Genomic DNA, 121,896 nt, shown 5'->3' with positions numbered 1-121,896 from the left:
GGGCCCAAGGGCCAGCAGGGCTTAGCTCCCACCCCAAGCTTCAGAGGATGACAGCAGAACTGCAAGTGCTGTCCCTGCTGCTCAGCACCATCCTGTGGTTTTCTCTGAGCCCAGGCTGCCCATGGGGCTCCTAGGGTGGCAGTCACTGCAGCTGGGGACATGCAACTAGACACAGTGTTAGTATGGGGTGAGAGGCATAGGTGTCCCCCTTCCACGTGCCTACAGTGACACTGGCCCTAGGACACATAAAACCACCAAGGAAATGGTAACAAAATAGTTTTATTGTGCTTTATCAAAAGAACTTAACACTGTGCATGTGAACTTGAACATATATATTGTGGTTCCTTAAAGGTGCAGATCCAGTGGCAGACCCCTTTAGTCACATGAACACATAGGCCTTTTGAACAGAGAGAAAAAACAGTTCAAACCCACATTCCCAGTTGCACCCATGTTCCCGCTCTGCAGCTCCCAGCTCAGAGAGAAGCAAAGCCCAGACTGGGGTGTTAAAGCCATGGTGACTCCCTCCTCTTGCACACCTATGCAGGTTTCTGAAGTGGTGGCTGGGGAAGCAGAGAGGGATGGAGGAGGTTTTGCAGAAGGCACTGAGCATCATGCACACGTTGCTGCAGGACTTCAAACCACAGGAGCAACCCCAGGTGTCCCTCAGACCACATGGGTAGAAGGTGGCTGATGCATATCAGGAAGATGACATTTAGCCAGAGTGACAGCCACTAATGGCAAAGTTATGCATCCACCTGGACAGCTGCAGGGAGGCCCAGCAAGGTTCAGATCCAAAGGGAAGCACCCTTCCTGCAGTGGCGTGGAAGGCTTTCCTGCTCCCTGCATGGGATCTCACTCTGATCACTGCAGGAGAGCTGTGAGCTGCCCCATTATTGCTTCTAGTGGTTCCCCTCATGGCCTTGGCTTCTTGGCATCTCCAGGTTGGCAGAACCTACCCTCTCCACCCAGCCTGATGCCCAGGGTTTAATGCCAGTACTAGGTAGTGCCCAACCCCAGCGAGCACCACATGGAGACAAGTCTGTGTCTCCTCCAGGAGTGCTTCTGTTCTAAAAAGCCTGCCTTCATCTCAAAATTCAACCAAAGTGGCTGCTGCAGGCCAGCAACACTGAGGAGGTGGAGGGTCAAAGAGATTCAACTCCACTGGGTCCTCAAAGCCCTTCCCACAGAAGAAATGGGATCCTGCAAGTCAAACAGTACCTCAGGAGACATTTCAACCACCACAGCTACAAAATATACTGCCATCCCCTGTCTGCCCTGGTACCTTTCCGCTGAGGAGGGCACTGCAGGGTCTAATGGGGCTAATGCTGTGCCTACCCACTCCTCTCCTGCCATCAGCCATGGGTTTCAGCTCTGCCCTGACTGCTGGCTGAGCTGCCTTCCAGCATGACATGCAGACATTGTTCCTGCTCCTCTGCCCACCAGTGTCCTTTGAAGGCTGCTCTTCACCAGGAGGGCACTGTTTGCCCAAGCCTTTGGCAGGCGAAGACATAAGCCCCCCCATACCAAACCTCGGTTTAGTGCTCCCCAGACTGGGATATGCAAGGCACATGGCTGTGCATCAGGTGTGTACAGCAAAAACTGGAGAAACCTCTCCTCTTGGCAACAGCACTACCCTTCCTCTCATCCTCAGAGCACGAGGAAGCATGCTCACTCACGACCTCCCTGGAAGCTGGGATTGGTGCTCAGCACCTTCACAGCTGGCCTCTCACTGGGGCAGGGTTCTGGTCCCTGACTCCTGCCATGGCTGGGATTGAAGAGGAGCTGGTATCCTGTAGCAGAGCACCAACTGGGCCTTGGGAGTTTGCAGACACATGGAGGAAAGAAAGACCACCTGAAACTCCTGCAAAATCCCACAGTCATGTATTACCCAAGCTGGCCAGCAGCGGCAGCAGGAGAGGCAGGGTCAATGCATCCCTGCTCTGCCCCAGAGATGGAGAGGCAGCCAGAGCAGGAGCTGAGACAGCGTAAGGCACCGTATGTTACCAAACTTCCTTGAGGAGAGACACTGCCATCCTCCGAGTCAAGCCACACAAGATAAGAAAGCAGCACTGGAAAGCCTGAAGCCCACACAACTTGTTTGGGGAAATCATTAGCACAGGTGAAGTTCAGGCCATTAGTTTTGGGTTGAATGTTTCACCAAGGCAAAATCTAAGCATGTTCCTCCCCTTGCCATAAGGCTGCAGACGGTGCCAGGGACCGAAGATCTCAACGCCAGCATCAACTGGCCCATCAGCACCAACCAGCCAAGTGCCCAGAGTGTCACCACCAACCAGGCCATCCTGTGAGCTGTGCCAGGACCGAGCACTGCACCTGGCTGCACCTGAGGGGACAGGAAAGCAGGATGAACATACAGATATCCCAGGCTGGCAGAGGAGAGGTGGTCTCTGAACATGTAGTGGGTTCAGAGGCAGGCAATGCTGCAGTGCTACCAGCTGGGGAACAGCATTTCAGCTCAAGCTCTTGCCAGTTGCTTCCCCAGCCATCGTCTTCTGGGATTGTCGCAGAACACAGCAAGAAACAGGTTCTGGAAACAAGCATATCCTCACAGGCGAAGGGGAGGACAGAGGAAAAGAGAGGAAAGCAGGTGGTACCAGCAGATTTCCCCCCTGAGCACATCTCTTTCTCTCACCCTGCAGTGGCACACAGGGAGCCGGGGTTGGATATATTACAACGCACACCAGGAGAAAAGGTCATCCTGCCAGCACCACTCGTGAGTAAAAAGCCCCGCAATGCAGCAAAGCCTGGCCAGTGAGGAGAGGACCAGCAACAGACTCCCCACTGTGGCTGTTCAAGGACTCATGAAGCAGGTCCCACTTCTTCTTGGAGCAGTGGATTTTGCACTGGGGAGCAGTGATGCCTCACCTACTTTGCAGCTGAGATGTCAAACATCTGATCTGCTGCAGAGCAGGGTCTCTTCACTCTTCTCTTCCCCTTCATTTTGCCAGCAAGGCAGAGCAGTGGAAATTCAGCCCCCTTTCCCTGGTGAAAATACCTACAGGGAGGCTGGGGTCTGAGCAAAGATTTCCCAGCTCTGTTCCCAATCAGCTGCTCAGAGGTGCTCCACACACTCTGAAATCTGGTTTAGGGTGCAAGGTGAGACCCAGCCACCCAGCTGAAATGTACTAGTGTCAGTCATGGGCAGCCAGCATAAGGTTCTTGCTTGGTGAGGGGGACTTACAGAAGCCTGTTAAGAGATTGCTTGCTCCGAGTCGTTACCTAGTGCCACTGCCTACAGGAAAGGAGAAGATTATGGCTATGCAGATCCTATTCAAATAACGTATTCCACACCAAACCACTCCTCACCAGGCCTTGCCCTGAGCAGGAACACGGCAGCCTCTAATGGCCAAGGAGACCCCACTCCACTGGAGTCCTTGAGGAGAGTTAGATCGTGCCGGTAGAAACCTGCCTCAGAGTCCACAAAGCGAAGCGTCATCGGCAGGATGAAGGAAACCTCTTCACTCGGCCTCAGCGAGAAGTACTGGGGAATGACCAGCGTGCAGCAACATAGCACTCAAAGCCACATCTCCTACCTCCAGAGTAATGCTTGCTAAATAATTGCACCTACTGCAGAAGGCTTTCCTGGTGTCTGTCTTTTAATATTCCAGTATAGGCATGTTAGTACAGGATTATCCCTCATTTGGAAGCACCAATTTAATAGGGAAAAAAACAGAAGAGGCAGAGCACTTGCAATGTGTTGCCAGAAGAAAATCAACCCAACTGCCACCTATACACAAGATGTCCATGCATGCGCTGCATCCGCCCCACCAGCACAGGGCAACATCCCCATTCACAGCTGGGCTAGCCATTGAGCTATACCAGGTATCTTTCTACCTCTGTCAGCCAGTGCTTCCCTTTGCTCTGAGGTGGCCCTCTCCAGAGGTCTCTGGGGCCTCCTGTGAAGGAAGGCTGGTTTCTTGGGCAGTCCTCCAATTGGCTTGCTGGAAGGCACAGGAATCCAGAAACACATTGGGGATGCGGTCACCAAAATACAGCTTGCTGTTCGCAGCTATGGCTTGGTATTTCATTAGTTCCAGATACTCGGGCGTAAGTTTCAGCTACAAAAAGAGAAACCAGAGACTGTAAGAGACAACCTTCTGGGCCCCGCATCATTAGATTTCATCTCAGGCAGCTGTTTCCTGGGACATGGACTGTTAAATCAAGTGTTTTTCCAGTGCTGCCCACCTGAACCTAATCTGTGCAGAGGAAAAGAATAAGCAAGTCCAATTCTGACCAGCTTTCAAGTGCTCACCTTGTTGGAGTCAGCCAGCTTCTGAGCAGTGTAGTACTCTGCATCAGCTTTTGCTTTCTCTCTTGCTAGGAACGCAGCATCTAACACAGCAACAAAGGATGGACAGGAAAAGAAGCATTAGCAAGTGAATAGCCCCATCACATCGAGCACCTGAGCCTTTGTCCCATGGGGACAAGCTGATCCAGGTGTGCCTGTGACACAGCCTGGCTGGCTGTGTACCTGCACTGCTGGCTTCTTGGAGAAGTACCTGCAGAGGGAGGAATGACCCCAATGCATAACCTTGCGCTACTGCACACTTTATTATTTTTTCAGGATGGCAATGCCTATCAGCTCAGTTCTGAGGTTCCTCTACCTGCTACCACCCTTAGCTGGAAGATGACCCCAGCAGCACCCTAGCACCACAGTTACCTTCAATCTCAGAAATTCGCTTCTCTGTTTCTTTCTCCATAATCTTCTGTTGATAGTGAATCCTGGCCACCTGAGCAGCCTTCTCTGCCTCTGCAATCACAACAGGCTCAGCTCAGACATTCGCTTCTCAGGGCTTGAGCATCAGCACCCTGACCCCAGCACCTAGTCGCACAATCTGCCACACAAATAGTTTGCTTTCTGCTCAGATCCTACAGTGCCAGTTTGTACTCCAAGCAATACAGTTACAGAAAGAAAACACAGCGCTGATGTTTCTAGAGTTGCACTGGCTGACATCCCTTTTACAAGCATGATTCCCCCTGGCACAGGGATATTTAGCTTCAAGCCCCAGCAGTTTTTCTGGCAGAGCTGTTACCTCTTGGCCTGCTCTAACAGGAGCCCTGCTGTAGGATAGAGGTGTTTGCTGCTCTGCTGCTATGGGGAGGGAGGTGGGACATAGATATGCAGCACAAACATTGATACTTTCTAAATGACTGTTGGTTCAGCCTGGCCGTGCTTCCTTCAGGGAGCTGTCAGCAATGCAAGACAACATCCTACCCTGGCTTACTGGAGGATGTAGGAATGGAAATTCAGTCTGGCCCCCATCTGCTAGTAATCCCAACTGGTGACATACCAATGAGTGCTTTCTTCCGGTCTGTTTCTGCCTCCTTCTCTACCACCTTCTGCTTCTGGGCTGCAATCAACAGCTTGGTCTTCTCAGCCTCCCTGCAGGGTGAGAAACGTTGTCACAGGGAAATGGAGCTGGGGAGCAGCTCTGCAAACCAGGGCATGAGAGGCCAGTGGGACAAGAAGCCAGCCAGTTGCCAGCATCATGTCCTCACAGCCATGAGGACTAGCTCTGTCTTCAGCTGTATGAGCACATGCGTAGCCAGCAGCTCAAAGGAAGGTATTATTCCCCCACCCTCTGTTTGGCACTGGTGAGGCCATATCTGGATGCTATATACAGTTTGAGGCCCTCAGGATATGAGTCCAGCACAGGGCTACTGCAGATGTGGGGTGGAAGCCAGGGCATATGAGGAGAGGCTGCAGGAACTGGGCTTGCTCAGAGACGAGGAGGTGAAGGGGGGGGCAATGGCATCTCCCCCTGCCCAGAGGGGTCCCAGAGACGCCAGGGCCAGACTCTGCTCAGAGGGCCACAGCGAGAGCCCCAGAGGCACCGGCACAAGCTGCAGCATGGGAAACCCCAGCTGGCCCCAAGGAAACGGCCCGTCCCAGTGCGAGCAGGGTGTCCCTGGGACGGGGCTCCAAGCAGTGGGGGATCCTCATCCCCAGGGATGCCCCGACTCGCTCGGACACAGCCCCCAAGCAACCTGCTGCAGCTGTGGCATTGGCCCTGCTTTGGGAAAGGGCTTGGACAGGAGATGTCCACAGGTACGTATCAGACTAAAATCTGTCTGCAATTCTGTGAGTTTGCTGGAGGGGAGCTTGTGGGTGAGACATCAAGACCCCTGAGTTCAGTTTACAAGTCTTCTACAGGTTCTCAATAGCACATCTGTGTCCCCTCTACATAAAGGAGTAGGGACACAGCCTTGATATGGACTCTGCACACGCTAACAACCATCTTTGTGAAGGGCTGAAAGGCTTCAAGGTAAGAGAGCTGTGGAAATGGAGAAACAGAATGCACAAGTGCACCTAGCCAAGCGCACACTGACTAGACCCACCTCTCACCTTCTGAGCACCAGGTGAGAGCTTGCTAATAGCATTATGCCTGTGCTGGACCCTCAAAACCAATGCATACAATTTTATGTACAGCTACTCACATTAGCTCAAAATTTCTTCGGATGGCTTCTGGGATTTTGGGTTTTGTAACACGCACAGCCTATGGAAAAAAAAAGTGAGCGCATTTTAAATTAAACATTTTGATGCGAGCTGCATAACTAAGAAATGTTTTTGCAAAATCAGCTGTAGTGCTCTGGACATCTCCACATTGATCCAAGACCACACATAATGGCTCCCAATCCTCTTGTACAACACAGCTGAGCACAGCCACTCTCACAGAGGTGCCTTGTATTTGTATTTCCTGTCTTTGCACCTTTTATGGCACCTAAGTGATCAAGTAAGGCCTGTGCAAGACTCCTAAAGAGGTCCACCACCTTTGTTAGAAGCAGCTTAGTTCTCTACCCCAAAGACTCTTCAAACGTCACCAGACAACACTTCCCAAAATACTGCTCAAGAAAGGGGCTCACAAACCCAATGAAATTAAATTGCAGGAGCGAGACTTGCAAAACAGAGGCAGGGATAAGAGCTCAGGAATGGGTTTTCCAGGAGAAAAGCTTGCAAAAGCGACAACACAATGAGAGACATAGCAGTGAAGACAGGGGAGAGCAGCAGGGCGTGGGTGGCAGGTGGGAACTGCTGTTGTTTGCAACTGCAGATCTTCAAGAGTGATATGGATAGTGATGCTGACACCACAAGTCAGGTAGATGCCACAGACAGCTGCTAAGCTGCTTGGTGGAGGAGTCTCTCTGAAATATGAGGGAAACACCTCCAGAGGCAAGACCAGGAGCTACTGCTGCTCAGCTGGCATGCTGTGTGGCTCATTACTGAGCTTCAGGAGATGCGGATTAACAGTCCACATCTGTACAATTGCTTTACAACCCTCCTGCTCCATCTCTACTGTAGATCTAGTGCTGAACCTGCTGCTTCTCTCTGGGGTCAGTAAGTCTGCAAAGAACCGAGGGGCTTCCACAGAGGGGAATGGGATACGGACACATCCAGGCAAGTCTTCATACGCAGTGCGAAAAGGGAACTGTTTCCATGTGACAGGCATCCTGGCCCTGGCAAACACACCTGGGGAGAAGGAGCCAGCCTGACATCAAAAACAGGACACTTGGGAATCATGATATGGTTTGGGTTGGAAGGAACCTTCCAAGATCATCCAGTCCAACCCCCTCCCGCCATGGGCAGGGACATCTTCCACTAGATCAGGTAGCTCAAAGCCCCATCCAACCTGACCTTGAACACTTCCAGGGATGGAGCATCTACCACCTCCCTAGGCAACCTGTTCCAGCATCTCACCACCCTCATCGTAAAACATTTCTTCCTTATATCCAATCTAAACCTACCCTCTTTCAGTTTAAAACCATTGTCCCTTGTCCTGTCACTACAGGCCTTGGTAAAAAGCCCTCTTTATACATTGAAAGGCCGCAATAAGGTCTCCTTGTTCAGCCTTCTCCAGGCTGAACAACTCCAACTCTGTTGCTTCTCTGAAGAAGCACAGAAAACAGATTTATGGGACATCAGACCAGAATATCCTTCAGTGAAAGGATTTTTCTAAGCTCCTACCAAGTCCCTAGAAAGGTACCGCATGCAGAAAGCTCACCTCACCAGCTACTGCAGGGTATGCAGGGGGATTATTCTTTCTACCTCCATAATACCCCCTGCACCAAAACAAAGATTGGTTTCCCAGAAGCATTGCTTTTCCAACACAGGCAGAGATTCCTCTGTGATCAGGAAAGCTGCCAGGTCTTTGAAAAACTCCACTAGCTGCTTCTTTTTCAAGCCAATGGCTCAATCTATTTAACAGTGAAATCTGCTTAAATCTACTAGATGGAAACACTACTCTGCACTATCGATGTTGTTAATAATCAAATGCTAAGGCATTGGGAGATGCTGAGACTAACTGGCTGAGCAACAGCTTTGCAAAAAAGAGCATGAAGGAATCGAAAGACAAGCTGACTATATGACAGCATCTTTTCCCTGTGGCCACGAAGTCCAGCCACATCCTGAGCTGCACTGGCAAAAGCTTAGCAGCAGGTTGAAGGCAATTTTTATTCCAGCGTGGGGAATCCAGTATAAGGGATATCAACAAGCTGGAGAATGCAGTTGAAAGCCACTGAGATGGCAATATAAAAGTTGCAGAGAATGGGAATAGGCTGATGGTACAGCACACCTCTCTTGTTGATCCTCCTCCTGAAATATGGGTGTGACATTTGCCTATTTCCAGTTATTAGGGACCTCCCTTGACCACTGCCATCTTTCAAAGATAAGAAAGCAGCTTCACAATGGAGCGGGCCAACAGCTCAGCATCCTGAGATGCATCCCACCTGGTTCCACAAACTTGTGTCCATCTGCTCAGTTGTCCTCTGCTGTGGGTAATGCTTCACCTCTGCAGACTCTGCTGCTAGGGTAAGGAACAGGGAGGCCCAAGGGCAGACCTTGCCAGAAAGAAGTCAAACAGGTGTTGAGTACTTCAGCCTTTTCCACATTCTTGGTCACTATGTCCCATGCTTCACAGCTTCCTTGGCCTTCCTTTTGCTGTGGATGCACCTCAGAAGCCCCCTGCGCTGCCCTACACAGCCATCATTATGTCCAAGTCTAGCTGAGCTTTGGTTTTCCTAACTCTGTCCCTGCGCTCTCAGTTCAACTAGCTTTATTCCTCCCAGCTCATCTATCCCCACTCCACCTTTTGTCAGTTTCCTTTCTGCTTTTCAGCTCAGTCAGGAGCTCCTTGTTCATCCATGCCAGCCTCCTGTCTCACCTGCTTGACTTTCCACATTTTGGGGTGTCCTTGGCAATGACATGGGGCCTCCTAGCCTCCTTTGCTGATCATGGCAGTCTCCCACAGGACCCTGCCAAGAACAACTCGCACAGAGTTCTGTTCTCCTTAAGCCCAGGCCCGTAATTCTCTGGTTCACCTTGCTCCTCCAAGGACCTTGAACTCACCACCTTACAGCTGCTACAGCTCACACTGCTACCAGACTTCACCTCTCAACCAGTTCTTCCTTGTTTCTAAAAGGTCCAGCAGAACATCTCCCCCAGTTAGCTTTGCTCACCACTGCCAAAACCTGTGTTCAACACCCTTCAGAAACATCCAGCATGGCTTGCACCCAGCCCTATGGCCCTTCCAGTGGACACTGAGGTGGTCAGAGACCCCCATGAGTACTAGGGTCTGTGATCATGAGGCTTCCTCTGGTCTTCAGGCAGCTTTACCTACTTCATCTTACTAATTGGGTGGTCTGCAGCAGCCAAGGACCATGTGGTCCTCCATGTTGATCTGATTCTTATCTATATTGGCTCTTATCTCAGCTGTTCACCATCCATCCCAAAGTGAAGCTCCACATGATTTGAGACAGTCCTTTGCAGGCAGCACAACCCTGTTGCCTCAGCTTCTCAGCCCATCCTCCCTAGAGAGCCTGTACCCATCCACAGCAGCACTGCACTCACGCGAGCTATCCCACCAGGCCCCGGGACTGCAAATGTGTATGGATTTCCAGTTGGTCAGGTTTGTTTCCCAGGATGTGTGTATTTCTGTCCAGACACTTGAGACAAGCCCCAGGGTGCGCTGCTTTCACAGGGAAAGTGCAGGAGCCTCCTCCTATGACGCTGTCCCTAGACACTTCTTACCATCCACTGGCCTCCGCTTCTCTTCAGGCTGTGGCCACCGTTCCAGTTAGGAAAGAATGTTTTGCATCAGGCAACCTGGAAGACTTGTGAAGCTTTCACATACACTACTTTTAATAAACCTAAAAATAAGTGCTGTTAATTCCTCTAACAGCATCTTTTCAATAACAAGTTGTTTTCTGTATCACTTCTTTCAAAAATGAATTGTTGGTGATCTCTGAAGTACTCATGAGTGCAAACATGACCTTCAAGAGGAAAGCATTATGCCCAAATACAGAACTATTTTCCTTAGAGCTCACAAAACAATTCAATTCTAGGTACAGTTAAGTTAATCTGGGTTATATGCATGTGGAGAGTTTAAAGAAACCTCAGCTATTCACCGAAGGAGCAGAATATTTCCTGACAAGAGACACAGCAACATGGCAGAGCTGTATGCTGAGGCACAATTTTACTGGAGACAAGGGTGCAGCTCTGTTTTAAAGGGAACAATAGGAACACGAGGGCAGGATCACACTGTCTCCTAAGTACTAGAGATGAACTACTTTCCTCATTAGTTATGGGACCTCTTCAAACTGCTGGTCCTGTGAGCTCAGTCTGGGCTGATGCAGGCAGGATATCCTTCAACTTTTGACCAGTGAAGATTGGACATGCCAAACTGAGATGGGCTAGCGTATGCTCAAGATCAGGTTTAGCTCTGTATTTAACATGTCCCAGCAACGAGCTGTGAGCTTTGCTTATGCCCTTCCATACTCTGAGATCCAAAAGGGCCTTTACATTATGACAATAATTTTGATCGATGATGAACTTTTGCAGGAAATCTCTCTGCGATGCACAGTGCAAGTTAACTTGGATATTTGGAAGAGTGCCATCTCAACTTCTTTGGATAAGATATTGCCTGTGGTTCACCCTCATCAAAACAGAGCAAACCCATGCATGAATGAGCCGCAAAGCAGAACAGTATTTATCATAGCATTTTACATAGGGTCAACAAGAGGCTTTCCCTCCCTGCATACGGCCGGCCAGCCAGCCTAGCTAAATGTGGCAACAAGAACAGCAAAACAGATTTGGTCTCACTCTTCCCTACAGTGGAAATCTCCAGAGATTTCCATCTTAGCCCATGCGAGCCTAAGGTATATTTTTCCCTGAACTTCAACATGCCAAAAAGCCAGTATGTCCCATAGCCCGGCTAAGATTAAATGTGATTTTCTAACATTAAGTGTAAGCAGAAAATCACTTAAGATATAACATCTTTCCCTATCTCTGGTACAAGCGCAGAAAAGATGAAGATCTCTTTTCTTTTGCAACTACCTGTAGGCACTGTTCTGGCACACTGGAGCACCCAGCTCTGCAGAGGTGCCACAGGTAGCTTAAAGAAAAACATTTTCTGGCTCTTTGCAAATTAAACCCAATACCTGCAGGTCTGCGGCCTAAAAGGTCCTCTTTTCTATCCTGCAGGTCTTCCCCTAACATAAAACTAGCATTTAGAAGTGGTCGCTGTCATATGCACAGTCTTCAACTGACAAACCTCAACTCAAGGCTCAACTATTTCATGTTACGTGGAAAACCGAAGCAAGAAACCTCATCAACCTACTGAAAGGTGAGCAAATTAGAGGTGGAAAAAAGAATAATCTTTGTTAGGGAATGAACCTACCTGGATAGTGAGGCCTGGTGCCATGACATTGAGATCTTTCTGCAGGGCCAACTTCAGATTCTCATCTATCTGATCTGTGTTTGGAGGATAAGAGAGAGATCACTTAGCTTACCATCATTACTCCTACAGCTTGCGTGGCAGAGAGTCAGCTGGCCTTGAAAAGCAGGTCTCTCTATGGTGTAAGATAAAGATGCTTTTTGAGATCATTCAGTACATTGTTTCCCTTCCTATGCCTCCTGGAAAACGTTCTCGAGAAGAGAGCCACATGCTAGTGTCTCTAGAAAGGTTCAACTATTGATGAACTCATGGTATCTGAGCTGAGGGTGCCGAGGCTTTCAGCGCCTCAGCAAGAAAAAGCACCCAGAGCCTGCAGTAGAAGTCTATCCCTTCCTAGCCAGAGCCACGCCAACCCCACTGCCACCAGCAAGCTCTGCCTTAAGTCTCTAGGGACCTGCAGGATCCAGTACTTGCCACTGAAAAAATGCATTTTGTCACTTCCAAGCTCCAGGAAGATCTTTCCACAGAAATGGCCAGTTATGAAGGGATTAAGCTGCATGTATGACCAGGAAACTCCTCTCTGACTATGGATATTTGGCAAGTCTGAGTACAGCATTCAAAGATTGACAGTCTCTTAATATTAAAACTCTGAGAACCTTTTATCTTCCATAAACCCATTTTCCCCTGCTCTGCCACTCAAGAAGGAATGTGATGCTGTTATGTCTTTGGGGGCACCGGTACCCCCTTTGGTACCAAGAAGCAGAACATTAAACTTGCTAATTCCTCAACCACTGCTACCCCCGTGTGAAAAAACTAGAGCATTGCAGTGAACCGAGAGCATGTCCCTTCTGGCTCTCACTTGCTAAAAACAGCCAGAAGGAAGCTTTTAAAGTAAAGAAGTCAATTCAGCAACAGAACAGGGGCCTAAAAGTAGAAGTAGACAAGATAAAACCACCATCATAGTGAAGGCAATGGGCATGACTGCATGCACAAGAGCAGAGTGGCTACTTTGTGTGTCCAGAATTCAGTCCTAAGCGGAAAAGGACTGAAATCAAATTCCCACGTGCAGGTGTGGAAAGGCAAATAAATCTGAATCATTAAAGGGTAAAGTTATGCGGGAAGTGACATATGGATATATAAGGAGCTGGATTCTAAACTGCAACTCCAGCACAGAGGCTGTTTGCTCAGAGGAGCCTGCTGTAACATAATCCCCAGCAGAACAGGGAGATTACACAGCCCTTGGTGGGTGCATCCAGCTGCCATCCACTTACCGAACAGCTCAATGTACACTTCCTGCAGGGTATGGGCGCTGCAGAACTGATTCAGCTCATGATGAATTTTATTGAAGATCAAAGTCTTATCGTAGTCTGCAGTGTAGTTTCTCACAATATCGTACACTGAGGGAGTAAGAGAATTATCACAGGTCACCACTGACATGTACTGCTTTCTGCAATGCCACAACCGCAAAACAACAGCTCAGGGTATTAGGAAAGTAGTGCAGCACTGGGACAAGTGGGTGGGGAATCTCCATCCTTGCGAGTTTTCAGTACTTGGCTGGATAAAGCCACAGCTACCCTGCCCACCTGTTAGTGAGAAGTCTGCTGTGAGTGGGAGGGAGGTCAGAGGAGAAGCCTGCAGAGGTCCCCTCCACCAGTGCTGCTGGGATTATATGACTTCAAAGAGCAGAGTAATTACAGCAAGATATACTGCACAGTCCTTTTTTATGATCTGCATAAACAAATGAAACAGTAAAGCCTGTCCAGGACCTGCATGCATAGGAACAGATACTACTATAAAGTGAAAACAAGCATGATTCCCACAATTATAGCATGAATTCACCCTTCAATGCCTTAGTAATGCTAGCATTTTGCATTAAGCTATGCTGCTGAAAAAAAAAAAAAAAAAGGTGTGTGGGTCTTAGGTTTGGCAGCTGGTGAAATAAGAAGGTAAGAGGCTCCTACGCAAGCTTTGCCTTTGTAATTTTCCCAGGAGCTGAGCTAGCAAGCACCTGGGGGCTTTGTCCCATATATTTAGTTTCACAGGTGGTCTCCCCTTCAGCAGCAAGAAATAGGACTGCTTGAGCACCCGTCACATTTCTAAATGTACAGGGTAGAAGCAATCCTAGAATTTATTTTCATCTTTGCAAATCTGTGGCTCTTTGTAAAGCTCGCAGACACATGCATGAAACTAAATGCTACGATACTGGGAACCATAAGGGTAACAAGACACAGAAAATGGAAGTCTTGCAAACCAAGACAGAGTGGCTACAGGAGGAGTGAACAGAGTCACAGCGCTGCTTGTTGAAACAGGATGGGAAATACCTGCATACGGTGCCAATTTATTCACAACTTCTATCCGGTCAATGTAGATCATAACACCGCCACTGTAAGTGAAAAAGAGAATTCATGAATTATTACTGCAACTGTTAACAGTGGTCTATACTTAAAGTAAAGTCATCTTTTTCCCTCTTTTACTAAATTCTATTAAACTTACCCAGAACAATTCTGACTCCTTGAGCATTTTGCAATTAGATGGCAGCAAACCCCAGCTCTGTACAGACTGGTCCCTCTCGCTGCATAAATCAAAAGCGTGCTCCAGCAAGTCTGCAAAGCCCTTTCGCTTCACTTTGCTATCTCCCACTCAGCCAACAAAAGCAAAATGTTTTTGAACAGGAATATAGCTGCAACTATCAGAAAAGGGGAGTCCAGCACAACGAAGGGAAGGCAACAAGGACAGCAGATGACACTTGCAAGCAGCAGAGCAGACACAAACCACAGATGCACTGCAGCAATTCTAGGCAGCAAATACATTCTAAATAGAAAAGCCCTTAGTTTAAGTTCATGCATTTACTAACTCCAGCAGGAACCTGACAAGGTCCCTGCTAGAAAGGAAGAAACAAAGCACTTAACAGACTTTAATTCACGTTCCCTGCATCAATGTCATGTTACAAACAGCTCTCCAGTAACACCGCAACCATGCCCATGCACCCAGGCATGTGCACTGTCAAGAAGTTCCAGACACCTCATCGGAAGAAGCTTGCAGGCAGTCCTCTCCCCAAGGGATCACGTGCTGCCGGACTGGCAGAGAAAAGAGGAAATCAGAGGTAGGGCTTTACCCCAGCCTCTGCTCTTACTGACGTGGCTTTCAGCAGGTCATGCCCACCCCTGGGTACCTGTGGCACTGGGGAAAAGCACAAACTCTACAGTGAAGAAAAAAACCCTTAATTTTCAACAGTTCATAAGTCTCTCGAGAGCGTATTTTTAAAGCACTCCTGTGATTTTGTCCTCAGAGCAAAGGCAAATCACAAACAAAAGAAGCTTTAGCAGAAACTGTTTAGAGACAGCTGATCCCCAGAAGCAGACCTCACACATTTCCAAAATTAGTCTCTGTGGTGTTTTAACACGCAAATGTATCCCCCACAACAAACTCTCTTTCTTATCTTGCAGATTTTAATCTCTGGCAGTTGAAAGCTAAGTCTGCAGAAAAGTCACCTGAACTTGCCCGTCTATGCTCTTTTAGAAAAGGTCTCCTGGGCACAGCCTGCATTCGCTCTGCAAACCTGCCTGCTTCATGGCAAGCTACGAGCTAAAAACATTGGTGATGGACTGAACTTGCCTGCTGGAAGGGACAAGCCAGCAGAAAAGATATCTGTGGCTAAAGAGAGACTTATCTCCCAGTGAGATACTACTATTAAGAGTATTAATCTCTTTTTCGCTCAAGATTTCTCTTTAGGCCATGGTCATTCTTGCTGGCTCTCTCTTAAGAACCATTACTATGATTTTTAAATAAGATAGGCTTATGGATCCTTTACAGGTATGTCAGGCTGCACAAGCAGTTATAATGGCATGGTATGTGTTTTTCTCCATCTCATCTGTTTTGCACTCTGTCCCACCACATCCAATAAAATTACTATTTATCATTGCAAGTGACGTCCAACAGCATTCCTCATGATCTTCTGAACCTGCTTTCATCCTCCTGATTTGTTCCAGTCACCCTATGACATCTCCACCAGGACAGGGAAACCCAGCTACCATCTTGGGATATCTTCTAGATATCCTGGTGAGGAACCAAAGCAGAGTGTGTGGGCTTCTTCCACGAGCATCTCCTCCACTGTACATCCTTATGTTGGGGTTCTTTTGGCATTTCAATTTTATGGGGATGTTAGAATGAAAAAGAGAGCACCCGAGACAATCTGCTTCCTATGCAGGACTCATCCACAGCCCCTCATCACCTCACATGCAAGAAAGGCTGGTACCTCAGACCAGAGAGAACTGCCTGCTGCCCATCTGACTCAACCAACACTACCCACAGCAATCCTGCCAAGGATCTCAGCCAGCGTGGGTCAACAGGGTGGGCCATAAGTGAATTATATCAGCCCTGTTGGTCAGGCAATGGCTTTGAGGAAACAAGTGCCACCCAGAGCCCAAATATGCTGGCTGCTTATTTCCCCACTGAGGGCTTAAGTTTAAACCAAGCCTACAAAGCACTCACACTGCGTGCTGGATGGATCCATCCATCCATCCAGCTGCTGGAGCCATCATCATTCCACACTGTGCAGTGGGGATGGCCCTCTGGACCTTGCTGCTGTAAATACAGGAGCCAAACTGAACTGTAACACTCTGATCTTAACGTGAGCATCTCAAGACAAGTCCTCCTCTCAAACAGCATGGTCCAGAAGATGTTAGTAAACTCCTGGGGTGCAGGAGATACTGTCCTGAGCAGTTTCAGGACAGTTGCTCTGGCAGAGCATCATGCACTGATTTGGGGTGATTCACATACCTTGTTGACCTGGAACTGTACAAATACCCTCATCATCCACAGCTGCTTTACTTGCTCTTTGACACCTATGGCTTCAACATGGGCTCAGACAGTGCTCTTTCCATTTCGACAAGCCACTACCACTCTCAAAACAACCTCATTTGCCAAAGCCTGCTTCTTGCCAGATGCAAGGCAAGGTGACTTCCACTGGGAGATCTCCAGTGCTTGCAACTCTCCACTGCAGTTTCCGCAGCCTAACACCAGCATTTGCAGACGCTGTAAGGGCTACTCGGACCCCCCAAGGTCCTCACTGCAGAGCTGCTCATAAGGCTGGTCAGGCAGAGCAGCACTGACTTGAGCAGGCTCTTTGGTCAGGGAGAGAGGAACAAGAAGAAATCCATAGGAAGTCTGAAAAGAGGATCAACAAGTAGACTATGTGCACCTGGGAGAAGCTTAAGTATAATTAGGCAGCAATAGTGCCTAACTTTACAGGACAAGGTGGAAGTGTACAGGGGACTAACATACACTAGCAAGCATTTCAGTAGACCTTAGAAAGCCTCATACGTTTCAGGATTTTAGCTTATGCCAGGCCAGGAGATGATAAGGGAAAAACTGAAGGATGTTGACATAAAAAAGGGGCCATAAAAAAAGATGAAGGTTTAATGCTTATTGCTTGTTTGTGGATCAAACAAGACCAGACCAGGTTGGGCAATCAGAGCATGTAAAAATTGGGCTTAAAGGTCCCATCTGGTCTGTCTAGAGATACAAGGATTAATGCAATACATCCACTTGCAACATTCATGACATTTTTCCACATGACTGGCTATCAAACAGGGATCTGTCCCAGAACAGCATTCCTCCAGTGCTCTGTTTGCATTCCTGCCAACAATCTGCAGCATGAGCACAAGATGACTCTCGCACCTTTGCAAACAGACATCCAATGATTGAGGAATGTTACTGCTTAGTGCCCTGGCTATGTACTAATTCTTGGCATTGTAAAAACTTGTACAGTATTTAGCATGATTCTTTCCAGTTAAGTTTATAAGAAAAATGCTACTTACCTAATTCTCTGAGGCAATATTTGCACAACACCGTTTTCAACCCATTTATTGTATTCCACAATTAATATACTCGTGAGTATATTAATTCTCGATTAATTCTTTGAGTCAGCCCTTTAGAATACTTTGTTCTTCTAAAACTAGTTTATTGAACTGATTTTCCATCAGTTTTTGGAGATCAGCAGACCTGCCATGAAGAAACTGCTGAACTTTCCAAGGAACCGTGCACACATTTTCTTGTTGGAGAGAGCCAGAAATCTCAGACACCAGAGGCAATTCTCAGCTTAGAGCAGATACATATTCTACCTGCTGTAATGAAATGGTTTTCGTCTCTGGGGTGACAGCCCTTTTATGAAAAACAGTCATTTGGTGCCAAAGTATTTTAAAATCTGTATTTAATGTATTCACTTAATGCTGTGAAGTATAAATGGGATAAGTAAGGCAGAAATTGGGGATGGGACACCCACACAGCCATTCAGAAGCTTCCTAATGTAGATGAGGATACAGGGAACAGGAGTATGAATATGGCAGAAGAGAAACCCAGCCTTTAAAATCTGATGGCTTAATATACAATTACAGAACTTTAAACTATTTAGGATCTATTCTTGTAATGAAGTTTGAAACGGGATAGTGAAATTTCAGATTTGATCCATTTGTTATTTATAAGCTAACGTTTTATTATGGAAATGTGGATTCAAAGCTTTGGCATAGAGCAGCTGCAGACTTTGATTCCAAATGCAGCAAATGTAAAGGCTCCTGCAGCAACACCTTAAAGGGCTACTGGGAGTTTTGGTCTGAAGTGTATTCAATTATTAACTAAGAACTGCTTCACCAGCTGTTTGGTGTTTTAAGGTATGTTTATTACCTGTAGCTTCACAACCACCTGTATTGCACAACTGAATCCCGCAATGCTGAAATGTAACAGGAACTTAATGAACTAACTATAAAGAATTAAACAGAATATTTGGCTCCTAAATCACAGACAGACAGAATGGTCAAGGCTGCTAGGGACCTCTGGGGGTCATCTTGTCTTACCTCCCTGCTCAATCAAGCAGGGTCAAAGCAGCACAGTTTAATTTTGACTGTGTTAGCATGTCTAACGTGGTTAAGCTTCAGCAGAAAGCTTTGTTTGGTCTGTTGAGAAGGCTTGCAGGACAGCAGGACACCATCCCTGGCCCAGAGATGTGATGCTGTTTTACAACGTCCAGCATTGCTCCTATTTATGCTACTTATGAGCTAAAAGTTGCCATTAAACACATCACTAAAACTCTGCTCTGATAACTTGTTTTTAACTGTGCCATTTAAAAGATATGGATACAGAACATAATGAATCTTACTCCTCCTTCCTACAATTACTTTTTGCTTGACCTAAAGACTCTTCACCTGACCACAAAGCCCTGGCTGCAGCACTGAACACTAGAATTATTTACAGACACTCCTGAAAGAGGTTTGAGATCTAAAACTAAAACCAGCTAGGGCCCACAAGAACTTTATGTTACTATTTAAGCCCAAGGGATGTCTAATGAGTTGCTATAGGAATAATCCAAGAACTCATTTCAATAAGGGCTAAACCAGACCAAAATTAACTCTACCTCATTAATGTTGCCGCTAACATACAACTTTTAATTTCAACATGGTCATTATGTGTTATCATTCAAGTCATACTGACTTTTTTTTTTTTTTTTTTAAACAGAAGTATCGTTGAGTACCCTAAAGCTAAAAGACAAGGAGAATCACCAGTTTTGTTTTTATCCTGAAGAAACAGATTCGGTCATCACTTTAACTCGTGAATGAACCAACACAACAGGATATGCAACCGAGCTCAACTAGCCCTCTCCTTCTGTTACTGCTCTGCTTGTTAAAACTATACAGATCTGTGCTGACAAAAGGATCAGCTTAATTATGAAGCAGACAGGTGCCACCCATGCATAGCATTCTTCTTTATTCTTTCTCACTCTCTCTTTACTTCAGGTGAAATGTCGATTCCAAAAATGCCTAAACGATTCATTTTCTTGAGCTGTTTTTGAAATGGACCATCTCCCACCAGAGGGATTCCCATTCACCATTTACTTTTGCCCACTGCTGGGGTCAACATTTATATTAGCCGCAAGATTCAGACTAGAAATACTGCAAAGCAGAGGGCAGACCAAAGCACAAGCAACGGGCCATCAGAGTAATTGAGGGAAGAAACCAAGAAAAACCAAGAGAATATCACTATAAATGCAAATACCCTCTGAACATCAATTCCAGCAAAAGCAAGAGCACTCCCTCCCACACCTCCTGCTCTACTATTTCCAAGTGTGATATACATGTGTACATTTGGGACTAATTTTAGGGTATGTGCCTTTACTTTTCGGCCTCTGTGTCACAGCACTGTAAATGACTAGCTGCAAACTACACGGTAAGAGTGCATCTGCTCATCACCAGAAGACATACAAAGGAAGAACATACCTTGTCCCACAAGGCACATTTTTCACTTCATCAGTCTGCAACGTGGTCTGAAATAAAAAGATAACCAGTGCTCACAAAATCTCTCTATTCTTCAGGAAGATCATGCTGTGCCCAGACTCTCACAACCATTACACAGGAACATGGAGCCAAAAACGTGCCCTCTGCCTCCCTCCTGACTTTTGCAGGCATGGGCAGAAGACAGACTGCTTTTCAACTTGCCTTTTGGGAGACAGAAAGGCAGCTGTGCTCATTTCCCTACTCTCAGCTCCCACAGCACTGAGGCCTGCAGCTCTCCTGGGAAACAATTAGGGCCATAAACACAGACTGTCCTCCCAGAGCAAGACATCTCCTGCCCCAAGCAACACACATGCTTGTTGTGGAGTTTCCACCAAAAGAACAAGTCCCAGCAGGCAGTTGGGTCTGGCACCTAAGGCAGAAGGAACCAAGAGCTTCCTAGGAGCTGCTGCTCTGACTACCACATTAGTGACCCCCTCTGCAAACATCCGTTGCCCAAGTCACCCCCATCCAGCAATATCCCTACTGACATCTGCTCCCGCTCACCTTCTTCCCAGGTGAGAAGATACTAACCTGCACAGATTTGAATGTGGTAACGAATGGGAGCATGATGTGGTAGCCTGGTCCACTTGGACTAGTTAGCAACGCACCACCCCTACAGAGAAAAAGAGAGGAAAAACAGGGAAAAGGCTCAAGCAACTGGAAAATAGTAAGCGCTAGCTTTGAGTGCGAGCAAGTACATTCAAACTGCCAAGGGTCACAGCTGTGGTTATGTTACTCACCACATGAAATCTGCCACCAATTCCCCTACAAAAGGGCTGACTGCGTATGATATTGGCCTGCTGCAACTCGACAATCATTTGCTTCAGTCCTGTGAGCAATTAACATTTAGAGAGGGCAGATATTGCTAAGTTCTTCCATCATTGCAACATTGCAGAGCACTTCAAGAACACAGATCTTCCTCTCTAAATAGTTCACTGGTAACCATGGAAAAATCCAGCAGTTGATGCAATACCACCAGTTTGGATTTCCACAAGGCATTCGGCACAGTCCCTTACCCAAAGAACAAAGAAAACCCATAGTCTCTTGTGGGGACTGGCAGGTGATTTAAAGACAGGAGACAGAGGAGAGCTCTAAGTGATTGATCCTCGTAGTGCAGTAAGGTCTCCTGCAGTGTCCCACAAGGGCCTGTGTTGTTCAAAAGACTTGTAATTAAAGGAGAGAGCAGCACAAAGGAAACTGGCCCGTACTGGTGAGTGCGAAGGGTAGAAAAGACAGGACAGAAATATAGCAGATATGGCAAAAAATGCAGAAAGGCTGGTGCTGAATTTCTCTGTTCCCTTATTCAAATTTGAAGAAAAATCTAGTCAAGAGGTGGCATTTAGTGACTGTGACCACCCACTATTATGGACTGGAGTTGCTCTACAGATGCTATTCAGGGCAGCTACGAGCCCCAGGTGAAACTCAGCCCAGAGAAGAGCCATTTCAAAGCAACAACGAAGGTGGCCGACAGTCTTGACAGCCCTCAATGTAAGATAGAGAGAGATCAACAGACGTGAAAAGACCGGATGGACCAAAAGGTTTGGTCCTCTAAGCTTTGAAATCCAAACTGTGACTCAGAAAAGGGGAGGAAGGAGAGGGAGGAAAAATGGCTAAGGATTCGGAAAGACCAAAACTTGTAACGGTTCTGCACAGAGCCAGGCTATCCAGGCCTGTGTCATTTCTGGTACAAGAGAGCAGGAACAACATGGTCTGCCCACCGTGGGGCAAAACCTGGAGGGAAACACAGGAGAGAGCAATCACATCCTGAAGTAATCTGGGGCCAGGGATAAATTCCATCTGAGAGAAACTTCGGGAAGGCTACAGAAGCCATCAAGGCACTAGCAGGGAACAGTACCTGTAATACACAGCCAGGTGCCCCTCCTCAACCCTGTGGATGGAGGAGTACAGGAAGAAGATGAGAAGTCCTGTGGCAGCTGCAACTACGGCTCCAGCCTGGGCCATGGTCATCCTCACATCACCTGCGGGACAGAGACCATTACTACCTGGACCAGCATGTTGCCTGGACGATGAGGCACCGTTTATCCGCGGTCTGCATGAAGATCTTCACTCTCTCTCCTCCCTAACAGCGTCTCTGCTCCTTTTCCAACAACAAAACCTTCTCAGCTTTTGGACAAAATAACCAGGGAATACCCGCAAAGCACCCAGCAGACGTCGCTCTGCAGTGCGGTGCCGTCACCCCCTCACGCTAATTACAGCGGGCGGAACGCCGCCACCAAAGGCGCACAGCGACCTCCGGCTGACGAGACCCCTGGCGCCGGAGGAAGGGGCGCGGGCGCACCCGCTGCACCGGGGCCAGCAGCCCGCTCTCCAGCCAGGGTGGGCCCGCCGGCGGCTCCTGCGGCCCAGGGTTCCTGCTCCCGCCCTGCTCGCACCTCAGGCCACTTCGTTGGGCGGTGACAGCCCCCGGCAGGGAGCCCCCGCTCCGCCCCGCGAGCCGGGCACAGCCAAGCCGGGACGGGGCTGGGCCGGCACCAGGCACCCGGGGGCCGAGGGCCCCGCTCCCGGCCCGGCCCCCCGCCCCGCGCGCCCCGTACCTGCCACCGCCGCGCTCCCACGTGCGGCCGAGGCCCCGTTCCCGCCCGGCCGCGCACGCGCGCTGCCCCCCCCCCAGCTGCGCGAAGCGGGCTGGGGGGCGGGTAGGGAGCGCGCGCCGCGCGGCGCCTACTGATGGCGTCACAGAGCACGGGGCCCCTCTCTGGTAGCAGCAACGGCGTGAGGGCAACGGAGCACCGAGAGCCTCTCCACAGCATTTATTGCAGTTAACTCTATTTGAAATATATATAATCTATACATTCATATTACACACGTGAGCAGTCGTGACAAGCGGCAGGAGGGCCGGGGGTGGGGGGGTGGGAAGCAGCAGGGCCCTGGCCCTGAGGCAGCTGCCACCCTTTGCTCTCCTCCCTGTCTTTCCAGGAAAGGTTCTGCGGGGACATGGCCCTCAGCGCCAGCTCCCCTAGGACATGTGTCCATCACAGGTGAAGGCAGAGGGCGCTGCAGGTGCGTCTCCAACAAGCGGGTTACTTGTTTAGTTGAAAGCCCAACTAGGGAACAGCCTGTAAAACGCTGTTTGCTACTGCCAATGGTGTATCTGCTAGTGACCACCACCACCTTTGTAATCAACACCACTAAGGTTTACAAAACACAAGGTGATTGATCGACCAGTCCCTTCCAGCTCATCACATCGAAGGCTGCCAAGCCACCTCTCAAGCATGCAGGCACGTTGCAGATAGCAGCACGTCAGCTCCTTTGGCTATTTGAGCCAGCTCCAATCAAAACTCTGAAAGAAGAAGCAAGGAAACAACTGAAGTGCAGGAAATGGCTATTGAATGTACATTTCCAAGGTGGTGACCAAAGGACACTCAGTATCCAGCATATCTCTCTTCTCAACGAATCATGTTGATCTAAGAGCTAAAAAGTAATCTCACGATTTCACGACTTGTTTTGGCCCCGATACAAAATCATCCATACTCATTGCAGTGCTCAGGCACGTCACAGACTGTACTCACTTCGGAAATTACATTTTGTGCCTGCACAAAACCTACCACCAAGGTTCCTAGTGCACCATGGGACATACTGGTAGTGCAAGAACACAAAAAGAAAGTTAAATGTATGCAAGAATAGAGAAAAGGTTCTTAGAGTTACTCATTCTTTTTTCCTCTGTTTTTTCCCCAAGCGAATAGAAGAGGACAAATCCCATTTTCTGGTACTTGCCTCTTGCCTAACTTTTGTCCCCTGACACAAGGAAAAGGGGAAAGAAACCAAACATAACAAAACAGGTGCTGATCTGCAGAGCGTGATTCCACAGCAATGCATAATCTTTCTGGGCTAAAACATGCCAGAGACAGATGCTGCAGCTTGCAATGAGATACAGGAGATGACAGAGACATGGATGATTAACAAGTAAGAAGCCAGTCATACAGCTTCTCGCTCATCTCCAGCCACAGCAAGGAGATAAGACAGGAGAGAAGATCATACTACACAACTGATACCAACCCTGTCAGAACTGAACAAAGACAAACAAAGCATTCATCAACCAATGGATGAAGACCAGGGTATGCATAATTAAGGCTGTTTTCCCCACTAATGAAATTAGCTACTGATTAAGGCAAAGTAATTATATTTCCCCATTCATATTGCTCAATCCCTTGCTATTACAGTGTCACCTGCAACTCCCACTAACAAGTTTTCATTTCCCCATCCCAAATAACTTAACTCCAGCAAACTCCCAGTTCACTGTTTACTATTATTCATAAACATGAGAACATTAAAATGTTTATGAATTATAAGAGCTCCATTTCATCACCCACCTCCATTTCCCCAACCTTCTGTTCTTTGTTATTTCAGCAGTTACAATTGATAAACAGCTTCAACTTTATTATCCCATGAGAATGGAAGTTATCCCTACAGAGACCTTTAAGAAGCTTTTTGAAAATCCAAGTTACAGCATTATCAGTGGATCTTTGACTTCTTTACAGGACTGCAATAAATCTGTGAGACAATGTCATGCTAACAGAAGCTGTATTGACTCTTATCCATTATAAATAGGTCAATCTACATGCCTAGCTGTCCTTTTCTCATTATATTTATATAGGTGCTTCTATGATACAGCCCCTAAAATCAGCCGAGAGCCTCTTCTAAAAGACCAGTATTCTGTGGTGCTCTTCATTCTTCTGGTAACCAGGCTCTTCTGAGCAGTAACTTACTGGCCTCAATTAGTAGTTCAGGAAGAGAGTTTCAGATTGCATCAAAATGTCTGGGTGGTCGTTATTTACTTTGTCATTTCTTGCTATTTCAAATACCAATTTGTGCAAAGAGCCTTCTTAGGACTCTCTAAATCCCCACTTCTGCCAGAAGGAGAGCTTCAGTTAATGATCAGGAAAGGGCTCTGGAAATGGAGAACCCTGGCCACTCCAGTGCAGGGACACAAACCAGGACTCTCCAGTTGAGAATGCAACCAGCATTCAGAGCAAGCTCTACCAGCCAGGGGGTCCCACAGAACAGCCCACTCCGCCACACAGACCACTCGGCTGACACTAGCACCAAGTGCTACCTTCCATAAGGACTGGCATGTTAGCGGAGTTCAGGAGGGATGACACATGCCAGCCACGGCAATTCACATCATCACAAAGGACCCTATTTAAGGAGTTCTCCACAGCCTCCGAGGACCCTGATGTGGCTCTTAAAAATCAGGTCCTCAGAGATACATCAACAGACTTACCATCATGCTGTTGTTCTGCTCCTGCCTTGCCTCCTGCAAAATACTGCTAAAGAGTTCGAGGTAATTCAGATTCTCTTCTATCACATGGACAAAATGTTCCCTGAAGGGAAGGCATAAGACGACAGATTTAAAACACTAACATCAATATCAAAGGGCTCTGCACTAGGGGGAAAAAAAAAACCCAGCCCAAAAAAACCCAGCCAAAAATAACCCCCAAAAAACCCAGCCCAAAAAAATGATTTATAGGACTGATTTACAGGAGTTCTCTGGAATTGTAGGAGCTACCTTGTAGGGCACAAAAACATGCCTTGAGGTGGCATCCTGTAGATCGCCACCCTGGAAGTGTGGATTTGCTCTCCTTCCCTACAGAGGAACTGCACAAACCACACTGAAATTCAGCCTTAACAGAACCTTGGAAGTGAGCTGAGTACAAGGGGCCTGAAATCATTGCCCACTCCCCATAAGGTTTACATCTCTTGACTCTTTGTACAGTGAAGTCATGGTTCGAAGAGGAGCTCTGAGGTGATCCAAAGGCACCTTGCTCAGGAAAGCACCTATTAAAAGGTGATCACCCCACATTACTCAGAGGCGAAAATTGCCCCGCAGCAGCGGACAGAAAAGAGGAAGCAGAAAAGGTTGCTCAGGGTTTCAGAAAAATAAACTAACTTCCAGCAAAAGCTTGCTTAGAAGATGTGTATGTTCAGAACCTAGGTTATTTCCCTGACCACCCAAAAAGAAAGTGATGGCCAAATGGTTTGACGCCAATGTTCACAACCCCTGCCCCAGCCCCCACAAAACCAGCACTGCTGCGGATCGAGGGCTGAGCAGTCTTTGAGGGGCATCTTCCATTCTGTTATGCTGACTGGAAGTAAAATTGCTAACGAAGTGAAGATAAAAATCCCCACAGCTCCTGACAACTCTCTTACTCAGCTAGGGCTGGCTGAGAGAGAGGGGCCTTAATAACCAAATCCCCAAGACAGAATAACGTGACATGCAAGAAATGAATAGCACAGTGCTAGCTGATGGAGATCACAAGCTTTAGCTAAGAGTGGTATGTGGAATGCTCAGGACCAGAGAGCAGAGGTTTCTGAATAAAGAGTTCAACCTAATTCCTGTTTTTTTAGAGCATTAGTAACATATGAGCTACTGAAACATTTTTTGGAAGGATTAAAAAACCCCAGATATTGAACCAGATGGATTGCTTACTGACTCCAACTGCAAGACCTCCATTTGAATTAAGACTTCTTAAAATCACTGAAACTGTAAGAAGCACTAAATATGGCCTGATTTATCTGGGACTTGCATCAGAACTTGGGCATGAAAAGAAACTGCATTTTGGCTCAAAATCTCATTGCTGCATTTTGCTGTGGTATGGCCAGCGGTAAGTTACTAGAACTCCAGTCAGGAGTTGAACAATGTTGCCTTCAGAGACAGTCTAGTATGCCCAAACTCTCCCTGCTCAGCATATCCAAAAACCACCACATGGGACGTGGTGAAGACATGCCCCTCAGGCGCCCTTAGCACTGGAGACTCCAGTGGCAAAGGACAGGATTTCAGAGTGTACGCATACAAAAAATGGCTACACTGACTTCTCTGCAGTGGCCTCCTTTCCCAACAGCTCTTACCCATCTTCAGGAGTTGCCATAGATGACAGAGGGTGAGGTATGTTCCCTGAGGAGCTCTGTGGGAGCCACGTGGCTGCTGGAGTTGAGGCTGTCCCTTCCAGGCTGGAGCTTACCAGCGATCGAGAAGAGCTCTGAGTCTAGAAAAAAGAAATTCATCTGCTGTGACGGACACAGGAAGAATTTAGTCAGGCTTAATTATTTTGTATGCAAGACTTGCAATTAAACATAAGCCCTGTTTGTAACATATACACACAGGCCATGCCTGTGGCTGGCAAGTCAGCTGATACAACCCTCCACAGTTCTGCAAATAGCTGGTACCAAATGTCTCTGCATGCAAGTCATCTGTGTTGTACATGGCATGTCTTCTACACTGAAGAATTAGGAGGTGGTGCCATGTCCTAAACTGAGTCATGCATAGCAGCAACGCTCCTGTCGGGGAAAGATATACACGTTTCCTATGCTGATCTTGAATGTAGGCATGCGGAAATCAGGAGATCGCTTCAGCTGTATAGTCACTATAATTGATGCAGAAAAAGCAGCATAGTCTTAAGACACCCTAAACTAACCATGAAAGCACCTATTTCGCTTTTGCAGCACTAAAATCATGATAGCTTTAATACATCAGGCTGAAGTTCACCAATCTCAGTGTACACCTCCCAACAGCAACCAACACTAGATGTTCAGGGAACGTAAGAACAAGGCGCATGGCATGGCATGTCTACCGCACTCCAGCCATCGGTGATTCACAGTTTGATGACTTACTGGGACCAAGGACTCCTCTACTGGGCTCTTTTTCCATGAGTTTGTCTACCCCCTTTCTAAACCTGTGTCAACTTTTAGCATCTCAAACTTCCCTTCTCTACAGTAAAATCAACCATTGTGTGGAAGTTATCCCTTTTTGGTGTCTCCAGAGTTTCATTTGATGTACCCTGGAAGGAAGAGCAAATGAATAGTCCAAAAGCTACTTACGCAAGCAATTTTCAGCAAATGCCATATCTCCCTTTGTCTTTTGCCCTGCATCTGCATCACCGAGTTGTCAGCTTCCTTGATGTTATTTAGAGCCACTTCAATCTTTGGAAGCAAGTCAATGATCTTCTGCTTACAGCCCAAAAGCTTGCTATAATAAAAACCAAACATAAAGTTACTTTCCAGCTCATGTGGCAATATGTTTTGGCAAAACCAAAAGCCTCACCTTGGGATTCAGAAAAAATTCTGTGAGAACATGTCTTTCTCTTAGCACAGCATTGCAATAACTTCAGGTACAAAACCTGCAAGACTGGAGGGACCCCTGCACTTTTCCAAGTCCAGTTAAGACTCAAAAAAGCAGGCAGACGACACTACTATTAATACCCACGATATAAGCTCCTCTTATTTGAAATGCAAAAATTGATCCTCATGACAATGGACAGCACAGCAACTCAACCATGGTATTTTATTAATCTTCTCTGGTCTGTGCTGGTCTCTGTGGGCTGACCATACCATAGCCAACAACTTCGTTTATGGGATCTATGAATCATAAGCCACACATGAAAATAAAACTAAATCATGCTTTGCTGACTACTGAGATCTGCATAATGATATTTGTTCTGAGCTACTTGAAGAATTAATGAATTAATGAACAGATCACTGAGGTATCTTCTCAGTTGTTACACTATTTCTTTTTTTCCTTAAGATTTTAATCCCAGCCTAAACACTGGCAGAATTTGTCTCATTTTAAATAAACTCTTGGATGCTAACAGTACAAGCCATTGCATTCTCCTCCCCTTCCCTATTAGCTATACACATTAGCTACATGCTTTAAAAAAGTAGGAATTCACCACAGACACCAAGGAGCAGAATTAATATTGCTGTAAGAAACATGTACCTGTGGATGGAGCTTTTGGGCTCTGATCTCCATGGTTTTCCCTCTCCTTTCCTGCTACAAAGCTACAAATGCTGCAAGTTGCATTTGTTTGGGGTTTTTTTCCCCGCATACCTGAGATGGCCGAAGAGCTCCTTGAGAACTCGGTCTTGGCTCTGTACTGTCTGCACAATGATCTTCACCATGTCCGTGCTGTCACTGTAGGCATGATCTGGAAGGGCCATAAATCACCACATTAGTAAAATGCTCTTCAGCGAGGAGCCACTCTGGACACAAATGCCCAGAGTTAAGGAAAGATGTGACTTAACAAGTACAGCCAAACAAACTGAAAAACAACAAAACATCTTAAAAATCTGTCACAACCTCTCATTAGGCACAGCTTTTCCTTAAGGTCTCTTCTCTCTGTGGTAACGTATACAATTCCAGCCACTCTTGCTGTCTAGATAATGGCTTAAATAAGGATTGCAGCCAGTTGCCAAATGCACAACTAACTAACTCTTTCTGCTCAGCAGTTACAATGTTCGGACCATAATAATCCCCAAACATGGGGCTCCATCCAGTATAATTAAAAGAGAAGCGGAGAGGCAGAAAAGAGACTGCCCTTAGGTTGGAGCAATGACAGAAGAACAACGGTTCTTGCCATGTCTGGGGGAAGTAAAGCAATAGTACTGGGGGCAGGAAAAAAGGTTGAGAATGCCAGAAGGTGGACATGGTTTCAGGGAAGATGCTCCAAGACTGAAAACCAAAAAGAAGAAAATCAGCTTAAGGTATGCCCTTGAATCTGGTTAACTTTAATACAATCATTTGCCTTCTCCTACTAAACAGTATTTTCTGGGTTTGTCATGGGGTATGAGCGTGAAACAACAGTCTTTGAACCATCTCCTTCCATACCTGGAGGTCTTGTTTTTAATTGCTTGTACAGGTCTATGGCTCTCTGTTCCCTTTAAAAAGAAGAAAATGATTCATACACATATCAACAAGCAGGTGACTCAAGAAAAAAAAGCATTATAATTAAGTTATGCCTTGCCGAACCTCATACACTGGAGCTGCCACCTTCTTCTATGGCTAGAATACAAGTATGACATTTGAAACACAGGGATGGTCTTTCTGATGGAAACCAACCCTTCCCTAAAAGCTGTCTATCTTTTTCTCTGATTATGCATTTTCTTCTCAGATAACCATACCGACTGGAAGTTATTTTCAAATTTTCACATGGCTCAGCTGTGTTTTCTTTCTCTGGCATTCTTAATTATGAAACTTCATTTTTGTAACTACATTATAGGTACTTTATAGGTTACATTATAGGTACTTCTACACAACTGCCTGAGAGATTCTTGTTCCTGTTCTGCATTTTTTGCCTGAATTTTACAGTGATACTCTGCAAATGGAAAGAGACAGCTACATCACAAACAAGAGGATGGTGTTTCTCTTCTTCCCATTAAATAAATGTTACTTCTTTCAAATATTTCAAAAGCAGCCAAACACTGAAGCTTCCACTCTGGAACAAATCTTCACTGTTCTAAATCAAAAGTCTGTCAGAAACAATTAGCAGTTTAGCCAGTTGTAACTCTGCCTTTAGGCCCTCAACAGGCCTCTTCTTCCCCTTAGCTGCCCTTAGATCACCCCAATACTGTATCAAGAGATCATGCAAGCTGCTTCTGCCTACGTAAGTCAGCATTTCTGGTATGCTGATAGTTATCCATCTTGAAACTCCTGCATCAGCCCAGGATAGGTAGAGAGGTGCCATTTACTCCTGCTGCGCTGGGAAAAACAGAACATTAGCATCCGGCACCATCAGGTAAACTCGAGACATCACCTAGAATCCACGTGTGCCTCATGGCTGTGTACATCAAACCTTAAGCTAGTGCTCTGCAGTATGCTTTTCTATAGCCCCAAAATCTAAAGAGCAGGAGACTCAATCTGTTCTCCACTTCAGTCCTCATTAAAAGAAGTAGCTTTACCAGAATAATCAACAGCTTAGGGCACACTTTGAGCACATTACAAAGAGCTGTTACAGCCTTGGGTTTGCAGTGGTGAAAGTGCTTAAAAACAACATTTTATGGGGCAGGTTCATGATTAGTTTAAGCTGCTCTGAATGTGGGCTCCTGCTGCAAGAGAAGGTTTCTCCCTTCCACCACTTCCTCCCCTGTGCACCAGTTCTGCAACTTAGCTGATCTAGCTCTGCAAAGAGGGAGGGGGGAGAACATGCCAGGAATGGGCACGTTTCCTCCCAGAATACTCAGAGTCATTCAGAAGAGCTCGTATTAACAACGGATTTAGTGGCTATTCGATCTTGGTGGCTATTTGATCCCTCTCTTTTATAATTGCCACTTGTGCTCTCAGCAACAGCCCAAACTATAATAATTGCTTCCTATATTTTCTTAAGATCAGTAATACTACTTAGCTCTTTATTTTTTAAAAAAGTATTAAAATATGAGTCAAGTTTCCAAATATTCAAGTATTCACGAACTGTTAATTATCCTTGCTTTGAAAACACATTGAAGATATTTAACAGGATTTTACAATTATCTCATAATTTTCTCACTCAACACTGTAAAATTCACTCTTCTTCAATGCAAAAAGAAATCCTCTGCATTTTTCAGTTGAGACCAAGATATATCTTAGGCCCATCCTCTTCTAAGATGAGGTTTCATAGTAAGTGACAGAGAAGTGTCCTGTCCTCCCCAGCTGTGTTTTCCATGTTTCCCCAGGTCTAGTAATTGTGTGACTGCAGGGTAAGTTAGGTAAGTTAGATGAGTTTACTCCTGCGACTGAATGTTAGTGTTTCTTGCACAGCTAGCTTTCGGACAGAACAGTGTCCTATTCAGCCTTATAATGCTGCCAAATGATAGTTAGAACTTCAAGAGGAATGAAGACCGTACAGCCACAAGTGGTGGGATTTTCCCTTTTAACAGCAAAATGATCTTAAACTGACTGCAAACTACTCAGTTTGCAAAAAGCAAGGAGTGCATTTCAAAAGCACTGATGGAACCACCAACAGAGAAAAAAACCCTCAGACACTGAAATACACAAAATCCATTTATGTGCAATAAAAATAATAAGCAAAGGACTTACAAGCTCTCCATGACCTCTCCTTGGCGCCTTGCATACGGACTCTTCTGAAGCTCTACAATCTCTGTGTGCAGAGCCATGATCTGCTCATCCAGATATCCGATATCTTCAGCCTAATGGGGAAATGTAGGTACAAATCGAACTGAAGGAGGAGAGCAATAAAGTAGATAAAGATCTCCAGAATACTCGTTTGGATAATGGGCTGACTCCATGCAGAGTTAAGGAGAAAAAAGCTCTTTGAGATGACTGCTGCTACAATAATTGAGGTTACTATCTTCTCAGTGCACAATATTACCTAGATCCAAATCTCCAACAACCACACTGGATGACAAAAATCAGCTTCTTCATAAATTGTATCTCTTTGAGATGCACACTGCAGACACACACTCTCTGGCTCTACGTACATTCCAGCAGTGAAGGTTTATTATCCTACTGTTACAGTATGGACAAGAGGGTGCTCTCACATGTTATGCTCCCATATACATTTTGGTTTGACATTTCTCTGGTACTTCACATCTTCCTCAAAGCAATATAAAAGATACCAATGTTATGCCAAGCCCCCACAGTAAGTTAGGTGAGGCAGTCAACAACAAAATTTCTGAGCGTGTGGAGTAGCTATGTGGTGCCAGACATGCACTGGAGATCCCCAGCATGGTTAAGAAAGCACTGGTCACCGCAATGGGTCTTAGCACCGTGGACTGTGGGCACTGATCTGCCTTCCTGAGAAAGTATTTTGAGATATTTCAGCTTTTCCTTTCTGACCTGGGGCTGTAAGACCTGAAAATTGAGCATTTTCCAGAACATACCCTTTGCGGAAGCTGCAGAAGTACTTGATATGAGGCTATATAAATGGGATGTGACCCCTTGACCAGAAAGGGACGTCTGTAGGTCTTGCAGGTAAAGAATAAACCAAGAAGCAGCAGCGAGAAGCCACATAATCAAAGGAGAATCAGGTTGTGAGAAAGATGTGAAGTAAACCCTGTTATCAAAATAAATGTCTTTATCTGGAGCACCATGACTCACCACACAGCATAACTGTCTCTTGAATTCACAGAAGTTAAGCTGCCCGCTAGACAGACTGAGATACCACTGCATATTACAGAGTAAAAAATTTTCCATTCCTGATAAACGGACATGGCGTGACTATACACATGGACTGCACAGCTTGAAGACAGAACATAATTCTGATGGTCTGCTAAGTAAGTATTTGTTGAGGTTCCCGGTTTTCTGGAAACAGCCAGTGACAGCTTTGAGTTATTCTGCTAGAAGCAGCCTCCCTTTTATCTTTCTTGCTTTCTAACAGGGAGCAACAAGATCCCAAAATTTAAAGAGCTAAACAGAGGTGAATTCAGGTGGGAATCCCAATTCCTGTCTCCACCATAGGAACAAGCAGAATCAAGGCACCAAGAACCTTTTGACCTAGATTAAGACAGGTAATGAATCCCAGAACTTGAACTACCCAGTTTATTCCTTCATAGGGGAAAAAAAAAAAAGGGAATATAATTTCTTTGTGTTTCTAATGGTGTCTGGGATTTTTATGTATTAATGACTATGCTCTGTATTACTATGAGAGACAACACAAGAACTCCCCGCAGGGGAGAGCAGAAACACAAGACATCAGCCTAGCAAACCACGCGACAGTGCTGGTCAGCAGAACATGCGTTGTTCTTGGCACTCCTGCAGCTAGCTACTATCATGGAGCACAACAGAGAGACTACTTTTTGAGATATTTTAAAGACCCCTACTCTGAGAAATACATTTCCAAATGTGCTGAATTTCCAAATGTGCTGAATTTCCAAATGTATTTACAAATGTGCATTCTTTCTGAATGCAAGGACTTCTGAACACTCTCCTCTGAATAACTCTCCCCTCCCAAGCCTCATTCAGTACATCCAGTAGAAGAGAAGAAGAAACAGCTTTTGACAATGAACTACAATCACCCTAACTCTGTCCCTAGTTTTCACAGCTGAAAGCTTACTTCTTCCCGATAAAGGTCTGGACAGAACTGCAGGCAGAATTATTCTCTGTCAAAAAGGCCTCTGTCTCCTCATCGTTTTCAGTGGAGGTAAAATTAAAATGCTTACTCCCAGAAAACAGAGATCAGAATTCTAAGCAGTTGATAAATTTCAACTAGCCTTTCTCGCAGAACTAACTCTCCGAGAAACAGAATGCCATTACGTCAGCTCAACTGTCCATAAACTACAAGTGAAAACATCTGTTAACTATTAGGACTACCCAGAATAAGAACTGGCTCTAGCTCTGCTCTAAGTTTTTAATAAGAGGCATTCTTAAGAAATAAGTTGCATATTTACTTGCAGATCACCAGAAATTTATGTCTGTACTCTTAAATGAAGCACTGCAATTTTGAAATCACTGCACAGTAAGTGACTGGTATTATTTTCAGCTTTAGCGATGGAAATTTTTGTGTGCAATAAATCCAGCCACAAAGACTCTTGGCTATAGCAACACCATTTCTTTTGGGCAATAAATAACATGTCTCTGTAGTGCACTTTCCTATATAGACAACTGAGTCTAGTGACATTTGTGCTAGTTTTGTTCAAATCACTAGATTCAAACAACCTGGTGACTGGGGACTGTTTCTTTTTTAACGCATCTGCAATGATATTCTTATTCCCACAGCAGACAGAATATGAAACACACTGAAGGGACAGCGCAGTGGCACATACAACACTAAGTTCCTGTCATGATCTCCTTCACAGAGAGATAATGAAGCTTCTTTAATATCCCCTACCTCTGCACACTGAGAGGCCTTCTCTTCCATCTCCTTCCAGGCTTTGAGCATCTTTTCTGAAGCTTAAGAGAAGAGAGTTGTTAATTTATAGAGATACAGACACAAAAATAAAGCATGACCTGAACTTTACAAACGACAGTTGAATTTGAACACAGAGCATGACGTTGAATCTCCAAGCAGGAGTCACGACGCAGAGACCACAGAGAGACAGCAAAGTTGCAACTTAACAACTCCATGCTTGACCTTAACTCACATACAAACCTTTTAGTCGGATTTCACTGTTGGCAATCACCAGCCTAAAATTAGTCTGAGTCTTTAAACTCCACCATTAAGCTCAACAACTGCCACTTTTGATTAAACACAGACTGTCCAAAACCAGTTCACCGAGTCTTTCCATTTTCCATCATCATCCTTCAGCCCAGTCATAATTTGACTCAGTTTTCCATTTTTAGCCATGTATCCAAACTATGCATAAATCTTGCTATTATCCCCCAAACAGTATTTGTAAGATCCAGACATTTCTGTGATATTAAAACTGTAGCTGGTGCTTTTTCACCTCATCTCTCATCCTGACTCATGCTACCTCCTGATATAAAGCACAGCAAGATCACTCCCTTAGCGCTGTTTAAAATGGTGTTTCTACAGTCACCATGCCCATTTGTTCTGCCATGAATGGTTAGTGGTCCTTCCACTATACATTTATGCAGCAACTCTGCCCTCCACTTTATGACCAGTGACAACTCCAAATGAATCAAGACTCTGAATGAATAAACAACAAACATGTGTATCACCAGTACTATTAATACTTCAATTTTCTTAGCTTGGTGTTCTCAGTGGGAAACGGCTGACCACCTGTTTCATTGTCACTGAAGGTCTCAGAAAACATTTTATATCTTCCTGCCCTTGCTTCTGCCAAACTCTCCTCCTCCATCTGGCCCAGCTAAAACATACCCATAAAGGTGCTGAGTAACACAATGGCAGCTCCTGCATTCGTTTTCTTTTAATGCTAGTTCTTATCCACAACCCTTCATAGTCAGTCTGATCCTTTATAGGATCAGACAAGACACCCAGGCAAGTATTACACAATACGTACATATCCCATAAGCCATCTGGTCACTGTATCTCTCCAGGTCGAGGTGAATGCTTTGATGAAAGAATTCCAGCTTTGCTTTCAGTTGCTGAGATGCTGACACCATATTGTTTTTCATTTTGATTAGGTTGGCATTATACCGAAGAAGACTGAGCCTAACAAATGAAACAAGAACAGCACATTAGTTGAAAAGTGTATCTGGACTTATGTGGCCAGTGCTGTCACATTACCTGAAGGAAAGACATAGTGAGCAAAAAATTTTGTAAGATGCTTAGAACACAGAGTCTCAACGGGATCATAGACTCCATCTCACGTCCTCAGAAGCTGCAGGTCCTCAGCAAGCAAAAGAGAAAGTCCTTCCTCATTTCCCTGTTTTTTTGTCAAGCTCAATTAAACAGTCTTTGCAGTGTAGAGTGTTTCTTAGCATTTACAGGGCCCTGTAGTGCATGTTGCCCCTGGTGAATGCTGGCACCTTTTTTATGACTTGAGATATATGACACTGCCCATTCTGTGATTCAATCACAGGACAAAACCCTACAAATATAACAAACAGTTCCACTCATTCTACCACTTGTGAAACAACTATCCTGGGCTGCATTAGGAGGAATGTTGCCAGCAGGTCAAGGGAAGTGATCCTCCCCCTCTATTCAGCACTGGTGGAGCCACACCTGGGTGCAGTTCTGGGCTCCCCAGTACACCAGAGACATGGACATACTGGAGAGAGGCCAATGAAGGGCTATGAAGATTATTAAGGGACTGGAGCATCTCTCCTATGAGGTAAGGCTGAGCGAGCTGGGACTGTTCAGCTTGGAGAAGAGAAGGCTCAGGGGGGATCTCATCCATGCACATAAACACCTAAAGTGAGGGTGCATAGAGAACGGAGCCAGGCTCTTTTCAGTGGTGCCCAGTGACAGGACCAGAGGCAATGGGCAAAAAATTGAAACACGGGAGGTTCCCTCTGAACATCAGGAAACCCTTTTTTACTGTGAGGGTGACCAAGCACTGGCACAGGTTACCCAGAGAGGTTGTGGAGTTTCCATCCTTGGAGATATTTAAAAGCCATCTGGACATGGGCCTGGGCAACCAGCTCTAGGTGACCTTGCTTGAGCAGGGGGGTTGGACTGGATGACCTCCAGAGGTCCCTGCTAACCTCGGCCATTCTGTGAGTCTGTGACTATATTCAAGGTTCAAGTTTTTTCAGTTATTATCAATGTCAGGCACTACGCAGTAAAATTCCTTGAGTGGAATAAGCTCCCACCCCAAATGTTTTATAATGTAAAAGTACAGAACAGCAGAGGGCTGTAAAACTTTGGGTAACCAAAACTCCCCGAGATGCACATTTCCATGCAAACAGTCTCTGTATTTGCATAATAATGAATCTTCTGAATGAGGAATAACAACTTACATGGCAGCTCTCTGACCCTGGAAGAGCCTGCTATAATCTTCTTTTAGCCCAATTACATAGTGAACTGCTTCTGCCCACACCTTGCGCAGCTGAGGAATTGGCAGTTGGATTTTACTATCCTGTACTGAATGCAAGAAAAACACAATTGTACACAAATGAAAGGACAACTCTAGAAAAGGACTTCAGTGCTTACAACATTCCTAATTCCTGCTTCAGGTGCATAAACTAAGGGATCAAGCCACATAAGATCCGCTCAATTTTTATGTGATGCTGCCTAAGCATGTATAAGCTTTTCACATTACGGCTCCCCAGCTATTTGACAGCCCGCTGCTGGCCAGGCAACAGCTTATGTTTGAACTCACAGCTACAAGAGTACCGATTTCTTTGAGCACTTTGGCCTATGGGCACTAGCAGACACCAGGGAACACTGCATGAAACACGGCACAAGGCAGGACCCATGGGTGGTTTTATCCAAAACCTCTATCTAAATCACTTGCCCAAGCTAGCAAAGCAAATTTAATTGCTCCATTTACTCAGTTGGTATTGGTCACTGTCCTGACATGTGTTTCATTTGAAAATGTCTTCAAATCTTTTGTACATTTCCTCCCAGATTCCTGATGTAGATGTTTAAGGGGAAAAGATGCAGGACTTATGTGTTCCCCTATAGAGACAGGGAACTGTTGGTACATTGGCATATCAATAAACACGTTGTAAAAAGCCTTAGCTCCAAAAGACTCAGCACGCTGATACCACACAATGAGATTCACCAGAATAAAATAGCTCAGAACACAGAAAAAAACCTATCAGAATAAACCTGAGTGACAGTAAAAGGAGACAGGGAAAACCAGCACAACTTCTGCAGAGCCAGGCCAAAGAAAATAAAGCTACTTAACAGTAACTATATGTCACAAGGCATTTCCTTTACATGCAGTATCCCAGCAGACGTCTCCTGTCCGTTGACACTATTTTTTCTTTCATAGAGGTATACAAGGTCCTTTATACAGGTATACTGGGTATATACATACCTTCATAGAGGTATATTAGGTCCTGCAGATGACTGCTGTCATTTCAGGAGACATGTAAGGGAAGCTGTAAGCAGAGAAGCACCTTTCATGCATGGTCTAAAAGTATACTGATGATGCCAGGGCCAGGCAGCAGCACCAGAACTAAGAGGGACCAACTGGAGCAGATCCCACCAGTATCCATGCAGCAATAGCCAGGCTCTACTCCTAACAACTCAAGAGGAAGGAGGGGCCTGGACTTTCTCAGACACTTGGCTCTGCTTGGTGAGATCAGAAGTAGGATCAGTGCTATGGGGTTATGGACACATTATCACTAGAGCTGGAAACTGTCGGGGAGACAGTACAAGAGTGCAGGTTTTGAAACCCTGCCAAGTGTCTCTGAAGACCAGCCCTAACTTATAACCTCCACAGGTGAATGACAGCAGTTCTGCAGCTGGTAGAACATGGCCAAACACACTGGCTTGGCTCTGTGATCAGAGCAAGGTGGATTTCCTCATACAGGGCCTGAACGATCAGTAGCATAGAATGAGGGACCTATTTTTTCACTTAGGCAAGACACAAGAGATGGATCACAGCTGAAACGCAGCTATCACAGACAGTACAGGGCAAAAAGGTAATCTGTATCCTCAGGATGCTGATATGGGGTTCAGAAGCCTAAATCTAGGACAGCTGTAGGAGGAAAGCAACTGCTCATGAACATCCAAAGCACCCAGTCTCAGGAGACAGGACTGGAGGGAGCTGAAGCCTGTACCTGTGCACAGGGAGGTGGAGAGGAGGAGGAGAAGGGACATGTGCACAACTTCAACAGATGCTAAACCCTAATTAAGAAGGTTCTTTGGTACCACCAAAGGACATCTAATGTGGGCTACCACTAAAGTTTTGCAAACATCTCCCAGCATGATGTCACTGCAACACTCTGTGGGTGTGAAGGGACAAGACCCTTTAGCAGAGCAGGAGGCTGTGCAAATGAAATCACAGTCCCCAAGTCAGAATCTTCTTTCCAGGATGTAGCGTGCAGACATAACCAAAAGTTTCCCTCTCTAGGCTACAAGATTAGGTTGCACATATTACCTCCCAAGCCTTCATTCACATGGTGGTTCTGTTTAAGTGGGGCAATGCTTAGGTTTAGGTGTTTAGGTGGAGTAGATGCTGTTCAGTACACAGAATTTAATACAAGGGCAAAAACCTTAAATGAATTCTTAAGTTGCTCTGTAGGAGAGTTCCCACAAGGCGGGCAATAAATTCTCTGAACTGTTACATCTACTAAACATGGAGATACAGCACTGTAGATGAAACTTTGTTAGCCTGCTCCAGGTTCCTAAATGGTCCTCTTTGAATTAGAGAGTGCCCTTCAAGATAACACACAGAGATTTGTAAGGCAGATGTGCTTTCATATTACATGAGAAGCAGTGCTTTCAGTTCCCAGCTGTCCTCCAGCATACTTACCAATGTAATTTACACAGTCAGACAGACTTCGAGAAGCAAAGGGTCCATCATAGACAGTTTTGCTTTTATCAAACAAATATACCATGTAGCTATCCCAGCCCCTCTGGTGAGAAAAAATAAGAGAACATAAACAAGAGAAATCCCAAACATAGCTTCTACTAACCCAGAGGGTCCTGGTTACATCATGAACTAATTATTGTGGGCACTCTTCTTATCACGTGCCTTAAAAAACTGATTTTGATCCCACAGAAACACAGGGCCCTTTGCTAGCAAGTTACTTCATTTAAATATTTAGACACGAGTATAACTATAGGAATCTACTTACATTACCTGATAAAGGAAATAATGCTAGACCTTAAGAGTTACTACACTTACAGACCAAACTGTCTCCAGTGGCAGAAGATTAAGGCAATTTGTCTTCCCTAAGATTTTAAATTCCCTGACAATGGGAAAGACTTTAAACGAACAAAATCATGCTTACTACGCCATCAATAACACACTGGGAAGCAGGTTTCCGAGGGTCCAGGCAAATCCCTGTTTCCAACAGCAGTTCCTGATTTCCAGTACTTATTCCAGTTTCAAACTCAATCCGAATCTGAAGGGAATGAAGGCTTTCCTCGGGATGCAAGAGAAATGAAACAATCTTGGCAGAAGTCATATTTAGGATGTGTACTATCTGTAGAAAGAGTACAAGTTGATTACAAGTCACTGGCTATCAAAGACAAAAGACACAAAGGCCACAAAGGCCTAGGAGGGAGTATGTAGTAATTAACGTTAGACTGACAGCATCATTTGGGTTTTAGTGACAACAATAATCAAGTTCAGCAGTAAAGCCCCACATAATAGAACTCAAAGTCTGGGCCTGTAACTTTTAACTTAATGTCAGAGAAAAATTACAATAAAACCCACTAATAGCCTTCACAAGCCATGCTGCAGCTTAATTACATCAAAAGAATGGTGACAAGCTAGCATAAAGGTCATCTTGAGCCTTGTTGTCTCTGATGCTGGCCAGTACTGCTCCCAAGAAAGGGAGTCCCATTTCCTTTAATCCCTCCATACAAAAAGCTGTTACATACCGGTGCTTGTCTTCTCACCACTCTCATGGCCCTCTCTATAGTTTCATTATATCTGGGCAGAGCCCGTAGGACCCACACCACGATATACAGATTTTGACAAGTCCCAATTATAGGCACAATATTTTGTGTTTTGGGTTTTAATTCCTTTGGAATCCTTCCAGATCAGACAAAATTATCCTCTGGCTTCTACACATGCTTGCCTTAGCTAGTCTTACTCCAGCAAAGCTCCAATAATTACTTGAAGGGGAAGAGTCAGGTGAACGTAATCTCTGTTCTACTACAGGTGCTACTATAGTACATGGACCTGGAGGTCACAGCATTAGCAGTGGACTTCAGGAAAACTGTTATTAGCAAACATTAAACCATTATTTGATCTTGGTGAGTCCTTTCTGAGATGACAGACAGTAATATAGGGTCATTATTCTACTTCAAGTGTAAAGCTAGAGATTAATATTGCTGGTGACGTTTTGCGTTCAGGTATGTACTGGACAGGCTGTATATCCACTCCCTGATATCAACAAAAACATTCCTCATGACCCTGCAGCTGGATGATGCCAGGATTACAGCTTTGCTCTGCACACTTTCTGTCCTCCGAGATGCTTTCAGTAGACCTTTAAACCCAGTAACAACCCAAACTCACCTTCAAATTCAGTATGTGATCCATTATTAGGAAACACTTTGGACGACTGGTCTCAGGATCTAAACCTCCACCCCTCTGTTGTGGATCCCAATTCAGCATCAGTTGCAACCAATTTTCCACTGGTTCTACAATTAAACTAAAACAGAAGGGCTGTAAGAAAGAGAAGGCAGATATTCTACAACACTCAGCCCACTTAGGAAACTAGGGTCTTACAACAGCAATAAGGTCACAACTCTTTGGTTAGAGACCATACATGTGCAACATCTGCTGAAAGAGTTAAGAACAGCCATTTCGCTGCAGTTGCTTATCCTGACAGCAGGGAAAGCCTGGAAGGAAAGTTCATACAGAGTGAGCATCCCCACTGTAACAACAGTCCTCACTGACCTCAGCAGGAGCACACGCCCAGCCAATATACCTTGCATTACACTTCTCCCTCTTCCTGACTCCTACTTATTGAGTCAAAAGTATCCTGACACATCAATAAGGTTTGTCAAAATGGATAAGGGGAAGAATTTTTTTCTGGTTTTTTTTTTTTTTTTTTTTTCCCCCCCCCCTCCAAAAACCCATCTGTGATACACATAAAGTCGAACAGTTTTCAAAGCCTGGTCTGCAGAATAACCATCCCCGTGCTGCAAAGCTGCCTGGAAGCTGCCTCCACATTTATCCACACAAGAAGCACGTACGTTTATTGTCAAGAATGTCTTTAAAGGCAGTACACATTGCAAAAAGCCCAAAGTGCTGGCACAAAGCTACTTATTTCATGCTGAACTCCAGTACTTTTCCTAGAAATCTGCCAGTGCCAATGAGTTGCACTGCACTGCTGGGCACATCTAAAGACACAAGTGCTAAGTAAGTGACAAATAATCAGAGTCTGACTTCTGACTTGGTACAGACCAATTCATTCAGGTTGAAGGCCCTCCTGGACATCTTCGGTCTCAGCCCTAGCCCACAGCAGGGCCAATGTCACAGCTACAGCAGGCTGCTCAGGACTGTGTCCAAGCAAGTCTGGGCAGGCCCCACAGGTGATCCCCCACTGCTTGGGGCCCTGTCCCAGGGCCGCATCACTAGCATGGTGAAACCTTTTTCCTGTGCCCAAATTTTGTTTCCCTTGTTGTAACTTGTACTGTTGCCTTTGGTCCTTTCGCTTTGTCCCTCTGAGAAAAGCCTAGATCTGTTGCCTCTGTAACGCCCAGCTAGACAGAAGACAAAATTAGATCCCCCTTTGCCTTCTCTTCGCCAGACTGAAGAGGCCCAGCTTCATGGGCCTCTCCTTGTATGCTCTATTCAACAGGTCCTGAGCATCTTTGTGGCCTCTGCTGGACTTGCTGCAGTTTTCCCAACACAATTACTAGAAGCTTCTGCTTTCGTGGAGCAGACAACTCAAGTACTTGGTTTATGAGATTCAATACCATCACATTATTGGGTAGATATTACTCATTGGCCTTGTGGTAATGGGTGAAAAGCAGTCACAGAGTTGACGTTGCAAGGTGAACTGCCATCATCCCACAAACTGCAGAGTGAACTGCCATTGGAGAGCCCAAAGTATCAAACAAGAGCCATGTGGCTACGGGCTATTCCTTAACAGCAAATGGTAGCTTGCCAGGAGCTTGAAATAATCCTTAGGAGAAAGAAGGAGGACCCCTCAGTGCTTGGGATAAGGAATGAGGGGCCCTCAGTTTAAAAGACAAGCCAAAAATTATCACACATAGCCACAAGGACACACTTACCCACAGAGGCTGTGAGGCTGTGGCAAATGGGTACTAAAGCGAACCTCCCCATTCATCTCTTCAGAAGCAAAGATGTGCTTTGGATCCTTCTTCTTGATTTTTTCATGCCTAGAAAATAAAATCCTTTGTGGATATACTGACAATATTACTTTTGTAAAGGGCCAACTGAATATGGCAACAGCAAAACACACCACAGCCTAGTAGCTTTAGAAAACAAACTCTTCTTTCAAGACAAAGACGACATTTCCAAACAATCCACCCAGAACATCGCCAAGTGGAAGAGGGGAGTCCTTGCAGTTGACTATGTCTCTGGAAACATTTTTGCACCTGCTTGCAAGGAGGTCTGGACAGCATCAAACAAGAAGATCAACAGGTAACAATTCACTGACCACAGAGCAAGTCTGCACAACAAAATCAGCCTCCACACATTAATGAGACAGGTAAGATTTGCAAGAGTCATGTGGCAAAACCACTGCCCTTACCTTGATCTGAGTGAAGCATCTAATAAGTGCTAGAAACGCAGCATGCTATTGGATCCAGTACCAGGGAAACCATCACCAGCAACTCTGCCTCAGTTTCCTTACCTTGGCTCACTTCAGCACTGGTCTGAACTTTGCCTACAGCTCAGCTGCTCCCAGAGCAGCAGGATTTCCTAGGGCAAGTTGACAGTCATCAGTCAGCTGTGAGGCAGCTGAACACTTCTAGCTCCTGGAGGCTGCCAGCCTGCTCTCTTTCCCAGTCAGCCCCAAGTGGAACTGAAGCTACATGCGTGTGGCCTGCACTGCTCTCTTCCTTCTTTTATGGATAGGGAAGAGCTGTTTCTAATCTCATTCATTCATTAGTTTTCTACTACTTACATTAGGAAATCAAGTTTTCCTTGTTGGAAAAAATGCAACAAATACTGAACTACTAAAATAATAAAATCCCAAGCATTAGCAGTTAAAGGGGAAACTACTGCAACATAATGGTTAAAGTTATTTTTTGTTAACACATAATAATTTTTTAAGCTAACACTTGCATAAAAACTCAAATTTACCTTTTCTCCTGTTATTATTTCAATGCTAACAGAAAAGCAAGTATTTTTTCTGTTGCAGAATCACCCTTTTTAAAAACCAAGCTTACATACACTCCTGGTATTGCAGGGTAAGAAGTGGAATTATAAAAATACATATTTCTGCCCCTTCTTCTAGCCCTCAAAGAGCAAGCAGAAACCTCCATATGCAGGTTAAAGTCTTTCAGTCATCACTTTTGTAAAGTTACTTACAAACACATAGCTATGTGTTTACTACACAAAACATGCTCTGTCTTGCTGTGTGTCATTGCTAAAAATAAGTAACCTCACAGCCTAGGTGAACAAAGGACTGTATCACTCTTTCCCATTACATTTTTCTGACACTGATACACAGACTGGTTTATAATTATATTTTTTGATTCAAATTTCGCTTTTGAAGGAATTATTATGACCAGAGGCTACCACACAATGTAATAAGCACATACTACAATAAGTATAAATAGTCAATTGAACTGACATTGATAGTACTAAAGTATTAATGGTTTCTGCAAAGCTTAGCAAACCACCAGCACCTAACTAACAAATTTACCATTCTGGTTCACGCCGTCACCTCACCACACACAGTAGCTGTCATTTCTATTGCCTGGCATCACCACTTGCAGAATAAGTGTCTTACCAGGTGAATGGCTGTAGATTATGCAAGAAAGGCCTAAATCCTGCAATGCATTCAAACACCATCGTTCCAAAGCTCCAGTAATCAACAGTAACCGAGTAGGATTTATTCTCAAAGAGTTCTGGAGCCTAAAAAGGATGATAAAAAGACACTTTGAAAGTGGTATTTCAGGTCATCTATTTTCTTGCATTTCTGCAGAGACAAAACTGTGCCTAGGTGTGGCCCCCAGTTCCAGAGCGGCACAGGATCCCTGATGTGGCTCTCCTTAGGCTGCCCAGTGGGTTGAGGCCTGGAGCACCCAACCCATGAGGAGACAGGAGGGAGCTGTGCTCGTTGGGTCTGTCTGTGGGGAGGCTGGAGAGGAGGGTGGGCTGAGAGCAGCCCCCGACCATGGCACAGGAAGGGACGGAGGGGATAGATGGGTCCATCCTGGAAGCAACAGGCGATACAACAAGGGGCAATGGCCCCAGATCACTGTCTGGGAGGTTCAGGTTGGACATGAGGAAACACTTTTCCCCCTGGAGAGGGAACATCCTTGGGACAGGTCTCCAGGAAGGTGCGGGATCTCCATTTTCAGAGGTTTCGGGGCTTGGCTGGACCAAGCCATGGCTGCCCTGACCTAGTGCTCGTGACAGTCCTGCTGCGAGCAGAAGACTGGACAAGGGACCTCCTTCTAACACACACTTCTGTGATTCTATAAGATGTGGCAATACCACATCACTTGTATACATGAAAAAAAAAAAAAATCAATCTTACCAAATATTGTAATGTTCCAACAAATGAAGTGCATAAACTTCCTTGATCCAGATCCTTTGCATATCCCAGGTCTATTATTTTGTGAACAATCTGTAGACAGTTTAAATAGTTGATCAGAAGATTAAATAGTTCATCAGAAGCTGGTGAAGGGTCTAGAACACAAGTCTTATGAGGAGCGGCTGAAGGAACTGGGGCTGTTTGGCCTGGAGAAAAGGAGGCTGAGGGGAGACCTTATTACTCTCTACAACTACCTGAAAGGAGGCTGTAGAGAGGTGGGGGTCGGTCTCTTCTCCCAGGTAACAAGTGATAGGACGAGAGGAAATGGCCTCAAGTTGCACCAGGGGAGGTTTAGACTGGATATTAGGAAATTTTACTTCACTGAAAGGCTTGTCCAGAATTGGAACAGGCTGCCCAGTGAAGTGGTTGAGTCACCATCCCTGGAGGTATTTAAAAGATGTTTGGATGAGGTGCTTAGGGACATGGCGTAGTGGTGGGCTTAGTAGTGTTAGGTTTATGGTTGGACTTGATGATCTTAAAGGTCTTTTCCAACCTATTCTGCGATTCTGATGATTCTGTGATTCTGTAAATTCAGAGAAAAAACCTCACCAAACAATCCAAAATCTGTGCAGCAACTTCCACAGCATACAGTCAAGAAGAGGAAAGCCAGAATGGAAATTCTGGAGAAAGTCCATGGCAAAGCTTTGACATGTGACACAGCGTTAAGGCTCGCTGTTTCACCACACAAGCTGGCGTTGTCCACCTACCTCAAGTTAGACTCAACTTTATTTAAAGCAGCTTGCCAGTTACAACTTGGCCGAACAGAGCATCTAGCTTTTTATCTGGCAATTTAAAGTTATTTGTTTAAAGAGTAAGAATAGAGAAAACAATTTTCACTAAGAAATCCATTAGGCTGACTCTCTGAACTAGCTTGATTTTACATGCAGCTCTCAAAGCCACAAACACAGGGATATGCTACAATCTCATATCATTCATATTCTGTTGCAGGCAGGGCTCCTGGATGGAAGCAGAATGTTTGTTTTTAATGACAAGGATTTAAGAATAAGCAGAGTAAGATTTGTGGCTTCAAGAAGACATAAACTTTTAGTAATTTCACCGTGCAGTTTTCAGCCCAGTTCACTGCCACAAACCACTTGTTCTCTTTTGGTTCTCTCAGGCAAGACGAAGTTGCTGACAACTTCCAGAAATGACAGTGGGAACACCACTGACAAAGGCCACCTGACTTACCTTCCCACCTTCATCCTGAAGAACAATATTTTCAGGCTTTAAATCCCTGTGTATAATTCTATTTTCATGCAAATACTGGATACCAGACCCTGAAAGACACGTTTGATTTAATAGAAAATAAACTCACATTGATTAAAGATACATCTGATAAAATTCTAATATCCCTGACTTTGGGGTTGACATTAATAAATTTTCATTTTAAAAGCACCATTAAGAACTATTGACTTAAAAGATTCACCAGATTTATGCTAGGACTGAACTAGCTCTGTTCCTCTGCAGAAATGGAGGTTGCTACAGAGTTCAGACCTCATGGCATAACCGCAGGTCACATCTCTTGCCTGTAAGGCAAGAGAGAAGGCAGCTGAATTCTTTTCAAACTGCAGAGTTACAAAATGAACCACAGCACACAGACAAGCAAAACAGGTCTCCAAAATGCACAGGCAGCTTGAAACAGCTCTGCATGTCCTGTAGCTTAAGATCTTGGTAAATTAACACAAGATAACAAAAGGACCCATTTATATATGTGAGCACATTATACAAGATGCTGATGGAAGAAAGCACTGAAATGAATTAAGCAAATGAAACGAGTTTCCCTTTGACCTAAAACTACTGCCAAACACTGGCTTATAGAGCTTCTAGTAAACTTCCACCATTGCCAAAGCACCACAATGCAAACCACCCCATCAGGGAAGGGACCATCCAGCTGCGATGAAGCAGAAGCACAGCTGGAGCTAAAAACTGATTCCTGGGCAGCCTCTGATTAACACTGCATGGAGCAGCCAACCGAGGTGCTGCCAGCAATGCCCCAGTCAGTATTAGCAACACTGAACTTAGGGGCTCCAGGCTTCCTCTCTGCTGGTGGAGGACTGGTATGCTCAAAGTAGCACCATGTCTGTCACTCCCACTGCTAAAAATGAAATTCCATGGTTGCTTTAAGCCAATCTACGTGGGGGCTTTCCCCAGAAGGAACACAGGTTCCCAAACTCTCCTTTCCCATAAGCAGTTTCCATGGCAGCGCAAGCATTTATGGCACCGCATGATCAGCTTGATCCTGGGACTGATCCAGCTGGAAACTACTAAGAAAAAAATAATCAGGTTTTAGCCATGCTGGTTTCCAGAACCTGCTCCTCACCTGGGTACGGGAGCAGCTGCAATAGAGGAGGGAATGGCAGGCAGCATGAACCCAAGAAAAGGCAAAGAGCAGGACTTTGCCTTGTGGCAACAGTCCACACTTATGCTGCCTTGAGGGGACTGTGGAGCAGTGAACAAAAAAGGAACAAGAGAAATTCTGTCTGCAGGAAGGGGAAAATTCACTACTGGTCCACCCAAATAACAGCACTGGCTGCTAAATAAAAGATTATCGAGCAAGTGTCTGCCACAGGACATAGGCACAGACAAAACAGCAACAGATGACTTTTTTTAAGTCATGATTTTTCAATCTTGGAGATGTGCAAGTGGAAACAAAAGAAAAGGTCCCATGTATTGTATTTTCTCATCTCCATCATGGGGTATTTTAAATTTTCCTGTGCAAAACATACTCTGACTGCACATTGTGTAAAGCGTACTTCTAACCAGCCATGACAGTAAATTCATTACAGGATTATTAAGAGAAATATTCAATCAACATGCCTTGTCCACAGTTTGAACACTTTCTCCCATGAGGGAGAAAGTCCCCAGCCTTCACTGATTTACCACTCATACGTTTAACAGCCTCTAACTTGCATTTCTCCTCCACTGCATTTTCAAATCTTTGTCACAGACATCCCAAAGACATTCAACTTACTATGAAGACAACAGACCCTGTTCTGCAGGTGGAAGGGGAACAAGAATGAAGGAACGTAGAGTTGCGCTTGATTTTGGGAACTCAACTGCAAGCCCTCTGAGCTTCTGAAAGGACAGAAGCCCATGCCAATACGTCCAAAATGCTTTCTCATGCCAATATCAGCTCCATTCCTACAAGTAGAGATGGGTTATCTGTAAGAGAACTAAAAAAACAAGGAGCTCTACTGAGGAGCTCTCCTGGAAAGACTACTTGCTAGAGAAACCATCTGTAGGCATCACCCTCAATCAGATGACTTGCCCTCCCTGGAATGTCCAAGAAGCTGGACACTTCCTGATGGACAGGAAGGCCAGTCTGAAGTCTCACATCTTTTCTTAGAGTGCTCTCGGTGGTCAAGAATTTGGCATCAAGCAAGCTAAAAAGCTCAACAGTTTGAAAAATTAGATATTTGATGAAACACTTCTGGAGACCATCAAGTTTGTGTCACAGAATGATTTCCATGGATTACTACAGTCTTGGGAAATGGCTTTAAAGCAGGCACCCAAAGGTATCAAATTAAATTGTTCCCTATGAGCAGTGCTGTCACCTTGGGCTACTCCCAACCTGTATGGATTTGCTGCCTGCTCCCTTTTCAAACTGTAGAATCTGAATATCCACATGATATCAGACACCTTCTGTAACACAGATCAAGTTAATGTCTGGCTAATTCTCATCTTGTCATCACTCTGCCTCCCTCTAGGCTGCCTTGGAACACTCCCTAGGGCCATGCACAGCACTATAGCAGTGTTGGTGGGAAAGGAGGTTTCTTCTCCAACCTCACGCTTCAACCTCCCATGGTGTAACACAGAGCTGGTGCCCCTTGTTATGCTGCTCACCAAGTACAGTTTGGTCCCATCCATCACCTTTGCACCTGCCCTTTCTGCAGCCACAGGCTGCTATCAGACCCTCCTCAGCCTCCCTGCAGTCAGACCCAGCAAGACCATCTTCTGGTAGGCCGGGTGCTCCAGGCCCTGGGCAGCCTTTGCAGGGCCTGGCCAGGATCTCCATGTCCCTCTGGAACTTGGGGCCAGATGTGGACAACTGTATCCAGATGTAGCCTCCCCAGTGCTGAGTAAAGGAGACAATGGTCTCCACCACTGTGCTAGCGACAACTCTAATGCAAACCAATATAATTGCTCTTCCAAAATGAGAAGCTTCTCAACTTTTAGGCACGCTTATTTGGGGATCGCCTACCTAATTAACCCTCAGTTGAGAGCCAGAAGATTGCTGGACTAGCCACAGCATGGTTAGCTTCCTCTTCTGCTATGTTCTTACCTACCTTGCTCTCAGCTCTACTCCAGTTTATCATCTCTGTACTGTCACCCTGAACAAACAAAATTTCCCTCCTAATAAGCAAATCCTACACAAAGAAGCCACAGGGCAACTTCAGCACTTCTCATGTTGGTTCTTGCTTTTTGGCTTGTAAAAGTACATTCCTTCAAGTGACATGCAGTTTGGCATCTCCAGAGCCATGAACAGAAAGAGGGTTTGAACGGACAACCGTGACCTTAACAAAACAAAATGTTAAGGTCACAGTTACCTACAATTGACCACTACACAGCTTTTCCAATCCCATTCCACAGACATGTTACTAGTGCAAGCTTCTTGCCTCTGTGATCAGCAGGGATACCAAGTCCTTCCTCTGGAATAGAAACCCGATTTGTTTTAACACCCTGTTCTTGTTAGTCCCCTTTTCAGGGTCAGCAGAAAAGGCAAAATGCCATTACACGTAATAAAAAAAAAAAACCAAAAAACAAAACACAAGAAAGGCATTAGACTACATACCAATGTCGCTAAGCAGAGAAAGTATTTGACTTTCCTTAAGTCCGCAGCAGTTTTCTGGTTTGTTTAGCAACTACAGTAAGGAAAAAGATGTTTAGACCCACAATGCAACAGTTAACAGTCAAGAACAACATCTTCCATCCCCTGCTGACACAACACAGAAAACAGCAGAGCTCAAATATAACTCTAGTTGAATGAGGCAGTTGGCTTTGTGAAATAAAAGCATGGGGGTAAAAGAAAACAACTCAGACAAAACAAAAATTCATTGCATGGAGATGGGGTTGAAAAGAAGATTTGGACTGCTAGAATAATACCACAAAAGCATGAAAGCCATCAGAAAGCAAACAGGCAAGAGACACAAGCAGGGCCATATGGCTGCAGGCAATGGGGATCCTGAGGCTCCTGGAACCTGGGCGTTCCTCATCTGCTGAAGTTTGACTTGATGGGATTTGGGAACAACCCTAATACCTGAAGCAGGACTGCTGCTTGGAAGAACAACTCTCCAGTGAGGAAAAAACTGAGTGACAAAAAGCAAAAGGAATGGATACACATGTAAGCCCTTGGCATTCAAACGCAGGACAAGAAGGGAAACCATCAGGTTAACTCCTAAATTCAGTGTAGGCCACAGAAGAAAAGATGACTGCAGTCATTTACTACTCCCAGACAGCCCAGCTGGCCCAAAGTAATTGCTGCTTTAATCTGAATAAGCTGGCCATGGACTGTAACAGAGCCTGTTTTTCTCAGTCTGTTGTACCCAAGTGATACCCCGTGCTATGGAAAAGCCATCCAGGTATCAGCCCCCACTGCAAGAGGCTGCCAAACACTGTGCAGCCACCTCTGCAGTCACCTGTAGTCAGCTCCCACTCCCGTAACGCTGCCTGAGCCCTGCAGGGTCCGAGGCACAGTACCAGCCACTCACCTCATGGTCAGGCACCTTAAAACCAGCAAAGGGCATGTTCTCCAATAACAGTGCTATTGCCACAGGCTGCCCCACTCCACACAAGTCACCTTCTTCAGCTCAGAGCATTCGATTACTAGCTACCTCTGCCTTAGGACACTGTCTCCTTCCTGATTGCCCTCCCACAATGAGAAGAACCTGCTCAACACTTCAGCATGCTGGCTTCTAGGTCACCCATCTAGTTAATCCTGAGATAAAAAGCAGATCATTGGCCTGTGGATCACTGGAGTGTCCACAGCATGGACCATGACTTGAACTCTCAACCCTGCCTCCACCCTAAAGTGCTTTTTCATCTCTCTTCTCCCTTGCCCTGAATTTTTCTCCTCTAGCGAAAGGTATGGTAGAAGCACCATAGGAAGCCCCCCCCAATCGCTGTCTTAATGATCTCTCAATAAGTAGTTTCAGCAATTTCCCACATATGCCCTGAGTCAATCAACATGTGATCTGGTTTCTTGATCACTACACTGAAGGCTTTTATAGATGACTGAGGTACACCTCTGCACTGCAGCCACCCCTCCCATGACCTATCCTCATGTTTTTGCCTGCCTCCCACACTTCAGGCACAACCAGTAGTCAAAGCTCTACGGGGGAGAGGCCAAACTTCAACATATCACTCCTTAAGTTCTAGGTAGATGTGCTGAACAGCAAAGGAGAAGAGGAGCAAAGTCAGAAATCAAGCTCAGAGCCCAGAACACTACCTGGAAAGAGCACAAGCATAAGAATGTGTGTGGCCCATAGACGGAAGCAGATGTTTTTCCAGGTTTTATGGAAGACTGCAGATCTGCAATGAGAAATTAGTAGTGGTGCAAAACACAAATGATGCCAAGCAAGTGTAAGACAAAAATTTAAAGAAAAGCAGGATTAGAAATAAAAAAAAAATGCATCTTTTTTTTCTTTAAGGAACAAAGCATCACATGTGGTCAAATGAAGTGAAGCACGTTACTTCCTAAATTGTCCCAGCATCTATGCAACATTTAGGGATTCATCAGAAATTAAATGACCAAATACTGCATTGCAAGTAGAGCTAATGTAACCCCAAATATCTTTGCCAGGGTCTCCAATTTACATTCAAGTAGCCTCAAAACTTTTACTGCAAAAATACAACACCCAAGTGTCACCGAGAACATGGTCAGCTACATGTGTTCGCAACATCCAAATGCTATTTTCATATATACCCACTTCCTTTCATTGCCAACCTTGTCTCTTAAAATTGTCCCTACTATTTTAAACAACTCAAAAACATAAAATGAGGCTTGATAAGTTACTGATACACTAGCTGCTATTGCAGATAGGCAGTTATTGTGTTCAACATTTGCTTGTGTTTCTCCAGTGCTATTTAACACCAGTAACAAAAACAACAACAGAAAAATGAGCTTCCTGATCACCTAGATGAGGTGATTTCTAAGCAAAACTTAATCAACAGGGATTTGCTTCTTCACCCCTATACAAATGGCTGCTTCCTGAATCCAGCTGCAATGGAAAGGGAGCATAAACTCTATCAGGCCATGCAGCTGCTGCCTGGGGAACTACTGAAAGGTTCCTTTACTCTCAGGTGTTGCTGCTTTGCAGAAGGGCAGTTCCCAGTTCAGCAGGAAACAGGAAAGTCTCTGAAGCCCTGGAGGCCCCACTCCAGTACCAAAAGGATCCTCCCCCCATGCCGAGAGCAATACAACACTGGATACACATGAATCAAAACCAGATCAAACTCCAAACAGAGACAGGCACATTGCAGCAAAGCCAAACACACTGGGTGCGAGTATCTAGGCTATGGGAAGTTGTATTAATGCTAAAACAGTTCCATGAAAGGACATGCTGCTTCAGGATAAAAGAGTATCTGCCCTTGGGTTGCTCTCTTTCCTCTGGTTTCAAAAACACAAGCCTTATTTCCCATGCATGTTTCTTTTCCACTTTGCATTTACTTCCCCACACCTGTACCTAAAAAGAAAAGTGCCACAGAACTTAAATGGTTTCACAGACAACCACAGTTACAGAAACAGCATTAACTCCACTTATTTTGCTACATATTGCAAAGCAAAGCAGACATTACCTTCCGGAGGTCACCTCCTGAACAATATTCCATTGCCAGAAGAGGAACATCGTTAACCAGAAAGTTCATCTCCTCGGGAACTTCACAGGCTCTCACTACATTAGGATGGTTCAGCCTAAGCATATGGAAAGCTGGATGAAAACTCTGACTCGTCTTTTGGAAGAACAAGACAACAGATTGTCAAGCAACCATGTTTTATGTTTCAGGTACAATTTCTGTTCCCCAAATGTATCCTTGCTAAGAAGTACACTCTTCAACTGGTACCTACCAGTATCCAAATGCATAAAATCCATACCTTGGGAATACACGAACCACTGATGAGCAGAAATAACATCTCAGTCAAGGTACAGGAGTTTGATGATGGGGATCTGGGCTCAAGTTCTGGATTCCTGCACATTCCTAGCAAAGTCGTTACATATGTGTCTCTGTTTCTGCCTGTAAGGACAGTTTCCCCCTGGCCCAAGGGTTTCATAGGAATCCATTAACACTTGTGTAACTGTACTAGGGAGGTAGAACCAGGCAGGTGAAATCCATGTACATGGGGAAGGATTCATATCTGCAACTGAATTCAAACAGCTGCTTCCTGTCTCTAATATAAGTTACTCTTGGGAATAAAAGACACATCCAGAAGGAAGCAAAGACAAATTACTTCTGCGTACACCTTCCAAAGCCTCTGGAAGCTACCACAAGAGCAGCTGTAGCTGTGCGGCTCAGTGCTTGTACACAGAAAACAAGTAGGGTGAAAACGCTAACAAGAACAGTGATCACCAAGCCTTGACTTACAAACTCAGGCTGCCTGCAAGTGGTTTCCTCCAATGTTAGTGTATACAGTGAGCAGGTGAGGGTAATAAGAAGGCAGAGTAGGAGCTCAGTAAAGCTCTATACAGCAGGGGCACTGCAGGCCTTGGTGAGGACAACTCAGAACAAAACACTAAGCAGCATCCCTGCTCCCACCAGTGGGGTGGAGCATTTCATGCTCCAGGATTTCTCTCAAAAGGGAGGAGGAATTCTCAGGATGAGGGAACAACTGTATGAGACCCCAACCCCACAGCTACCACTCATGTCCATGAGGACAAACCTGGCCAGCCCTAGTTCACAGGTACCTCAGAGTGTCATGCTGGAGAGAGGAATGGTGAGAAGCATAGAGTATGCACTTTCTCATGAGAAAGCATTAAAAGACATTATTCTGTACATGTGGAAGTGTGACAGAAAAAAAGCAATTCCTAGCTCCCCGGTTGCTAAATCAAAGAACGCACTGCACGGCATGGGAACATGAAGGTGTTCTCATGTCACCACATTAAAAAACGCATTGTGTGGTGTGAGTTTTGAGGAATTCAGGTATTACTCGGGGACAAACAGCCCAGGCAGCACAAGACTGCAGAGGGTTTGGATGTCAGCAGGTCCCAAGCCAAGGCATCAGCTAGTACATGAGAGCAGAAGTGCTTAGCAAGAAGTGCAAATAAACCAGTGCAGAACTGCTAGGCAAGAGGCAGACCCTCACCCCGGCTGGTTCAGGGGCTGACACCCTGGCTGCCCCCATGCCCTGGTCCCTCACTCCCGCTGGCTCAGGAGCTGGTGGCTGGCTGCCCCCACGCCCTGGTCTGTCAGCCCAGCTGGCTTCGGGCCGCTGGGCCCCGGCTGCCCGGGCCGACCCGTCCGCACTCACTTCTTCATGATGTCGATCTCGTGGCACCAGCGGTCCTTGTTCTTGACGCTAAGCTCCAGCCGGCAGGACTTGATGGCCACCCGGGCGCCCGAGTCCTGCGGGACACAGCGCCGTCAGCCGCCCCGGCCCTGCCCGGCCCTCCCCGCCGCCACCCGGCCCAGCCCTGCTCCGCCCCACCTGGTGCTGGTAGAGGCAGACGTTACCGAAGCCGCCGGTGCCCAGGCGGTCGCGCATCTCCCAGGGCCCGCAGCCGCCCGCCGGCTGCCCCCGCAGCGCTGCCCCGCCGGGGGCCCGCTCCGCGCAGCCGCCGGGCCCTGGGGGGGGGGGGACCCGCTCCATCGCGCCCGCAGCCACTCGGCGCCACCGACACTCCGCCTTTATTGCCGCGTCACGGCGCGCGCGCCCGCCCGCCCGCCAATAGCCGCGCGTCCGCCGCCTCCGTCAGCGCCGCCGTCAGGCCCGGAGAGCGAAGTCGAAGGGCTGGAAGTCGCGGCGGAAGGCGCGGGCCTGCGCCGCCTCCTCCGCCCGCTCCGCCGCGCACCGCCGCCAGTCGGCCCGCTGCGGTAGCGCCAGCAGCGCCTCGCTCGCCAGCACCTCCCTGCAAGCACAGGCGACGTCACCGCCGACGTCACGCACCGGGCGTGCCGTCAGCGCCGCGCCGCGCCCCGCCCCGCGGGGGGGAGGAGGAGGGGCGGGGAAAGGCACCGACCTGCCGAACTGCAGCGGGAAGCGGCCGCGGATGCGGTGGAAGAGCTTCTCCCCAGTGTCCAGCTCCACATAAAAGTAGGGCGTCCCCGGCTGCGCCACCTGCGGGGTAGAGAGGCGAGGAGAGGGGGGCCCGCTGCGGACCCCCGCACCCCCAGCAGCGCCGCAGCCTCCTGCCAGCTCTGCCCACCAGCAAAGAGCACGGTTTTTGGAAAAGAGCAGATGCTTCCTAACCAGAGAGACACTTCTTCAGGAGAGGAAACTCGGGAAAACAAACCAGCCGACCCAGAGACACCAAACTGCATCAGTGGCTAACGTCAAACCGTAATTTCCGAGGGACAATGAAGTGATGGATCGCTTTCCGCTGGGATCACCAGTTGAGGATGCATACAGGACACTACTATAATTTTTTTGTGGTTTAATTCTGCAGTTACCACTACAGAGTCATTTAATGAGAGCGCCAGGCAGTTCTGATCATTCTTAACCTGAGCTAAGTCATCGCATACTAATACAGCATGATTTTAGAGGAAGAAAAGCATGTGAAGAGATTACATTCACATTTCTCATCTGAGAAATGAGCCTCTAAGCTTGCCAACGTGGGTATCAATAGCTGCAATGGCTTAGAAAGAGACAAGCATGCACGCATGCTATTTTGGCTCTTGCTGCAGATCAGGTTTCCCTGTGACCACTGAGCACAAAGGAAAAAAAAACCCCTATGTCACTACTGACTCCTTTCTCCGATATAACAGGAAGATTTCTTTCAAATTCTTATCCAAGGGAACCTAAAACTACCTAATGTGCAGCGGCACTGCAAGAGGGCTGGTGTTTGATATCAGAAGGAATGAATTCAGCAAGCCCTACACACAGCTGGAATAATTTTCAGATAAGCAACGCATCTGTTGTTCACAGGAACTTCACCTGGAGCAGAATACATCTGGCACACCTCCAAATCAGATCTACAGCGGTCTGCCTCCAACAGCTTAACCCTACCATACAAAGTGACCTCAGAGGGAAACAGCAGCCTAGACAGAACAGAGGGAAAGTAAATAACAGGGGAAATCGTCTCATACTTGCGTGATATCTGAGTGCTCTGGGATTTCTAATAATTCAATCTGTTGTTCCTGTGCCTGTACGATAAAGGACTCTTTAATGTCTTCAGAAGTACAGTGGTCCAATGGGACAGGAATCACCTGGAGAGGGAGGACAACATTTCCGTAAAAAGAAGAAAAGACAAACCACTTGCAGAAAGCAATCAAGCCATCACTGGAGCTGGTACGCTCCTCAGTACTGCTCAGCATCATCAAACAAGACAGGTGAGCACCTGTCTGTACAGGCTTAAACTTATGAGTTTTTTTCTGTAGGAGCTGAACAAAAAGCTGAAAACTAAAAGCTTGAAAAAGTTCTCAGCGCAGCCTTCTCCATTCTGATCTCTGTGGTAGTTTAAGGCCGCTCTGATACAGTTACAGATCTGCCAAATACAGAAACTACCACAATAAACCCTTAAACGATTGACACACAAGGACCAAAAAAAAAAATCAAATCAAAGGGCTGGTACTGGTAGACAGTGACCAGAGTTCTGCATGTATCTTTAGATTTTCAGCCCACTTCAGTTACAAATGCGAGCACCGCAATTCATGTGCCAGTGTGAGCCGATCAGAGTCAGAGCGAGGTCTTGCAACTTATCTGAAAACCTTATGGGCTTTTTAATCAGTTCCATGCAGGGAAAAGTTTTCCTTGCCCACTCAACACAACCAACGCTGTACTGCTGTAACAGGAAGAATTAAATGACGGTGGCAGGACCAGCACACCGGTTTTATTTTTGCTCTGACTCTACCTGTGGGTAGGATGACTTCTCTCCATACTCTGGGAAGGCACAGAATAAAGAGGGACATTTGAAGGTGAACTTTCTCTTTCAATTCATTTGCAGATAAGTTCAAGTTTATATTCTCCCAGGGTGACATTAAAACCATACCTGTAACTGCAGATGCTGACTCCTATAGTTTCTTTCAAATAGGACATATCTCTTTCCCTTGCTTCTGAAAAATTCCTTTAGGGCAGACTTGTACTTGGTCACTTCTTCCACCACCTCTGGAGACAAGTCAACCACTGACTGATAGTGCCCAATAGGCAAAATCAAGACATGATCAGGTAATAAGCCACCTTTGGCCAGGGCAAGATAGCACTAGAGTGAAACAATACACACCAGTTACTCACTGCAAGCAACACTTACTTACCATGCTGTGGAAATTTTTGAGTATCCCCCAGCCTAGCGATTTTGCCTCAGGAACAGGAAAGTCTTCTCCTTTATGTCACTTATTAGGGATTGTTTATTAGCAATTTATTAATTACTAGAGGAATGAGAAAGAGAGAGGGACTGCTAAAGGACAAAAAAAAATTAAACTATTTTGAATGCCAGAGAATGCCTTGTCTGCAGGAAAGCAGCTGAGTGAACTTCACCACTGTGGCTAGAATTTCTTACTATGGCAAGAAAATCCACTTGAAAATTGTTAACAGCTTTTAAAAGAAGCCTGTGGACAAACCTGTCCCTGTAGCAGTTTGAAGTGGATTATGCTATACAGGAGCAATAACTTTAAGCAAAGTGAATATACCAATGATTGAATTAATCGCAAAGATGTACTTTGAGATGTCAACTTTAAAGCTGTCTTATCTTCTATTTAATCTATATATAACAAAACTGGAACCAGTCATCCCAGGGAGATCTGGCATAACTCCAGACAGTGCATCCTGCTGCCAAAGCAGGTCCCAGTTTACATTGAGTTCATGCTGGGAAAGTTCTGCCAGATAGTAACATAAGCAAACCATGAGGGCTGGCACAGTGTTCTGGCACCATAACCCAGCTCTGCTGCCAGAGCAAAAACTGGGCCATGCTTCATTTTTTAAAAGAAGCTATCTATATACTTATGTCTTTTGTAGGGGAGATGCGAAGAAACTGAAAACAAAACCAAGAGTCAGCTTCAAATAAAGTTTGTTTTTTTTAAGATTTAAAAGTTGAGATTGATATTTTATATTGCCGTGTCTTAGCACGATTCTGCTGTCATGGGTACTTACATGCTATGGGTACTTACATGCGTGCCAATACTAACAACCAAGTGCTTCTCAACTTCTGGGCTGGCAAGGCAGAACCAGCAGGGCTCCAGGGGCTGTGCTTTATTGGGAAAGGAAAGAGAAAGAGAAACAAGTGTCAGCACAAGGCTTATTTGTCAGAACAGGGAACGGAACAAGATCTGGAAGAGCTGTTATTTTCCAGTCACCCTTCCCAGCTGATAAAGTGCTGAAGATGCCAGAAGGACACAGCTCCTGGAAGCAGATCTGGTCAGAGAACTGGTGCCTCTGGGAAATTACAGCAAGGGAGGAGGTGGTGGCAGTCACACCCTTGCTGACTGCCATTCTCATTGAGTGCTCTAATTTAATGGAAGAGCACTAATTCCAGGAATTTAGTGGTTACAGCTCACTCATAAGAAAGCACCAGCAAATTTAAACAAACAAATCAAAATGAGGTAAAATTACAGACAAGGACAGATGCTGTCAAACACACTTGTCAGTTCTGGCCTATTCATCACAATCAAAACACCTGGATTCACAACCAAATTGCGATACCTGAGCTGACCTTTAATATAAGTTGATGGCATTGATAAGCTAGGCCTCTCCTTAGGGTCAAACACTATTCACATCCTCTGCAGGTTGCATACAAGAATAGACAAGCAGCTTTGCAAATGCAATAAACATGACGGGGCTTTCCCAAGAACTGCAGGAATCTGAATGTCCAATTCTGGGGTTAATTTCTGAGCAAAACAGTGTAACAAGGCTCTCTTCTCCTAACATCAAACTCCAGAAGACTTTGGAAGTTGTATGAATATGCACAATGGCACACTATGTCCTACAGAAGCGATGGGGGAAAACAAGGAAACCCACACACATTCTTTTGTCAAAACTGACTGCCATTACAACCAGTTGTGCCTCTGCAGGCATGTATAAAGCAATGACACTGCACTCATCTTAGCATAAAGTAATTTAGCCCATAGAACTGTTATGTGCAAGGACTATGCAAAGGGTTTGGAAATCTAATAAATAAAAACCGAACAACTTAGTCTCACGTAACAAAGGCAACCAGACTTATCTACCAGAGGCATTTTTGAAGAATGTCTTCTTGCCCACTGGCAGGGAGAATAGCTTTCACAGAAACAAAGGGGAGGCTGACACCTGCATTTGCATTTTAAGCCCAAATTTCTTTATAACCAAAACCAACATTTCTACAGATACATGCTTGCAATAACACTGTCACTGAGAAGTCACAATCCTTAAAGATTTAATTTCAATTTCTTCAAGTCAAACAAATTCTAGTGACATTTACAGCACAGAAATACAGAAGTAATAAAGGGCTTCCTCCCTTCCCAGTTCATTAATACTTTGTGAACTCACAGCACAGAACAACTGAAGTAGTGTTTCAAGAATGCATCAGCAGCGTGATTCCCAGTCTCTTGCAGTCCCTCTGAATAGAAACATGCTGCTTTGTGAAACTGCCTGTTGTCACGTTCCGAGGCCAGTCTGGTTCAGAGGGTAAATGGCATCAGCCCAACTCTAACCACCACAGATCCAACTAGCTTTTAAATACTTTTGACCTTTCTTTCACCTACTGATTGTCAGGTTTGTAGGAAACAAGGGACCCTTCATTCCTCTGTATTCCCACAGCATCTAGCATAGTGACAAGGCATGTTGGCAAGCTGACATATACAGCTCAACAGCTTGAGAAAAATGAAGAATGAGATGGTACAATGCCTCACAGGAAGAGCTCAGGAAAAAAGCATCCACGTACTTACGGGGTTTTTTGGCTTGCTTGGGTTGGGAGTTCCCTCTTTCTTTCCCATCTGAGGGACGTTTCTTTCCCTGATGCTTGTTCAAATCAAAGAAAAACTGACAAGCTGGTTCTTCCTGTTTAGAAAATGAAAACCAAAGTCCATTATAAGTGCATCACAGAGAACCACAGTACATACAAGAATTTGCTTTTTCCTGAAGAGGTGTGTAACCACCTTCGAAAAGCATCAACAGCGAAAGCACCAATATCCTGGAACAGAATGAATGAGCTCTCCTAGTAACGCAGCAGACTTTGCCTGCCTGGATACACAGCCTCAGCCACGGAAAAAATTCTGGGAAAGCTGCCCCAAATTGCTACATTCTCCTGTTTAGCCTTATGCTGAACATTCAGAATTGCTTGATTTTATGGATTATTCAAATATCTTTTTCACTTGACAGCCAGTGCCAAAAGAATGCATTTATTTCTTAGAGATGTTAACCTCTCAACAGACTCACATAGAGGCTGAAACCATTTGACTAAGTTGTCATGTACAGCAAAATGCCACTAGAAGGCTTTAATGCTACAGAGAAAAGCATTTGGGAAAAGGATGAAAAAGAGCAGGGCTGCTCACGCCAGCTTAGCTTGGCTCCCACACAGGAGCAAAACTGCAGTCTAAAATCCAACTCATGCTGGAAGAACTGGCATGTACAGTGGAAGCATTTTTCCCAGTAAACTTCACAAGCTTTCGTGCCTGTCTTCAATTGGATATTGAAGCTCAAAGGTACAAGAATTTTTGCTTCCATCAAGTTACTGACTGCTTGGTCTATTTAAAGCCTTACTGTCAGGGGTTGAACACCATGGCAAGTCTCAGCTGGGGGCAGGGAGGCTGTCACAGCTAAAGGAATTAGGAGGTGTCTGTCACCCTCATGCCCACCCACGCTGTCAGGTGGAAGGAGCCAGCCCTTTGCTCTGTGTGCAAGCTCCAGGGAGAAAGGCTGGAGAGCAGTGCTTGCACTTCCTACCTGACACACTGGTTCAGCAAAGCCCAAGTCAAGCCTCACTTCAGGCTGAGTATTTCCCACCCCCTGCCAATGATTTCCCAGTTTGCTTTCTCTACATTACATTAAGATATACAGGCATAGCTATTCACACGTCCACATTAGTGGAGTATCCCACAATGCTTAGAGGCCAAAACATGCTCTGCACGGGAAATAATCTGAGTCTCTACATGGATGAAAACAATCCACTTGTCTGATGATCAGATTATGAAATTGGGGATTTCAAAGCTTCTGGCACCAACAGCTGAGTGTTCAGGCCCCAGGAAGGAAACTTTCTGCCCTCAGGTGGCAAGCAATCAATACTTAAAGGAGCATAGAGTTGGTAACTTAGGACACTTGAGAAAAAAAAACAGTACCCAACACCTAGCTCACCAGCATTGGGGGATACAGTGGACATGCAACATCAAAAACAGTAGCACCTGAGCAGCCAGCAGTCTAAGGAAGAAAACTGGGGGCCAACTGCAAAGGACTAATTTGTAGTCTACAAGCTTAGAAAGATGCATGCTGAGGTGCCTGTAGGGAACAGTCCTGACAAGCAAGCAGATCTAACTACAGCATCACCATGCAGACCTGCAGGAAGAATCACAGAATGGTTTGGGTTGGAAGGGACCTTTAAAGGTCATCTAGTCCAACCCCCCTGCAATGAGCAGGGACATCTTCAACTAGATCTGCTTGCTGAGAGCCCCATCCAGCCTGACCTTGAATGTTTCCAGGGACGGGGCATCTATCAACTCTCTGGGCAACCTGTTCCAGTGTTTCACCATTGTAAAAAATGTCTTCCTTATATCTAGTCTGAATCTACCCTCTTTTAGTTTAAAAACATTACCCCTTGTCCTATCGCTATAGACCCTACTAAAAACTCTGTCCCCATCTTTCTTATAAGCCCCCTTTAAGTACTGAAAGGCTGCAATAAGGTTGCATCCATCTGTCTGATAATTTTTGTGGCCTCCTCTGGACCCGCTCCAACAGGTCCATGTCTTTCCTGTGCTGAGGGCTCCAGAGCTGGATGCAGTACTCCAGGTGGGATCTCACCAGAGCGGAGTAGCGGGGGAGAATCACCTCCCTCGACCTGCTGGCCACGCTTCTTTTGATGCGGGCCAGGATACAGTTGGCTTAAGAAGGGGCAAACTGTAACAAACTCCCATGCATTGGATCTATACAATTTGGTTGATGCAAATAGTTTACACAGAACCCTGAAGTGTTTTGACAAAAATATTCCAAGGTTAAAGCCAAACACTGTTCTAAGCTCCCGGAACACAGAGAGTGAAACCAGAGTGCACGCATGGGGGAGAAGGCAGCGGTACCTCTGCACACAGGGGTGCTTTGGTCTTCTGTGCCTCCTTTCGTGATTTTCGGTATGGATTTTCGGTGACATCCTGTGGCTGTTTCACCAGCTCTGCAGGGTCCATCAAGCTCATCGGCACAATGCTGAAGGCATAGAGATACTAGAACAAAAACAGATGGCTCAAATGCAAGAAGCTTTTGCCATGACTGCAGCTCTGAAGAGGTCAGCTGTGAACTAAGCCACCCTGAAATGGTAACACACAACTCAGCACTGCAAGGACTCAGCAAATCAGTGTTTAAGCTACAGCAGGACATGAAAAACACACTCCCTGTGCCAGTCTCCGACCCAGTGCAACCAAGAGTTTATGGAGTGCTTCCAAGTGGCTCACTCCTTTCACTTTAAGGAAAGATCTTTTTGAAAAGCAGCAGTGTATCCTACTTGAAAAAGAGATGACCTTGATCCTTGCCTGTTTCCAGGCCTTCTATCTGTCCAGAACTCCTGGACCTTTTTTTGTTACCAGGCCTAGTTCCTATGCCTTCTTAACCACTAGCAACCTGTCCTTCTATTGCAATATTCTGTAACTTTAAGGGGAGAAGAGAAACAGGTTAAAAAAACCAAAACAGCCCCCTCCCATCCCAGAAGTCAGTTATTTTCAGTGATTTGTAAGGGCTCTTTTGGAATTTTGCTTCCTTCTTAAAGCAGGACATGCAAACAGAAAATAGGTAAAGCAGCTAGGGAGGAGGAAGGAATGGCAGCTTTCTAACCACTTTCCTCTGCAGCTGTTTTCACAGCTACAGGCCATTTGACCAGGTAGAGAAGAACAACAGTGCCTCAGAACACATCTTGCAGCCCTTACCCTTCTGACATAATGGGCAAATGGTATCTATTACTCAAGTGAGACTTGAGTCAAGTCTCCACTCCACTTCAGTCAAGCTTTTAAGTGATCAACACTGTCCTCTAGCTAGCCAAAGCTGGGCTTACTGCCCTATTACTTGTACTTAAGAAAAGAAGAAAGATTCAAGAGTGTCAGTACCTTTTTCTTGCTTGTATTGCCAACATCAGCAAGTGCAATAAACCTGCTCACATGCTGTGGGGTCTCCTGTAGCACTGTGTGATTTCTGTAAGAAAGCAAAACATGACTGTACTGGCATATACAATACCGAAAAGGACAGCGGGAAAATCACACGTCCTCCGTGAAGCTACTCAGACAGCACATCAGCCACATACAGTCTTTGGCCAAGAACAAGGACGCTCAAGGACAGACTCACTCAAGAGATCTAACAGCAAATAGCTGCACAGACCAAAACGACATCTCATCACAGTCCAAATACAGAGATGAGAGGACAATTCACTAGCCTGAAAACAGCTACACCTTTAAAGCTACACCTTCCTATCCTGTGAAAAGGATAATAGTCTTACCCAACATTAACATGACAGCCTTAGTTTTATTTGTAGGTTGTTCTGACACCTACCTTATGTCACTAGTCAGATTTTCTATATAAAGTTATGACTGAAGATACCAGTCTCTTCACCACACAAGAGCTCTTCCACGATACATTTTCAGAGATAGACACCCCTGAATTAGTCTGAACATTGTTTAAATGCGACTAAGGGCAACTAATTTGGCATCAGCAATGTACTTGGATTGTCAGCAGTGGCACAGTTTTCGAGGCAGCAGGAATTATGGTAATAAGATGCATCTGAGAAACAATCTTGACCCTGTGTTGGGACTGGATGACTTCATAAAATTATTGTAAAGTTGTCCTCCTGTGTTCTTTAAAAATTGAACTCTTATTAGAAAACAAATGAGATTTCACATGGTCTTACAAACCTGTAAGGAAGTCTTTCATAATAGGCCTTCTCCAGGGCAGCAAAGTGGTACCTTGGTTTGAGACTTGCAGCTAGATCAGATACTAACTTGGAGCCACATTTCTTGGTATCTATTTCTCCCTGCAAAATACAAACCAAGTTTTATTTAAAAAAATGTCAGATTGCAGTGAAAAGAAACAGTTTTATACACAACTGCATGCTGGAAATTTAGAGACTGACTATAGTGGTTGCCATTCCCTGGAAGTGGAAAAAAAAAAAAGTCAAAAGGGCTTGATCTCAAGCCAGAGCCAACCAGAGCCTACTCATTTATTCCATTCTGTGTACTCGGGGTTTATATCCACTCATTTCCTCAGTCCAAGTTTGTTGCATTTTCCTTCTCTTGGTCTTGTGAAGCCAGGGTAGCACAGAGTGAGTTTGGTAAACACCAACAGATGTCAAAATCATTAAGACAAGTTTTGACCACATGTCCAGAGTGCCAAAGCTCTAGTGCATGAGTCAAGCGAATAGGAAAGCTCTGAGGTTTCCTTAGGAAGCATAATTTTATCCCACTCCCAACCCTGAGAAGTCAGACAAAACAAAACACAACCAAAGAGCAGACTTCAAACCATGTGCTTGGGTGAAGGCTCTTCTTGTGCTGTCTTTTCCCCATTAGCCTTAGAAGTGAAGTAGGGAAGGAAAAGGGCAGGAGAAGAGAGAAGTTCAGAAACAGCCTACATCTGTCACCTATGACTTGTTATCTTTGGTAAAAGCATGGGGAATGAGACTCTGACCTGGCAGGCATCTCTCACAGCCCTTCATTGCAGCAGCAGGACAGGCACTAACCCACCCTCAAGAAAGCAGTATTTCTCTCTGTGCTCCCTCCTGCTGCCCTCGCAGCAGGCATGGCAGAGGGGAACCCAGCAGTGTCTGCACTGAGGGCTGGCTGTTCCAGCCCCACTGAAAATGGCCAGAGCTACGAAGCATCTCGGGAAAAGGAAACCCACAGACTTCTCCAGGGAGTCAATTCTCATCCATTCAATTTAGCTCCTCACACTGCTTTTGCTGAAAGAGAAACTTCAGGTGACAGAGCAAAAGACCTAATTGTTCATTCCTCAAACTTCCTGCTTTATTTGAGTAACGGGATTTCAGGGTCTCAGTGCACAAGGGAATCTCCAAGACTTATTACCAAAATCCTCAGGTGATAAAGTACACACTCCAACAAGATGCATATTTGAATATAATCACTATTATTATACTCCTCTGTTAATCCAAGTGAGTACATCCTCAGAAAATTCATGCCAAGGGAAGCCAAGTGTGGAATGATACACTGAACTACTACAGAGAATCCCCATGGTAATTTTGAGACCCAAGTTTTATTTTTAAGCCAGATCATCCCTACAACTTGTTTCTCTCCAACTCTCTAGGCTAGCGGGGTTGGCTTGGAGGGGGGTAGAAGGGGGGGGGGGGGAAGGGGAGATGAAGAAAGGTTCTTTATGCTGTTAGACTGAGGATCATATCTCTGTTTGGATGTCAGAAGATACTGAAAGGAAGCAAAAAGTGTACTTTTGCCATGGTATGCGGCCTTGCTCTCCAGGAAGGTTTCAGATCTCCTGAACTTACAACTGGAAAGTCACTTCTACTGAGGAACATTAACAACAGAAAATTGGACACAAACAAAACAACATCCTCAAAATCCAGACAAAGGAAGAATCAGAGCATTTAGTACAGCTGACTGATACTTAAGGAAATAAACACCAAAAGACTTTAAAAGTCTGGAAGGGAGGAGAAAGAATGACTTAATGTCAAGTGGTACTGAAGATGCTTAGAGCACAGCATCTGCAACCACAGCTGCGACCAACTGAATTCAGAGCAACATCTGTGATCAGATGAAAGCTCTTGACTCTGATTTTTCAGGCAGGGACAGATAAAACACCCTGAAGTTTCACAAATCCCCCTCCCCATTGGTCCTTCTTCTCTGAAGAACCAGAACATCCGCTGTCCATTTTTTTAATCTCAGCTTTCTCAAGCACTCGGAGATGGCCCAATAGCCCAAATTGCCACAGCAAGCAGAAAGGCAATCCTTTGTTGAATCCATCTGGTAACCCATTCCACCAGAAAACAGAACACTTACCACACTGTTGGCAAAAGTCCCCACATCTCTGGGCCAGGGGGATGTCAGCAATATATCCACACCTTTGAAGCTTGGGGTTGATAACAAAGATGTTTTTAATTCTGCCACATCCTTTGCGCTAAAACTGTAGGCAGGAGCTGGCTCATCCTGGGACTCGGTACCACTCAGGTATGCGATCTGCAGTCCAGAAGCACCACTGTAAAGACCTCGACGGCCTGCATTAATACACCAGCATGCACTTGAGATGTAGACATTGCAAGTAATCTCTTAGTCGTATCATAGACAGAGGACCAAATTCAGCAGTTCTGCCTTATGTCTACTGAAACTATCCTTACAGACAGCTCATTTTCTGTGCCCACAAGCTGCGGTAAGGACATATTTTAGCACAATGGCTCAAACCCTGCCTACAGCAAAGCAGCTGTTCAGACAACCTCCAGTCTTCTCTCCTCACTGCTATCTTGCTTCCCAAAAATCAATCCATATCAAAAGCTCAGTATGAAGGCTGTTACGTTTTTTGTCAGGTGGCATTCTAGAAAGAAACTAGTTTTTCCTTTTAGCTTTGCTACAGCTTCATTACCTTTAAAGATGACAATTCTTACCTCTGCTACTCCACTACAGCCTCAGAGCATAGTAAAATCATACTCCCCATACAAAGACAGGCACACTATGGGAATAAGATATTCTCAAAGCACAGGCTCTTTCAACCACTATTCCTTTTGGTTAGCAAGTTCAGTGTTAGAAAACAACAAAAAAAGCAGGGTTTTCTTTCACATTTTACATAGCAGATTGTATCAGCCTTTCAACATAGAGTTCAACTCCAGTCTGAACCCCAGAATAAGACATGCCACCTTAAAATTTCCAGAAAAAGGAAGGGCTTTGAAGTGGGAAGATCAGAAAACATTCATGAAAGCACATTGGGCAAATGCACATCCCTTATCACAAACCACCTGCAGCCTTACCTAAATAAGTGATGTTCTCAGCTAATTCGCAGCCACTGATGTCTGGAAAATAGCTCACAGTCTCTTGGTCATTAGCGCCAAGCACATAGGTTGGAATTGGAGCTGAAGAAGAAAACCACATGCACTCAGTCTGCTTTAATTCAAGTACATTAGCACAAGTTCAGTCCACATTTACTAAGAATTGCAGCAGGTCCCATCCATTCCTACAGACCCCAACACCACTCCTCTGCAGCATGCCGAGGAGCAGCTGCAGAGGAGCACAGAATAAGAAACCTTCCTTCAAAATAAGTCTCCAAGCCTGCTTGGAGATGCATATAGCATCACAGATGTTTCCACAGATGCATATAGCACCAGCAGAGAATAACCTCTGCTTTAACTACAACTCGCTCCACTGCCTACATAAGAAGATCGGCTCTAAAAGGATCCATAGCCCTAAAAACATGGGTCTTCCCTAGAGCAATGCTAAGTAAATGCCAGAGCACAGGGACACCTGGTGATTCAGTTTAAGCTGATCTAAATTTGTATGGCTATCATAAAACTGCAAACCATTGATGTTTTAGGGGAAAAGCTCAAGTTTATCAGCTCTTTGATTCACTTGGTAGAAGAACTTGCTGCATGAATTCACCTAGAACGGGTGGATATAGTAATTAAAAAAAAAGCAATGGGAAGTACCAGTTTTAATTTCTCTATGGCTAGGCAATCAGTAAAAATTTATTTCTCCAAACAGCATAAGTCAAATCTTTTCAAGCTATTAGAAGTTAGAAAAAGCAATGACCGACATCAGAGACACCTCCTGTAGATTTCCTGGCAGACCAGTACACCAGGAAGCTGGTCAACAGTTCACCTGGTCAGCAGGTCCTAAGTTTTTTGCTGAATAAAAACCAGCAATAGTTTCCTATTTAAGAAGGGAGAGCAGCACCAATACAGCAGCTCTGCCACAGCTGTTGTTAGACTGTTGCTTGAAGTTCCAGCTCCCACAGTCAGAAGGCACAGGAGATTGCTTTCAGTTGCAGAGCAGTTTGAAAACCTTATGAATGGCTTAAAACCAAAATGAAGTGACATGAATCTTGTTTGTACCTATGTGCATATAGGTGAGGCTATAAGCTACAGTTTTTTTCAACAGTTCAAAGGGTAAACACAATTCAAGTGAGGATGAGCAAAAACCCATCGGTCCAGGGAAGACTTTGCTGTTAACACCCACTCTTCTCCCTGCGTGCACAGGAGAGCTTCCTCGGGGAGTGAAGTTTAAACCAGTAACAATTCTCCTTATATTCTCATAGCAACAGGAACGCAAGGCAGCATGCCTCGCCATGGCAAATCCTCAGCCACAAGCAGCAAACGGGACAGTCTTTGTCCAGATGGCTCACACAGACACACAAACAAGAGGGAGATAACTGGGGAATGACGCAGTAGCAGAGAGGAACCGGAAAGGAAGAGTCCCAGCTCCTTTCTGGCTTGCCTCATGCCAGGGGTGAGAGCCAGAGTAGCACTGAAGAGGAAAGAGGAACACTGCAAATGCTTGTGAGGTAGCATCCCCCTTACAAGAGGGGTGTGGAAAGAGGCAGAGAAGTCCACATAGGACTTTTCACATACATGGCTGGGAAAATGTCTTCAGCACAAGGGCTGGGGGGACCGAGGAGGAATGGGCAAACCCTGCTCCTTTGGAAAGCCTTCTGATCTCCATGGCTGAAGAACAGAGACGCTCAGCCCGCCAGCACCTCTGCTTTCCCCTTTCTCCTCAGACCTGAATGCAGGGAGGGGAAGAATAGCACTGCTACAGGCTGCGGAGAGGTCTGTGGTGGAAGTGTGAAGGTGGGTGTGAACAGGGAATGACCGGGAATTTCTGCGAGGGAAGCACCAGGAGTGCCAGAAGAAGGACTACACACTGGCAGGCGTGCTGGGATTCTCATGGCCTACTGACCGAAGCACCGTAAACATCTATGTGCAGCTTCTCAGGCCACCCAAGCTGAGAAAACACAGACCGTCCCACATGACAGCCTGTAGGCTGAAACTGTAAGGAGGTGATGGTAGGAACAGAAGTGGAGCCATAAGACATCCAAGCAAGGAGAGAGAAGATCCTGACACCAATTAGAAGTATCCTGTGTCTCTCCTATGACTGCAAACAGCACTGGCCAGATGACCCAGGCACAGGCCTTGATGCCCAAATCGTGGGCAGACCACTCGGACACATGCATCTTCATGCTCCCGAGTCTATGAGCATGACAGAAATGAGTTTTGTTTTAAAACAAACCCATCTTTCCCTCCTGTGTGGAGTTTTCCTACTTGAGTTTAACTGCGACTTCTGGATTCAAAAGCATGCTGCAACGAGATAGCAAAGTGGGTCGCAAAATAGTACAATCACCAGCATCCAGAGTGGCAATGCCTTCCTTACCTTTCTTGGCCCCTGTGCGATACTCTGCCCATTCTGCCTCTGAAGTAGAGCCAAAAAAATTCCCAACGCACAAAAGCATCTAAAACCATCAGATAAAGTGAGAGTTGCCATTTGACCAAAGACATAACTTTTTTGCTGATATATTGTATTGTCACAACACTGTGACATACATCACTTCAAGAGCATTTTGTTTGGTATGGTAAAGAGGTTCCTCTATGTTTATGCGTGTCTAGTATTAAATGCATAACAGCAACATTAACAGGTTTAAACGTGACAAAGTAAACATGACAGTTGCTCTCCCGCACTCCCTGCCCACTGATTATGGCTCCTCCCAACACTTTGGTGCTGGACAAGGAGAGCCGAGGGGGTGCAAAGCTCCCTCCACCGCCCCTTCGTACACCGAGCAGAAAGAGGGTCACGGCCCCAGAGGGACAAGCGCGGCTCCGGACAGCAACACCTGCCCGAGCACCCCCAGCACATCCCTCCACGCGAAACCCACGCAGGAACTTCTCCCATCTCACCCCGGGCAGGCTCCTGACCTGAGCCATCCCAACACCCCTGCTCACCCGCAGGACGGGTAAGGGAACCGCACCCACTCACCCTCGCCCGGTGCCCCGCAGGGAGCGGAGCGGGACACCCCGCCCCGGGTCCCCCCCAGCCCCTTACGTCGAAGCGGCCGCTCTTGCCCTGGATGGCCCGGACCCGTCCGAAGAGCGCCTCCAGCCGCCCCTCCACGTCGCCACACGCCAGCCTGCGGGACACAGCGCGTCAGCGGCCGGCACGGCACGGCACGGCACGGCACGGCACGGCACAGCACGGCACGGCACGGCACGGCCCCACCACCCGCCGCGCCTCAGCGGCCTTGGCCGTGGCCGCGGCCGCCCCCGCCGCCCGCCCCGTCCCGTCCCGTCCCGTCCCGCCGCACTCACACACGCAGCGCCTCAGCCGCCATCGCGGAGGTACTCGAGCCAGAGAGGCACTGCTCCGCCCCGAACTCCCCGCCGCTTCTGGGTGCGCCGTCCAAAGCGCTCCACAGCCGCTTCCGGGTGCGCCGTCCAAAGCGCTCCACAGCCGCTTCCGGGTGCGCCGCCGAAAGCGCTCCGCCGCCGCTTCCGGGGAGATCGGCGGTATCTGGGCGGGAGCGAGCGGGCTCGTCAGGGACAGCGTGCACGGGACTGTGCTTGTCACCGCCTGGCACCCACGAGGGCTGAGGCAGCTGCCTGGCGTCCGTGCGGGGCCACTCTTCGTTGCCGTGGAAAGGTCCCAGCAACGGGAGAGGTTCCCGAGGGCTGGAGAAAAGCAAATGTTGCCCCTCTCTTTCAGAAGGGCAAGAAGGAGGGTCTGGGGAACTGCTGGCCAGACGGGCCTCACTGCGATCCCTGGGAATGGGATGGAGCAACCAACCCTGGAAACCACCTCCAGGCACATGAAGGACAGGAAGGTGATCAGGTGGAGTCTGCGGGGACTTACCAAGGGGAAATCATGCTTCCCCAGTCTGATTGCCTTTACAGTGAGGTGACTGCGGGCACCCTCAGCCAGTTGGCAGGTGGCTGGGAGGAGTGGCAGAGACACCAGAGGGTCATGCTGCCATCCAGAGAGACCTCAAGAGGCTGGAGAATTGGGCTGAGAGGAACCTCGTGAAATTCAACCAAGAGAAGTGCAAAGTCCTTCCCCTGGGGAAGAGTTACCCCAGGCACCAGGACATGCTGGGGGCTCTCCGGTTGGAGAGCAGTGCTGTAGAGAAGGACCTGGGGGTCCTGACTGACAACAAATTGGACATGAGATAAGATGATATGAGAAAGAAGAAGTTTTATCCTGACAGAGAATTTTTTTACAGTGAGAACAATCATTCCCTGGAACAACCTCCCCAGGGATGTGGTGGAGTCCCCCACCACTGGAGGGTTTCAAGATGCGACTGGACAGGGTGCGAGATACTCTCATCCAGGCTCCCTTTCCCATAAGAGGTTGGACCGGATGATCTTTGGAGGTCCCTTCCAACCTGGGCTCCTCTATGATCTATGAGTCTATGAGCCAGTGGAGTGGGCTGACCCATGCTAACAGCCAAGCACCCACACAGCTGCTCACTCACTCCCCTCTTCTCCAGGACGGGTGGAAAATAGGAGGTGGTGAGATGGCTCGTGGATTGAGATAAAGACAGTTTAATAGGTGAAGGAAAAGCTGTGTGCACAAGCAATGCAAAATAAGGAATTTATTCACTGCTTCCCATCAGCAGGCTGATGTTGAGCCACTTTCTGGGAAGCAGGGCCTCAGCACACACAGTGTTCCCTTAGGAAGTCTAACGCCATCACCACAAATGTCTCCCCGTCCGCCTCCTTTTCTTCAGCCCGTGCTGTGGCAGGCTGGCTCTGACTGCCCGATGGATGCTCTAAGGGGAGGCAGGAAGGTCTGCAGATCCACCCATGCTCCCTGGCCTGGAGAGGCCCCAGCCATGGAACCCTTCCCTCCCAGGGTACGCAATGGCTCTGCCACCATGACTACCCCTTGCCAGGCCCTGCCTGGCCCTGGCACCTGGACCTGGACCTCTGACTGGTGCCTGGGCCAGCACAGCCATCACACTCCCACTGTTCTCCAGCGTCCCCTGGGGAGAAGCACTGGCAAGTGTGTCCTGTGGGCAGTAGGCGAGGAGAAAGCAGCTGCTGCTGTGGCCACGAAGGATGAAGTGGCCTGAGCAGGGCAGTGCGTGGCAGAGCTCCCTAGCCTGGCCCCCACTCTTCACACCCCACCTCTCCTCTGTCTGGACTAGTTAGCCAATGAGTTGGTTATGAATGATTTGAGCTCCCAGTGATGCAGCAGCCTCTGCCCCCCTGGATATACAGCCTCAACCAGGGAACACACGCACAGATGCACACATGCATGCCCACAGACACATGCAGACACAGGCACACATGCAGACACACAGAGACACATGCACAGACACATGCACACACAGAGACACACACACACAGACACGTGCACACACATGCAGACTCAGAGACATACACACAGAGAAACATACACAGACACACACCGATGCATGCACAGAGACATGCACAAACAGATACACATAGATGTACAGACACACAGACAGACTGACACAAACACCTGCACACGCACACATGCACACAGATGCACAGGACTCATACACAGGACACTGGCACGGGCAGTGACACAGCCTGCCACAGCCCAGGCACTGCTGTCAGCATGACACACCAGCACTGACAGCCACATCCCCCCCTCCTCTGGGGTGGCACAGCCAGGAGGTCACTTGTGCAGGCACACATGCACATGACACTCTCAGGGCTCACAAGCACACACACATTTGGGGATCCCCCAGGCACCAGCACTATGTTTGAGGGGTGGGGGTGTGTGTGTCAGAGGTGCATGGGTGTCTCTGTGTGTGTAAGGGGTGTGTGGGTGTTACCGTAAAGGTGGAGGGGTGGGTTGTTGCGGATGGAGTGATGCACTTCACTCGTAAGAGAGAAGCAAAAATATACTTTATTGATATAAAACAGTGAGTTAACAAGGTTCAATGGTAAATGTGACAGTGGTTTAACAAGATTCAATGGCAAGGTACACTTGATTATTTACTGCATAGAGGACAGGGTCAGATGAAACTGTCAGGGAGACCCTCCCGTTGAGTCATGGGATTCAGAAAGGACCCCATTGCTTTCCAAACTCCTTCTCAGAGAGGAGTCTAGGTGCGGCTGGATCCAGTCCCAGTCCCTGACTTGGTCAACGGTTTATGTCTAAAGGGTTATATATGCGCAATCAATCCTTTATATTACTTAGCTAAGATTTCAAAGTTTATCATGCTATTAGTCACTTATTGAGGATCTGTTGTGGCAAGGAATCTCTCAACCTTGAGGAGGAACCTTGAGAGGCGTCCCTGCTCAAGGGGAGACCCTGGCGTGCAGCCCGCTGCTGTGCAGGAGAGCTCAAAGGGCTCTTGGGCTGCTCACTATTTATGTGGGTAAGATGATTGATTCATAGTCATATTTGCATACCGACCACAGATTTTAGTTTTTTCACTGTGGTTAGGTGGGCGCATTGCACAATAGCCCTTGGCTATTGTGTTGTTATCTGTCTCCTGAATCCACTTTGAGCCAGGTGCAGCCATCACGACCAGATGCATCCATTAGAACTGTCACTGGTGGTTATCGCCTGAGCAGGGTTACAGGAGATAAAGGTTGGGACAGGGGCAGGGGGAGCACACTGTCACAGGTGGTAAGGGTACTCCCCAGGGAAGAGAAGCAACATGTGGATGAGTAATGACGCCACCAACCCGGCAGTCAGGGCACTGGCTGCAGCCCCAGCCCTGCTGGTCCCCACTCTCTGCCAAAGGCTGTGTGTGAAGCAGGAGCTCAAAAGCCACCCAAAGAGCAAAGAGTTGAAGGACATTTCTGCATGCGTGAGAAGTGCCCAGCTGAAAAGCTTCAGAAATGGGGCACTTGGATGCCTAATGCTGCCGCCTCCCCATTTCTCCCTGGGGAAGACTGTCTAGTTTTGTAGTGAACATACAGTACCCAAATAATAAGATGCAGCAATCACTATGCTATTCAAAATGCAAATGTGAAACTTGTAAAAGGCAGAAGATCTGCAAGACTTGTAAATCCTGCCCGTGAATTGTAAGGAAATATGCAGCCATTTTCTAAGAACTTTACAACTATTTTTCAGTAATCCACTTATTATCTTTTGAACTGCTGTGTAAAAATTGCTTATGTCAAAAAACCTGTTAAAACAGAGAGTAAAACAAAGTTGGCAACAACTATTAGAGAAAGGAAGGTGAAAATAACACCTCATGGTAAGCACCAGCCCCATGTAATTAGTACTGGAGACTGCTGAGGCCATAAACACACCCAAAACCCCCACCACTACAGACTCTACACTTGCGCTAAATCTGGACAAGAATAAATTCATTTGTGACTTTCCTGTTTCCCCAGCATTAGTATTATCTTCAACGTCCGTTTTCTTACTTCATCGACACAGCCCAGGGGTCTGGCAGACTCTACAGTAAAAGGAGGAGAAGCTGCTGCTTGAATTGGCATTCCACTGGTGTGGGATAATTGCTGGAGGTGACTTAGAAATTAAACTTATATTCACACTTTTAGGTAAGGCACAGCATTGAAGAAGCTTCCTGGGTGGAGTGTGGCTGACATGCAAGGAATCTGTTCCATGGAAGTTCCCTAGGCCTGCAACCTTAGATCTCAGTAACGCCAGGGGAACTTGGTGTGCCGACTCTAAGAGGCACTGCCCGGAGGGTGGAGAGGTGTGGAGATGCCACAGCCAGGCTCTGCGATCATATGGGAACTTAAAGGTATTATGAAACTGATAAGCTGCATATTTGCTACCCTGGGCCAAAGCCTGTCATGTTTTTGACAAAATGCTGACCTTTTGGTGAACTTTGCTCATTATAACATCATTATAATACCAAAACACACCTCCATCCCAAAAGCTACCTGCCTCCAAGGTGCGACCACCCCTCACTGAGCTTGCGCTCTGAATTTTCCTAGCTTATACCTTTAAAAGCGAAGCGAGAAAACTTTTCACCAATCCTAAACAAAGATGTATGACTAGAGTCACTCAAGCTCCACCCGAAAGGTGAAAGATAGTATAAAATGGCTTAAGAGAAAGAGAATGTTAGGGAAGACACCATCGCGTACCACTCTGACCTCTGGGATCAGTCGACGGGCTGAGCCTCTCTTCCCCCTCATCGGGACGCCTTTGGTAAGAGTCGAACACTTGGTTATACCAAGTGCCTCCCCGGGAAACTTAGAAATCTCTATAGAGTTGCTTTATTATCTTTTAACACATTTGTAGCTGGCAGTGTTACTCATACTCTTGGTATTTGCACATGCTTTGCAGACAGTGAATTTATCACCGGTAATCCAAAGAACCTGTGTGTCTGTTGCTCTAATAAACTGCACTCTTCATTGATCTAGCTGTGGTAGTTCTCATTGAACACAACCAGACTCTTTAAGTGTGGCCATGATAGTTCATGTAACACGACTAGACTGAGGGTGTAAGCGCGTTATTAGTGAATCCGTAATCATGAAGTTCAGTACGCTGGACACAACCAGACTTAACGTTGTAAATTAATGCTGTCGCCTTAGCGAAAGCCCTGAGAGGGCTGTGGTTCTGATAAGTGGCTATACACACAGTCCTTAGAAAATAAACCGTTGACCAAGTCTGAGACTAAGACTGGACCTAGCCGCACCTAGACTCCTCTCTGAGAAGGAGTTTAGAAAGCAAGGGGGTCCTGTCTGAACCTCATGACTCAATGGGAGGGTTCCCCCCCCCCCAGCCACTCCTCAGACTCCTATTTGTAACGCAACAGTAACTCTTAACGCAACAACTGGGCATCAAGTTCCTCTTGCTCACAAACCCAGATAGCTAGAATATCAAGCAAGTGTCTAATACTCATGTCAGACCACCATCTCAGCAAGGGTCTGCTCTTCTCTGGTCCTTACTTCCATCTTGAAAGCTGATGAAGGAGATAAAGAAGCAGATAGAGAAGCTCACCCTCTCCTTGGCTTCTCTTATACTGGGAAGGAGTTAAGAAAACAGAACCACCTTGTAAGCTCTTCCTTCTACAAGAAGAAGAGTAAGTACAGTGGAACTGGCCAAGTAGCTTTTTCTGCAGCGTTTGAGAGATTTATTAACTCTGTCCGCAAGAGGGTGACAGTCCTCCTATGTCTTAAATGTTGTGCTTGCTAGAAGATACACTATTCTCTAGTTTACAGCTTGTAGGACAAAACTAACTGTAGTCCGGGCAACAGACAGCTACAATTGGTAACCTAATGAAATAAAGCTCATAGCTAAGAGCTGCTGATAAGGGAATCTGTCCTATGAGGGCCTCCTGCATCATGAGTCCCATTGTTCCAGGCAACCATGCAACAGAACTGCTTCTCTAAACCAAGTTCCACACTACAACCAGCTGGCTTCGTGCCACTTTAAATGAAAAAGTTGTTCCAAAGTCAACCAACCGTTAGGTAGGAGTCTTCTAACTTGCCAACAGATATGTCTTCATACTTGTTTGCACCTGCATACTCTTGGGTCCTCTCTTACCAGTTCCTTTTACTGTGCCTCTTCCATTCACAGTTATCCCTCGTGGTCTATGGTCCACAATCCAGCATTCATTTCACTAAGCTAAACATTCCAACAGACAATACTACCTTCTCTTTATTCATTGGATCACTGTTCCCCATAACACCTTAACAGCTCTTCTCCTCATTTATTCTTATTCTACTTCAACTCTTCCACTATGGTCCTATGGGATACCCCAGGACAACCATGGTAACGCCAGCATCCCAGCCCCTCTGACACGTCTTTGAAACCTTCCCAGCATCGTCTGGTGTCACAGATCAGTAACTCGAGCAAGACTGACTCCAGGGACACCTGGATCAATACGCAAGCAACAAGAATGCTGCAGAAAGAGTGACTTTGCAAAGTTTTACTGTGACTAACAATTGGTAGCATGGGTGTTGTACCTGGCCGTTTGAAGGGTCTAAGAACCCTGTGTAAAAGCACATTTGGGGTGCCCCAGTTTGGCTGGGACACCCTTGTAATTCTATACTTTGCATCCTAGCCTCTCTCCTCAGTTGCCACAGGCGAGTTGCGAATTTTTGCAAATGGGCAGGCGCTTCCTTCAGAAGATGGGACGGAGCTGCAAGCCCCCGCTGACCCCTGTCCCCCCAGGGGACACTGCGATGCCCCCACAGCCAAGGACTGAGCCTGGGGCTGCCCCCATCACTGCCAGCCCTTCTCCAGGCACCCCACGCCCCTGACCTGCCTGGCCCGCTCCCCTGGGGGTGAGGGGCTGGCTTTCCCCAGGGGATGGGGGTGCCCACAGCCTCAGCAGGGACTTACCTGCTGTGGGACAGGAGGCACTCAGGAGTCCCCCGCCGACTTGCAGGGGGTTGGGTCCTGCCCTGCCCAGGCAACACCCAAAGGTGGGTGCAGCTGCACCCCCAAAGTCCCTGCACAGGGAGCAAAGCGCATTATGGGGCAGGAGGGGAGGCTGGAGGGGTTGGGCAGCCGTGGAGTGGGCAGGGGCCACGGCTGCAGTGCTGGGGCAGGGCAAGAGAGCGCAGTGAGCATCGCATGAATATTTGACAGGGGCATTGAGTGGCAGTGCTGCGGCTCAGTGGGTGGCACTGGCGCTGGTCCTGGAAATAGCGGCTTGGTGGCTTGGCTCCAAGCCTTGACCCGCTCCTCAGGCCAGTGGAGAATGGTGTTATGGTGTTATGGAGGTACACTAAAACTAACTCAAACGAGGGACAAGCTCAAACAATTTTATTTCACAAAACAGCCAAAACCACACAACAGAAACAAATGAGAAACAGGGGTAAACCGAAACCAATCAACACTCCGATAACATTTAACACATAACAGGTTCGAGGTGTCAGTCCAGGTATTGTTACTACACAGCAATACACACAAGAGTGAGGATCCAAAGTGCGCACACACACTCACTGACAAAGGAGGGAAACTCTCTCGTGGGTACCCAGAAGATATAATCACTCATCCCGGGGTGGGGGGTGTGAGGGCTCACGCAAGGATATATCCAGAAGAAATCACTCACCAAAGGAGGTGAGGGCACTCAATCCCAGTAAGTTTCCTCAGGTGGCGTCCCAGCCTGAGGGGTGAGGTCCCAAACACAGTCCCACTGCTCCGAGAAGACCACACTCAAAGTGGGTCTCCGGCGGCGCCCCATTTATACCCTGGGTTGGATCTGAGCTGTGGTCATAATTGGTCATGATCTAGAAGCTTCTCTGAGCCAAGGCGGCTCACTGGCTGTGTGGACCCTGTCTGGTGACCAAGGGGTCCCACCTCTCCTGCTACCCCTGCTGAGGTGGGTATGTGCCAGAGGACACGGCAGAGCACAAAAGGAGTGAAAATGAGGCGTGAAAAGCCGGTGATCGCCATGCCAAAAGCCCCAATCTTTATCGGAGGGGTGAGGTGAAGCTACCTGTAACAGGCGGCAGCGAGGGCCTGGCACTCTTCGGGGCATGCTGCCACCGCACAGCTCTTGGGGATGCCCAGGAGTGCTCCCCAGCTGGAGGGAAGTGGGGAAGGGCTCTGTGTTTCCCTGAAGAAAAGAATCCCTGAATACAAGGCACATCTCAGCTGGGGCCCCTTCTCCCATGAGCAGTGCCAGGGCTGCCTCACCCAGCCTGGAGAGTCTCCCCCATGGGATCGCAGCCCTCCGCAGCACGGGGAGTGTGCGGGACCAGCAGAGGAGAGGAAGGTCTCCCCCAAACCTCCATCTCAGCCTCTTTCCTTGCCCTGGCCTTCAGGAGAGGGGCTCTCCTGGCCCCTTCAGGGATCTGCCTGGAAGAGTCCCGGGGGACTCCTTCCCCTTTCCCTTCCCCTTCCCCTTTCCCGGGGTCCATCCCTGCAGGGATGAGCAAACCGGCATGGAAGAAACCAGTAATGGCCCCTCTCCTCCAGTTCCAACATCCACATTCCTCCCTCTCTACCAGTTCTTGAGGCATATCCCACCCTCTCCCCAGGTTCCCACAGCCATATCCTTCCCTCTCCCCCAGTTCCCACGGCCATATTCCTCCCACTCCTAGTTCTGCAGTAATGAGCAAACTGGCACAGAAGAAACCAGACATGGCCCCTCTCAGCACCCCCGGTGTTTTTATTTCAGAGGGACCCCAGGGGTCCAGCCACCCCGCTCAGAAGCAGAGCCAGGGGAGGTGGCGCACATGGTCCCCTGAGCCCAGCTTTTCTTCCTGGACACACAGCCACGATGGATCTTCGCTGGTCTCCAGCAGGTAGTGGACCCACCTGCACCTGTCTCTGTCCCACTGCCCGGACAGGCTCCGGACATGCTGGGTGCATGGGGAGGCTGTACACCCTACACTCAGCGGAGATTCTCTGGCAGCGGGGACCTCCGGGGTCCCGCTGCTGCTGCCCCTGCTGCCATGGCCCTGTGTAGGGATGGAAGCGGCCACGGCGATGATGGGCCACCCCAGCATGGTCATCCTCCACCTGCAGGCGGCAGATGGCCATGATGGGCCACCGGCAGAGCAGGCAGGTGGCAGCGACAGCGGTGGCAGCGCAGTGCTGGATGCAGGCATCACAGAATGCATGCCAGCATGGGTCCACGCCAGCAGGGTCTTCAAGGGGACCCAAGCCGATGGGGCAGGTGTCCCCCCGCTGGGAGCTCCTGACGGCTCCCGGCACTGCCGGCTCATGCCTGGATGCCTCCAGTGCTGCTGCTGGGACTTGGCGTCCTGTCAGCTGCTGGCGGGACTTGATGTCTTGTCTGCTGCTGGCAGGACTTGATGGGTGCTGCCGGCAGGACTCGAAGGCTCGGGTTCCGCTGGTGGGACTCGGTGGCTCCTTGGCTGCTGGCAGGTCACAACATCTGGCATGCCGTTGGCAGGACTTGATGGCTCAGGTTCTACCCGCAGGACTTGATGTCTTGTGTGCCGCTGGCAGCACACCACGCTGGCATATATAGCTGCCCATCGCAAGTGACGTCACAGGGCGACTGTGACTCTCTGGTGACATCACACGGCTCTTGGGGGCGCACCTGGGGGCATACCCAGGAGCTCCCCCAGCCTCAGAGACAGACCTTGTGATGCAAAGCCCATCTGGCAGCATGCTTCACACCTCTGCGTTTGCTCAGGCCCCTGTCAGGCAGTCCTTCTTGTTGGTTGTTGTTACAGCATCACACACTCGCAGAGCGCTTGGGGTTGGCAGGGACCTCCAGAGGTCATCTGGTCCAAGCTCCTGCTGAAGGAGGGCCACCCTGAGCAGTAGTCTACATCAATGGTTTTGCAATTTCCCCAGAAGCAGCTATCCAAGGTTGGAAGAATCCTACAGCTCCTAAAAAGGCTTACATTTGCACTTAGTAACTAGTTGGGGAAGCTTTTGAATGGCTTTAATACAGTCCTCAGATAAACGCTGCTTCTATTGTTGGAGAATGTAACCCAGATATTTTACACTTCTCTTACAAAAAATGTAACTTACGTGAAGAAGCCCGATGGCCCTTCTCAGGTGAACACAAACAGTAAGGTACGGGTGTCAGCTATACAAGATTCCTTGGCTACCAATAAATCATCAACATATGGCATCAAAACGTATCCATTTTTAAACACAGTATCCTGCAAATCTTCCACTACAATTTTTAGAAAAAATAGTGGAGGACCCAGAAAAGGCCTGAGGGAGCCTTGTCCATGTTAGCTGTATCTTTCCACAGGTAAATGCAAAAAGGTATTAAGAGTCCGGATGAATAGGCATACTAATTTAAGGTAAAAAAAGTTGCCGCTTTATCTATTAGACAGGGGTAATTATGTTAATCGATTGAAAGGTTTAAGACCGGATTCTCATAAGAAGGGGAAAATATTTCCTATTCAGAGGCTCCTGTAGTGACTGCACCATAGGTCCCTGCTAACTGTCAATCCTGGGTGAAATCTAGCTGCCCCTGTTGCATAGAGCAGGGACAAATTGCACCACAAGATTGAGAGGTCCTTTCGGGAGGCTTTTTCTTTGTTTTGTTTTGTCATATTGGGCACTCCGGTTTCCAATGGCTTTGTTGCCCATGGTAATTACCTCCGTTTACAACAGTCTCCTGTTCTTTGAGATCCATTGCTTCTAAAGTTTTCTACTCTGCCACTACCTTAAAAACCTCCATGTCCTCATCCTCTTAATCTAGGATTATTATTCAACGCTGCCACCAATAGACTAGCTTTCTGTTCCTGTTCTTTTTTTTTTTTTTTTTGCTTGAGCTGCCTTTCATTTTTCCATTAACCATGAAAGTAGCAATGCTGACTATTTCATCCAATCCTTTCCCCTGCCATCCTGGCACATGTTTAGAAAAATATTTCTTCATATCTGGGGCAGACTGATCTGCAAAGAAGGATACCATTAGAGTCCGATATTCCTAATTTTTGGGGTTGACCCCTCCAGACAAAACATTCTCACTTGTTCAACCAATCGGACATAATATTCAGAAGGATGTTCAGCATTTCCTTCCTGGCATCCTTGGACCTTAGCCCAATTTACAGTCTTCCTTCCTGCTAGTTCTAAGGACTCTAACAATCCCCTCTCATGCTTTGCAGTGTATCTCTATCGGCTCGTAAATTTGGGGGGCCAGCCATGGCTGGCCATGGGGTTCTGCCTTTTGCTTCCCTGGCTGATCTGTGATTTGTTTCCCAGATTTTAACTCTTTCCTTAGGAGTAAAGACAGTCTCAAACACTTGCTGCATGTCAGCCCACGTAGGGTTATAAACACGGAGGATGCCACATACAGTTTGTATCACCTTCTCCACATCGTCCCACAGTCTAGCCACTTCTTGTTGCCCCAAAACCAAACCAGCAGCTGCAAATGGCACGTGGACTGTTCCCACAGAAAGGTGGCCAGGTTCCGGTCCCAGCCCTATACTTTTCATCAGAGAGGTGCTTTCAAAACCAGATGCAGTAGCAATAGCTGGAGCAGAAACCAGAGTAAAAGCAGAAAAAAGAGCAGTAGGATGGGCAAGTGGACCTGAACGTGGAATGTCCCTAATTTTCCCATTCGGACAGAGATTTTACAAAATTTCTGACCCAAACGGGAAGCTTCTCTCTGATATTTATAAATTCCAGAATGTAAAGAGCTCTTATTTTTCCTGTTCATTCAGAGATCTTTACTTATTCTCTGCTTTGGAGGGGAAAATTTTTAATTTTTTTTTGGTACCTGATATGCCAGTAGTCCAGTAATTACCCCAGATATATATAGGTTCCCATCACAAATGGACTATATAGTCCAATCCTCCAATTGCTCACATAAATAGCTCAGCTTAATAACACCAAAAGAACGAGGCTGTGGCCACATTTGGTACACATCACTAAAGGCAGTCACTAGTGGCCAAATTTCCTGACACAGGGCTCAGGCTTTTGATGACCTAGCCATAGCATCAATAAATTTCCAGTGTAGCATCAATTCATCTACAGAGGACTTCTTCACTACACTTGGTCTGCCTCCCATTATAACAAAGAATCACCTCCTTACCACCAAACAAGATCCATGCTTCACTACCCCGTGCCTGAGTATCTCGACGTGAACTCACCCACAAGCCAGCAGTGCAGATCACCAGGATCCATGTGGTAGTGAGACGTTGGGTCAGGTGAGTTGGCTGTGTCCCATATGGGTTGCCAGACTGCCACAAAAATTCACAAGTGGCCCATACCAACCAAGGTGAGAGGCTAGGATGCAAAGTATAGAATTACAAAGGTGTCCCAGCTAAATCAGGGCACCCCAAATGTGGTTTTACACAGGGTTCTTATACCCTTCAAACGGTCAGGTACAATATGATTGGACTAATCACTAGCACCCACACTACCAAGCCTGGCACCAACCCTCCCCATACCGCCATCCTGCTGCTGACAGCCCCACCACCGACATCCCCACCACAGGCTGGAACTGGCGTCCCCAGGAACAGCATCCTTACCCCGGGGCTGAGGACGCCCCACACCGACCTGAGGGCACAGTTGCTGAACTCCATCCAGAGTTTCCACCCGCTGGGGCAAAGAGTGAAAGTGGTGGGGCTGGTGCACCAACCGCTTGACCTGGAGCCCCAGGCCGGCCTCAGTGTGCCCCCCAGGGTCTCCAAGCCCCTGCAAGTGGCCTCGAGACCCAGCGCAGGGCTGGCTGCCTCCAACCCCTGCCTGATGGCAAGGAGATGGCATTGGTGACGGCATCGGTGACGGCATCGAGCAACAAGGCACATACCGGGGCTGCCGCCAAACCCAAGCAGCTGAGCTGGCTGCGCTTGTCGCCCATGGGGAGCCAAACCCCACGGGAGGGGCTACAGCTTCCGCGCCGTCCTGCTGACTCCCTGCTATCCCTTGGGCCCTTGGGGGCCTCAAGGCTGCGTCCACTCTGCTGGAGGAGCAGGAGGAGTTGGTGCCCATCACATCCAAGCAGCGGCCCAAGCGGGAGCGCATGAAGAAGCTGGCCCAGGAGGAGCAGGAGTGAGCGGGCCTGCAGATGTCACTGATGTCACAGATGTCGCAGACCAACATGGAGATAGCCAACACATACAGCTACCCATAACCCACCAGTCCAGCACTGTGCCCCGTAGCACTCACGTGCAGAGGGGATCCGGCAGCAGAGATGTGCACCCACCTGCTCCAGCCCCAGCCCTCTCCCAGATCCCTCTTTCTTGCTTAATTCATTAAAACAGTTGGGTGTTCACCTGGCAGCACCTCTCTCTGCCTGGGGTCATTTGCACATGGTAGGAGGGGTAGGGGGTTAATGCAGCCCCTGCCCACTCTATGGGTGGCTGAGCTGGGCTGGGGATGGCCACTGAGAGGATGGGTACATGGAGCATTGCTCCGGGTGGTGGGTGCCTGTGGGAGAAACCACGCTGATTAGCATCAATGCTGGGAGGACAGAGGCCTCCATCACTGCCCCAGGACCAGCATCACTGCCCTGGTACCGGCACTGCCATCACTGCCAGTGAGCTGGATCCCGGCCCTGGGAAGGAGCCGCAGCCGCCCCGGGGGGCCAGGCAGGGACTGCCTGAGTGCGGAAAACTCAGCTCTCACCTGGCCGGCGAGCGGGCATCACTGGCCAGGGCTCGCACACCGAGATCCTAGAGCTGGCGCTGCACCAGCTGCCCTGCTTGCTCAGCCCCCTCTACGGCCTTGTCCAGCACTGCCTGGACCTCATCCGGCAAAACCCCCTGCCCACAGGTGAGCCCCGAGCTGGTGTAATGAAAAATTCACAACTGGCCTGTGCTGACTGAGGCTAGGACGCAAAGTATAGAATTACGAGGGCAAATACTTTTTCATGTGCATGCCATGTCCCAGCCCAATTGGGGCACCCCTAATGTGCCTTTACACAGGGTTCTTATAGCCTTCAATTGTTCAGGTACAAGATGACTTGACTAATCACTAGCACCCACACTACCGATTACTAATCATAATTAAACTTTGCAAAGCAGCTTTAGTTTTGCAGCATTCTTGCTGCTTGTCTATTGATCAAGGTGTCCCTGGAGTCAGTCTTGCCCGACTTAATAATCTGTGATACCAGGCGATGCTGGGAGGGTTTCAAAGACATGTCAGAGGGGCTAGGATGCTGGCATTATCTTGGTTGACCTGGGATATCCTTTATCCTTCATGGACAGCTCTAAGCTTCCCACAAGCCAAGTCTGCCTTTTCCAGGGCCGGGCTGTCCTTTAGTTTGCTTTACTTAAGCATGAACAATATCAAAGTCTCCAGTAAAAATCCACTACCTCATCACATCACAGTGTATCATGTGAACTCTTCATATATCTATATAGACTATCCAGTCTGTGTAATTACACTTCCTTCCAGGATACATCAGTGATTTTTTTTTTTTACATTTCAGTGGAGAGGTTTAAGTTAAAATCACTAAATTCTCATATGGAAATAGCAAAATGTTGTCTGTATCTCTTTGAAAAGAACAATGAATTGAAGGAAAACTGTTCATATAAACTGTAAATGACATGTTTCCCCTGTCAAAGGTTATAACACTTTTGAGTATCTTTGCCATCTTTGTCTTCACTTTCTTCTGATAACATTGTAACTACCGTACCTCAACATAACATTAAACTGTTCAAGTACTCTTGCAAATTATATGAAATCCAAAATGTTCTATTGTACTGCTTTTGGCTGGGATAGAGTTAAATTTCTTCATAGTAGCTAGTATGGGGCTACATTTTGGATTTGTGCTGGAAAGAAGTGTTGATAACACATTGATGTTTTAGTTACTGCTGGGCAGTGCTTACACAGCACCAAGGCCTTTCCTGTTCCTCACACTGCCCTGCCAGTGAGTAGGCTGGGGGTACACAGAAAGTTGGGAGGGCACAAAGATGGGACAGCTGACCGCAACTGACCAAAGGGATATTCCAGACCATATGATGACATGTTCAGCAATAGAACTGGGGGAGAGGTTGGTGGAGGGGGCCACTGCTCAGGGACTGGCTGGGCATTGGTTGGTTGGTGGTGAGCAATTGTTTTCATTTGCATCACTTGTTTTTCTTGGGTTTTGTTTTCCTCTATTTTTTTTTTCTTTTCCTTACAATTTTTTTTCAAAATTTCTTTTTAATCATTAAACTGTTTTTATCTCAACCCACGAGTTTCCTTCTCGCTTTTCTGGGCCAGCTTCCTCATTGGAAGGGAGAATTTCCCTTCTGATTCTCTCCCCCATCCCACCAGGTTTTGTTATTGTCATCATGTTAATAGATCCTGCCAAACCTACAACCTGCAAAACCTGAAGACCAACTTATGCAAAACAGGTTCCGGAAATTACAATCAGCACAGAGGAGCACACGTACCTATCTCGTTCTGACCTCGACGAAACTGCTGGGTGACTTGTCATCAGTCTCAGTGACCAACAGCAGGCAAGACTCTCTCATCTGGCTTAGCTCAGAAGCAGCTCCTAGGAAAACAGCTATTTCAGAAAGTCGTGTGTCTTGTTTTTTTGGGAAAGTGTTTCAAGGAAATGTTTTTAATACTCTAGAATGGCAAGACTAAGCATGGCAATCTCATTCCAAGTCCTAGCACTGCCACAAATTACCTTATTTTTTTCCCCCCTCTTTTCACCAGAAGGGTAGCACTTCTTTTGGAATGCAAGATGAGTCACATGGGGTATAGAGAGAGCCCATGGAAAACTGAGAAATGAGTCTATGATCATGTCTATCCCCATTCCTTGGCACTCCAACACTCCTAGCACATTCCTTTCCTTGCCAGCGGTCAGGCCTTACGCAGTCTGTGCAACATGTACAAGAGGATGACTTTGCCAAATATTGCCCAGTCATCTCCTATTTGAGTTCTAATTGGCTCAACTACTGCCACAGCCTTTTCTGTCCTTATGTGCAGCCTTGCCCCCTTCTGGCCCACTCAGAAAGCTCCTACAAGGATCATCTCACTCACTGCCTTAATCACAACTAACGGTCTCCTTAACACCCTGAAGTTGTTTCCCTCACTTCACACCTACAGTTAATATGGCCTTTCATGACTTAGCCTCCTTCCTTATGTTATTTCCCACCAAGTACCACGACAACACCTCCTAATTACAGGCCCTGAGAGCAGCTTCCGCTGACTGTCACCTGGTAAACACCAACAGGAACAGCACTGTCTTCTCCCATGCCCATCTCCACGCTCGGGAGGAGCTGTTCAAACGCCCTGGCAGCCAGCCTTGCTGCCTGAAAATCCTTGCTGTGCTGCTCAAGGCCATGAAAACTCTCATGCTACGGCTGCACCCACATCACTGTCCGTCATTCTGAGGGACACTGCCCGTTTCTGTGTATTCCCACCTGCTCACAGCCATCTGTTGTCTTCAATCTTCTAAGCACTTTGGAAAAGTACGCTTTTTTTTTCTGAATACCTGTTCTGAGCTCACTATAGGACAGGCGCAGAGTCCATGACTATGTCTGGTAAAGTCCGTAGCAATGTATTGTGCAGGGATGAAAAATACCCAATAGTTTAGCTTGTTTCAATTGCTTCAGACAAGGCTTTTGGCTAGAATGCAGCCAAGAAAATTTAAAACCAAAACTAACCTACACTCCCTCCTTGATTGGCACCTCTTTCTTCATCAGTTCTTTGCATTTCTTTAGTTCCTGGGGAGTACATATCAAGATTTTCCTCACTAAAAGAAACAAGATCAGTCACAAATATGTAGAAAACCTGCCATTCACATACATGGTGCCCACACAGTAACATTAGCAAGACCCTGCTTATACACAAAAGATTAAATTAGCATACTGTTTTCCTACACAGGAAGCAATTAAGGATCAGCTGAATACAACCACCACTTGTTAACTATTTTCACAACAGGCACATGCTGCTTCAGCTTCTATCTTTCAGGTGGTTACCTATGAGAAAATGGAAGCATGTTTTATTGTAAGAAGGAAACCCTTAATTGGAAACTTAGTTCATGGCCTAATTTGCCTCTCTATTCACACTTCTGGTCACGGTCCAGGAAATGTTACGGAAGTGATTAGCAAAGCAAAATCAGGACTCCTCAAGAGATCCCGTAACTACACGAGTTTGTCTTTCCTTTTCACCCCTGAGTTCCCAAAGCACCAAGGCAGGAGCAAGCAGGGCAGTCGTGTGCTTGGGTTGCACTGGGGAGGAGAGAGCAGGAACGCCCTCTGGCACCCAGGATTAGCAACAAAACTTTCTGCTCTGAACTGGGGCTTAGTCCATGGGCAAGTACAGTACTGATCCAGATACGAAACTGAGGGTGTCCATTACACTGTACATCCTTCCATCACCTCCTGTCAATGAATTGTTTTCCAGGCTCTTCCATCGCATCACAGCTTAGGTAACTGCACTCTGGCTCAGGCCTGACTGGGGGAACTTCTCAGTGCTTTAACTCTGCTTTGGGCTTGGTACGAGCCCAAGACTTCATCCTTTTGGCTTGGCCCCCACCAGAAGGTGAGCAACCAGCAGGTTTGCAAGTCGTTTGAAGGCAGTGAGCTTGTACACCTACCAGAGGTCAAAAACCAGCCAAAGAAAAAGCCCAGAGAAACTGTGTTAGACAGTAGCAGAAAGAAACATCAGGGCTGACCAATGTTTAAGACACAAGGGTTTGGCATTTTGGAGACTGGAGCTCCAAACAGACTTGGCTCTTTGAATGGAAACATCCTTTATCTTTGATCCTGACAGAAATACTACAGACTGCCCCATCTCTACTTTGCAGCTGCCTGAAGCATTTGCTTGTCCATCTCCAGTTCTCTTCCATGCTTACAAAGCATGTTTAATCATCAAAACAGTCAGTACTACAAACCAGCAGCCAAATGCCCCTTCTCTCAAAGACAGGGAAACTGCCGTCAGAGATGACACAGGTACCATGATAAGCCTTCTGGTCTGGCTTAGATTTCAAAAAGCAAAGCCTTCTGAACCTTTTTTTCCAGCTGCCGCCAACAGCTGGAGAAAGACTCTGGTTTTCATCAGCTGGATGATCAATGCTAACAACCAAAATCCAGTAAGGGTTGTTAAACCTTCAGGCTTCAGACAGACCTGAAGGACTGAATAACCTGTCTCCTGCCATTGGGCTGACTGCAGTACTGCACATCAGTGCAGTACTTGAGAAGCGCCTGGCTTCTCAAGCTGTTCCCCAGCAGTATCCTCCTAGCCACTCTGCTATAGGCCGCTATATGGTCTCTGGGAACCATATTCTGGATCCACTCTGGCACCTCTCATCAGTGAGGATACAGAGGTGCTCTCCCAGCACGCTGTGCTCCTCTCACCTGTTCTCGTCTCTCTGCATTGTCCTTTCCTCATCTCCAGCCACTGGTTTTGACCGTCAGTCAGATCTCCATTGCTTGTAAAATTCCCCTGTTTGGAAGAAGTCAACAAGATGAACATGTCCTCCTGATCCTTGTCTCTTACGGGAACTTTGGTCTGGCAACCAAAACAGAAAATGGCAGTGTGATCAGAACAACATCAAGGCTTGCCCCAGAGGTAGACAGGACGAGATTTGCTGTTGTTTTGCAGGGAAACATGGCACAAAGAAAATCTGATGAGGTTTAAGCATTAACAACTTTACCGGGCTTTGCTGGGCTTTTGCTGCCTTCTGCAGATCTCTCGGCTGTTAACGTACCAAACTTCCCAGCCCCCCTGGCTTTCCAGAAGGCTTATTTTGGCTTGCATTAGAGTATCAGTTAACACCTGCACTGCCAAACCCTTGGAGACCTGAGCGTGCTCCTCACAGCTCTGTACCGCTGTGCCCTGTGGGAAGTGAGGCTCAGGGTGAGCAGTGCTGCATAGATATGGGCTGAAAGGCAGCACAATGGGAATATATGTACAAGACTGGTGGGGAAAGGTCGAATATCAACACCAGGAAACGTGATGCCAGTTCACTGTCTGCAGCAGGATCCAGACAGCTACAGTACTGAGCAGCAACTCTCTTTGGAGACCGTAAGGCAACTCCCAGGACTTGCTCTAGATTACATCCCACTTCTTGCATCCTTGCCCTCTCTCCCTTTCCCCTCCAGCTCTCCACAGGATGTGGGAGCCGTCCTCTGAGGGTAAGACAACAGAAAGTGCTCCTTGCTGAACCACCACCATTTCCTCCACTGACCACTCTGGGTTTGCGTGCAAGGACATATGGCAGTGGCAGCAGTTCACTCCCATTCTGCTCCCTACATACCTCCTTGATGACTTGAATGAAGCCTGCTTTCAGCATCTTCCTTGTTCCCACACCAGCCTCCTGGAAGAAGTCTGCCATTGGCCACTTCTGTTTGCGCAGGAGGTTATGCAGTGTGACAAGAGCCTGGGGTGCACAAAGAAGGGGGGTCCTACCCTTCCTCCAGGGCCGGCGGCTCTCTGGTGATGAGCACTGAAAAAATTGGAAAACACCCTGAGAGCACCCTTACCCAGAGTCACCATGCCAGTAGGTGTGACACCAGTTCAGGTAAAGCAGTGTAACTACTGATCTGTTCTTCTCTCTCTAGTCTTCCCTTTCTTCTGAGGGTTTCTGTCAGCAGGGTTTGCTCCTGAGTTCTTGCAGATGCAAACAGAAACCCTTCTGTTAATGGCCTAGGAACTAACTCACCCATGAGCTGTTTTTCAGAAAGGGCTACAGTTACTTGTCTGACATAAGCAATGCCCAAACAGAGTATCTGATGCACCTCCTGAGCACACGGATGCAAACAAGGGATTGCTAAGATGCAGAGTAACTCACATCATTTAAGAACCCACAACAGGCAACTGAATATGAAAATGAGCACAAAGAAAGGGGTCTTTTCAGAATCAATATCGATTTCTTTTTCACATCCATATTTTCCTCACCATCAGGAGGAAACACACACTCTGCAGCCCCTGCAGTCAAATACAGTTCTGCAGGACAGGAGGGAGAAGAAAGTAGAGAGACCTGAAAGAGGGAAATTTCAAATTTGTGAAGAATCAAGTAGAAACAGTTGCAAAACGTAGCATCAATTTACAGAACTTGGAGCCAAGTAGTAGAAGTGAGTATTATGGAGAACTAGAGGGGAGCATTGCAATCAAAAGGGTAAGCAATGCAGACAGCTCTAAGTGCACATTTTCACCTGACTGCCTCACACAAAACAGGCTTGGGATCCCAATTGCTCACTTCACCCTGGAATAGTCCCATTCCTTGTCTGAAAGCTACTGTGTGCCTGGCTGAGGACAGATACAATCCACACAAGGAGCAATCAGAGGTAAACACTGCACTTTCCTTGGTGAAGTTTCCTTGGAAAACATACCTTTTTTTAAAAAAACCTTGTTACTGCAAGAACCAGTGAGAAAAAAATCCCTGACAGGTTGACTGGAACTTCCCGGCTGTGGTAAAATCATCCGCCCTCTGTACCCCCATTTCCCAAGAGCTGGCAGCACAACTTGAGTTGGGGGAAAGGCACATATCAGACCTCAGGCACATATCAGGCTGAGACAGGAGCACAACCATCTGCCAAGGGAGCTGCATCCAACCAGAATCACTCCCCACTTGCTTCTCTGACAACAAAGCCCCAGTGCATGCTCCCACCAGGAGGGAGAAACAACTTCCATGTCTGGAAATCCCCATTTATGAAAGGCTGTAAACAGACATGGGGTTGTCCATGAGCATGAGGCCCACATGAAGGCCTGGGGACAACAAAGGCACCTGGTCTGTCCCCACCAGAGCATGCCTCCTCCAAAGCCTGGAGCCACCTGTTGGAGAGGAGGCCACTCTACCTTCCCCTGGCCTGTGGACCTGAAACACTGACCTCCAGCTGTCAGGGCTCAGGTGGTGACCCTCAGGGCAGCAGCTGGAACTGCTCTGACGCTGGTTGTGGGGTTGTCCCTGGGGCTGAGCACTCAGGCCCAGGGCTGGTGAACTGGGCCATGGCAGGGCCCATGGGTGATGAGGTCTCCAGGTCATCCCCCCCAGGCCTGTCCACACTGGCAGATGCCTGCGCCTGGCCCAGGCTGCCACCCACCCACCTCTCACCGTTTCTCCTCAGGCCACTTGGCCTCTGCCCCCTCTGGCCCCACCCCAGGCTGGCTGTGACTGACAGGCTGCCTCTGGCTCCGCTGATTGGCTCAGCCATGGCCAATGGCATGGCTGTTGCCGGGCTGGCACAGGCAGCTCTGGCCTCTCCACGCAGAGCCACCCTGTGCCCGCTGCCCCCTATGCCAGAGCTTGCTTCTCAGCCAGACGGGCCACTGGGCCTGCGGAGAGACGGCCTTCGAGAAGGCCCATTGCACCTGGAGCTGTTCTCTCAGCAGTGCAAGGTGTGTGCACAGCTCTGTTGTCCCTAAGGACTCTCATGGGGTCTGGCCTGCTCAGGGAGGGAGGAAAGGGAAGGGGAGGAGAGGAGGGCAGCGGAGAGGAGGGGAGGGGACATGACAGGAGGGGAGCTGCCCTGGATTTGCTCTGGATAGGCAAGTCTTTCCCAAAATCCAGGTCTGTCTGTGCTTCCAGCCATAGCCCTTGGTAGGAGGAGCTGCGTGACGGGAGCCACTCACATAGGCCGGGCTGGCACCAGGCTCTGCCCCCAGTCACACCGCCCATGCTGAGCCCAGCACCCAGGGCCTTCCTCAGGCCTTGCCTTCCCCTGGGTGGTGAGGAGAGACACCCTGTCCTGGTGTGGCCCAGGGCATCCTCCTGTGGCCAGAAGGAAGGACAGAGCCCCCCTCACTTTCCCCATGGCGGCTGACCACTGTCCTTCCCTTCTGTCCCTGGGGCTCCCCAGCACTGGCAGGCCCCACAGGGCTTCAGGGCCAAGCAAATGCCAGGGTGCCAGGTGGTCCTGGGGCTCAGAGCAGCTTTGGGCATCTCCAAAGCCGAGGTGCGGCTGCCCCTTTGCTTCTGCATATGCAGTTATTTGCTGCCCCCTTAGTGGTCAAAACTGTTTCTCTTCATGGCACATGGGCTGGACAGAAGCCACTTCCCTGTTAGTCTGGGAGGACTTCAGCAAAATAAGGAAGTCACAGCATGCACACAGGTATGAGGACAGTGAAAAGGAGCTGTATCAAGGTTTTTCTGCTGTTTCAGATCTGAGCTCAGACGTTTGTGTGCATCCCAGCATGAAAGTCAGTTTTTTTCCTCCAAGCTTTACAGCTTTTCGCCAGCGAAAGTGAGTTATGCTGAGCTGGCCTTTGGAATAACTCGGCTCCTTTCTTTTTTAATTGTGTGCCTACACTTTTCCTTTTTTCCAGGAATTTCTTTCTTTCTCCCCACTTCTCCCCATAGCCCCCCAGTTCCATCCTCTTTCAAAGGTAATTATGATTTGACTTTCTGGACACATCATCAAGTAGGTAGACATGGGATATAAGTATAGTCTGGTCTATACCTTCAGAGCTGTAGGCTGAGCTATTCTACCTTTGAAGGCTAGATAGATATGGGCCATGGGTAGAGTTACTGTTTGCCAGTTACTATTTCTTTTGGGGTCCTGTGATAGTGATGGTAAAGTCATCAGCCTGCAGCTCTGCAGCAGTTAAAACTACCACTGAAAGAGTTTTGATGGTGGATGCTGTTCTGTGTGTTTCATTTTCAATAATCATTTCATAGAGCTAGAATTATTTCTATGTGATTAGGTGATGGGGATCTTCTTGCACTGATCTGTTTCTGGAGCGTGTCCTGACAGCCTTTGTCATCCAGAGCTTTCCTGTCTGTTCCCAAGAGGAGTGATGGCCACAACGTGGAACGACTCCTGTGAGTAATGGCTTCACCAGTAGGCTTGGATTTAGTGAATCCCTATGGACAAACGGATGTAACAGGTGCTTCATCCAGTAATTTTGATATGCTGACACTCTAGAGTTAATTTGGAGGCGTTTTGTCCTCCTCCTCTCCTTCTTCCTCCTCCTCCTCTTCTTTCCCCCTGTTCTTCGTCCTTCTTTTCCTACTCCTCCTCCTCTTGTTCTTCCTCCTCCTGCTCCTCCTCCTCTGGTTCTTCATCATCGTCATCATCCTCCTCCTCCTGTTCTTCGTCCTTCTGTTCTTTGTCCTCTTACTCCTCCTGTTCTTCCTCCTCATCCTCCTCATCCTGTTCCTCCTCATCCCTCCTCCTCCTCCCTCCTCCTCCTCCTCCTGCTCTTCTTCCTCCTCCTTTCCCCCCTCATCCTCTTTCTCTTCCTTCTCCTTCTCCTCTTCCTGCTGTTCTTCCTCTGCCTCCTGTTCTTCTGCCTCCTTTTATTCCTCCTCCTGTTCTTCCCCTTCCTCCTCCTGTTCTCGTTCCCCTCCTCCTCCTTTTCTTTCTCCTCCTTTTCTTCTTCCTCCTCATCCTTTTCTTTATTCTCCTCCTCCTTATCCTCCTCTTCTTCCTCCTCCTCCTCCTCCCTTTTTCCTGTTCCTCTTCCCCTTGATCCTCCTCCTGCTTTTCCTCCTCCTGTTCATTCTCTTCCTCCATTTCTTCCTCCTCTACCTCCTGTTCTTCCTCCTCTTGCTCTTCCTTCTTTTCCTTTTTATGTTCTTCCTTGTACTCCTCCTCTTCCTGCTCTTGTTCTTCCTGTTCTTCTTATTCTTTCTCATGTTCTTAATCCTATTCTTCCTACGGTTCTTCCTCCTCCTTCTCCTTCTGTTCTTAATTTTCTTGCTGTTATTCCTCCTCTTCCTCTTCTTCTCTTCCCCATCACCCTCCTGTCCCCCCTCCTCCTTTTTTTTCCTTCTCCTTCTCCTCCTGCTCTTCCTCTTCTTATTCCTGTTGCTTTTCCTATTTCTTCTCCTCCTGTTCCTCCTTCACCTCCTCTTCCTCCTCCTCTTGCTCATTTCTCATCTTTCTCCTCCTCCTTGTCCTGTTCCTTTTCATCCTTGTCCTGTTTTTTCCTCCTCCTTATCCTCATCTTCCTTCTTGTGCTCCTCCTTCTCCTCCTCCTTCACCTTTTCCTCAACTTCTCCTCATCCATTTCTTTTTGTTTCTCCTTATGCTGCTCTTGCACTTTCTCCTTGCCAGTTGTACGAGGTTCAACAAGGCTAAGTGCTAGGTGTCGCAGATGGAGTGAGGGTGCACTTTACTCGTAAGAGAGAAGTAAAATATAGTTCATTGATACAGAATAGGGAGTGAACAAAGTTCAATGCGACAGTGTTTTAACAAGATTTGATGGCAAGGTACACTTGATTATTTACTGCATAGGGGACAGGGTCAGACAAAACTGTCAGGGAGACCCTCCCGTTGAGTCATGAGGATTGGAAGGATCCCCTTGCTTTCTAAACTCCTTCTCAGAGAGGAGTCTAGGTGCGGCTAGATCCAGTCCTAGTCCCAGACTTGGTCAATGGTTTATGTCTAAAGGATTATATGTGCGCAATCAATCCTTTATATCACTTAGCTAAGATTTCAAAGTTTAGCATGCTATTAGTCACTTACTGAAGATCTGTTGCGGCAAGGAGTCTCTCAACCTCGAGGAGTAACCTTGAGAGGCGTCCCTGCTCAAGGGGAGATCCTGGCGTGCAGCCCGCTGCTGTGCGGGAGAGCTCCAAGGGCCCTGGGCTGTCCACTATTTAAGGAGTAAGATGATTGACTTATGGTCATATTTGCATATCAGCAAGAAGTTTAGATCCCTGCTTCAGGCAGCCCTTGGCTACTTTGTTGCCATTCGTCCTCAAGGTCCAGCATAAGCTGGATGCAGCTATCAGGATGACTCCCAGTGATGGTTACTGCTTGTGCAGGGAGCAGGGCGGGGGGGAGCACACCGCCACACTCCACCCCATGACTATAGTCAATTCATCTTACCTTCACAGAGTGGTGGTACGGGCACCTCTTGCCTCTGTGCCATAAATAGTATATTGATAGTCTGTGCCCTTATAGATCCACGGTAAGTAGACAGTGAAGCACTGCTATTTGTTATGCGTTAATTTGTATGTTTTGGGTGGTTGAAGTTGGGTTATTTGTTTTATCATGTGCCAAACCTTTATATACAATATAATTATAAGCAATAGACACACTAATGTTAGAGTTAGTAAAATGACAACTGGGTGAAGCATAAGATTAAACATTCCCGTTGCTGTTGGTGACCATCCAGGAAGAGTTTCCCACCAGTGGTGTTCTCCATCCTGCTTCACTCTTTCCAAGACATGGTGTATCTCTTCTGCATCATGATGAACGGTGATCAGAGTTTTGAGTCCATTGTTTCAGATGCATTCTAGCAGTTGACACAGGTCATCATGTTGTAGTAGTTTCTTCACCAATGTAAGATTCATTCTGATGGGGGTAGGCAATAAATCTCGACTCAATGTATAGTTAGATTGTAACAATTGATAAGACGTAACAGGAGCTGAATAATTGAATTCACATCCCACTATTTTAGTAAAGTTACAAACACAAATATTTGAGCGATTGCTTGTATCTACAGTAACGTTATCTACAAATATAAAATCACAAAGGGTTCTCATACAAACACATCCTTTTCCAATATACACAAGTACAGTTTCAGGGGCTTCATCAGGTCGTATTTCAAAATGACAAACATTTTGTTCAGTATCAAGACAGATGTCTTGGGCTTTGATAGTGTTAATCTCACAAATAAATCCCTGTTGTGCGCGTACAATGCATGCATTAACATCAACAGTTTGCCATTTGTTTCTGTTTCGGTGGGCCCATACTCTATGTTCTAATGGATAGAGTACAGTTCCATTGTGATTTAATCCCAACGCAATGATTGGGTATATGGTGTATACCGAAGCATTGTGTATTGTTAAGACAAAAGCTGTGGCCTTATTGCTAATGGGGTCATAAATGAAATTGACTAAATACCACCAGGATTGGAATTCTTTCTCAAAGTTAGTTGCATTATCCCAAATTACCTTTTGAATTTCAGTAGGCAAGGTGCCCTCTTCACCTTCTCTTATAATTGCTGCTACCATAGATTGCATCCACAGTTGAGCTGGGATACAACTAAGAGCTAGAGAAACATTGGTTTGGGCTACACCAAGTGCATCTACAATCAGTTGGTGGTCCCTTTCATTAATTCTTTTCCACTGAGGTAATATATCAGATAAGAGCCATTGGTTAGTTCCTAATGCTAATAGAGAAGACCGTAATGGGTGTTCTAATTTGTTTAAATCACTTGTTGTTGTGCTCAGTTTGTTTACGAGTACTTTGGCATCGATACTATTTAAGACTCCCAATCCTGCCCCTATGATACCGGTCACATCTCTCCTTGTTCGTCTTGGAGAGGTGTGGGTTTGCCCATATAACCATGCTAACCATGCTAACCATCCTGCATAGGACGTACCTAGGAATGGTGAACAGGTTGGTTTGGTTGCAGATGTATTAGTTTGCATCAGTAGTTCTACTCATTTAAGAGACCATGTGAATTAAATAACACTTGTTGTTGGCCTGTATTTTTGATCACATACGGTCCAACTTCAGAAATCTGTGGGGATAGAATTTTCTCATCCTTTACAGTCAGGGCAGATGTTGTGCTAGGCTCAATAATGTCTATTTTAAATTTAAAGGATAATCCCACGCTATGGTGAGCCCAGAGGCAGACTACAACAACAGGTTGTACTAAGGTAAAATTGTACCAACAGTCCAGTCTTTCAAAGGCGCAAAGTTTCATATCTTTGGCTATTGGCTTTGATGTAATGTTGTACACAGAAATCTGAGATGCCTTCTCACGGGCAGACCCATTGATCATCCAGCATGCTATTTTAATTTCTTTCCCTCCTGTTCCTCGGAGTCAGGGAACTTTATCATCAGCTTCATCTTTATCCCAGCTCCATTCGTTTTCTAAGTATGTTTCAGTTCCGTGCATGACCACGGTGGAAAGCTTTAAATCTCCCTTACTAGAGTGTATTCCCATACTTCCAGTGTACTTAACACAAGCTTGGGACCATGGCCATTCTAGGGTTCTTTGACCACAGGCTAAGACGAGCAGCATTGTTAGGGTTTGGAATAGTAACATGAACACAGCATTTCCATCTGCCATCCTGTGGGGTGCTGTAAGAGAAAATAGAGATTTGTTTCGGTGGGGAGAGTCCGAACAGGTTACCCCATTAAGAAGAAGGAAAAATCCATCGTGAACTAATTCTGTGTTTCGCACCACTGCTATCAGTAGCTTCCCAGGCAAGTGGGCCACAAGGTTTAGTTAAAGTCATAGGCACAGTACCGATAGATGGTAAATTGACCATCACAGGCTGTCCTGGCTGTAATGTCATTGGATATTCTCTTTTCCTAGTAGGTGGAGCGCTAAGCTCAGTTTTTACAAAGAATGCTCGGCTTACAGGGCTTCCAGTAGGCCCGTATCGATTATTTAATTGATGGAGTACTTTGGGAAGTCTCGTATCCCATTGAGCTTCCTGTGGTTTGAGATTCCTTTTCAACAAGCCATTAGCTCTTTCTACCATCCCATTTGATTGAGGGTAGTATGGGGTGTGGAATACCCATCTAATTCCCTCTTGTTTTGCCCAATCTTGCACTTCCTTACATGAAAAGCGTGAGCCATTATCACTCTGGATAACATCAGGAGTAGGTAGATTTGAGAACCAAAATGATAGCCCTCGCACTGTATTTCGCCCATCGGCTTTCCGACATTTAGTTGCCATAAGTAAGCCGGAGACTACTTTCAGTCCTGTAAGGATGTATCGGTATCTTGCAGAGGATTTGAATGGTCCGATATAATCAATTTGCCATGTAGACCATAAAGCTTTCCCTTCATTGATATGTAAAGGTGGTGCTTTATCAGGATGATCTGCTTGTAATTTTAGTCTACACTGAGGACATTCTGTAAGAATAGTTTCACAAGTTTTCCTATTTATAGGCCAGCCTTTACTCTGTGCAGCAAAGTAAAGTGCTTCTTTACCTGTGTGGCTTAGGCTTTGATGTAACCATTCTCCCAGTCGATACCACTCAGGATTTAAGGTGATTTTCCTAATTTTGGTTAGCTCATCTACCTTTTGATTCCACTTTGTGGCTGGTTGATTATCTTTAGCATGAGCTTTTACCCATCCCATCTTGAAAGGTGTTCTCCTGGCTATATCTAGTAATAATTGCCAATCTTTGTTTCTCCAAACTGGGGATCTATTTACTTCCCAATTCAAGGTTTCCCATTGACAGAGCCACTGTGTGGCACCGGCCCACACAGCATAGGAGTCTACATATATGATTTTTGCTCCATTCTGTGCTGCCAAAACAACTGCTCTTATTTCTCCTACTTGTGCACTGCCTTCACCTTCTTCTACTACTTGTTTGCCGGTGGTAATATCTAATGCAACAGCCTTATATTGCCATTTACCGTTTACCCTTTTTGCTGAAGCATCTGTAAACCAAATGTTTTCTGTTGGTGTACCCTCAGTGAGGGGCGGTGCATCCAGAACAGGTGAAGGTTTAAAAGGTTGTTGTAAAGCTAAAGGGTCTGTGTTTGTGGGCATCTGCAATTTGGAAACCTTAGTGTGTCCTTCAGTTAGTTGCATATTTTCTGCAACTCCTGTTAGGTAGGCATACCATTTTCAGACAGTGGGTTTTTGTGCAACTCCTTCTGGGGGAGCAGTCCCCTTTAGGATTACTTCTAGTAAATTAAATGGTCCTCTAGTTTGCACAGGTTGTCCCTGATGTATTTTCTCAACTTGTTGAACTGCTCGGACTAAAGATAAAAGTCCCTTTTCCCATTCAGAGTATCGTTGTTCTGTTTCTTTAAATGTGGTTGAGCTAAACAATAAAGGTCTTTTTGGCCCATCCGGCCCAGTTTGGAACACGTTACAGTAAGTTGCATGTTCGGCGAAACCCCATTCGGCTATAACAGGGTCGCGGGAGTGCACTGGTCCCAGTGACTGATATGTTTTTAACTCTTCAGTTAGAGTTTTGACCGCCTCTTTATGTTCTAATTTCCACTCCCAGGGTTTGCCTTTCCGTAAGAGTGAGTATAAGGGACGGGAAATGATAGAAAATCCAGTCACATGTTTCCTCCAATATCCTAAAGTTCCCATTAATTGTTGTAACTCCTTCCTTGATTGGGGCATTTGCAGCTCTTCAATTTTTCTTAAGGTATCATCTGGAGGAATCACTGCACTGCCTGCTATCCACCAAGTACCTAAAAATTTTACTTCTTTACTTGGTCCCTGACATTTTCCGGGTGGAATCTCAATTTCTGCTTTATTTAGTGCTTGCCATACTGCTGCTGCCGCTTCCCCAACCTTTTCAGGGGAAGTTCCTCCAAAAAGAATATAATCTATATATTGGTACAGTTTCACTTTTTGGGGGAGTGAGACTGTCTGTAAAAGTTCAGCAAGCACAGCATGAGCAATCGTGGGTGAATGTTTATACCCCTGTGGGAGTCTGTGAAAGGTGTATTGTATTCCCTCCCAAGTGAAAGCAAACTTCTCTTTATCCTCCTCCTTTAAGGGAACCATAAAGAACATATCTTTTACATCTAGGGCTGCCATCCATGGGTGTGCAGCTGCTTGCAAAGTAGCTGTTAAGTTGGCAATGTTTGGCACAGCAGCTGTGAGCGGGGCTGTATTGGCGTTCAGGCGCCGATAATCGACTGTTAAATGCCACCTCCCGTCTGGTTTCTGGACGGGCCAGACAGGTGAGTTATATGGGGAGTGGGTTCTGGAGATAATTTGTCGTTTCTCCAAATCAGCTATGACTTCAGAAATTCCATTTCGTGCCGCAGCAGAAATGGGATATTGCGGTACGTTAGTGATTTTTGACTCTGGAAGTGCAGGGGCTGCGCGCAGTGCCCGCACTGCAGCCTCCCGGCTTCTGCTGGGGTTGGGATCGATGTTCGAGCCAAAGGACCACACGCTGCTATTCGGCAGGCGCCAGGTTCGTCCGTTTAAAACATCGAAACCTAAAATATTTTCATGGTGATCTTTAATTGCAAAGCGAGTACTCGACATGCGCTTCTCACCCGGGAGCCATAAATTGACCTTGGCAGTTTGGCACTGAACACTCATTCCATTCACGCCAGTAATTTTAACTCTTTGCCGTCTGGGTCGTACATCCAGCTTCTCGGCATGTTGTTGTGTTAATAGTGAAATTTGTGCTCCCGTATCTATTAAAAACTTTACCAATTGTCTTTGAAGACCAATTGGAATTAAAATGTATGGGCCGTTATCACTTATCCACTGATAAGCCTCCACTTTCCGGACAGGCAGGCCCAATTGCCTTCCGGACACTACTCATTTTTTGACTTCATGCCCTGCAATTCCTCCCTAAGGGGGAGGAAGGGGTTGTCTCCCCTCTGGGGTGTGGCGCAGGAGGAGTTGAGATACGCTCCTTCCTTTCACCGTTAACTTGTTTTTGAAATGCTTCAGTTAGACTCAAAATTATGCCAGTAGGCTGACCTTGAATTGCAGCTCTGGGAATGCCTAAAGCTAATGCATTCCTCCACAATTCATTCCTCTGTTCTTGAGATTCCGTTTGGGGGTTTTAAAATTTGTTTCCCTTCGATCTAGTTTCTGTTTCCTGTTTTATGGGTCTTACTTTGTGATCTCCTCCCCAGGGCTTCAGGTTTTGTTTTTCAGCTGGTGCATCATCCCAGCCCATCTCACAGCTGTAGTTAACAATGCCGTGCATTAATTGTGCCCAGGTAGGGAGTTGCTTGTGGGCATTTTGAGCGTTATCACCTAGTCCCTCATTGTGTTCTGTGTCTTTCTTGATCTCATCTCATTTTGCAACTAAATGGGATTTAAGAATTGCCGGGGCTCCTCTAATCAGTGGTTTTAACATTGCAAAATCTACTGTAGCAGACAGTGGGACATCATGGGACCCTCGTTTGTGCATGGCTTGTATACAGGTGGCTTTTGTGATGGCTGTAGAGAGCTCACTTAAAGATTTAATGGGAATTATGGAAGGTTCACTTCGCTCCATGATGTCTATTCCTCCAGCCCAATAAGCTACTCGGCTGGTGATAGAATGGGGTGTATTTGTTGGGTCGGGTCCTAAATTTAAGAAAACTCCCGGACCCCAATAGCCACTTGCTTCATCCTCACTCAACATTATTCGGTCACTGCCACTGAGGCATACTCGCCACAAGTATTCCGTTTCAGTTTTACCTGGTTTTCTGCTATATCTCTCTTGCAAATTTGTCAATTGCAACGGATCCCGGGGGATGGTTCGCGTAGTATGTCGCGGATGACCACCCCGAGGACCCACAGTTCTTTCTGTTTCAACAATGGGTCTGGCTTCATACTCAGGAGGATTTGTGGGGAACAAAGGGTCGTCATCTTCTGGCTCGCTGTCATCGGGATCACCCCAGATGTCTCCATCCCAGTCTTCAGGGGATACTATTAGTTTCCTAATCTGTACGATGTCGGGGGGGCGGGGAGCCTGTATAAGCATCATCTCGACCTTTTCTCCCAACTTTTGTCTTTTTTCCTTTTCCTCCTGTAACTGTTTCTGCAGTTGTTCAATTTTAAAAGATAGTAATAACTCAGTTGCCTTTCTACCTTCTATTTCTTTCTCTAGGTCCTGCTCCTTTTTATTTCTGTTGTCTCTTTCCTGATGTGCAGCTTCTAAACAGGCACCTAGCATCTTGCAGATAACTCCTTTCCCTTTTCCATCTTTTGTGTGGCCTCTAGTTACTTTTAGGTGTTTTTCAATGGCTTCCCAATTATGCCAATTGTCACGAGTCCATTCTGCTGAGAATTTGGGACTCGGATTCACTCCATGCCTCCGTAAATAATCAGTGATACTACTTGCCATCCTGCCGACTACGCCAATTTGTCGCAGATGGAGTGAGGGTGCATTTCACTCGTAAGAGAGAAGTAAAAATATAGTTTATTGATACAGAATAGGGAGTGAACAAAGTTCAATGCGACAGTGTTTTAACAAGATTCGATGGCGAGGTACACTTCATTATTTACCGCATAGAGGACAGGGTCAGACACAACTGTCAGGGAGACACTCCCATTGAGTCATGAGGTTTGGAAGGATCCCCTTGCTTTCTAAACTCCTTCTCAGAGAGGAGTCTAGGTGCGGCTAGATCCAGTCCTAGTCCCAGACTTGGTCAACGGTTTATATCTAAAGGATTATATATGCGCAATCAATCCTTTATATCACTTAGCTAAGATTTCAAAGTTTAGCATGCTATTAGTCACTTACTGAGGATCTGTTGCGGCAAGGAATCTCTCAGCCTCGAGGAGTAACCTTGAGAGGCGTCCCTGCTCAAGGGGAGATCCTGGCGTGCAGCCTGCTGCCGTGCAGGAGAGCTCAAAGGGCTCTTGGGCTGCTCCCTATTTATGGGGATAAGATGATTGACCCATAGTCATATTTGCATGCCGACCACAGGTTTTAGTTTCTTCTGTGGGCGCATTGCACAATAGCCCTAGGCTATTGTGTTGTTATCTGTCTCCTGAATCCACTTTGAGCTGATGCAGCCATCGTGACCAGATGCATCCATTACAATCACCGCTGGTGGTTATCACCTAAGCAGGGTTACAGGAGATAAAGGTAGGGGGCAGGGGAAGCACACCGTCACACCGCCTCCAGGTATGCCCATTCAGGACTTACATGTTTCTTGTTCTAGAAAGTTCTCAATCTTCTGCGCAGGCACTGGGGGAGGGGGATGGTCACGAGAGGTCTCTCGGGTAGTCGCAAGCCCCTTCCTCAGATCAGCTCTGTGTGATCTCTGGCCATACATGGTAAGGTCCATCGGAACCGTGCGTCCTCCGACACGCTCTCCACATCCTCCATGTCCCGCTCTCACTCTCCCCCACCCTGTGCTTGCTGACGTGCCGTTGCCATGCAAATAGCACCTCGCGTCGCCACAATGTTTGAGACATTTACTCTTTCAGTCTCTCACAGAAGGAGAAAAGAAGAGATAAGAAATAGTCTTGACAGATATTGCTGCTGAAGCCACAGCACAACTGCTGTACAAACCACCAGGCTTACAAGCAGTCCAATGGTCTGACCTGCTGTTGCCTGCTCCTGAAAAGATATGTTTGACTATGCTTGCTGAAGAAGTTGACTCTTGGAGAATGTACAAGCAACCAAAGACTCCCAGGGAATATCGACAGTAGGTATGGAAATCCTTCCTGTTTTACCTGAGCAATACCTGATTCCCATAGCAAAAATGCATCACCATCTAGGGCATTTTGGGACTGCTGCACTAGCCCAGACAGTGCTGAAGAATTGGTTGGTGCCAGAACTTATGCTGCAGTCAAATAAATAACTGTGTCTTGCATGGACTACCTTTAGCCTTAAAGAATATTTAGGAAAGATCTCAACAAAACTGTCTCCCTATGAAATCCTGCTTGAAAGACTGATACAACTACCTTGAACTGATGTACCCACTCATGTAATTTTATTAGCAGGAAATGAAAATGTGACCCAGTATATTTTACAGGTTCATCAATTATTAAAATACAATCAGGCCCAGGCACAGCTAATACAACCAATGCCTCCAGAAGGGGCTCTGTACCCCTTCAATCTAGGGAAATATGTTTGGGTAAAAGTACATAAAAGAAAGGATAACTTATCTGCTTGGTGGGAGGGACCATTTTTTGGTATTGCTAGCCTTTCTCATTAGTAAAGGTAGAAGAAAAATTGACTTGAATCCATCACTCCCACCTCAAAGTGGCAGCCGGTCTGGAAGTGGAACCAGGAAACCCTCTTGCCACTAAGGGAACATCCACCACTGCAGAGACTGATTCACCCACAGCTGGGAACTTACGCAGAGCCAGCGGATTGGCTGTGAAACCACTGATCTTGCATAAGAATTCAACAACAGGAAAATAGAAAGTAACCTGATACTTACGAATTGCACATGGACTCGACCATAGCCTTACTCAGAATGAGAGTGCAACCAAGAGATAGTTATTTTTGCTGTTTGTATCTGTTTGTTTTTCCTGTTAATAGTGATTTGGAAGCCTAGATGTCATGGTTTAACCCCAGCCAGCAACTAAGCACCACACAGGCGCTCGCTCACTCCCCCCCAGTGGGATGGGGGAGAGAATCAGAAGAGTAAAAGTGAGAAAACTCGTGGGTTGAGATAAAGACAGTTTAATAAGTACGGCAAAAGCCGCGCACATGAGCAAAGCAAAGTAAGGAATTCATTCAGTACTTCCCATCGGCAGGCAGGTGTTCAGCCATCTCCAGGAAAGCAGGGCTCCATCACGCGTAACGGTTACTTGGGAAGACAAATACCATCAGTCCGAACGTCCCCCCTTCCTTCTTCTTCCCCATCTTTATATACTGAGCATGATGTCATATGGTATGGAATAGCCCTTTGGTCAGTTTGGACCAACTATCTTGGCTGTGTCCCCTCCCAACTTCTTCTGCACCTGGCAGAGCATGGGAAGCTGAAAAGCCCTTGACTAGTGCAGCAACAACTAAAACACCAGTGTGTTATCAACACTGTTTTCAGCACAAATCCAAAACATAGCCCCATACTACCTACTATAAAGAAAATTAACTCTATCCCAGCCAAAACCAGCACACTAGATTTCAGTATTGTAGCCTTTCTTATAAGCCTGTGGTGGAATATGGTTTATATGTGTTCATTCCATAATTCGGCCATAGCAACAGTCCAAACTACAGTAGCAGAGGCAGATAAGCCCAACACTTACCTGGCGGGAGGTCTGCTTTGACGGCCCCATGCTGGAAGGACGTGCACTGCACAGGTGGGCATTTATAGATGTGCATGTGTTGAACCTCTCAGTGGAGTAATCACCTAGGACAGAGGACAACAGCACAAAAGCAGTGAAGCCTTTTCCTCAAGCCAAAGAGGCAATTTCACCCAGAGTGGCTCTCCTGAAAAGCTGCAGAAAAGCTGCAGCTGTTTGAAAGTATGCACAACTCAAGGGCTGAGCTCAGTGTTTTGTGCCCTACTAACACAGGGGAAAAAAAAGTGTGCTTCTCTTCTGAGAACAAAGAGCTGGAGATGCATTACTCACCTGGTCCAGGTGTGCTCTCCATGTTTGCCATGGGACATCTGCAGGTGGGATATGCTGGAGCCACATACTTCCCATTCCTGGTCATGGAGGGCTCCACATAGTCACAAGGACCTGGAGAGCACCTGTCATCCGTGAGAGGTTTTGCCCTTTTTACGTGTCTAAGTGGGGGCTTTTGCTTTTGTGGGATCGTGTTCCACATAACCTAGGAAGAAAAGGTTGTGAAAGGACAGCTGCAAGACACTGTGTATTTAGAGCTCCTTCGTAACTGGAGGAAGAGGAGGAGGAGCTGCCCACCTCATGAAATTCCCTTCCTGTGGGACTTATTCATCAAAGAAAGAGCTACACAAGCAAACTATGCAGTGCCTTGTAGTGCCAAAGAGTACATCTCCAAGCACAAATGATTTTGCAAATGCATTACTAAATAATCTTCAAAAGAGAGTCCATCTCCTGCCAGCACGGTTCCAGTGACTATCAGGGAGAAGAAAAAAAAGAAAAAGAAGACTTTCTGAAACAAAAATATAGGCACTTGCTTACTGATGACAGTGTAAACCAATGTTCTGTGGTGATAAAGTATTTTACCCCCATAAGTGGTTGCTAAGCTGACTTGAAGCAAATGTAAAGAACACTCCCATGATTTTTTGCTTTTCCAGGATCCCACATGGGAACATCTCCAGCAAATGCAGCACAGTAAGTTGCTTTTACTGGTAGGAAAACAGCCCTCTCTTAGCCATAGCAAACCAGAGCTTTTTGAGGAAATAAAGTCTGTATGTGGTTGTGGTTTTCAGAAAGCACTGCAGTGTTAAATGCCTTTGAAAGACTAATTATGAAAGTGGTTTTAATAGTGTATAGCCAGAAAGTTGAAATTTTTGTCTTACTACAAAGGAGAAGAAAAGGACAAGGTGGGAGCAACAGGTATAGAGCAAAGACACAAGACCAGCCTCCTCCTGTGAATGCCCTTGTGCAATGTCAGTGCAAGGCAGATGCACAGCTAGTCCTGTCTTTAGCTGTCTGGAGAGCACCCACTTTCGGCCCTGAACACCAAGGCTGAGCCCAGCTCACACAGCAGGATGGAGAAGAGACATTTCCCCATTCCCCATGGGGCAGCTGTCCCCAGTGCTAAACACTATGAAAGACCATAATGCTAACTGCAATACAGCTTGCTTAGAAGAATGAACACTACCTGAGACTATGACCTTTTACCTCAGGGTCAATAGGACCCCAGGACCCAACATAAGCCAGCTCTTGCCAGCTGAGAATACTCCATACCAATGATAAAACAATAGAAGATTTCCCCTTCAATGAAACCAGGCATATAACCACGGCCAGAACTGCTGTGGCTTTACAGAACTGAACATCGTTTTTCAAGTGGGCACTTCTGTCTGTAAACCATACTCCTAAAGTATTACTGGGGTCAAAAGGGGGAGCATCTTGCATAGGAGGGGATGGAGCATCCCTCTTGAGGCAGTACTATTCGAGTTATGGTTTCAGTGGGAGTCCTTCCTGAATGATCATTTCCTGAGGGGACAGCACAATGATGGAGGTAAAGTGTCCACCGCTGAATGGTAGGCTTCTGGGCCACCCCTAGGGGCAATTCTCAGCCTTTGAGGATAACTTTCAGAATGGGGAGAGGGGTATTGTCATGAAAATTTTGCAACTGGCCTGTGCCAACTGAGGAGAGGGGCTAGGACGCAGAATACAGAATTACAAGAGTAATGTGTTTATGCACATGAGGTGTCCCAGTCAAACTGGGGCACCTTGGATGCAGTTTTACATAGGGTTTTTATACCTTTCAAGCATTCAGGTACAACATGATTTGACCAATCGCTACTTAACACATAATTAATACGCTAATACACACGCTACTTAATACTGCTGTTTTGCAAAGCAACTCTAATTCTCTGGCGTCATCATCCATCTGCTTCTTTCTTGATCTAGACATCCTTGGAATTGGTCTTTCTACAGTTACTTATCTATAATGCCAGATAATGGGAGGGATTCACAGAGGTGTTGGAGAGGCTGGGATGTTGGCGTGATCTGGGTAGTCCAGGGTTTTCCCTTCTTCAGGGTGGGGGCTGTCTTTTTCCTCCTTGCAATGAGCCAGGGTCCTTTAGTCATGCTGAGACATGGCTATGCAGTATACAATGTAAATTATATATATTTAGGAAAGTTCATACAATTTCATAGTATAAAGACTAATTAAGGAATGAGATTTTTCCCAACAGTCCCTCCTTTTCTTTTGACTGTCAGGGTCACATAGGATCATTATTTTAGTCCCAAGTCAAGTGCATAAAGTAATACAACGCTGTAAACACACATATATAATTACGAAGCAAAACAAGATAGTGAATATAACCCAAATCCTTTTAGCTCACAGTCCTCTATCTAAGTCTGGGAGCCGAGAGATTACCAAAAGATTAACCACACAAACAGGTTTAGGGGACATCCCTGCTTTACTTCATGTAACATTTTAAAATGAGTCTCTTCTTTCTATCAGTTTCATTTTTCTGGTTTTAATTTACATAAAAACCCCAGCAGCTGTTCTACAACAATGCACATATTCTGTCCTGTGCTGCTAAAAGGTAGTCTAGGGCCAATCAATTCTGTATTACCATTTGTGATAATAATTTGGTTTCTTCCTGTAGACTAGAATACTGTCTGTGGTTTCATTAATGGTGTTTTGAAACATTAGTTGACAAATAGTTATTTCTAGTTTTGCAACCCCCTAACCGTGGGATAAAAGCTGTTACAGACAGGTGGAACTTAGTGCCATGTTCTATCAGAGGGCTGTAACACTTTTTCTCTTATATACCAGTAGCTAGGAGCTACAGAGGCAGAAAAGATAGTGGTTCTAACCTGTGCAGATGGTATTAATGCAGTTAGAATACACTTTCCAGCTCAGGTTGAGGGTAAATCCTTGAATGCCCTTTCTCCATCTATCTAATATTGCCCTGGTATTTGTCTAAATAGGGTATTAAATCTTCAAATAAATCTGAATCATGTAAATTATTTCCTGTGAAAGGGTTAGCATGTGCCAGATTTGGTTGTTTAGGTAAACCAGTAAGGTTCAGACCCAGGGTAGATGAATTGCAGCAATCGGGATCCTATAGGCCTGTAGTGGTAACCAAACTTTTAACATTGTCTTTAGTTTGATTAAGGCTTCCTGCAGAATACCAAGTTAATCTATCTTTGAATATCCACATTGTCTCAGAGTCTGCAGGGCCTGATAAACTCAGGGACATGCCTGGATCTCTCCTCCCATGGTGTTTCTGGGAGCAGTTCTCTCTTCCTTCTTGTCCATGTCTCTGCTGCCTGGAGCTTGTCTTGGCCAGGACATGTTTCTCTGTCCCCACATCTCCTCTCTCTTCATGCTCACAGACCCCATCCCACCTGCTTTGTGGGAGCAGGGAACTGGCAGCAGGGCACTGCCCAGGGGCATCTCTGTGTGTGCAGGGGCTAAGGAGCAGCTCAAACAAGTCCTAACAAGAACTGAGGTCTCATTGCCTTCTCCAGAGCAGAGAAATAAATTCTCATCTGCCATGGCCCAACCAGCCAACCAAGAGGAGAAAATTCAAAGCACAGATTTCGACCCTTTCAGGTAATCCCTTGTCTTGACATCCATCTTTAAAATGACCCTCTGCAAATGTCCTCAGGGTGATGTAGAAGTCTGAGCAGCCCTGACCCACACTGCACCCTCTGGACAGCAGAAAGACCCTGCCCTGCTGGGGGTCACTTCTTCCACCCACAGCTTTTCCCCACAGCACCGTGGAGAGCTCCCCGGTCAGGCTGAGTGCTGACCCTGGCAGGTAGGCAGAGTTCCTGCCCAGGTGCACAGCCCCTTGGGGCACCGGGACCCTGCTTTGAAGGACAACCCTGGGCACCCCTGGCTGCACATCCACCATCACACCCCTGGAACGGTCCCTGGGAGAAGGCAGCCATCATGCCCTGTCCTTCTGATGGTGCAGCAGGGAATGCCTGCTGTGCAGCATGTCCTCCTCCTCTACACTAGGAAAACTGTGAGAGTCCTCCTGAAAGATCATATACACTGTGGGATGTACTAGCTTTTGGATATTCCTTCAAGAACACCAGCTGCATTGTCCTGCCCCCCAGAGACTTACCGTGTCAAGGGCTGTGAAGATGTCTCTCACAGTGAGCTCTCACCATCCTCCCACTCTGGAATGCATTTATGCTCTCTCTGCCTCACTCCTCTCCCCTTGGTGCCCTCAGTCCTGCTGCCCTTTGCAGAGGAGCTGCTCCTGGGCAGAGCTTTCTCCCTGCATCACTGCACGCTTGCCATGAGCTCCCCTCCACCCCAGGAGCCTGACCCAGCACAAGAGTAGAGGACCAGCCCAAGGCATCACTTTACCCCCTCTGGGCTCCCTCCAGGTGTTCCCACTGTCACAACGTACTGTGAAACAGGCTGAAGGAATCACTGATGTTCCATCCCTCAGCTGGGGAGAGACACTTACTTCCAGCAGTGTCATTTCTCCTATCATGAAAAGACTTGGGCATGAGAATCACCTTTTTTTTTGTCCCATCATTAGACAGGATACCCGGCAAGGCGACAAGGAAAGATCTAATTTCTCCAAGCTGGGAGGGATGTCCTAATTTGAATGAATTCAGTGTTTCATTCTGGGTTTGTGGTCCTAGGGCTAGAAAGACATTCATCTCTCTTTTGTCCATGCCATGTCTCTGCTCTGAAGCAAAGCCTTTGCACAGACGGTCTTGCATACTTGTTACCAGGTTTCCTTATGGCAAGTATGAGCTTGCCTTGTTTCACAGCTGGGGTGCTTCATCCCAAATGTGCAGCAAAGCCCTCAGCCAGGGGCATAGGCAGGATGAGCTGGAGCCATTACTGTGGGAGACAGAGCTGTGACACGGTGGCAAAGCTCAGTACAGCTGGTCTTCAAGAACAGCATCCTTGAAGCTCAGCAATAGTCCAGATCAAAGTTCAGTCTAAGCCTGCAAGGCAATTCAAGGGCAACATGAGTGTTTACTACTTCAGGAACAGTTAAAGAAGAAGCAAAGATACTGTGTGGCCACTGCTGAGTTTAGTAAGCACAGCTATAGATAGATCTGAGATTCGCTATGTCCTCTTTGACAAAATCTCACCAGCAAGGTCTCCCAGGCCTCTGTGACTCAGGGCAGGACTCTGGAGGAGATCAACCAGCAGTGGATGGGGATCAAGTCAGGGATCACTTGAGCAAACACAGTCCTTACCAGTCTATGGGACTGGAGGGGTGGTATCCCAGGGAGCTGAACAAGAATAGTGGCCAGTGCTCTGTCTGACTCATGGATAGTGGCGGCTACAGCAACGGAAGCAGACCAACTGTCAGTGCAGAGGTGAACCCATCTGGGCTGCTGCTTTGTGGCAAGATATTGCTGCCCAGGTAGAGAATCTGGTTGTAGAAGTATGTCATGTAGATGTTCACATTCCCAAGAGTTGTGCCACTGAAGAACATCGAAACATCCAGCAGGTGGACCAGAGTGCTAGAATTGAAGTGGCTCAGGTGGATCTGCACTGACAGTGAGCTATTTATAGCTCAATTAGGATACCTAGGAAGGGATGCAACATACAAATGGGCTTGTGATTGAGGAGTGGACTTTACTGATGCCATTGCACAGGTTATCCATGAATGTGAAACATGCACCATAATCAAACAAGCCAAGTGGCTAAAGCCTTTCTGGTATAGAGGACAATGGCTGAAATATCAATATGGGCAAGACTGGCAGATCAATGATATCACACTATCACGAACTCGCCATGGCAAGCACCATGTACTTACAATGGTGGAAACAAGTACTGAATGGTTGGAAACATACCCTGTGACCCATGCCACTGCCTGGAGTGCTATCCTGAGCCTTGAAAAACAAGTTTTACAGTGACACATCACACCAGAAAAAATTGAGTCAGACAATGGGACTAATTTCTGAAACAACCTCATAAACACCTGGGCCAAGGAGCATTTCACTGAGTGGGTGGATCACATCCCCTATCATATACCAGCCTCTGGGAAAAATGAATGATAAAATACACTGTTAAAAACTACACTGAGAGGAATGAGTTCTGGTACATTCAAGCACTGGGATACACATTTAGCAGAAGCCACTTGCTAGTTAACACTAGAGGATCTGCCAGTTGGCCTGACCCTGCCCAATCCAAACCTCTGTGCACTGTGGAAGGAGATAAGGTCCTTGTAGTACATGTAAGGAGCTGGCTGGGAAAAACAGTCTGGGTTATTCCTTCCTCAGGAAAGGGCAAAACTATTGGTGGGACTTTTCTTTTGCTGAAGGACCTGGGTGCGCTTGGTGGGTAATGCAGAAGGATGGGGGAGTCCAATGTGTACCTCAAGGGGATTTAATCCTGGGTGAAAATACTCCATAACTTGAGTTGTATGATGGCAGTGTTACATGATGCTGTATGTCACCACTGCTGTGACTGCCATATATCAAAGGTATTATAACAGGAACCTCTCTCTACTAGCCAAGCTAGAGGCAAGAGGAGGAATTCATTGCAATGTTAAACCTTATGGCCTACTCCAAAGGGACCAGGAGGGGAGACTGTAATGGATATACCTTTAAGCAGTTGTAACCTATGATTTGAGTTGCACATGATAGGAAGAGCTACAGCAGAAACCACCTAAACCAATGCAGGATGAACCTCACAAGAAGCAGTGCTAGTGCAGCAGTGATCTGACTTGAGCTGGTTTTGGTGCCCAGTAACCTGACACAACACAACACTTCTCCTGTCCTGAGTGACCACCATAAGAGATGGAGCCTAAAGTCATGCACTAAATGAACTCAGTGAACATTTTATGGATATTTATGGACATTTCACAAACATTTTATGGGAAAGGGGTGGCTAATGAGCCTGGATTGTGGTAGGGTGGGACATGAAAATAACATAAATGGTATGGAATAAGGAGTGGAGAATGTACTCATTTTGGCTGGGATAGAGTTAAATTTCTTCACAGTAGGCTGTATGGGGTTATGTTTTGGATTTGTGCTAAAAATAGTATTGATAACACAGGGATGTTTTAGTTACTGCTGGGCAGTGCTTACACAGAGTCAAGGCGTTTTCTGCTTCTCACACTGCCTCACCAGCGAGTAGGCTGAGGGTGGGTAAGAAGTTGGGAGGGGACGCAGCTGGGACAGCTGACCCCAACTGACCAAAGGGATACTCCATACCATGTGACGTCATGGACAAAACTGGGGGGTGAAGTCGGCAGGGGGGCCGCTGCTCAGGGACTGGCTGGGCATCAGTCGGTTGGTGGTGAGCAATTGTTTTCATTTGCATCACTTGACTTTCTGGGTTTTATTCTTCTCTCTCTTTGTTATTTTATTCCCTCTTTTCCTTACAATTTTTTAAATTAGTAGTATGAGTATTAGTATGATTAATGTTATTATTTATTTTTAATTATTAAACTCTTTTTATCTCAACCCATGAGTTTTCTCACTTTTACTCTTAGGATTCTCTCCCTCATCCCAAACAGGGGGAGAGGGGGAGTGAGTGAGCAGCTGTGTGGTGCTTAGCTGCCAGCTGGGGTTAAACCACGGCAACCTCTCTTCCTCCTCCTGTTGCCACCTGTTACCTTCTCCTTGTCCTTGTCTTGCCTCCTGTTGCCTCCTCCTCCCGTTGCCTGCTTTCTCCTCCTGTTACCTCCAGTTGCCTCCTCCCCTGCTTCCTCCTCCCCTTCCTCTTCCTGTTGATTTTTGTTGCCTCTTTTTGCCTCTATTTCCTGTTGCCTCCTGGTGCTTCTTTCTCTTCCTCCTGTTGCATCATATTGCTGCCTCTTCTTCCTCCTCCTTTGCCTCCTCTTGCCTCCTCCTCCTTTTGCCACCAGCTCCTCCTTCTGTTCCTCTTGCCGCATGTTCCCTCCTGTTGCACTTCTTTTTGCTAACTGTTGCCTCTTCCTCCACCTTCTTTTCCTCCTGTTAGATCCTATTGCTGCCAGTGGCCATCTATTCATCCTCTGCCTGTTGTGTCCTTTTGCGTCTTCCTGCTTCGTCTTCCTGTATTTTTACTGTTGTCTCCTGTTACTTCCTGTTGCCTCCTTTTGCCTCCTTCCCCGATTTCTACTTTTCTTTTCTCCTCTTGCCTCCCGTGCCCTCCTGTTGCCTATTGCCTGTTGCCTGTTGCCTATTGCCTGTTGCCTCCTGTTGCAACACTTTGCATCTCACTCTCGCAGAGCACAGCTGTGGTTGAATGCAGTTCCAAGAGACAGTGAGAACCAGCTACAGCTTTCAGTGCTGGCACCTTTCGTGTGGGCGCAATCGCTGGATGTTTTGAATTTCACAGCTGGGCTCTGCGAGAGTGAGATACACAGTGTTGCGCCCTTACGAAGCTAAGCAAGTGCGGAGCCCGAGTGTCTGTACAGCAGTGAATGCAGTTCCAAGAGACACTGAGAACCAGCTACAGCTTTCAGTGCTGGCACCTTTTGTGTGGGCGCAATTGCTGGATGTTTGGAATTTCATAGCTGGGCTCTGCGAGAGTGAGATACAGAGTGTTGCACCCTTACGAAGCTAGGAAACTGGACAGCCTCAATATTTGTGCGGCAGTGAATGCGGTTCCAAGGGACGGTGTGGACCAGCAACGGCTTTCAGTCCTGGCATCTGGTGTGACGGAGCAATTGCTGGCCTTCCAGTGTCCTGGTTTCTTACAGTATGCACAAGCATTTGGGTCCAATTTTCCTTTTGCCACAACTGTTCCTCCTTTGCCTTGTCCTCTCAAATTCTTTCCTCTTTCTGTCATTACTGGAGTTCGTTCCACTGCTACTGCCAACATATTTACTTCCTCTTTCTTTCCTCTTTCCTTTCTTTTCTTTTTCTGACCTGCTCTCATATATATACGCTGCCAGAGACACTATTTTTTTGTAGATTTTCTCCCTGCCATCCTGGAGCAAGCTTTACAAAATATTTATGAATGCCCGGGGCTGCCTGTTGAGTGAATACACTTAGCGCCAATTTGTCATTCAAGTCTTCCTCATTCATTCCTCCATATCACAATAGTGTTTGCCACAAGTGATTCCAAAATTCGCTTGGGTGTTCATCTGATCTTTGCCTCATCTCGTGAACTCTTTCCCAGTTAATTCTTGTTTGTCGTGCAGCCTTTTATTGGCATGACCATGTTATGGCAAGTTGTTTAACATGCAGCTTTGTCATTTGCATTGTTATTATCCCAGTTAGGGTCTGGTCTTGGCCATGGTTGTCTGTTTCCATCATGATTTGCTACTGCTCTATCGTCTCCCAATATCCAGTCTCTATCTCCCGACTGAAATATTTGCTGCAACAGCACTTGAACATCCCTCCAACAGGGGTGATGTCCCTCTATTATTGTAGAGAATAGTCAGGCAGTCTTTTCCAGGTACTCTCTTACCCAGGGCATCTGTTGTGCCATTGAGTCAAATCTCCTGGAGCCCATGGTTGATAAACACATTGGAGGGAGTGGTTGCTGTCCTGCTGCCACAGGCATTCCTGCAGACGGATTAGCCACCACCGTAACAATCATAGGAGCTTGCAAAGCAGGAGCATGATTTTCAGGCAGAAGTGGCAAGTGCAGCGTAGGAGTCTCAGAAGTAGCAGGAGCAGGCACAGGGTGAAGTGGAGCCAGGGTAGAGTTTAGACTTGAGTCTCCTAGCATTTGTTGTGTTAGCAGCTGTCTTTTACCTTAGCAAAATCCCTATCCCCCTGGTTGTTTGGAAGCCCAATTATCCCAGACAAATCAGTAGTCCATTTGCTGCGGTTTCTGATCCTCCAAGCATTGACACAGGAAAGTCAGCTTGTTCATATCAAATGAACCTTTCAGGGGCCACTGCTCGGAGGCCATCCCCTCCTGAGTTTCAGCAGGCCACTCATCCTGATAGAGAACTATAGCCCAAGGTTTACTGAGTTCTGAAGGATCATCAGTTTTCATTTTTCCAAAATTGCCACCTGTGGCAAACCCCATTTTACCTTACCTATTGAACCACCCATGCCTTATGCTGCCCCTGCTTTTAGTGCCATTCCAGTGAATATAGATCCTGCAAGGACAATTGGGTGAGCTCACCCAGTGCTGACTGTGTCATATGCGGTAGTCATGCTCACCAAGTTGGAAACCTGCAGAGTCCCACCTGGGTCACCAGATTGTTAGCAAAATGGATTTGCTTGTATTTTTCTTCTCTTCTAGTTTGTGCGCGTGTACCGAAAGGAAGGTAGCAGAAGTACATACTGGCTAAAACTCCTTTTATTGCTTGTTGGGAGCCCAAGAAGGACCCCATGTTACACTCTTGATTCCTTATATACAATTTGAAGACTACTCATATATTCATTTTCACAATTTACATAACCTATTGGCTTTGGCCATGATATCGCTTGTTACCATTCAGTTTTGAGTATCTGCACATGGGAACCCCCCATGCAAGTCTGCTTTATGCATATTTATTAGCTGAATTTGCACTATTTTGTTGCAACTTTGCTGCTTTCAGACAGTTTGGTCTGGTTTCTTCTAACAGCAGACCCACTTGTACAGATGAGGTTACTGTTGGTCAAGTTCTACTGTGCATGTCTTCGAAGACATCTTTACATTGTAGCTTCTTCTCATGTAACGTTAGCCAGAACTAACAGGGAGCATCACATTATATATAGGAATGGCATCAGGAACCCCCCCCCCCCCCCCCGCCCCCCCGCACCCAGTTCTTTGGTGTAGTTCTACGGGCAAATGCAAAGCATCACCAGGTGTCTGCTAATTAGGTATCCCATCTCAGTCCCATTTTGGTCAAGTTTTCAAGTTCTTGGTGCCATTTCAAGATCAGAAAACTTGTAAAACTGAGGCTGGGATTCTACTGCAGTCCCCTGCTTGAGCATAGGTGCAGATCATTGATGTTCCTGGTGACTTTTTCTCAAGAGCTTCCTTTGGTGACTACCTGGTTCTTCTCATCTGCAGCATGCACATATTGCAGACTCCTTTGTACCTCCAGGCAGATGGACCAACATGGCTACAGCTCCCTGCTCAACACAGGCATTAGCACATTAGCAAAGAATCATAGAATCATAGAATGGTTTGGATTGCAAACGACCTTTAAAGATCTAGTCCACCCCCCTGCCACAGGCAGGGACATCTTTCACTACATCAGGTTGCTCTAAGCCCCATCCAACCTGACCTTGAACACTTGCAGTGATGGGGCATCCACAACTTCTCTGGGAAACCTGTTCCAGTGTCTCACCATACTCATCATAAAACATTTCTTCTTTATGTCCAAGCTAAACTTTACCTCTTTCAGTTTAAAACGGTTGCCCCTTGTCCTGTCATTGCAGGCCTTGGTAAAAAGTCTCTCTCCGTCTTTCTTATAAGCCCCCTTTATATATGGAAAGCCGGCAACAAGGTCTCTCTGGAGCTTTTTCATCTCAAGGCTGAACAACCCCTACTCTCTCAGCCATTCTTCACAGGAAAGGTGTTCCAGCCCTCTGAAAATTTTTGTGGCCCTCCTCTGAACCTGCTCTAACAGTTACAAGTCTTTCTTATGCTGGAGACCCCAGAGCTTGATGCCGTACTCCAGGTGTTGACTCACAAGAGCGGAGTAGAGGGAGAGAATCACTTTGCTTGACCTGCTGGCCAAACTTCTTCCATTCCAGAAAATATAGCCTTGATAACTAGCCCTCCAGAAGAATCATGTGTTCAATTGCTCCTTGGAGCAAAATTGCAAGCTGGGGCAGTCTAAGCCAGGGGTCTTGGAAACACCTGTAAGAGAGCAGTCCTTTGGCCTGGGAAGTGCACCTGTGCCCAGAGTCACTTACAGGAGAAGAGCTGAGAAGCCCAGTGTCCTGAGCACTGGTCGATAGATTTTGGTACCTAATGTCACAACAACTTAAGCTGGACTTTTTTTGCCAGGTCTGAGATGCATGCTGTGTCTCTATCACGCAGATCCCTATGTGTGATCACACAGCATCTTCCTCAGAGAATGGGCCATGGACAGCACTGCATCTGCCAGCAGCGGCATCCCAGTTTGGTCTGTTTTTCTCTGTGTGTGAATGTACATGTGAAGGGTGCGGGGTGGGGGTGGGGGTGGGGGTCTGTGTACGGTGTGCATGCTTATGTGTGTGTGTGCATCTGTAAGAAGTGCATGAGTCTCTGAGTGTGTGCATGTGAATGAGGAGTTTATGGGACTGTTTGTGTTTCTGTGTGCATCAGGGATCCATGGATCTGTGTAGGGAGTGAATAGATCTCTGTGCATGTGTGTGTGAAGGGTGTGTGGCTCTTTATTTCTGCTGTCAGAGATCAAACAATGAGAGCCATTTTGATCCATGTGCCAGCAAGTGTGTGTCACACAGGCATGTGCTGCAGTCCAGGTCATGGCTGCATGCCAGCAGCATCAGGAGCTGCCTTGAAATTGAACAGCATTCAGCGATGGGAACAGTTGCCTGGAAGTGGCTTAAAAAACCCAATGAGACTGTTCCTATCTTTTTGGAATAGCTGGAAGGGATTTGTTGCCCTCTCCAGAAGAGCAGCAGAAAATACTTGTATTCTTGTTCCGGAAAAGCTGTCAGCCTGCTCTTGGGAGGTAAACACTGCCTGGAAGGCCTGAACAGCCTTCCTTCCCTATGGAGTGAGGAGAACTGCAAGGCCAAAGAAATGTTACCTGTGGCTCCCACCCAGTGCTCAGCTTAGAAAAACAAGAGTGTCTCCCTGTGCTCCACCTGGAGGTGAAATGGTTGAGTGGGGACAATCTGTTGCAGTGACCCTGGGCAGGGAGCTGCTGTGAGAGTATCTGTGTGTTGGGATGTGTTGTAGAGGCGAAGAAAAATGAGAGCAGCTGAGCATGGCAGATGAGTTTGCTCGTCTAGCTCCTCTAGGGAAGAGAGCTGCCTGCAGCAGAGAAGGGAGGAGAGCAGATGTGAGAGACTGAAAGAGTAAATGTCTCAAATATTGTGGCGAGGCGAGGTGCTATTTGCATGGCGACAGCAGGTCAGTGAGCACGGGGTGGGGGAGAGCGAGAGCGGGATGTGGAGAGCTCGTCACGTTGGAGGATGGACGGTTCTGGGTTCCGATGGACCTTACCATATATGGCCAGAGGTCACACAGGGTTTATCTGAGGAAGGGGCTTGCGACCACCTGAGAGACCCCTCGTGGCCACCCCCCTCCCCCAGTGCCTGCGGAGAAGATTGAGAACTTTCTAGAACAAGAACCATGTAAGTCCTGAAGGGGCATACCTGGAGGCGGGGATTAGCTTATAAAAGACACGCCCTCCAGGGAACCATGCATGCGCCCACCACTGGAGGATTGCCACGTCTGTCATGGTCATCACGGGATCCAAGGGTGGTGATACTTTTCCTTTCTCTACCCTCCTCTCTTCTCCTTTCCTTTTCTTGCTTCTCTCTTCCTCTACTCTTCCAATATATGTAAGTGTTGGATAAATTGTGACGGGTTGCCTGGAAAATAGCTCCATTGCCAAATCGCCTCTGTTCGTTCGTTGAGCTCACCAGTTTGTTAAGTGTGTCCATTTGTTGAATTCGCCAGTTAATAAAGTTACTGGCCAGCCTGTTCTTCTGAGTCATTGTCATGACTCTATCGACCACGCGGCCCTGCCGAGCAGAGATCGGCCTTTGTTGGTACACAAACCATCGGGGAATCAAAAAGATTCACCCATCTTGCAACCCACCGAGTGGGACGAGACAGCAGAGTTCTGGCTGCCAGACACTGACTCCTATCCTGGCACTGCCCGCATCACCTGGGAACTGCCTCTAGTGCCTTGCTGTCCCAGAAGGCTGTATGGACACTGGCATCACCTGTACTAACTAAGAGAAGAGCAGGCTGTGGATGAGCAAAAGCCCCAGGTGAGGCTTGCACTCTCAACCTCAGCATCCTTTTGGCTTAGTTCTGCTCTGTAGGTACTGCACACTGCTCCACCTGGGCATGCTTGCAAATGTGGACTGGAACCCACCAAAACCCACTTTCTACTGATTATTATTGCTCATCGTTGTTAACTTCTTCCCAAATGATTTCTTCTTGCCTCATTACAGCAAACAGCAGCCAGTGGTCCTTGGCTTATCCAGTCTACAACTGCTGCCAACTCCTCCTGGATCACCATTGTCATGAGAGCTGCAGCACACAGCTCCTCATCACTGACATTAAGTTCTGGTCTCACTGGTATATGGTTGAAATGTGTCTCTGGTACGGTTCTCAGCTTTCTCAGCATCTCCAAGCCCACAGTGCCAGACACAGGAAACATTGGTAATGGAGGATTTAATTTGTTAAGGGAAGTTAGAAGTTGCTGTCTCCTCCTGCTCCTTTGGCCCAGGACTCAGCTGCTGTAGCCCAGTCCTGTGCCTGGGGACCTGGGGTCTCTGCCCAGGCTGAGGGACACGGCTGCCGCTTTCCCATTTACAGGCTCAACCAGTAATGAAGCTGAGCACATATCTGAGAGACACACACAGACACACACACACACACTCACAGAGGACACTGACACAGCCAGTCACACAGATGGCCACAGACAAGGCACTGTCTTCAACAGCACCTATATACGGCACCCACATAAAACACAGGCAGAGATGGCCAAGACCCCTTCCTCCTCTTTGGCTGGTAGAGATAGAATTCCACTAGTAAAACCACGCCCACAACATTCTCTGTGCAAATTTGCAGATCCCTTGAGTACTGGCACAGCCCCTCTGTCCGCCTGGTACCCCTGTCCAGATTCCAGCCCTCTTACTCACCCCACGGATCCCTTACTCACCATCTGGTCCAGCTTGACGCTTACTAGCAAACATACAGCACTCATGCAGTGGTCCTACAGTTACCTCACATTTATGCATCCCTCTGAATAATAGCATAGACCCTTGCTTGCCTGATACCCTGGCCTGGACCTCAGCCCCCCCCTACTTGCCAGTTGATCCACCTTGAAGTTTGCTGTGAATCCACACACATGCCCCCATGCACACCAGGTTCTGCCCTATCAGAACTGGGATCATGGGCTGTGACCTGTGGTCCCGCTCCAGCCACTGGTGCTGCTCAACCCCTCACTTGCCTCACTCATGCTGCCCCCCACCCCAGTAGCTGGTTTTTGGGATGGACACGGTTCACACCCCAGTGGCTGGTGGCTGAGACCCTACTCACTCCAGTAGCTGACACCACAGGCCAGGAGTGCCCACACTCTGGGTTTGCCTCCAGTAGCTGGCACCAAAGCCACTCATGCCAGTCACCCAGGTAGCTAGCACCTAGTCCTTGCAGCACACATACACATGGGGAATAGAGTGAGATTACGCAGAGGTATCATTAAGAAAAGATTTAATAAGAAGATAGAACAGACTGCAGTGATCAGGCACAGGGCTCGCTCAGACAAGCATACTGACTAGCCCTGTTTTGCAAGTGGCTGACCCCTTTAACACCCATTTCTGCCTATTCCTCTTTTGTTTCTCCTCAGTTCCCTTCCCCTGCTCATTCCCTCATCAGTTTGGGCAGTCCCACCGACCTCCTCCAACACCCAGGACCTTCAGGTTTGCATCCTGCAAAGTCCTGTTTTGCCTTCAGTTTCTTAATAGGCCAACAATTAGTGTGAGTGGCAAGGCTTGATTCTTGTCTTAGTCTTCTTTATGTTTGCCTATCACATTTGTGTCTCTGTACATTTTGTTTATGGTTTCCCCCTTTTCCTTAGTATCCTATTTGACAAGGTCCTGAGTCAGATAACCTTGCTGGAATAAACGTTCTCAGAGTCCCACATACCATTATCAATTAGTGTGATCAGGATTGATTCTCATCACTGCCTCCTTATCAGTTGTCAGTCAGGTTTGTGTCTCTCTATGTTCTGTTTATGGCTTCCTCCATTTCTTATTGCCCCTTTTTGCATTGAAACGGTGTCTGACCAGACACCCTTAAAGGAGCAGACACTCTTGTTTCACATATCCTTACCTAATTCATCAGTGTTCCACACCCACTGAGTTCATCACAGGACATTTTGAAAAGAGAAGAAGATATATCCAGAATGCCCATAACATGAAGAAAGAAAGTCATGTTTCTGGCCCACTTGTACAAGATAGTGCTTGTCTGATAAAATTTCCAAAGTGCCAGTATCTGAATTGTTGGTGCCTGCCTCCTCTGAAGTATAGATC

At 46.8% G+C, this 121,896-nt stretch overlaps 3 protein-coding genes and 1 non-coding gene across 8 annotated transcripts; all 4 read right to left on the bottom strand.

Moving 5' to 3' along the window:
* Positions 1–269: 269 nt before the first annotated feature.
* On the bottom strand, positions 270–21,984 carry ERLIN1 (ER lipid raft associated 1). Of its 3 annotated transcripts, XM_072870930.1 has the most exons (12): positions 21,867–21,918; positions 20,752–20,840; positions 20,543–20,624; positions 19,955–20,001; positions 14,009–14,070; positions 12,959–13,084; positions 11,691–11,764; positions 6,457–6,515; positions 5,310–5,401; positions 4,679–4,768; positions 4,271–4,350; positions 270–4,076 (listed from the first exon to the last, which is right to left on the bottom strand). In XM_072870930.1, the coding sequence occupies exons 2-12, from the start codon at positions 20,754–20,756 to the stop codon at positions 3,858–3,860; spliced, it is 936 nt and encodes a 311-aa protein (XP_072727031.1). In that variant the 5' UTR covers positions 20,757–20,840; positions 21,867–21,918; the 3' UTR covers positions 270–3,857. The 3 variants fall into 3 exon arrangements, with proteins under 3 accessions (XP_072727031.1, XP_072727030.1, XP_072727032.1); XM_072870929.1 differs by lacking the exon at positions 20,752–20,840 and having other exon boundaries at positions 21,867–21,984; XM_072870931.1 differs by lacking the exons at positions 19,955–20,001; positions 20,543–20,624; positions 20,752–20,840 and having other exon boundaries at positions 21,867–21,984.
* Positions 21,867–55,266, bottom strand: CHUK (component of inhibitor of nuclear factor kappa B kinase complex). Of its 3 annotated transcripts, none has more exons than XM_072870926.1 (21): positions 55,105–55,266; positions 54,928–55,022; positions 53,262–53,376; positions 50,260–50,329; positions 46,656–46,744; positions 45,411–45,500; positions 44,658–44,782; positions 42,970–43,077; positions 41,243–41,378; positions 40,008–40,202; positions 39,527–39,629; positions 37,059–37,182; positions 35,657–35,808; positions 34,564–34,625; positions 31,815–31,924; positions 29,631–29,680; positions 28,854–28,950; positions 27,848–27,995; positions 26,879–27,015; positions 25,254–25,353; positions 21,867–21,990 (listed from the first exon to the last, which is right to left on the bottom strand). In XM_072870926.1, exons 1-21 carry the CDS (start codon positions 55,264–55,266, stop codon positions 21,982–21,984), a joined length of 2,277 nt encoding a protein of 758 aa, XP_072727027.1. In that variant the 3' UTR covers positions 21,867–21,981. The 3 variants fall into 3 exon arrangements, with proteins under 3 accessions (XP_072727027.1, XP_072727028.1, XP_072727026.1); XM_072870925.1 differs by lacking the exon at positions 21,867–21,990 and adding an exon at positions 23,174–23,312; XM_072870927.1 differs by lacking the exon at positions 25,254–25,353 and having other exon boundaries at positions 21,869–21,990.
* A 114-nt stretch (positions 55,267–55,380) lies between these two features.
* Positions 55,381–71,122, bottom strand: CWF19L1 (CWF19 like cell cycle control factor 1). The gene is made up of 14 exons (XM_072870928.1): positions 71,009–71,122; positions 70,746–70,830; positions 70,080–70,158; positions 67,688–67,789; positions 66,729–66,943; positions 64,620–64,738; positions 63,822–63,906; positions 62,808–62,948; positions 60,471–60,582; positions 58,719–58,798; positions 57,605–57,814; positions 56,703–56,822; positions 55,637–55,734; positions 55,381–55,525 (listed from the first exon to the last, which is right to left on the bottom strand). Exons 1-14 carry the CDS (start codon positions 71,029–71,031, stop codon positions 55,381–55,383), a joined length of 1,614 nt encoding a protein of 537 aa, XP_072727029.1. The 5' UTR covers positions 71,032–71,122.
* On the bottom strand, positions 56,986–57,127 carry LOC140656252 (small nucleolar RNA SNORA12). The gene has a single exon (XR_012044037.1). It is a non-coding gene; the product is annotated as a small nucleolar RNA SNORA12 (small nucleolar RNA).
* Positions 71,123–121,896: the final 50,774 nt, after the last annotated feature.

This window comes from Ciconia boyciana, chromosome 8 (assembly GCF_034638445.1).
Source record: "Ciconia boyciana chromosome 8, ASM3463844v1, whole genome shotgun sequence".
In the NCBI taxonomy this organism is placed as follows: Eukaryota; Metazoa; Chordata; class Aves; order Ciconiiformes; family Ciconiidae; genus Ciconia; species Ciconia boyciana.
Note: the sequence above shows the minus strand (reverse complement) of the source record. Positions and strands in the feature narration are given on the sequence as shown.

Coding starts and splice junctions, on each gene's coding strand:
- ERLIN1 (XM_072870929.1), bottom strand. CDS start 21,979: ATGACCATGGCCCAGGCTGGAGCCGTAGTTGCAGCTGCCACAGGACTT. Junction 11,765..12,958: donor AGTGTACATTGAGCTGTTCG/GTAAGTGGATGG, acceptor CTCCAAACACAG/ATCAGATAGATGAGAATCTG. Junction 6,516..11,690: donor CACCAGGCCTCACTATCCAG/GTAGGTTCATTC, acceptor TTTTTTCCATAG/GCTGTGCGTGTTACAAAACC.
- CHUK (XM_072870925.1), bottom strand. CDS start 55,266: ATGGAGCGGGTCCCCCCCCCCCCAGGGCCCGGCGGCTGCGCGGAGCGG. Junction 44,783..45,410: donor TTGGAACATTACAATATTTG/GTAAGATTGATT, acceptor CATCCTTTTTAG/GCTCCAGAACTCTTTGAGAA. Junction 37,183..39,526: donor TGACTGTGTAAATTACATTG/GTAAGTATGCTG, acceptor TCTTGCATTCAG/TACAGGATAGTAAAATCCAA.
- CWF19L1 (XM_072870928.1), bottom strand. CDS start 71,031: ATGGCGGCTGAGGCGCTGCGTGT. Junction 62,949..63,821: donor GCAATACAAGCAAGAAAAAG/GTACTGACACTC, acceptor TTTTTGTTCTAG/TATCTCTATGCCTTCAGCAT. Junction 55,526..55,636: donor TTCCCGCTGCAGTTCGGCAG/GTCGGTGCCTTT, acceptor CTGTGCTTGCAG/GGAGGTGCTGGCGAGCGAGG.